This window comes from Phaenicophaeus curvirostris, chromosome 3 (genome assembly GCF_032191515.1).
Source record: "Phaenicophaeus curvirostris isolate KB17595 chromosome 3, BPBGC_Pcur_1.0, whole genome shotgun sequence".
Classification (NCBI taxonomy): Eukaryota; Metazoa; Chordata; class Aves; order Cuculiformes; family Cuculidae; genus Phaenicophaeus; species Phaenicophaeus curvirostris.
In genome coordinates, this window is record NC_091394.1 from 75,732,562 (window position 1) to 75,863,349 (window position 130,788).

At 40.4% G+C, this 130,788-nt stretch overlaps 2 protein-coding genes across 2 annotated transcripts; both read left to right on the forward strand.

Annotated features, from left to right (window-relative positions):
- The first annotated feature begins 5,350 nt into the window (after nucleotides 1–5,350).
- MTDH (metadherin) lies at nucleotides 5,351–38,475 on the forward strand. Its single transcript, XM_069854408.1, has 13 exons — nucleotides 5,351–5,807; nucleotides 11,416–11,520; nucleotides 15,694–15,775; nucleotides 16,215–16,394; nucleotides 17,872–17,937; nucleotides 20,453–20,704; nucleotides 23,843–23,929; nucleotides 25,713–25,811; nucleotides 27,241–27,365; nucleotides 27,925–28,044; nucleotides 30,204–30,323; nucleotides 34,162–34,318; nucleotides 35,827–38,475. The coding sequence occupies exons 1-13, from the start codon at nucleotides 5,415–5,417 to the stop codon at nucleotides 35,895–35,897; spliced, it is 1,857 nt and encodes a 618-aa protein (XP_069710509.1). The 5' UTR covers nucleotides 5,351–5,414; the 3' UTR covers nucleotides 35,898–38,475.
- A 19,843-nt stretch (nucleotides 38,476–58,318) lies between these two features.
- LAPTM4B (lysosomal protein transmembrane 4 beta) lies at nucleotides 58,319–117,214 on the forward strand. Its single transcript, XM_069854410.1, has 7 exons — nucleotides 58,319–58,453; nucleotides 74,376–74,487; nucleotides 81,017–81,090; nucleotides 81,717–81,839; nucleotides 89,647–89,745; nucleotides 96,771–96,866; nucleotides 115,070–117,214. The coding sequence occupies exons 1-7, from the start codon at nucleotides 58,358–58,360 to the stop codon at nucleotides 115,142–115,144; spliced, it is 675 nt and encodes a 224-aa protein (XP_069710511.1). The 5' UTR covers nucleotides 58,319–58,357; the 3' UTR covers nucleotides 115,145–117,214.
- Nucleotides 117,215–130,788: the final 13,574 nt, after the last annotated feature.

Consider the following 130,788-nt stretch of genomic DNA (forward strand, 5'->3'; position numbering starts at 1 on the left):
AATATCCCAGTTACTGTGTTGGATGAGACTTAAGACCATGACTCAGACAAATATGTCCTCATGTCGGCTGAAGCTCAGCACAAGATTACAGCCACGGCCCAGATAGGAAAGATCTCAGGAGAGAATCCTTTTGACATTTCACTCTTCCTTTTGGTACTTCACTCTTCCTTTTGGCAGCCCCTTTCCAGACCACTAAACTGGACCTCCCTCTCTTTGTGTTTCTTCTAACCCTTATCCCAAATCAAGGTGTCAGCTAAGCCCTAGCCCAACAGCAGGTGATTGTGCCCTCAGAGGACAACTCTTCTTGTCCCCTGCTCCCTCCTTTGGCAGTGCCCTTCTAGCCTCGGTACAACGGGAGCTCTAGACTTTCTCTCTTCTCCCAGCCATAAAAAAACCCCAAACCCTAACCATAGGCTGAGCTGAGGTTTAGGCCAAGGTCCCTAACCATCAATCAGTTGACACATTTCTCAGGGGGCAATTCATTTTGCAACCCCTTTTCTACCCCACTCCAAATGGAGATCCAAACTTTGTCTGTTCCCTGTCCTAACTGTAGCCCCAACTCTAAGATCTAACATCAGCTGAGACTAATCCGAATCCCCAAGCCATAGCCAAGATGATCAAGTTCTCAGAAAAGAATGCCTTCAGCAACTCTTTGTAGCTCTACTCCAAGTGCATCTCTAGGTGTGATAATTCTAGTACTCCAAATCTAATTCTTACCTCTAACCCAAATCCTCAGCCTGGGCTGAACGTTAGCCATGAGCCTTAGCACACAGCCATGACCCAGATGAGTAATTTCTCAAGGAGAATTCTGTCTGCAGACTACTTATCCCTTTTGTGGGTATTTGTTAACCTTGTCAAAGATGGTGATTGTTGTATTGGGGACTTTTTATTGTTGTTCCTTCCTTCAGGATAAATAACAGGTATCTGCTTTATTATTTTCAATTAATTATGTAAAGAGTTCACCTTAAAGCAATTTGGAGTCATGATCTATGTGAGATAGTATAACTGCCTGTTGTTCAAGATTTTTTCAGCTTCCTGACACCAGAAAAGGTTAGAAGTGTTTTGTTGGGATTCTGCTTACTTTCTTTAAATGCTGAGAGGTTTGATTGGCTTTTGCTGTATGCATCTGACTTCTAGTCCAAAGAATATCTAGAGCTGCAAGACACACGGCTTCCATATTGTTTGAGGTAATCATAATACACACATGGAGCAGGTATTTTCAGATCTATGAAGTAATAGCTCCTTTTCTCTCATGCCATGCCAAACGGCAGGTGCTGACTTTTAAATGTGGTTGTGGAAAGGTATTGTATACGTTACATCTAATAGTAGTCATGGTGAAACAAGGGAAGTTTGCAGGGAAATGAGAGATTAAATCAAAAAATTAAATTTAAGCTTTGTGTTCATTGTTTTAGGGTTATTATTATTTCCTCTTTTGTAATGCATCATTCAACCTTCTACTGTGAACCTTGGGGACACGTCATGAGAAAGATGTTCTATATCCAGCACTGCCAGAAAGAGTCCTTGGAGTAACTTTGGTCGAATCCATCAACACATTTTAAGATTAATATTATATAAATATTAGTATTGACATATGCATGAAATAGAATATTTACTTTATTTGATGAGTACTGTCAGAGCAGTATGTATGTTCCTGTATTTTCAATGAGCCACATATTTCTTCAAAATATTTTAATTTGCTAAAGATTTTGTGCCTATATATAGCTGATTCTCTTTAGCTGAAATTATATATATGTTCATTAATTTCAAATTAATTTGTTTCACCAGCCTAAGCAAACTGAAAGCGGCTTTTTTCAACATCTGCTGCCTTTCCTCCTTTTCCCCATAAATCCGTTTCCTCGCGGTGCTGCCACTCGGTGGCGCCACGGTCCTGCATTTCAAAACCTTCAGCAGGTCTTACACTCTGTCACTTGTCTCGTGGAATCGAGCCCTACCAAGTTCTCGCAGTCTTTTCTTTAAAACTAGCAATATCCAGCGTTCTGTGGGCTGAGGTTTAAAATTGCATCCGCTGTGGCTGAATGATGCTTTCAAATCTGTTAGGCACATTTTTTTCAGACAATGTATTTGAACTAAAGCTACATGATTTACAGTTCCGTCACCTCTGTTTATGCAGGAAAACATCTCAAAGAAATTACTTATAGAATAATTTATTCGACATGCTAAGGTGGCTGAGTTGTACAACAACCAGTACAATGATACTTGATATTTTCCAATAAACTTAGGAAGTCTATGCTAAAGCATAAAAGTCTTATAAAAAAAAAAAATACTATGTCTTTGAATAAAAAAAGTTAATCTTCTGAAAAGTATAAAAATGCCTACCAGTAAAAAGCTCTGCCTGAGACTGTTACTCCCATTGCTTCCAGCAAACTCTTTCATCCCAACTGAAGTCAATTAGAAAAGCAGAAATTCAGTGCCTGGTGGTATCATAAAAAACCAAGAAACATAGAAGCAAATGCTCCACTAAAAAACTTTGAAAATAGTAAAAATATATAAATACTTGTATATGAAAGGTATGACTTAATAAAGCAAATATATAAGTATACAAAAAAGTGTAAGCTAACACTGTGCTGCTTAAACAAACAAATTATATTTTATCACATTTAAAATTTCAAGTATCCATGCAGTTTTCAAGGCACTAAACAGATATTTTTCTAGCAGGCTATAAGAGAGGAACATTTTTTTTAAAACTAGAATTGCAAATGGAAAGGATGGGACACAGCATTAATTTCCAGCAATGCATCATTGGAGAAGACTATAGTCACAGTAAGCCACTCCACAGCACCAGCTCTGAGGTTCTGCAGGAACTTTGGATGTTGGGAGACTGGATTTCTGAAAATCAAGACACACATTTGGGGCCAAATTTTTTTAGGGCTCAGTTTTAAAGTACATGGAGAAATGCAGATATGGAGTTCCTAACAACAAAAAAAACTTCCCATTCTGATACACGCAGCTGTATTTCTCTTAAAGCTATTTAATTTGATGTATCAGGCCAGCTTGTGGGAGTTGAGAACTTAGAAAATATGATCTTAGAAAATATCTGTGTTATATATTACCTTGTCCAGTTTGTTTAGGAATAACTAAAAACACGGTGATTTTATTATTATTATTATTATTATTACTTTGCAACATTCCAAAATGCCTTTTCTGCAGAAGATACGGCCTCTGAGGGGCCCTGATGCTGCCTTCTGAAGCCTAACAGCAAGGAGCACGCACCTAGCTTGGATATTAGGAAGAAATTCTTTACTAAAAGAGCAGTCAAGCATTGGAACAGGCTGTCATAGAATAATAGAATGGTTTGGGTTGGAAGGGACCTTAAAGATCTTCTAATTCCAACCCCCTGTCATGGGCAGGGACACCTCCCACCAGACCAGGCTGCTCAAGGCCCCATCCAACCCGGCCCTGAACACCTCCAGGGATGGGGCAGCCACAGCTTCCCTGGGCAACCTATGCCTGTGCCTCACCACTCTCATGGTGAAGAAATTCCTCCTTGTGTCTAGTCTGAAACTGCCCCTCTCCAGTTTATACCCATTGCCCCCCGTCCTATCGCTACAAGCCTTTGTATAAAGTCCCTCCCCAGCTTTCTTGTAGCCCCTTAAGCTACGGGAAGGTTGTTATAAGGTCTCCTCGAAGCCTTCTCTTCTCCAGGCTGAACAAGCCCAACTCTCTCAGCTTGTGCTCCTATGGGAGATGCTCCTGCCCTCTGATCACCCTTGTAGCCCTCCTCTGGACCCATTTTTTTGGACTTAGGATTCTGTGTCAGCTCAAGAAGCTAATCATGTCAACAGGAAAATTAAGGTGAACTTCCAAGGCCAAAGTGGGACACGGATTACTCATCTTCTAACTGAACTGTCCTCTTCCTCTCCTCTTAGGTGCTAAAGAAATCCTTCCTGAAATACTGCATGAGAAAAACTGAAATTGCTCAAAGTCTTGCTGAAATGATTCACCACTCTGAGAACAGGAAGTCATAGAGTCATAGAATCACCGGGTTGGAAAAGACCCACCAGATCATCGAGTCCAACCACTCTTATCAAATACTAAACCATGCCCCTGAGACCGAATCACTGAGAGTTAGGCCAGGTCTCCCAGCCACAGCCCAAATGAACAATTTCTCAAGGAGCAAATGTTTTTTGCAACCTACACCTTCCTCCAGCAGCCCCTTTCAAGCCTCTTTCCGTATGGAGGTCTGTGCTTTGTCTCTCTTATGACCCTAAATCTATGTGTTGGATGAGACTTAGACCCAAATATCCCAGATATTGTGTTGGATGAGACTTAATATACTGTGTTCAGTTCTGGGCCCCTCACCACAAGAAGGATGTTGAGGCTCTGGAGCGAGTCCAGAGAAGAGCAACAAAGCTGGTGAGGGGGCTGGAGAACAGGCCTTATGAGGAGCGGCTGAGAGAGCTGGGGTTGTTTAGCCTGGAGAAGAGGAGGCTGAGGGGAGACCTCATTGCTCTCTACAACTACCTGAAAGGAGGTTGTAGAGAGGAGGGTGCTGGCCTCTTCTCCCAAGTGACAGGGGACAGGACAAGAGGGAATGGCCTCAAGCTCCACCAGGGGAGGTTTAGGCTGGACATTAGGAAAAAATTCTTCACAGAAAGGGTCATTGGGCACTGGAACAGGCTGCCCAGGGAGGTGGTTGAGTCCCTTTCCCTGGAGGTGTTTAAGGCACAGGTGGACGAGGTGCTAAGGGGCATGGTTTAGTGTTTGATAGGAATGGTTGGACTCGATGAGCCGGTGGGTCTCTTCCAACCTGGTGATTCTATGATTAAGACCAAAACACCTCCAGGCTGAACAACCCCAACTCTCTCAACCCGTCCTCGTACGGGAGGTGCTCCAGCCCTCTGATCACCCTTGCAGCCCTCCTCTGGACCCGTTCCAACCGCTCCGTATCCTCCTCGAGGATTCCAGAGCAGGACGCGACGCTCCAGCTGAGGTCTCACAAGAGGCGAAAAACAAGAGGCGGCACCATCCCCTCCCTCACCCTGAGGGGCGTCCTTAAAGCCACACGTGTAGACGTGGCGCTCCCGTGAACGGACACCGAGGCAGCGCGACCCAGCAGCCCCCGCCCCTTCTCGCTGCCTGCCACGTCGCGCGCGCGCCGGCGACCCCTCCGCGCCGCCCCGCGGCCGGCGCCGCCCTGGACAGGGCGGCGCCGGCCGCGGGGCGGCGCGGAGGGGTCGCCGGCGCGCGGCGGCGGTGCTGCGGCTGGCGCGCGCGCGCGCGTGTGGGGCTGCCGGGGGCGGTGACGTCGCCTCGGAGGCGGGGGGGGGAGGAGGAGGAGGAGGAAGAGGAGGAGAGAGCCCGGGGGCGCCCCAAGGCCGCGATGCGCTCTGCTTGAGCGCTCCCCCCCCCCCCCACCTCGCCCGCCCTCCCGTCCGTGCGGCGGCGGCTCCGCGATGGCCGCGTGGAGCTGGCGGGAGGCGGCGTCCCGGCGGGCCGAGGAGGCGGCGGAGCGGGTGCGGGACGCGCTGGCGGGCGGGCTCGGCCTGCTGCGCGCCGAGCTGGGCCTCGAGCTGGGCCTCGACCCGCGCGGCCTGCCCGCCTGGCTGGCGCTGGCGGCTCCGGCCGCGCTGGGGCTGGCGCTGCTGGCGCTGCTGCTGCTGGCCGCCGCCCGCGGGAGCGGCCTCCGAAAGAAGGCGGAGAGGAAGGCCGAGGAGGCGGCCGGCGCGGGACCGGTGGCCGGTGGGGGACAGGTCAGGGCGGCGGGCGCGGGCCCCGGGCAGCCGCAGCTGAAAGGCGACGAGCAGAAGAAGCGAAACAAGAAGAAGCTGCCGGAGAAAGCGGCGCGGGTGAGAAGCGGGTGGGGTGGCGGGGGGAGGGCTCGTCGGCGTTGACGCGGCAGCCGGGCCCTCGGCTCGGAGGCCACCGAGCTCCCCGTGGTGCCGGGTGAGGGTCCGTCCGCGCCGCCTCCTTCTTCTGTCGTGCGGGTTTCTCGGTTGCTTTGAAAACCCGGAGGAGCCGCGCGCACGCACGGAAACTTGGTCCCGAATCACGAGGAATAACCTCGTTTCTTCGAGAAGCGTTTGAATGGAAACGAGAATGATACGAAAATGTAGGGGGTTTACTACTTTTCGTCGAGCGCTTGCAGTGGTGACCTTAGCACAGCTTAAAATTTCAAGGCCAGGCAAATATAAACCGTAGGAAGCGACGTTGTAAGCCCCATAAATGCTGCGATGATTCAAACTTGAGTAAAGCTTTGCGTAGTGTCTTTTCGACAGAATATGTTAATGTCAATCTTGTGGTGAGCTTGCATCAGTAAGAATATGTCTGATTTAGTTGTTGCAGTAAGGATCGTCTCCTTTAATAAGGAAATCTGTGTCTTAGCAGCCCCTTAAAAACAGATCATTGCTGTCTTCTTTTTTTTTTAAGTCCTCAGTATGTGATGTGGGAACCTTCCATCTTTGACAATATGCGTGCACTTAAGAGGAGATGACTAGAATGTAGAAATTGGCACCTGTCCTTCTAAAGCTTCCAGTTATAGTTTTGGGGCTTGAAGGGGTCACTTCTGTAGCTTTTAGATTGCTAGTGTGTTTGTAATCCTATTTATGTACAGATGGATTATAGGTATGAAAGTGCAGCAGATGTCCCCTTCCTGTTGCAACTGTATCTTTTAATTATATCTCGCTCTATAAAATCTGAGTTGTTTACCGAATGACCAGAAGAAAGAGAGAAAATGTGTTTGTACCTTCCTTTTGAGGCTGTAGCAGTATCAAGACTTGAAGTTGGGGTGGTTGGTTTTTTTTAATAAGGAATTGAAGCTAGGCTGTCTTAAAAGGAAACAAAAAAAAAGTCTGTCTATGCTACCAACCTGTCCTTGAGCAGTAAACTGCTGAAGTTAATTCTGTGAGTTGCAAAAAGCTGAACTCTAGCCACCAAGAAGAGGAAGCATAGTGATTCAGAATCTTTCCAGTCTAGCTAGGTCTCCATTTTGGAGAAAGCACGTGAAAGACGCAATTTTTTTTTTTTTTTTTTGCCATCTTGAACAGCAAATCCTTCAAGATTTAGCAGATCTGTTACGTCTGCTTGAAGAAAAACACTGATCCTAGAAATTATGTATATTTTTCTTGATTTATTTTCTTTAAACTCCTGTATGAAAACGAAGCATAAACTCTTGCAAGTCATCATTGAAGACATTAAAAAATACCTCAACAGAAGATAGAGGAAAGAGGTAGATACACTGTTAACTTGTCAATGCTGTGTAGTGCAGGGCTTCATAAAAGCCCACTTTGTATTAATTTTTGTATAAACTTAACTGGCACTTCTAGTGAGTATAAATATTTTTGCTGTTTCAAGCTTGGTTTGCTTGGGCACAAAATAATGTTAAGGATATCTAAACGCAAGTATTTTCATAATCAGAAGAGTACGATGGTTTTTCAGCTGTCAAGATGTCATTCGATATTGTTAAGAATTTAGTGGTTATTTTCATAGTAGTTTGTTATTTCCATGCAGAGATGAAAAAAAATACCTCAACCTTTTCCAAGAAGAAAATGCACCAATTGAATCATTAACTGTAGTGTAAATAAGTATATACCAGTGACAAAGTTTAATAAGCCTGCTCATGCTCATTTTCTGAGCTAAGTTCATAGGGACCTGTATTAGCATGTCCCAAATTTTCCAAATTTTACATGAAAAATTCTCGAAATAACAATGGAAACCTACACATGGAACAAAAATTCGTACTGATTACTGCCTAGTCATTTTTGTCTTGTGTTTTTGTGTGCTGTGATGTTGGTACTGAAATCTGTGAAGGGAAAAGAGTAAGCCTATTATCAGTAGATTTACTACAGTGTTTGCTGTGCCAGGGTCTAGATTTCCATTGCGGGCGTTTCAGAAAGCTTAGAGCAACTGGTCTCTGTCATTAAAGAGCACACTACAGATGTCTAATTAAAAGCTGTAGGGTTACTTTAATACAGAATTACTGAGCTCATCATACGGCAGGTGATGCGTAACTCATCAGTCAGGATCAGGAATGCTCTGCCACTGTACCCTTTCTGAGGAAGAGCGTTGTTGCTTTGTTTCTTGCATGTGACTATTCAGTTTCTGTATAGGTACTATAGTTTGCAGAGCCCGTTCTGACTTTCTCCAGCTTCTTGGAGCAAGGTAGTGTCATGATATCCTTACTTCAGATTCTGTGCAGTAAACCTGAAGCCTCTTTCTGTATTTTTTTAATTTTTTTCCCTTTTCTTTTAGCTCCTGGCAGGGGCAGAGCTGTTTGTCTCCTGTCACAGAGTTCTTTGGCCCCTGTTAAGAATTATTTTTTTCTTCCCAAAAATCTCTTCAGCTTTAATTCTAATTCCTTTCCCTTCTGAGTATTTACTGTGTGCCTCTCTTCTACATTTTAAACGTTCAGCAGAAAAAGGTGGAACTGTTCTTACGTTGTTTCTGTCCAATCTGCAAAATATCGTAGGAACTTGAGAGTGACAGTCTTCTGTGCTCTGCTGCAGCTTTAGAAAGCCATTCACACCATCTATTTGTAGATTTAGAAAATACCAAATTGACGGTGTACCTCTTGTTGTTTGAAGTACACCTGAATAGTAAATGCTACATACTTTCCTAAAAGCATTTGCATTCATTTGATGGAAGTTTCCTACTTTGTTGGCTTAAAAGAACTTTTCAGGTTTTGACTGTTTTATGCTTACTGTGCTTAGAAATAGACTGTATAAAGACCTTTCAGCTGATATACACATCTTGGTATTGTGTGTATGTTAATTGTCAGATTGCATGAGGAATAGGGCTGTAGGATACTCCAGTGCTCAAACAGAAAATTGCTTAGCTTGCTCTTCTTAAGAGAAGCTCACAGAATATAATATTGTTTACAGACTCCTTCGTTGGCCAAAGATATTCTAAGTAGACAAATCTTTTTAATGTGTAACTAAGAACTTTGGCTAATATGGCCTTGTAAGACTCAAATGATAACGATTTCATTACTGCCATCTGAAGTATGAAACAGAGTTATCCATTGCCCTGCACCATTTTTAAAAGACGATGGTTTTCATTTTAACAGTCTCAGCAAAATATTTATTCTACTTTTGAATTAAGTTTTAATGTCCTCAAATAAATGTGTGAAAATATTTTTTTAAATATTGTGGTTTTAAGGTCAGCAAGCAAGAAATGTGTTCAAAAATCAGTAATGTTATTGATGGCACTATTTCTGCCTTCTTCCATCTTCCTTTTAGCTTTTAAGGTGAAGCGGAAAAAAAGATGGAAAATAGTAAAATCCACAATTTGAATGAATTTATGTTGTCAGTGGAAGTTTCATATGTTACCATACAGTTTTAAACTTAGTCTTTTTGCCTGTAGTTGTCTTTTAAAAGAAACATTTCTGAATACTATAGTAAAGCTTTTTTGTTTTCCCGCTTCTGTTACTATCTTTGGTATACCCCAAAATGGCCACATGAATTTTGGTTAAAATTGTATGATTCATCTGTGGGCAGAAAATGTGGAAAGCTTCCACTGAAAAGGAGTCTTGTGATAATTCAGGGCTATGTTCAGGGAGAAATGCGTCAAAGTACAAGTTTTTTAAACATATTTCTAATGGTGGTTGTTTACGTGATCAGATGATCAGACAGCATTTTAAACTGTCGTGGATGAATATTTACAGAGGATTCTTAATGGATATGAATTAGCTTATTACTTTCAATGGCTGCATAGTTTTTACAATTAAACAGCTGATTTTTTTTTAATTAAATATTAAAGCTTTTGTCTGTGGAATTTTTGAGAGGGATTAAGAAAATAGCTTTCAATTTCAATTATATATGTAATAGCAAAGAAGCAAAGTAAGCGTGATTCTTTAGCTTAAGATCTTAAATGTCATTGGACTAACATAGGTTGGAAGACATCACACCACTAATAACACGACTGTGAGGAACCTGGGGAAAACAGGGGTTCAAGAACTGATTTTTGGCAACAGGTAATTCTGAAGATGGAATATCAGGTCTTTGGTGTCCCTGTGGAATAGAGTATTGGGACCTTTGTTGAGAGAGTTTTGAGGCACCGATCTGTAAAATAGTCTTCAATTTCAAAGTGCTGAGGGAAATGTGCTGCATTTTAGGTAGAAAGAGTCCAGTATAAAGCTGATGGCTGCAGGAGAAGTGGGGTTAGGTGACCTGATCTTTCAATTTCTATTAATAGTTACAAAATAAGAAGTTGGCATGCTGGCTAACTACACTAAGCAATGCACTGGTGACATCATGCCAAGGGTGATTTGTAAGCATAATATAAAATGGCAAGACTTAAATACACATAACGGATAACTGAGGATCAGATCTGATATTTGAAGGAATAGGTTACACTAATTTGTAATATGACCGTTGTTTTACTTCAAAGTAATCAAGTTTGTGTGATGCTGAGTTGAAGTAGCTTTGGGGTCTTTAAATACAGTTCAAACTATATTATGTTTTGTTATTTTAAAACGAATTGCAGACATTAAAGTGGCTGAAGCAGTTATTTATGCTTAATCTCTTATTTAATTTTCACTCTTTAATTAGTCTGAATCACTAATGTGAATCAATATGAAACTTGTGTGGACTCGGTATCAGTTGCTACTCCTAGCTCTTGTTTTTTCACTCCGTTTTGTTAATGGCTAAGAGTAGTATAATGTTTTGCTTATTTTCGTCTTTTCTGCAGTTAAGCACAATACCTTCAGTCATAGTTTGTTTTTTAACAATAAATGTGTCTTAAATTATTACCCTTTTGCATAGGGACTATATAGGCTGAGGTGTATGCCTGTGCTGTCAAAGGTGATGATAAAGACTAATTAGATGGCTGTCCAGAGTTTTAACTTTTTATGTTAAATAATATATGCTAATTTTCTTTCCTTTATGTGAGGGGGAAATGGTAGACTTAACATAATGACTATAATCAAGTCTGTCTGAAAAGAACAATGGGATGTCATGCTTAGTCATGCTTTGTCTTTGACTTCTAGTTTCTGTTCTACTATGAAATGTAACTTGTGAAGGAAATGAGCTGTGAGGGATATACATAGGCAAAATCTGTAGAAATTTGTTCAAGGTAAAAATTACTTTAAAAATGGAGCCTGTGGCTGAAATGCTACTAAGTGGTAAATATATTCATTTAATTAGATAATCTATGGCACGTACAACTGTATGTTCAGAATTCCTTCTCAGAATGGCCACAGAGAAGTGATAAATTTCAGAAGTTTACCTTTTGATAAGCAAATTTCTGTATTGAGTAGGATTGAGATGAAATGAGGAGACCTGTTTTCTTTCATTTTCATTCCTCTATTTGGCCAGTCCACAATTCTGTCTGCTTTAGTTAATGATCTTGCAAACATTTTTCAGTCAACAAATAGTTGAATTTCAGTAAAATTGTAATTTGAGTTGTGTTTTGTCAGCTTTCTCCAGTTTTTTTTACCATTCACATTTACTGTTCACACAGCCTAATGGACGATCTTTTCTTGATATATCTGAGGATGAAGTAATACAAACTGTCCGTAAAGAAAATGTAAAACAGCCTGTGGACACAGAAAAGAAGAATGAAAAGGTAAGTTATGCATGTGGAGCGACAATGTCAAAGTTTAATGCACGGTATTATATCTAATAACTCTACTTGTGATTTGAAATCGCATTACTTGCATGAGTGAAGAGGCGTATTTCTTACTATGAAGAGGACTAATCTACCTTGGTGTTGAGAAGAGCTAAAGTCATGTTTTCTTAACTTCTAAGATTATGTCTTATCACAGAATGTTTGCATCAAGCAAAACCCCCTCCCTCCCTGCCCCATGCTAAACACTAATATCTCTGTTCCCCATGTGAAAATGTTAAGCCTACAAAAGTTAAGTTCGTGCTTGGTCTTTGCTGGCTTCTATGGAGATAGAATATAATGATAGTATTGTTGAGTGGGTTGTAAATGGTCTAACAATTGGGGGACTGCTATTCAAAGGATTAGGACCAGGAGCCTGCTTATTTCTTTTGTCAGATGTATCCATTGGTGATTAGAGTTCTTAATTTCTGATGACAAATATGGGCTTTGAAGTCTGGGTTGAACTTTGTTATGCAAATTGAACAGCTACATTAAAAACATCTTTCTGAAGCTTCATCTGTAGCCTTATCTAAAAGGTAACCATTCTAATGGTGATATTTGTTTTGGTTGGTTGGATTTTGTTTTGCACCATGAAGACTAATGTCTTCTAGCCTTATCATAAATGCTGTCATTTGTAGGCAACCTGCATGTATTTATTATAGGCCTTTGATAATTTTTGCTTGGTTCTTTTGCTAACATTGTGCACATAATTTTGCTACTGTCATGGATTTCTGGTGCATTTCCTTCAACAAAGTGTATTTGTTCTGATCATACTGAGAAGTATGCATACACAGTCAAACTATTACTGTAATTTGTTCAGCTCATTCAAACTTGACTATCCTATACTTGCATTTAGTATGTTGAATAGAAGATTGTCCAGTTGGATATAGGGCTCTAAACTCTTTGGGCATTGGCAAATAGAAAGACTTTTCTGTGTACGTCTTTATATTTGCCATGTGTCACTTATCAGATTGATTTTGTGAGGTTTTTTTTCCAAGAACATAATAAAACTTGATCCTGAAGGAATAACTAGTATTTTTCTTCTCAATTTTCACTGTATCTCAAGCAGGTTTCCAATTTTGTAAAGTGTTTAAATGGTAAACTCAAGCTTTACCATAACATTGCAAATATAGTGTTCTGAATTTTAAAGTCTTAAGATGAAGCTGCAGCCCAAGGAAATCAGTACCACAACATGGATTCTTATTCCACTAATTATGCTTTCATATTACTTTGGGGAACCTTGGGCAAAGCATAATTAATTGTTACCTTTCAATTAAAAACATGTCCAGGAAATGTCATAAAACTACAGGTAACTTTACAGGCATCTTAGTATTTGGTTAAGCCTTTCATGGCATCTGTTACATTTATAACATTATAAAATCTGCTAAGTAGATGTTAAGGGGTTTTCTCTGTATGTCTTTGTGTAGCTTGGGGTGGGTGGGATTTCAGTAGTATGTACATGCGTGTAGATATATGACATGACAGGGTCTATGACATGAAGGATAGGATTATTTTTATTTGAATATATGCTTTCAATGAAAATCGCACTGACTTTGTGTTTCTGTATTTCTTAGCCACTTCAGGGTTATAAATTTCACCCATGCTTTTTCAGGATAGTAATTTAAATTTTATCCTCTTGTTCTGCTTTGGTGGATTTTGGCTGCTTATAGGATTTATGATTCTCTTGGCACTTTGAATTGTTTCTTCTCTTTTTTTTACATTATAGTGGCTTGCACAGTCTGGCGTGGGGGTTAGATTTAGTGTAAGGGGGGCTGTATCTATGAAGTGACTCTTTCGATGAGATTGCAGGATGTTAACTTCGTTCCCCATTCTGTTTGCAAATACACAACAACCTTGACTTGAATATGAGAAATGAACAGACCATTAGGGATGTGGAAGAAAGGTTAGTTTTTCTATTGTTCTTTCAAGGCTTAGACTTAAATTTTGGCAGACCTGTTGAGTTCCTTGTGTTCTTTGGCTGGTGGCAGAGCCAACACTGACAGCTTTCTATGTTGGAGAAGGTGACACTTTGAGTAGGTTTCTGCAAAATTATCACCTGACTTACTCAGTAACCTTTAACATCTTTAACATTATCTTGGTGTTTCAGTCAGTTTGTTGCTGAGATAGCAACTTACAGCACTAATTTTGACAGGTGGTGAGTAAATTGGATAACTAGTTATGACTCTGGTTTCTCAGATCAGGTTCTAGTAACTTAGGAAAGTAAATATATTTCCAATATTTAAATTCTTTTTAAAAACAGAGTTTGTTAGTTACAAACTTATTTTTAAATTTAACTGTTTTCCTGAGAAGTGTAACATTTGATGTTGATATCCCTATAGGATCTAGTTATTTAAGAAACTGGAGTTAGAACATGGAGAAGCAGTCATCTCAAACTGCTGTCTGCAGGACTTCTGAAGTCATTTCAGGTGCCTCTTGGGGCCAGAGGACAGTTGAGTATTACAGCTTTGTGGGTGGGAGATCCCAAGACCTCAACTTCTACTCCCAATGTAGCTGAAAATGGTAGATGCAGGTGCAAACTTAGTAATCTTTCCTATGCTTGAGCTCCAAGAAGCAATTCAAAATTGTTTGATGTTTTTCCACTTTTTAATTCTTTCCTTAGAAGGTTCTCTGGCAAATAATTTGATTTCTTGATATTTGTACAACTAGTTCTTGGATTACTTTTGAGACTGGCCCTTGTCTCTTGGAGATTTTTCAGGAGTTAGGTAGCTGGTGTACAGGCAAAGGTGATCTGAGCAAATAAATGTAGTAATTCAGTTTCGACACATCTGTATTGTGAGTCTCCTAGTGCAGTGAACCATGAGTTAACTGTCCAGGTCAGCTCACTAAATGTTACAGGTCTGTTGACACAGCATTGCGTGTAAGCAGTGAAATTTTTATTCTCTGTGGCAGTGCACTAACAAGCTATGCTGCTTTCAGTACCTGTAATGAAACTACGTGATAGCTCTTGTGCATGCTAACTCAAAGATGTGACCTGCATGCTGTTGTGGGTCCATAGGACACCTGCCAGCTGTGGTGATAATTTAGCCATTACCTATTCTGAATTCTAGAGAGACTGTGATGCTCTTATTGGACATACAAGGCTAGAAAATCATATAGTTGGAGCTCAGGTATAGAGCTGGCAATTCTTAGTCCTACTCTGGCAGAAGCAAATATTCCAGAAAGACATCCAGCACTCTTAGAATATCTTTATTTGAATATTCCAGAGACAGTGAATCGGTGAGTAGTTCCCCTTATAGTATTTGAATGGATAACCACCCTTCTTTTAAAAGTCTGGGGTTTTTTGGGTTTGTTTTTGTTTGTTTGTTTTTAAATTCAGGTTCATCTGGTAGTTCTTACACTTTTCTTCACTAGATTGAAAAGCCTTTGAGTGCAGTATTTTCTTTCTAGGAAGGTGGACAATTTGCCATTGCTAGCTTATCAAAAGATTAAACTCCAAGGCTTTCTGCAGTATATGCTCTCCCAATATCTTGGGTCGTTGTTTATCTTTTTTCTTCATATTATCTTTTTAATGCTTTATATTGCCACATGTTGCACCAAAACTGCTTGTGGAAGGACATTCATCCCTGTTCTTTTCATTTGTTTCTGCTTGTATAGCCAAGAAGCTGTAACTGGTGAAACACTCAGATAAAACCCTTACATATGTATTGTACAGAGTCTAATCAAAGTTCTTGTTTTGAAGTTGTCTTCCAAGCTGGAATTGTCTTACCCTCCTTTTTCAAAGGAGTCACTGGCATTCTTTATTACTTTCTTCTGCACAAAACAGATTTTACCAGAAGTGGGATCTGCTTGCCAGACAGTTCATATTCCTCTGACTGATGCATCAGCATAGCTTTTTCCGCCAGGCTTTGTACTCTGTAGCATGAGTAATCATTCCCCCAACCTGCTATATATGTACTACTTAAGTCTTTCATGTTATTTCGATAGTTTTAACTTACACTGTGGAATTACTATTGTTAGTATTCCTTTCCATGGACAGTCCATGCAAAGCATTGTTGAGGAAAATCTGTTTTAAATTTACTCCTGTGTTTTGAGGGTGGGGGTGGACTAATTCTAAGTCACAATGACAAGCAATCACTCAGCAATTATTAAGATAATACTTTCTTTTTATTGTAGTCAAAGAAAAAAAAGAAATCAAAGGGAGATGCTAAAACAGTTCAGGATCAGTCACGTCTGGATGGAAAGGAAGTTGATGAAGGTACTGAACACAAACACAAAAAATGCAATTGGATATATTTTGACTTAAATGCTGTTTAAGATTTATTTGCACTTCACAAAGAAACACATTTTGTCAGAACTCCACAGTCTTAATCTGGAAATATGACCTTTGAAGTATCACCATTCAACAGATTTGAAATTAAGCTTACAAAAAAAATGAGAAAAATGTTGAAGAGTAGAGCCCTCACGTTGTTCATGTTTTGTTCTGTGAAGCAAAGGATTAACTTGTTGCATCTAGAAAAACTTCCCTTTGACCAGTTGTTCATCCTTTCAAACTAATTTTGAAGTTGACTGCCATGTCTTTTGATTTTTAAACTGAACCTGTACTCAGACTTCAGCTTGATATGAAACAAGCTAGAACTCTGTCTTTTTTGCTTTCTGACTTATTTCATGATGTTTTAATTTTGGGGCTGTTTTAGGAGCCTGGGAAACAAAGATCAGTAACAGAGAGAAGCGACAGCAGCGTAAGCGAGACAAGGTTCTGACTGATAGTGGCTCAGGAGAATCAAATCTCCAAGGAGTGGAAAATACAGTTACTGTGTCGATTGAACAGGTGATGCCTACACCATCACTTCCAGTTGGTCTCAGAAAAAATAAAGGTATGATGATAAATATGTCTGTGAACGTGTTCTGGGAAGATAACTTTACTTGAATGCTTAAATAGTGTCTCTGTTTTGGATGTATGGTAGATATGTTTGGAGACATAATTGTTGAGGAAATTATTTCAAGCCATGTACTTCTTATTGTCCAAAACTCCCCATTTTGTTGAGCCACGCTTTCTGGGAAGCTCAGGACAGAATATTCTGGAATAAGTGGCTGAGACACTGGCCTCCACACCAGTGCTATATGTGTTAGCTTCACATCTGCATAGGCGTATGTCCCTGTTCCTTCACTTGCACTCTGCTGACTCTGCACTTTGTTGCTGAAAACTTTAGAGGCACCCTGAGCACTGCTGTAAGCAGCACCAGCTCCTTGAGTTTTTGAATACTTCCTTGTGGGAAGGTTGTGCCAATGAGTTTTCTTAACAGATTGTTCACTGCTTAACATGCAGACATCTTTCCTACCATTGGTTTAGTAGTACCTGTGCTAAAGCTGTTCATAATGGTAGGGCACATCTGGCCAAGACTTAATAATCTATTATAGTGAAGGATTCGATAAGGAAATGTAGACTTTAGCTTCTGTGGCTGCTAGCATTTAAGAAATGATTGCGTGGGCTGTTTTAAACTTACATAGGCACAGGATTTCAAATTTGGCTGCAGCTGAGAAGTGGTTTAAGAAGCTAAGGGAATCTGAAAACACTAGCACTTCAGCTTTCTGACATACCTGTAACCTGCTGATAAGCTTGGTGCTTCAATTAGATGAAACATGATGTTCTTGCAAAGTAACAAAAAGGCCAAGCCTAGCTACCATCTAGTATTGTGTAACAAAATATTGAAATTTTCATGCCTTACGTTGCATTTTATTAACACTTGTTTGCACGTTGAGTAAATGCATGGCTCTTGTCCTTGATGACTAGATCAGTTGTTTCCAGTTGCCTTTTTTTTCCTGTCCATTTACACACAGCTTCAAGAAATGGTAATTCCTGCTGTTTACATACTCTGTTGCCAGCCATAACTACTGTAACCTCTCTAGCCAGAGTCTTTTGTGTCCTATATTCTTACGTATCACATTGTACTAGAATAATCTGATAAGAATTGAGCTATATCTATTGGTTTTGTGGTAAGGTAGAAATTAGAAATAGCAATGTGCTTCCAAACTACTTAAAGCTGCCTTTTTGCTTGAAAACGACAGCCTCTTTTAGATTTCTGCTCACCATGCTTGAGGAAGCTAGTTAGAGTTTTTTTGAAATCTGTTGTTTTGGTTTATGGGCCCTTAATCAGCTTTTGAGTTATTCTGTCTGCAAAATAAACACAAATAATAAAAATAGAAAATTTTAATTTTATTCTTAGGTTTTCTGAAAATGTCTTAATTTACTTTGAGGTATTGATGGTGTTTTTTCTTTCAATATTGGTGATGGATACTCTTTTAGAAGATTTTGACATACTTGAGTTCCATTTTCTTTTACTTCTTAATCAGGTGATGCGCTCCTGAATGCGCAGGTTAGCTCTAAGCCTGCAAAGGGAGAGTCGTCAATTCCACAAGGTAAAAAACTTTCATTATTAGACACCCTAATAAACTAGAAAAGTGTTTTACAGAAGTGAAAACAGAAATTGTCTGTGCAGGATTTTGTGTAGTTACTGATCTGGAACTTTATTATGCAGCTGGCTTTATGCTGTGCAAGTGTTATACTTCTAAGTTGCAATTACTTTTTCCCAGGTTCAAAACAGGCTCTGTTATATATGTAGGAAAAGGATTTGATACCTAGAATTTTCAGCCAGATGACCTGTTATACAAATTGTTACTTACAGAACAATAAAGTTTATTTTCAAGCTCCACTTGAATTCTGTATGCTAGGTTTTCAAACTTACTCACTTCTTTTTCTGTTTTTCAATTGATGATTTGCTCTAAGAAAAGCTTTCTAGAGATAACTGCAAACTGCTTAAAGATACTACCTGATGATTGTAAAGTTTGCACTTATTTCAGATTGTGTATGTGTGAGTTACTTGGTTCTTTACTCCTTTGAGAGGCATACTTTAAATACATTCATTTTGGAAGTAAATAAATAGAAATGTTTGTGAATAAATACACATTACCTTATATGTGTCATACATGGAATTGCTGAAATATTTGGCTATTTTTAGACAGTGATTGACTTAGTGGTTTTCTGGTAAGAGATATTGCTATAGTAATACTCAAAGTGAATTTGGCATAGTGAAATCAAGATGGTTGTTCCTTATAGCCAACATTGGTGGCATTGCATCAACAGAAAATATTCAGTGAAATTAAACAAGTCAGCAAATGAGTTATTAAAAGCACCCAGGTCCATAAAGTGACCCACTTTCTACTACTCTTTGAGAGCTTTACTTCACGTGCAAACTTGCTGGACCACAGAACAGAAGGAAGGAGCTTTATTCTTTAGAAATGCATCATGGGAGGACAGGAGGCAATATCAAGCTTCAGTAAGGGAAATTCTGACTGGCCATGAGGAAGAAAGCTCTTAGGTTTCCCAGAGATGCTTTGAACTATCGACCTTTATGATTTCCAGAAGTTGAATACAGTGTTACAATTTTGAAGTGAGCTGCGCTTTGAGTAGAAGGTGGAGCTCGGTGACCTCTAGAGATCCCTTGCAATCTTAAGTTTTCTGTGATTCTGTGGAAATATATTGTTAGTGATAGAAGAGTAGTATGATAAGCACAGAATAATCAAGCTCCTCCTTCAGGACTTCATTTGTCCTTTTGCAAGGTTGCAGAAGAGTTTTCATATCGGCTACGTTTTGGGTTCTCTCTCTTTGCTGGTTTTATTGCATTCCCCTAAGATTTTATTACCCTTAAAGGATATTAAGTGACATGAACAATGTTAATTCTGTGGAGTTGTACAGAGAACAACTGGGCAGTGGTTCTAGGTACAGCAGTGGTGACCTTAACAGGTGTCTGGTGGAAAAGATCTGTCTAAGACAATCTAGGCATGCCTCACCTAATCAATTCAGTACTGGTGAGGCTGCCTTGAACGTGGCACGTACATGCTGCCTCAGCTGTGAGTTCATTTGAGGAGTGAAATATTTGGTCTGTGGTTTTTGTTGGCATATGATACGGACTTACTCATGCATCAGGTTTTGGCTGACTGTTGAAGTGTTACGCTTGCAGTATGCAGATATTTGTAAATGATAGGGTTTAGTTGTTTACATTACTTTTATAAAAAGTGACAGAGACTGTTTTATATGCTGACTGCTTTCAGGAAGATTTGTGATATATAGGAGGTCAGGTTGGGTGCACCGGATGACCATTAGCCTTTGTTTCGTAGAAGCATAAATCAAAAATAACTTTTAATAAGTTTCATGATGATAGATCACAATGTACTGTTGACCCATCTCAAAGTATACGTTAAACTTGTTATGACTAGTAATTCCTCAGAAAGGTAGACTGTTGCAAATAGACTTGTGGTCTTTTACCTTAATGTGACATAAAGCAGTTCATAAGCTGTATATTTTGAGTATGTTACTGTGATTTTTTTTGTTTCCATTAATTGTTAACTCTAAAGTCACTGTAATAGCTGTGCTCTTTGTAAGTTCTGTTTTGTATTTGGGAAACGTTTTCTAATCCTTGGTCATTTGTTTTACTTATTGCCTATAGAACTGCTGCATGCAGTTAAGAAACAGATTATTCTTCATTTAATTCATTGGGCTTTCCACAAATCATCACGATACTCTTAAGAGTAATTACCTGGCAGTGTTGAAAGCGCCTCCCCCCAACTCTTTTTTAATTCAGAGGCACTAGTTTACCAAGATATTAGCTCTATAAAGAAAGGGACACAGGAAGGAGAGTGCAATTTGGTGCTTTTTTCCCCCCTCACTCTTCAAGTTAGCAGGCAGATGGTACGTATCATCTGAACTGGAAAATCAGCTAAGACAGAGCAGCAGCTCTTTGGTATCACACGGGTGTAGCAAAGCTGCTGTTTGTTTGTATTTTTTTAAATATTAAGTATATGTGCATGTATGTAATATTTTAATCCTTCACCCAGTTCTTATTTTATATAATGCTTTCATTATGCTTGTATTAAGTTTCTCCAGGATTGAGTGAAAGCCATACAGTAAATGGAGGAAGCTGGAATGAGAAGTCTGTAAAAATCTCCTCACAGATTGGTGTAGGGGAGGAGAAATGGACATCTGTTCCCTCAGCTGCAGCTGGGAAGAGAAAGACTGAGACATCAGCTTGGGGCCAGGACACTGGAGATGCTAATGGAAATGGAAAGGACTGGGGTGTAACCCTGGTGGGCAGGCCCTGGAAAGAGCGTTCTTTGTTCACTCCTATTGGTAAGCTATTCCAAAGAAAACTTGCTTTGCTTAAGCATTTTATACATAAATGTATACTTTTAGTAGTGAATCTCTCAAATAATTTTGTGTTTATGTATTAAAAAAAAAAATCTTGAAGTGGCCTAGTGAAAAACGTGAACTAATTTCTGTTTACTGTAAAATGGGATAACATCTGTGTCTGCATTTACAGTTCAAATGGGGTTTTGGAGCTTACCTGAAATAAAATTATTTCTGTGAAGGAATCAGATTTTTATATGACTTTCCTAAAATTATGAAAGTGATTACTGAGTCATTTTGAAACGTTACTTATTCTTTTTGATTAATATCTTAAAACTCAGGTCAAATCTATTCTGTTGATCCAACATGATCAAATCAGCTGTGTCTGTTTCAGTCACACGTCTGCTTAGGCTCCAGGCATGAATATTGCTCAGCTCCTATGTTTAGCGTTATGCTGTTTTTCTCCTTGGCAATTGTTTTTAGTCTTCTCCAGTACAATTTTTTGCCTTTATGGGCTTGTACCGTCCATAATAATATCGAAGAAGATAATTCTTTGTTTTTTCTCTGGGCAACAATCTTCAACTTATTAGTAGATGCTGTAGTATGGTCCTTCCCACGGTACAGTCATAGTGGTCCTAGTCTCTTCTGAAAAGCAATGTTCTTTTGTAGTCACCAATGTTGCTTTAGTCTAGACCTCTTTTGACTCACGTATCTTGAAATGTGGTGTCTGAGGCTGGACCTGTGATACCATTGTAAGCTTTACTTTTGCCAAGTGGAGGCAAAGGGCTTTTTTCGCATTCCAGGTAGCTATATTCTGCTGTATATTCTAATAAGTTAGTTCTTGGTGACTGTGACTAGCTTGATTTTGTTACTGAGAATACATCATGTCTGACCAGGCTGACTTGCGTCTGGTAAAATGACTAGTTTTGCAGGTGAGAAGAGAGCAGCGAATGTCTTTCATGACTGCTTTGGCAATGCTTTCAACACTGTCTCTCACAGTATTATTGTATCCAAGTTAGGAAGGTTTTAAAACTGGCCAGACTCAAAGGTAGCAGTTGGTGAGTCACACTCTACATGGAGGCTGGTAATGTCACGGGGTTCTGTACTTAGACCTGTTGTGTTACAAGCCAGAGGAGACAACAGGATCTCAAGACAACAGGGTGTCGTTCACATCAGGTTCCCAGATTACACCAATCTTCCATCTACGTGGGAAGGGGGGAGCCTGTTGATCTAGTCTGGGTCATGGGTGCCATCCGGAGGGAACTAAACCAGCTGGAGAAGTAGGCCAGCAGGAACCTGAGGAAGTTTTTGTGAGGACAAATGTTGAGTGCTGCACCTGGATAGGAAGAAGCACTGGCTGACAGACTTGCTGGAGAGCAGCTGTGTGGATAAGGGGTCCTTGTGGACACTAAGCCGGACCTGAGCCCTAGCAGCAGAGGGCAGCAATGGTATTCTGGGCTGGATTAACAGGAATCAGTAGGTTGGGATAATGATAACCCACGTCTTGGACAGCATCTGGAGTAATCTATCTGATTTGTGTGCCCCCTCCCAAATAAATAAATAAAATTCTAAGTAAAAGCTACTGTAACTCTTAAAAGTTCTTACTTAGAATCCCATTATAACTGGCTGCTTCTTTTCACACATTAGTGAAAAGTGATTATTAGTGATAATTTCTGCTTACTTTCTCCCTTACATTTAACAGTCAAGTATATCTTTGTCACAGTTTAGCTGTCAAACCAGAACAATCTTATTTTCTAACCAGTATCTCCTATTTGTAAAAATTGTTTTAAACTCAGTTCTGTTCTTTAATGGACATACAATTTATTCCAAGCTAAGTTTCATCTATAGACTTAATAAATATGCTTTCCCAGTACCTTAGATGGTTGCAATAATCATAGAATTATGGAATGTTTTGGGTTGGAAGGGACCTTAAAGCCCATCTAGTTCCAACCCCCCTGCCATGGGCAGGGACACCTCCCACTAGATCAGGCTGCTCAAGGCCCCATCCAGCCTGGCTTTGAACACCTCTAGGGAGAGGACAACCACAACTTCCCTGGGCAACCTGTGCCAGTGCCTCACCACTCTCATGATGAAGAAATTCCTCCTTATGTCTATTCTAAATCTTCCCCTCTCCAGTTTAAAGCCATTCACCCCTCATCCAATCACTACATGCCTTTTTACAAAGTCCCTCTAGGTCTTTCATGTAGGCCAATTTCCAGGTACTGGAAGGCCATTATAAGGTCCCCCCAGAGCCTTCTCCAAGACTGAACAACCTCAACTCTGTCTGTCATTATATCAGAGATACTCCAGCCCTCTGATCATCTTTGTGCTCCCCCATCTGGACCCATTCCAACAGTTCCATATTCTTATGTTGAGGATGCCAGAACTGGATGCAGTACTCAGGTGGGGTCTCACAAGACTGGAGTAGAAGGACAGAATCGTGTCCCTTGACCTGCTGGCTATGCTTTTGATGCAGCCCAGGATATGGTTGGCCTTCTGGGCTGCAAGTGCACATTGCCTGCTCATGTCAAACTTCTCATCAATGAGGACCCCGAAGTCCTCCTCTGCAGGGCTGCGCTCAATTGCGCCATCCCTCATCCAGTATTGAAACTGCAGATTGCCCTGACCCAGGTGTAGGACCTTGCACTTCGCCTTGTTGAACCTCACGCGGTTCATACAGGTGCACTTTTCCAACTTGTCCAGATCCCTCTGGATGACATCCCGTCCTTCTGGTGTGACAACTGAACCACTCATCTTGGCATCATCTGCAAACTTGCTGACAGTGCATTTAATCTCGCTGTCTGTATCATCGACAAAGATATTAAACAGCACTGGTCCCAATACGGATCCCTGAGGGACACCAGTTGTCACAGAATAATAGGAAGAATAATAGTATGGGGCTCAAAACATTGTTTACTTTTCCTTTGAGAAGTTTATATGTAGAGAATGCTGTGTCTTGAAACACCTGAGAATTGTTTCAAGCTGAATGTTCATGCAGTCACATCTCTATCAGCACTGATTGTAATAAGCAAAATACTGCCCTCAATTGTGTGAAATGTTTAATGTAGCTGGAAATTCTGCTCGTTTTCTGACCCTATTCGAAATTAAATAATTGGATGTTTGTTTTTTCTTCCCCCACAGCTGCTTGGAATGTGGATGCAAGGATTAATGCCTCTGAACAGAATTCTACTTCTTTCTCTTCATTTGGATTAACTCCTGGAGTTTCTGGTATGTATGCTTTTCCAAAGATTTTTCTGCTGTTTTAAATTGATAACCAAAAGCTGGAATGAGAAGGTGACATTTCTTATTTAGCCTTCCTGTTTGTGTGTTGAGTCTAAATAATGGGCGTGAGATTGCATAGTATTGCCTTGTCTCAAGTTTGAGATCTGAAGGTTGCCTTCTGAAAAAGTCTGTTTACCCTGATCTTCTAGGAGCTTTGTTATTTGATGGTTGAGTTCTTTGCCTTCAAGGAAGTGAAGCACCTCTTTCACAATACATTCCATAGGTGGGATTTGAGTATTTTTCTCTATATGATGCGTGGGGAGGCTGAGTTTTAGGGTTTTCTGATTTTGAAGGGTAAAATTGCTACAGAGTGTAATCCTGGCTTCATAACAAATCTTGTGTGTTAACCTACTGATAATAGTGCTACAGGGATTTATTATATGTATCGTAAAGGGATCATATGTCAGATTTTCTGCTTTTTCTTGCTTACTCCCGTTAGATGAAGAGCTTGGCATGGCTATTTTCTTTTTAGGAAGTAACTGACCAAGTACTTCTGCACTTAAGCTGTGTTTACTTGTATTGCAGTTTGCAGTCTTTTAACTGTGGAACTTGAGCTCCATGTCCTGCTGCTCACAAGTGCTTCATTCTCTGTGCACATCTGAGCCAGCATAACAAAGAAGTTATAAATTCCACTGTCTAATTTATAGGTCTTTCCAAAGATTGTTTACTTAATGAAGACTTAGAGAAACTTTGTGTTAAAGAAGAAACAATGTCTTTGTACAAAGAGATTTAATAAAATAGTATTTCCCACGGAGCCACTTGAATTCAAGTTCAGCCTCAGGGCTAAAACTTAAATTTTCGTTGTTAATGTGGGGTGACAAACTAATCTGAGATTCATCTGCAATACCCCCATTCCAACTTTGAGAGGTAAATGCGAATACAGTAAAGTAGATTGATCATCATTGATGCCTGTTAGCCAACAGTGTTGTAATGCAAAGCAACCACATGAATAAATATTCGCCTTTTACTTGTAATTGGCTAACAAAAAATGAGAACACGCCAAGGATCCTGTCATCTGAGGGATCTTTTGCAGAGGTGTTTAAAAGCCAAGGTAGCTATGTTCCGATTTAAACTTCATTTCAAAAGAAGGTCTCATCATAAAGTAAAATATTAATTTAAGTCTCACAGTTTAGGTTTTTTTGCTTTTATTTTTCTCTAAAGTGGCTTGTTTGCTGATGCCTTATTTATCTTAAAATAACATTGGATATCTAGCACTTCCTGTTATGACTGGTACTGGCCTTACTATTGTTTGTCATGCTGCTTTGATGTTCCTGAAACATTTTACTTGAAATGAGAATTGAAATTTTAGTAATGAACAATTTAATTGCTATATTGATCAGGTTTTTTTCTAGAACTCTTTTCATTAAAGCTTCTCCTTGTTAGAGTTCTTACACATTTAGGGTAGTAATTTTACTACCCGTAAAATTTCAGTGTATTTTTCAGTTTGAGGAGACTGCTATAAGCTATAAAGACTGCTGTTCTTAACCCTTATCTCTTCTTTCCATGTTCTTCTCCTGACTTAATTTTGTCTTCCTTCTTCAGTTCCCTTGTTTTTCTGATATCTCATTTTCAAGAGCCTTGGATTTTTCCTGTCTTGTGCAGTCCTTGGAATCAGATTTGTTTCTTTCAGCTACCTGTTTTCCTTTCCTACTTTGATAGAATTCCTTTACCCAAGAAAACTCAGGAAGCTCATTAACTTAGAAGTACAATTTTATTTATTCTGTTTCAGGATCCAACAATGAGTCAGTTTCTCAGGCTGGGACTTCTGATTTTCAGTGGGATTTAAGTCATGCTCAACCCCCCGTTGATGACGAATGGTCTGGGTTAAGTATGTTCCTCTAAAATGTTCATTAACAAAACTCTGTTAATTACTGTTGCTTTAAAGTGTAGTTATTTATATTAGCTACTTGTATTAGGCAGTTGTGAGTGTCTGAAAAAAAAATGGGACTGTTTTACTTCCTCCTTCAAACTGTCCATTAGCTTTGCAGAAAAAGTACTTCGAGTATAATAGAAAATGGCTAATTTAGGGGGAAATATTTGTATCGTGAAGCTCAGAAATGAAAGAGCTTATGCATTTTAGGGTAGTTCTGGCTTTTTGCTAGAAAATCTTGGTAATCTTTTAAAATGGCCTTACTGCTGTTGGTGAGAAAAATCTGCAAGTCTGCAAAAGACTGTAAGTATTTAGCAGATTGTATTTGAGTTTGCTTTACATGTGTTTGTACCTAACTGAAAACTTTGACACTTGACTTTCGTATTTCGTCTTAACTCATTTTATCATTTAGCAAAGTTCTTATGTGTTAGAAAGCACATGCAGGGTAGGAATTGCTGAAATGGGTTGGTAATTGTAGTGAAATTGTTGTTTACTCTCCACTTTCTCCTCCCTGGCAAATTTAAAATAGTCTCGTAGTTCTTAGCACGGCCTCTCCCAAAGCAGGACTGCAGTATAATAGTTCCAGCCATTCTTTTACTGGTGAAGCTGTACCTCTGAAAAAAGCTTTCAGCCTTAATGTACTTCAACTGCTTTGTAATTGATATCATTGATTCAGCCAGATCTAAGAATGTTTAAGAAAAACATAGTGCCTCTCATTAGGTCATTGACTTGAAAAGTTGTTCAAGAAGTTTACCGGAAAAGCTGCTTTGCATGTTACCTTTCCTCTAAGAACAATTTCTTGTTTAATGACTGCAAAAGTGGGATGGATTGTTGTAATCCTTTATTCCAGCAGTTTTTCCGTGACTGCTCTGATACTGGATCATTTTGAAACTTGTCTTTTATTTGGCTTAACAATAAGGAAAGAGCATTTCAATTGATCATTTTCAAGTATTCAGTTTTACATATATTTTAATTTTTATATAACTAATCCTTTACATCTGTCATTCCTCTGACAACATACATACATGCTATTGTAAATGAACAATAGCAAAAAAGAGTAGGGACTTAGCCTTATAAAAAAAAAGGTTATTAAAAAGTGTTAGTGTCACAAGATGACTTGTGGCTCTAAGATTTGCACTTTACAGATATATCACTTGTAAAGGATTCTTACTTAAGTAAGATTGATCAGTATTACAGTTCATCTGAATTTTTTCACAAACTAGGAAGAAAGTTTAAGATAGAAAATTGAGGAACACAGGAAATGAGTATTTACATCTTGATATCAAAAAGTGTTTTTTTGTTTGGGGTTTTTTTCCATTTTTAAACTGTCAAGAGAGCACCTGTAAAGTAAAGAGGCGTTCCTGAAAATCTTATTAATCTTTTGTAGATGGACTTTCTTCGGCTGATCCCAGCTCTGATTGGAATGCCCCAGCAGAAGAGTGGGGAAACTGGGTAGATGAAGAAAAAGTTGCTTCTGTTCCTCAACCTGAGAAGATATCTGATGTTCAGAAGGTAAAAGGCGATATTTTCTTCTTAGCTTCAAGACTTTGACCTTACTACTGCCATTTCTTAAGTAGCTGAAGGGTCATGAGAAAGGTAATGGCTTGTCTCTGACACTGATAAGAGTAGCACAATTGTGTTTAATGTGTACACGGAGAAGGAAAATGCTGAATGTTGGTTTTGAGAAAAGAGAAGCCACTTAGCTCCATGTCAAATCTTGCTGTCCCACAGTAATATGAGGATTACCATATCATTGTAGGCTGAGAGAGGATTTAGATCTGTTTTCATAAATACTTCTTAACAATATTTAATTCTGTGTGTGAAAAGCAGCATTTCCATGCCACCAGTACATGGTGTTCTGTTGCCTTTTTCATTCCCAAGTCCTATACCTATACTACTAGGTAGCATGTAAAGAATGTGATCTTCCTGAAATGAACTAAACAGATAAGATTGCATCCATTTGTACTTTCATATGCAATTAAATTCTTTATATCTATAGATTCATGTTTAATCTATAGAAGGCATGTTTCATTGTCATTTTAAATGCTAAATACTTTATATTCCTATGAAGGCTTCAGATAATGAAAGAGAAAAAGCAGAGACAGTTCTTCAGAGTTCTACAAGTGGCAAATCCAAGAAAAAGAAGAAGAAAAAGAAGAAGCAGGGTGAAGAAACTAACTCTCCTACACAGGTAAATGGAACAAGTTTATGGAAAGCATGAAATATGCAGAAAGAATTTATCCTGAATTACTTATTATCTGTCAAATCGAGAGTCTGTACTCTGGAGTTGCTTCTAGGAGGAACTTCCCTCTGCATGGGAAGCCTTCGTTTCCTGTCCTTTTGAAAGGCGACTGCCTTGGTGAACATAAGTGGTTAGGAGAATAAGAGAAATGTAATTTCTGTCTAGTAGTACAATTCTAGAAGAATATAGTGGTTTTATGAAGTACTATCATAGCTTGATTTATGTGAAATAGTTAGTATCAACACCTCTAGCTCAGTAGGTGGAGCTACTCTGAGTCAGGTTTGAATGAATATTTGCAAAATGAGGATTGTTGGAGCTTTCTATGCTACTTAAATAGCTTTTGAAGAATTACATTAGAACACATTTGTTATAAAAATAGCAAAAGCAGATTGCTCTTCACTTGGAAATTGAATCATGTTTTCATCTATTCAAACAAGTACTTTCCAAATAGGGAAAAGCTTTTAATAGTTAATGCTTCGACTACATCCTACTTCTGCTTCTGTTGACAGGCATTCATAATTGACAGTCTTTGCAAAATGTTAAATGCTCACTTGAGTCTGACTAGGTGAATTGGAGAGAGGAGGAAAGCATTACTTCAGTCGTTCTTGCTGTCGATTTGCTTTTTATGATTGTCATGTTTTCAGTCTGAGATTTTTATTAAACCAGTTTTAAAAGATTAAATTTCTATTACATAGGATTCTTTTAAAGTTGTCCGTGTGGAGGTGGATACTTCTGTTAATTTGCAGTGTTTCTTTGGAGGCAAATTCAAACTGAGGGTACTAGGGCTGTAGCAGTTTTTATAATTTCAACCCATCATTTTTCTGGTATCTGCAATGACTCCGAGTGTTAAGTCAAGATTAATTGTTACTGTTAACCAGATGTTTGTGGATGTCTTGATCTTAAGGTCAGTGAGTACATTCTGATTTTTTTTTTCTTTTGCCTGTGAGCTGCTTTTTAGGTTGTCTATGTGAAATGGAATCCTGTTAGATTCATTTTTGTACACGCTAATGTCCAATCATTGTTACTTTTTCCTTAGATACTTCAGTCTAAGATCATGAGTTTGAATTTCTCTGCATTAAAGTTTTGTGGAAAATTGGGGGTTGTTGCTTGATAGGAGTAGACAGAACTGCTAATACATCAGATAAATTGCTAAAACAAAGATAACTTAGTAATTTAGCATTCCAGTCCTACTTCAGACTCACTTAAAATTTGTATGTTTATTCTCTGAAAATGGAACATGTTCATTTAAACAGCATCTTATTTAAACTGAAGTGTTCACACATATTCATTGACTTCAGTGTTTGTTGAGGCAGTGAAGGCTACCCTTCAGACCTAGGTGTAAAGCAGTATATATTCTTTCCTGTCAGGAATCAACAAGCTTAGATTACATTTTCACAAGGTTCCAGGGGAAATAAGTGAAGGAACAGTGTTTCTAGAAGGTACTTGTAGCTTAAAACTAGAGACTTGTGTTCTATTTACTGGTCACCACTACAGGATTCTTCTGATGCTATAAGCAGATGTACCTGCTCTATTTCCTCATGCAACATAAAACTTTCAACCACTAGAGTGTTTAAGGAATTAAAGTTGATACTCTCAGGTGCTTTGAATACATTTTCAGTTTCTGTACCAAGAGGTTTGTTTTATAGGCATAATGGCAGATTAAATTGGATTGCAAAAATATTATTAAAGAATTAATATATGATAGAAAACTCTACAGGTTAATAGGCAGAGCTTGTATTTAAAAACATTTTACTTGTAACAAAACAGAATTGAGAACAGTTAAGTCTCATCATGATACTTTTGCAAAGTTTTTAGAGGAACATCAGTTTGAAATTATCTGGATTTGAAATTAGAGGAGTGTGAAGTGCAGTTTGTTCAGAGACAGGGATTTTTTTAGTAAATTGCATAAAGTGTACTACTTTCTGGGCTTCGTTGAGTTCTGTGGGTGTTTTTGTATGATGTTCTATAGATTTTTAGATACTGGTTTTTTTTAGTTGTAGAGGCTAATAATATCTATCAAAGTTACATGCAGGGAAGAGTCAGAACCTTACTGTAAACACAGGCTCTTTCTTTTACCCACGCCTTCCACCCTTTTCCCCCTTTTGTAGGACACTGAAGAACTGGATAGAGAAGGTGGAGAGGAATTTCAGAAGGATACCTCAAAAGTTCAGCCTCAGCAGGAAACAGCTTTTTCTCTGAAGACCATGAATACTAGTGAACCAGCTAAGGTATGGATACAAAATCGGATTTGTTGATGGCTTCTGATTTGGAGGCACTCAAAGTCCTTTGGAATGTTTACTTGTGTAGATAAAGTTACAGTACAAATACTGCCTCAGGTTATATATTTATTAATATAAGGATAATGGAGAGCTAAAGTATAAGACCTAGGTCAGTTATGAGTTTTAAGTATGTCTGCTGTGAAAAGCCATATCTTTTAGATCAGTAGTCACTTCTGTGACTGTCAGGTATTTTGATGTTGTGAGTATTCAAGCAATAGTTTTAAACTTTGAAATCTGGGAAGCTAAGGAGGAGCATATTTTACTATCTCATTGCAACAGAATGAAGTGTTACAGTTTTAGTATATTCTGACTTAAATATAGTCTAAATTTGAATTTTAATGGCTGTGCTGCACTTAATATTAATGACTGAATAAGTTTTTATCTGAACCGATTCATAAAGTGACTGCTTAAGCTCAAACTTGAAACAAATATTCTCAAGAATAAAGGTTCTCTTTAATCTTTCTCTTACCTGCTTTTTTAGATACTGTTATCCCACAGGCATCACATTGTAGGAAGAAGTATTAAAAATTTCTAGTGCTATTGATAGTGTTCCATAAAGAGTAAAAAATACCAGTGACACAGCAGGTTGGTACCACAGAATATCTGTCAGAATATTGAGTTTTACTTCTGAATAGTGAAGCATTTGTTTTATAAAGATAACAAGGTATTAAGATTCAAATGAAACTATTAGAACAGAGTATTTTGAGAGGCTACGAGTCACCAAAGAAAAAAGCACGAAGTGTTTATTGATAACGTGCAGTGAAAAGCACATTCAGACATACTTTTAGCTTATTCTAAATATCCTGCATCTTTTACTATAATTATGTAGTTTAAGTTCAGTTCAGCCTTTATTCAAGGTCAGCAACAGCTGCCTATTCTGACTAGTGCAAAGTTGGGTTTGTCAGTTCTTTTGAAGCTGTATCTGAAAAAAGATGTCTGCTTGTCTGTGTAAGTGGCTTTATTCCTGGCAGTGTGCTCCCATTACTCCTGAGTTTTAAATTCAAGCTGTTTATTTATGTGCCCACGTATAGCTGTGTTAGTGGCAGACGTAGTCCACATTAAACTTGTGGGGGCAAAGGCCAAACGAAACTATAGTTAACAACATTCTCTGGAAGTTAGTTGGCTCAGATAGAGGGCATTTTGTGAATTGTGTCTGACAATGCAGATGATCTCGCAGTCTTTATCAAGTCTCTTTGCCATCAGGTTGGCTTTATAGTTATTTTACACATGCAGAGATGCCTTCTGATATTGTTTGAATTGGCTGTTGTGATTGATGTGTAAAATGAATGACTTAGGCTTCCAGGGTAGGTAATCTAGTCTCGAGCAAGTGCTCCAAAATATGAGAACGAAGTTTCAGGAAAAATAACTTATTTTTTCACTAATATCAGTTTATCCAGAATATCGTCATGAAGACCAGAAACATCTGAATGTTGTGCGCTTCTGGTTTTTTTGCTGGGGATGATATTTTTCCTATATTACACATTGGGCTTTTGGCATTTTATCAGCAGGCACAGGTTTTAAATGAAAATGTATCTTTGGAAATCCTTCATTTGTGACAGTTTCACAAGTCATTACTTCATTAATGAATTGTAGAGTTGTGCATACCACTTTCTGTCATTGAGTAGCCTTTACTCATTGTTTCAGGTTTCCTTTCTGAACTGATGTAAGACAGAAAATCCTAGCAAAGACTAGTTCCCAGTTCTTAATATTTGGTATCAGTATCTACTTTCCCTTATCCAAAATCCAGATGGAAGTATGGTATTTGGAACAATGTCCAGATAACGCTGCGTATACCTGTATAGTTACGTTTGTAGTAATAACTACCTGCTTTAACATTCAATCCACATGTTTGTTAGTCAACCTGAGACAACTGTGTGCCGTTTAAGTCTTAATTGAGTTAAGCGCTTTCCCTAAAGGTGGAGAGTGACTCTATCTGAACAAAACTAGATGGACTTACCTTGAAAATCGTGTAGGATGTGACTTCATTTTATCGGCAGGGTTGATATTTTTAAAAAACGCCAAGTTTACCCTATTTTTAGTATTTTAAGAGAAGTATTGCAATTAATAGTTATTTAAAATAACTGTGTGTGAGTTGATGTATAAGGGCACAGCAAACTCCTCTATGCATGAAAAGTTAGAGAACTGCTGCCATCTAAATTCATGTGCTGGATTTTTTAATTAAACCTGTTTAACTTCTTGCTCAGTACAATATGGTTAAAACTAAAAGTTAAATGGATCTTTTTTCCTCTTTTATGTTCTGACTAAATTTTTTGAGATGCTTATATTGCAGTGATCGAAGCAGTGCAAACTGGTAATTATAATCTAGGATATGTGTACATCTACATCAGGGTCTGGATGCAGACTTCACTGTTCTATTGGGATAGTTCCAGGTCCTGGCTGTTGTGGCACAACTACAGCCATGGCTTCTTAATAACATCCTAGAGTTTGGGGTTTACTGCTTGACAGAAGCACCATTTTCTAATACACTGTTATTTGAAGCTTCTTGTCAGTAGGTCACCTGTTGTGGGATCATGCGTGTGTTTTCTGATTTTTCCTTTTGGAATATCAAAATGGGTTTGGGTTTTTTTTTGGGGTTTTTTTTTTTCTGTTTTACTGCACTTCAATTCCAGTAAGTGCTACGTAGTAAACTACAGTTACATCTTGTTTCTCTAGTGGGAACTTTCAAAATAGATTTTAAAAAAAAAATCACGGTTATAAAAAAATCATAGAATTGCTTGGTTGGAAAAGACCTTAGAGATCGAGTCCAACCATACCTGTCCACTACTAAACCAGATCCCCAAGCACCTCATTTACCCCTTTTTTAAACACCTCTAGGAATGGAAACTCCACCACCCCTCTGGGCAGCCTCTGCCAGTGCCTGAGAAGCCTTTCAGGGAAGAAATTTTTCCTGATGTCCAATCTGAACCTCCCCTGGCACAGCTTGAGGTCATTTCCTATTGTTGTATCACCTCTCACTTGGGAGAAGAGACCAATGCCCACCTCTCCACAACCACCTTTCAGACAGTTGTAAACAGTAATGAGGTCTCCCCTCAGCCTCCCTTTCTCCCAGCTAAACAACCCCAGGTCCCTCAGCTGCTCCTTGTAAGGCTTGTACTCCAGCCCCTTCACCAGCCTTAATTAAGTCTTAATTAAAAAAAATCACCCTTATCATTTGTTATTCATCCCCTATGTGCCCAGATAGATCAGATAATTGGAAGATACTAGGAGTGTCTTTTACTTGGCAGTTGTTCCTACAGTAGCTTCCACTGATATACTTTCTGACTGCTTTCGAAAACATCTATTATTGTAATGTAAGCATACAGAGTGTTTTGAGCAGTTGATGGGAATGACTACAAATGCTTTCTAAATGCTTTTAAGTTTGATTTTAATTTGATTTTAGTTGCATATTTGGACCTATAGAGCTTTACTGTTTGCCCTGCAACCAAATGCATACATGTCACCATCTTGCATCTGTTCTGCATATGTATCCTAGAATCTTTGTAGGATCTTAGTGAGTTGTAGATTGTTCTGGTTTTTGCATGTCATATATTGTAGGAAGAATTTTTTTGTGTTTATCTTTGATTGTATGCAACTAAAAATTTTGGCACTAGATGGCAGTCATAGTCTTACAGCCTTGATTTTAAATTTTAAGGGATTTTAATATTGGCTTAATTTTTCAATGCCATCTTTCCAGTAGCGGCTAAGTATAGTGCCATAATAGCCCTCTATAAAAGTTTTACTGTTGCATGACTTAAACTTTTGGAATTTTTTCCTGTTTTTCAAATAGCCTGAGGAGGCTCCTTCACTTGCTGTTCCTACTGAGCCGTCTGTAATTGTATCAGAGAGCGATTCTGACAAGATCGCTTCCCAAGTGCCACAGAAGCTGCAAGAGACAGATGTTTCTAGTCCCAATATTAAGCAAAACAGTGTGCCTCCTCCACAGAGTAAGTATCTCTGTACAATTCATTTTTCTGAATTCAGGTTGGTTTTTTTTTTCCTATAGAGCATATCTAGTCAGAATGCTTTGTACAGAGGTTTGGACGTAGAGTTCTGCCTCTGGTATTTATGTATTTTGTTTATATGCCTCGAGATATTTTAGCTTGTGTTGAAGTACTTGGAGAAACATGCTTTCTTTGCAAGGAAAAACTGGCTTCATGTGTTTGAATGACTGAGAATTTCTGTTGGCCTTGTCCAGTCCTTAGCAGACATTTAGACACACTCTTCCCTTCCAACGCTGTTTCAGTGGCCTGCTTGCAGGCCTTCATTGGAACAGATGGGTACTAACATAGCAGTTGACAGGATGTTTAGCTACCAGAAATTTGGGAAAATATACAAGCAATTCAATTTTCAACCTACTAGGGCTTTTTTGACTTTTCAACTTAGCTCATTAATATCTTTTTCATGAAATGTAGTAATCATGGAGGAAAACAGTTGCTCATATGGGAGTAGAAAGGTATTGTGTGATGCACTTTTTTTTGTTGGAGCCTAACAGCACATGCATCAGGCTGAACTACTACTCTGTTGTGCCTAGAGGTGTCAAACACATCCTCTGTTGTACTCTGTGAGAGTTCTGGTACTTAAGTACTCACCTGGTAAGACAGAAGAATTAGAAGGGAAGTCAGACAGTGTAAGGCATTGCTTTAAAACAAAAAATTGTTGGAATTACTTTTTAATGAGTTTAGCAAAACCAACATTTTGTAAGAACTTCCTGGCTAAGTGTTAGAGTATTAAACGGATTTTTAATGACTATAGAAGAAACTGGATGATTTCATAATATTAGTCTCATTCAACTGCACTAATTGGCTTCTTTATTTTGAATAAATTAAACAAAAGTCTTTCAAGTCAGTGTGTCAACTTACAGCTTTCTGTTCTAGTTCTAAAAGATTAAGGCTTTCGACTTATTCATGCCTCAGCAGTTGAAAGAACATCTTTTATGTTCAGCATATAAAATACTTTACCTGATCTACCACTTTTGGCAGCCAGTGTGTTTTAAGGCAGTTTGCTCTAATAAAATAGCAGTGTTTGTTTGATTATAGACTCCATGCAACCACATCATCACATATTTTAGTCTTCTGGCTTGTCACTTATACTCAATGGTTAAAAATAGTGTAATGTGATAAAAGTGAACAATTACTGTCAGTTTAGTACATGAAAGTTGCTTCCAGTTGGCCAAAATATAATAATGACCTTCCTGTAAACATTACATTAATAAAATGAATAACTTTTTTTGCATCTCAGTTTTTGCATTTGTGGGGAAAAAATAGTTTTGAAGAACTTCAAAATAGCCTGTTGGGACAAGCAGGTAAGTAAGACTCTCCTTAAAAATCATGCTAGTTGATTGTCCTGAGCAACTTCATAAGAATATAGAATATAGGATGTGCTATCCAGGATTTTAAGTCAATTCTGTGTAAGCTTTCTCAGTGCTAACACCAGAGTTCTGTTTTGTTTTTAGCAAAGTCTGAAGAAAGCTGGGAATCCCCCAAACAAGTTAAAAAGAAGAAAAAAGCAAGAAGGGAAACGTGAGCTTCCTGAGATGGACATGTCTTGCTGAATACTGTCATGAAGATTATGCTGTTTATGCAATAATTTGTGAACATGTACAGAATTTTATATAAATTTCAAACAGTTTTTAAAAACAGAACTGCTGTGAATGCAAACATCTTTAAAAAGGAATCAAAGGAAAGTATGATATAGCAAACAGAACATGCTACATTTGAAAGACATTCTGAAGAGTCTGTTTTTCCAACTTTTGGAGAGATCTTAATTAAAAAAACTGGTTTTACAACACGGTGCCCTGTTTACAACAGATTATACTCTCATCTACAGCTGCGGATAAACGATTAATTTCAAGGAAAGGTTTTCTGTAAAAATAATTGTCTGTACAATAGTGAGTGTTTCTTGCCTCTCTTTTGAGTGATGCATTAGAAGCACAGAATGTCAACCATTTGAATTTGTTTCATGCCTAAATCAAAGTGCTTTGATTAAATACATAATCTGCCATATCTTTACAGTAAGTTGGTTAGCAAGTCTGCTGGCTTTTACAGGAATCACAAGTGCAAATCATTAACCATTTGTACAGTCAGACCTTCATGGTTTATTATATGAAGTTAACACAATAAAACTGCTTTGGGTTAAAAGTTTGAGAATGTGATTTGAAACTTGAGTATGGTTCATGAAGTTATTTTTGATAATGTCTGTTACCTTACTTGAATTGTTGAAGATAACAGTATATTTTTAAGAATGCAGTAATGTGCATAAAATCGGTTTTCTTCTTCATTCCCTACAGTTCTTAGTTGATTTAGATTCCCATCTAAAACTGTATCCTTTCAACTTTTAAACTCATGTAATAATTTGAAATCAAACATTCCCTTCCCTTAACGCTTTTTTGACTCACCATACCCAATTCTATTCTGCCATACCCAATTCCGTTCTGTTCTCTGAAAATCTGAAGAAAGCCAAGTGAACTTTTTTCACTCAGATTTTTTTTCGGGATTTTTAAGATCTGCTGGAGAAATGGAGTGGCTTCAGACAGCTTTAATTGACATTGTCAAGACCAGTTATCAGGAACACATTTTTTTACTGCCTTAACCTGTAGTATGTAGAATGTGTCTAGGCTTCTGGACAGGAGTTAGTGGTTTTTATATAAAAAGTAAAAATCCATGGAAGTATAGCAGTTATAAAATAAAGACCATTTCCTGCTTGAAACTGTTGATTAAAATGGTGTTTAAGATCTGTTGTCATTTTCAGGCACTGTGTAATTACATGGTATCAAACTGGCAAATGTGTTTGTGTCTCTAAGGTGCATGCTCAGCCATGTACACTGTAAATAGCCTTTACAAAAATTTGTTTGTTAAGGATGTTAATTAACATCACCTGGTAAATTCAGTTAAAGAAGAGCCAAGATTTCCTTAAATTACTTCTGGTTTTGTGGCACAAACAGAATTGTTAACAGCTGTAACACATGGTACTGATCAACAATCTTGTACTGTCTTACTGTACTTGACTGCAGTTCAACAGTATTGCAAGGCGAGAGTAGCTAACACGGAGAGTTGGTTTTAATTGTACTGAAAATGCACCTTGCTCATGGAGAGCTTTCCTAATAAATGGATAATGGATACTAACTTGCACAGGTGTTAACCCCTGTATATCAGGAACATGTGATGCTCTAAATTGATCGGTTAAAATAAATAGAGCATATTGACAGTATTGATTTATTTACTGTGAGGTAATAACGCCTGAGTCTGGTACCTGCCGATGTTCATGTAGAATAAATCTAGAACTGAAGTACAGCCTTTCAAGGAGTATCTTAAGGCAAACACAAAAATAGGATATTACAGAATCATGCAGAGTCTTTTGCATGTAAATAATATTTTAATTTTATTTGTCTTCATAGTAAAGATTAAAAAGAAATACCCTTTGAATTCAGGTTTGTAATGTATGTCCAAAATGTATGTTTCCAATCTGTGTGTTGTGCTACAAGCCTCTTCTGTAGAAAATGAAGCATTTACATAATCAGAGAGTTTGCCCCTGAGGGCGTCCACTGCATAAATTCTTTTTTTTTTTTTTTTTATTTCCTTTTGAAGATAAAATTGGTGATATTTCTAGGTTAAGTAAGCTCTAGCTCTTGAATAGCTTTTCATTCTGAAAAAAAAAAAAAAGAAACGAACTAGCTAACAACATAGGAACCCTGCTAATTAACTGCTACTACTAAGCAGAATCATATAAATACATAGCCTTCCTTTTAAAACGTTGTTACCTATTTAGCAGCGTCTCTTACAGTCGTCTTAATGTGCAGTTTCAACATCTTTGAAAGCAAAACCTGCTTTATTTCGCATTATTAAGAGTAACTGTATAGCATATTGTCTATAAATAGAAACTTTGTTATCTATGTACTGTCATGTTTCTATGAATCAAGCAGTGGTTAGTCTTAATGATACACTGAATCCAGACTTTGGTACTTTGATAGAAAGAGGAAACACCATTTAAAGAAACTTAATTTTTTATTTTTTCTTTTTTCTTTCTTCTTTTTTTTTTTTTGTTGTTGAATGCATGGAATTGTTTCATAAATCCAATATGTTGGGTTTTTCTAAATACTCTGGAATTATTTGTACGCGTAATTTAAACTTGTTGTGATGATGTGTAATTGGATAGTCATGGCATATTTTTCTTTTGCGGGGAGGGAGAGGTGTACAGAATTCATATGTACTTGTGACAAAGGTTGCAACTGTGCATTGGTTTGAAGGGGGGTGAAAACTGTATTTCTGATGCCCTTTTAGAAGTCTAAAGAAAAGAGTGCAAGGAAAAGCACTACTCTTAATATTTACTAAGAAAGAATGTACATATTAAAAACATTTCAAACTTTATAGAAATACTTTCAGTACTGTTGTGTTGTAACTGAATTGAATCTTACTGGAAACTGCCTTATTAACAGTTCTAAGCCATGGGATTGTCCTGTGTGAATAAGGCTTTTGAAAAGTGCAGACATGAGAATATATGGCTTAAGCAGTTATTGCTCATAGCCGTTGTGCCTTTAAATGACTCGGGTTGGTTGCTAGGCAAGATTTCAGTTGTTAACAAAATGTGAGTCTCTTGCAGCCACCTGTAAGTGTGTGTCTCCTGTTGGTAACTGCTGAGTACCAACGAAGGACAAAGTTTCAGTTTTCCAGGCCTGAAGGGAAAGATATCTTTGTTCTGCTGTTAGTGGAAGAGAAAAAGAAATGGAGTTACTTCCTAAAAAAACATTACTAAAACTATTCTACTGTGAAAAATCCAAGCGAATTGCTTCATTTAAGAACTAAGAGCATCGTTTGGGTGAATTGTGGGGAGGGCATGGAGGACTGGACCAGGAAGGGCTGCATGGCCAATAGTCCTTAACCTGAAAGTAGTGCAGTGTCTTCCCGCAGGACTCACAGAACTGCTGTTAGTTCAAATGAGTGTTGGGAATAAAGTGGGAGAACTTGCATTTTGTCAGATGCAGGGCGGGGCGGTTGGGGGGGATGTGTGTGGAATTTGTTTCCTGTACTGTTGCACGTTGCTTCTAATGATTCACAGGCTGTTCTTCCTGAAAGTTGCTTGAATTGCTAAAATTGTTTAGTCTCCATATTGAATCCCTTTAGTCAGTGAAACTTGAACTTGTGTTCTTTTAAATATCTGGTTAGTTGGACCAAGCTGAAGGTTTCTGGTTCACTGAAAAATCTGTTTCTTTACTGAAACTATGATGTGTTTAATTTCTGGAAATTGCATTTAAAGCTCTTAACGTGAAAATCCTGATTTCAGGGTTTCATACAATGCTTTTAAAAAAAGAAACCAAACAAACATCCCTGAGAACATCTGCAGCTCAAATCAAATACTTTTTCTGTCCTGATTGTCGCATCAAGTGATTTCTTAAGTTGGTTTAGTATTTCTAATTCAGTCCATGGCAAAGGGTAAGTCATGGGCCACTCAGAACTGGATCACCACAATGAACTCGTAAAACTGACTAGTTTACCATGATTCCCTGTTTCTCAGGGACAGCAAGTCTATTACACGCAGAGTGTTTCTACTTAGCTGTTCAATAGGCTCTGACTTGGGGTTAAGTGATTCCTTATTTCAAATATCTGATGAAGTGTAAACCAAATACTTTGTTTCAGAGACCCATTCTGTCTAAGGCTGCCACAGCTCGTGTTTCACCATTATACTATTTTCTCAACCATTCTCCTCTATGTAACCAACAAGCAAAAAGCTGTGCCTCCAGCTACATCTGCAAATGAAGGTCTGGGTTGGAGAAAATGCCCCTCTGCTGTGATGCTGTAACTTGCATTCACTCTTTTTTACAGCCAGGCTTTAATGTGTCATTCGAAGAGGCATGTGTTAAAGAGGAGGTGGCCCTATCATCCTGCTCTAAAGTTATTATATTTATAGCTCAAACTAGCTAAAAGTGGAAAATAAATCAGTTTGCTAATAAACAGTAATGTTGACTTCCCTATTTTTATAGACTGATTTAGGTATTTCCTTATTTTTCACTGCCTTGAAAATTGAAAGTTTTGCCTTAGAAAAGTCTGAGAGGAGCTCAGATTGTTTGTTCACAATCCCTTTGAGCCCCCTCACTGTTCTTGCCATCTGCACACAATACAACTCCTGAATGCCCCCCCAGATGTGGTTGTACTGATGTCAACTGCTATTGCTTTGTGCTTGCCTAGGAAAAGAAGGGGTACTTGAAACAGGTGATAGTCCCTATCTGAACAACAAATCTTGGCTTGAGGGCTGAGGAATTTGGGGGATCTAGTAAATACTGGAACTGTTTCCTTCATTTGTGGTTCACCTTTTAGTTCCTCCTCTTGCTTATTCAAAACAAACAGGCAAACTAGGACTTGCAAGGTCATCGCTTCCTGACTGTAAGCCTGGAATATCCCAACATCAATCATAGAATCATTTGGTTAGAAGAGACCTTTGAGATCATTGATTTCAACCATACCTGTCCACTACTAAACTATAGGGCTGAGCACTTTGTCTACCTGTCTTTTAAATATCTGCAGGGATGGTGACTCAACCACCTCTCGGGGCAGCTGGTCCAGTGCCCAAGAGCTCTTTCTATAAAGAAATTTTTCCTCATGTCTGATCTGAATCTCCCCTGATGCAATTTGAGGTTATTTCCTCTCATCCTATCTTTTCTTACTTGGGAGAAGAGACCAACACCCACCTCACTACAACCTCATTTCAGGTAGTTGTAGACAGGCACCCCCTCAGCCTCCTTTTCTCTAGGCTAAACAACCCCAGTTCCCTCAGCTGCTCATAAGCCTTGGTCTCCAGCCCCTTCACCAGCTTTGTTGCTTTTCTCTGGATGCATCCAGCACCTCAACATCTTTCTTGTAGTGAGGGGGACAAAACTGAACACAGTATTCAGGATGCAGCCTCACCAATACCGAGCACAGTGGCACAGTCACTTCTCTGGACCTGCTGGTCACGCAGTTTCTGATACAAGCCAAGATCCCATTGGCCTTCTTGGCCACCTGGGCACACTGCTGGCTCACGTTCAATCAGCTGTCAACCAACACCCCCAGGTCCTTCTCTGCCAGGCAACTTTCCAGCTATTCTCTAAGCCTGTAGCACTGCACAGGAATTTTCCATACCAGGTGCAGGACCCAACACTTGGCCTTGTTGAACCTCAGCCCATCCATCCAGACTCTTCAGATCCCTCTATAGAGCCTCCCTCCCCTCAGGCAGATCAACACTTCCAGCTTCATGTCATCCGTGAACTTACTAAGGGTGCACTCAATTCCCAATTCCCCCCAGCCCGATCCTCAATAAAGATATTGAACAGAACTGTACACAGCACTGAGCCTTGGGAGCACCACTTGTCACTGGCCTCCAACTGGATTCAACTCCATTCTCCACCGCTCTTTGGGCCTGGACATCCAGATTTTTACCCAGCAGAGGATATGCCTGTCCAGGCCAATGGCAGCCAGTTTCTAAAGCAGGATACTGTGAGAAATGGTGTCAAAGACTTCAGTAAAGTCCAGGTACACTGTATCCACAGCCTTTCCATCATCTACTGGGCAGGTCACCTTGTCATAGAAGGAGATCCGGTTAGTTTGGCAGAACCTGCGTTGACTGGGCCTGATCACCTGGTTGTCTTTTGTGTGTTGTGTGATAGCACTCACAATGACCTCCTCCATGAACTTCCTCAGCCCCGAGGTCAGACTGACAGGCCTGTAGTTCCCCAGATCCTCCCTCTGACCTTCCTTGTACGTAGATGTAATATTTGCCAATCTCCAGTCAAGTGGAACTTACCTAGTCAGCCAGGACTTCTGATAGTTGATAGCTGACGGAAAGGGGGGTTTGTGAGCACCTTCACCAGCTCCCTCAATACCCTTGTGTGGATCCCAAATCCACTTATATCCCAATCAAAGCATAATTTTTTAAACTATTTTTGCAGCCAGAATGCTTCCCATCCAGACCTTTATTGAATCTTAAGAGGGGGCAGGAGGGGCTAGGGAGGAAAAAAAAGACAACCAAAACCTTTGAAGATAACTTGTGGAAGTGTCATCTAGAAGAGTTGGAAGACCGTAAGTATTCCTCATACAGACACCTGTTTTGCCAGGTAACCCAATGATGAATCCTCCTCTGTGCCCAGTGAGTTTGGAGCTGTATGTTGGGCCTTAAATGGGGAACTGTGAACTCTATAGATGTTGCAAACTAAACATAAAAAAAATATTTACATTTGAGTAAAGAGGGATTTCCTTTAAAAGAAAGAAAAGAAAAGGTCATAGTTGAGCTGGCTAGTTATGCTTCTTTATTGTTTCAACACTGAAAAATTATGAACAGAAAACAGAGTACTATAAAATAACTATACATGACTGCTACCTGGCTTTCCATATGTGTAAAGGTTTTTCCTGTGGTATGCATAAAATACATCTCCATAATTGTATTTTCTATTGGTCAAATCCTGCATAGACTTCTCAAGGTGTTTTTTTTCCAGAGGCTTGGTTAGAGTTTGTGAGATCTATGCATTCTTCTTTAAAAATTGTACTGCTTTAGACTGATGCAGTGTTAAACAGCTTCCTTCTTGTCACCACCAGAAGAGTTAGATGGTTCTGAATTACAGACGAATTTAATCCCTATCAGTACTTACTTTTCTGATAGCGTGGGGGTAAAAAAAACCTAATAAACTCAGTGAAATTAATTACAGAATGGTCAGGTTTGGAAGGGACCTCTGGAGATCATCTACTCCAACCCCCCCAGATAAAGCAAGTTCACCTGCAGCAGGTTGCACATCCAGGTGGGCTTTGAGTTTCCAGAAAAGGAGACTCCGCACCCTCCCTGGGCAGTCTGTTCCAGTGCTCCATCACCCTCACAGTAAAGAAGTTTTTCCTCATGTTCAGGTGGAACTTCCTACGCTACAGTTTATAACTGTTGCCCCTTGTCCTGTCCCTGGGCACTGTTGAGGAGAGACTCAAGGTTGTAGTCTTGGCCCTTCCGAGTTTTGCCAGTAACAATTTAGGATAGGGTGGCTACCTCAGGTTCCTGTTGCAAGTAGCCTGTTAAAAGTAGCACTGCCGTGCTAGCTGTGGTGGTGCAGCCCCCTCCTCCTTCATCCACTCTGCAATCTCAGGGTAAGCCATGCATGTTATGGGAGAAAATTCCCTTTGTGTCCTTGCCTTTGTACTAGTGCAGTGAGTTGGAGCAATGAGGCACTCCCTGACCTCCTGGCAAAGAGGAGACTGAAGGGAGACCTCATTGCAGTCTACAAGTCCCTCACAAGGGGAGGAAGAAGAGCAGGCACCGATCTCTTCTCTATGGCAACCAATGACAGGACCTAAATGAATGGCAGGAAGATGTGGCGGGGGAGTTTTATGTTGGATACCAGGAAAAAGTAGTTAAGAATTTGTGAGGATTCAAAGTTTGTCTGCTAACGCTGACAAGGATAAAGGAAAAGTAAGACTTCTCAGGGCTCAATGATTGCCTGTTGAGGAATTCCGACACATTAAAAGTGAGTAATTCACTAAGGTAAAGAATTGAGGAATTTTGTTCATAGTTTAGTCTCTATGTCTGGATATCCATGTGGGGGGGGATGTGATTTGGCTTAGGAAACCTTGCAGCAAGTCTTGTGTGAACCTTACCACTCCCAAATCTTTACCCAAGTCATCATTAAGACTGCGATAAATTCCATTAAATAACTGTTGTAAACAAGCACTTTTACAACATCATGTTAAACCTACTTTTGCTGATGCCTTTGACAGTGGTTCTTTAAGTGACCTGAATCTTCCCAGCTTTCATTTGACTCTGTAACCATTTTGTTCCAGTTTTATGTCTTAGTTTCACTGGCCTTTTGCTTGGAACTTTTTCAGACAAATTTCTTTCTCCATGCTTGCCAGCAAGGTCTGAGAAGCTGCTTCAAGTAGAACCACGTCTGAGATTATACGGTGAATTGTGCGCTCTTGTAGACCAAGTGGCCAACACTCTACAGCAGCAGTACCACTTTGCCCACACCCATACTTATGCTGCCTGTTTGTTTCACCTCCAGAAGGTGTGAGTGTGGCTGGTAAATAAGGCTAAGACTGCAGTGGTACTCGAGTGGTATTCTTACTGCTGCTGGCTCTCCAGTATTTCTGCTATAAGTCATGTCCGTGGTCTATTTAGAGTTGAGTCGTATTGATGTTGCTTTAAGTATGAGACTTGCACCGTTATCTTTAACATGGGGGAGTGGTTCCCCCTTCACAGATGCCTTTCTCTTTTTTTTCTGTCACTGTGCTACCTGGCTGATTATTTTTAAACTTTAAAAAATCTTAATCATCATAGAGATTTGAAATATCTTCTTTCTTTTTGCTGGATTTTTTTTCTGCAGTTTCGAGGGACAGAGGCTCAAAGAACTGTCTGCTCTGAACTAATGTGATGATTTAAGTAAAAAAAAAAAAAGAAAACTTGTCTTAATGAACAAAAGTGTTACTCAGATTTGACCTAGGAATTGACAATTTTTGAACTGTGGTAATAGTAAAATACATTTAAGTGCTTTTCTGGAGTGGGTTCAGGATGCTCAGTGCTTGGTAGAACTGAGCTGGAAAATCAATAGTGTGCTATTTTATATTCATGCACTACAGAGGTGTAGTTCAAAGTCATCCAAATCATGCAGCCTGCTCACTGTGGAACTCCTCTACAATGTTTTAGGATTTTGTCTTTTACTGCGAGTCCTTAGTAGACATGCAGAACAGCAGATTTAGTGATTGTTTTTGGAATGATTTGAACACTTCAGCCTGTGCTGCCTTGAATATAAAATAAATACCTAGTAGACTGCAGCAGAGATGCATAATCGAAGGATTCCAGAGCCTGACATTTCAGTGACTGGGAGAGACAGGTTTTATGTACCCAAGGATTGCCATGTGTTTTGGATATCTCCAGTAACATCTTGTGAATACCAGGCTATAGGAAACTTGGTCAGAAGTCATGTGTCAGAAAACAGCCTTTTACTTGCTCACTTCCATGCAGAATGTCTGTTGTGCAGCACAAGGTCGACATGTGAAAGCAGGATCGCAAGTGCTTCACTTTGCATTAATAATTCCATCACTAAAAATCTTGACTTTGCACTACTATGCCGCTGGGATTCATTGCTCTGTGCTGCCAGAGAACATCAGCCAGAGCACATTTTCTTGTGTAAAGACTTAAAGTAATGCTAATATCTCTTGAGAGCACCACATGTCGTCTTCCATGCAGTATTTTACTTCTGCTTTGTGTTGCTGCTCTGTGGAGGACAGAATACAGTCTGAGGCTTTAAACTCTGTAGACTTAATTGTTCCAAATATTTCTTCAGCAGTTCACCTCAAAGAAGGTATTTTTACAATTTAACCAGGGGAAAGAATTCTAAATGCAAATTGTTTTCTTTATTTGTGGCCAACGAGTGGCTCAGCCATGCTCTAAATTAAATAAGCTATCAGCAGGCTGTTCTGCCAGAGCTTTAAGGATGCCTCTCTCAGCATGGTAAAAATTCTCAGCAAGGGGTGCTTGACTATCTTGCAAATATGAAGGGGTCCTGTGAAGCAGTTAGGTGATTCAAGGGCTTATGTACACTAAACATCAAAGGGGAAGGGGAAAAATTTGCAGATTTACATTTTCAAAGTAAACTTGGTTTTGGAGAATGTCATGTTATTTTTATATGTTTATGATCATTTTATATGTTTATGTCATTTTATATGTTTATGATCAGTTATTATTATGTTAGAACTGAAAAGAAAGTCAGATACTGAGAAGCTGAGCAAACAGTATTAGGAAGCTGCAGGATGCATAGTAATGGCATTACATTGTTACATACCTGCCAACTTGGCCCACCAAGACTGACTTAGTTTCAGAACACTATCAGAATTAGTTTAAGCACTGACTGAAAGAGATGCTAGGTTAGTACAAAATAGGAGGTTCTGCTCTCCAGAGTGATAAACGTGTATCATTCTGGTCTGCTGAGATAGGATTTCTGTATGCCACACTTAAGCCACTCGTATTCCAAAGGTTTATATGTAGATGTTTGACACTAAATGAGTTACAAGAGAAATGATGAGTTTGAGTTGTATGCTATTACAATTAAACTTACTCAGTGCTTTTACTAGTCCATTAGTGAATACTAACATGAGTTGGGAGGTCATAGAATCATAGAATCACCAGGTTGGAAAGACCCACTGGATCATCAAGTCCAACCATTCCTATCAAACACTAAACTCTGCAATGTTGGCTCGATCAGGTTTTCCAAAGTTGCTTCAGACTATAATCAAACGTGCTCAGATGGGCATGCCTATAAAATGCTTTACAGTCACAGTATAATAGTATACTTCTGCCTGTACTGGAGCACACAGCAGAAAGCAGTGTGAGCGAGAAACATGCTTTGGATGTGATGTTTATACTGTACTCAGGGATTCGTTGTCAAATAATGCTTTATCTCTAGAATTATGTTGGTATTTGTTATGTTATTTGCTATACAAAGTGAAGGATGAAAAATTAGGCATATGATTTCAACTATCAATGTTACTTCTGGCATGAGGGATCCTCGGAGGACTGCAATGAAAAGAAGCCAAGAATATCTTTGGTTTCTATAACTAGAACAACATTAGCAGCCTTGATCCGTCTTTGCTCAAGAGACATTATAAAATATACAGTAGTAGAGAGCTTCATTTCACCCTCCACACATACACCGGGTACTGGTGGCTCCATCTTATCTAGCTTTTAATCTCAATTTCCTAGCTGCATTTCCCAATGCATAGAAAAGATCTATACGTTGGAACAAACTTCATCCAATTAAACTTGTTGTGTTGTGTTTGCTCTTGAAGTAACAAATCCATCTATGCTGTATCTCTGTACTTATAAAGGACATGTCATGGACCTATAATTATATATAGCATATACATAATAAAAGATGTTACATTTTATCTACAGTACTTGCAGTTTGCCTCTGTGTGGGCTGCAGAAAAAGGCAAGTACTGGCTAACTGCTTGAATTGCAGGGGATTCAGTACAGGTTGAAGGTGGCAAACCCAGTTGACATTTTCACAATATAAAGCCACCAGCTCATATTGCGTGTTTTCCAAGTATGGCTGGCAAGCAAGTGATCTCCATTGGTGGCTCCATATTAAGCAATAGATGGTTGTGACACTATGGAAAAGTCCAGTGCTCTTCTTAGCACAGAAAAAAATAGTACGGGTGAGACTGTAAGTTTCTGTAAAGCACCACGATAAACCTCTGCCTGCAATGAACATCAGCATGCACTGGAGCTTGCTCAGGTGTCTAGCAGACCTGGAAGGGAGCAGGAAAAGAAGAGTAACTCCACAAACAGTCCAAGTAATGATGATGTTCAATTGCTTTAAAGCTGGTGATAGCTAAAAGCTCAGGTTATTGGTGCTTAATGTGCTAAACAACAAAACACACTTCAGAGAAAGTCTAAGCATGTTCCTGAGTAAAGTAGTGAGGTACTGCTCAAAGCCTCATTAGCATCTAAAAAGACAAAACTGTGAAGTGTTTGCTGTGTAACTTACAGACAGTAATAAATTACATGCATTTTAATTCCTATTGACTGTACTTAAAAATCAGTGCTGTTTCTCAATAGGATGGAAGAAAATGATTTATCATTAGACTGAGATTGTTAATAAGAGACAAATGATCATGACTTCTACTTAGATATAGGTTAAAAAAACATCCAAACAAATACGTGAACAGAACATGCTTGATGAAGAAAACTAGGTGGAATATCTAACTTCTACATTTTAAAAATAGTAAGCTTTTAAAAGAAGATAAAAAAAAACCATAATCACATGATTTAAAAGGGAATAAAATCTGGCAACACTCCCAGTGTTAAGCCATACTCAAATGAATCCATAAATTAAACATTAACTAATCTAACTAATGGAACAAAAAGGAAGTAAATACTATTTGATGTATATTAGCTTTTCTTAGAGGGTCTGCCTCTCCTATCAATCAAAGACCTGTGACCTCTCTGACCACAATCTCAGCACAATATTATAAACTGTCACTGAGATTTCATCTGCTCAAGCAGTCTGACAAGCAGCGAGACGCTGTTGGCAACACGGCCACCTATTTATCAAACAGCTCCATCTCATCCACATATGCTGTATTTCATGTTCTATAATTGGCTACAGACTGCAGATAAAATGTACCACTTGGTTTAGTACCTTGTCCATCGTTAGCATTCAGGCCAAAACCCCAGAAAGTCTCCAAACATGACCTTCCACTGAGTTGCTGTAGTAAAATGTCAAGCATAAATTCCAGGTTGTTCGAATCCAAGTACTGAAGAGGAATGGCGTTTATAATCCCAATACTGTGTCCTTTGATTAAATAAATACTGTAATATCTGATGCCTGTGGTTTAAAAGGCTTTTACAAAACTGTCTAGACCCCTACACAGGTGAGAGAAGCAATAAACATACTTAAAGAACTGGAAGCAGTGTCTGATAAGTAGAGGATTAATTTCTCAAAAAGACTTGGAGAAGACTTCGTTGCAGAGTGGAAGCTAATAGGATGCGATGTGCTAGAGGGCTCGTTAGCCTGATGGAGGAAGAGATGATGAGTTTGAGTTGGATACAAGACACCTGCACTTACTAGCTTGGTTGATAATGGTGGTAACTAGGCTGTCAAAAAATTCGTGGTGGTGTCTCCATTTCTCAGAGTCTTCAGGTATGCTGTGCCAGTGGAGGGGAAAAGCCAAAGCTCTTCCACTCCCCTGGGTGTAAGTTGAGGCCTGAGGTTCTTAGCTGGGAGAACTAAGGTTACTATAGACATTCACAGACTTATGACAGAAAAAGGAGAGTGAATTTATTTTCTTTATTTATTGCTAAGGTACTGGTTAGTGGTATAGAAATGCTGTAGTGTCCTGGATACAGCTGGGAAAGAGTTAATCTTCACAAAAAGCTAGGAGGGGAACAACTGGCTCAGCTGACCCAAACTGGCCAAAGGGATGTTCTATACTGTACAGATGTCATGCTCAGTATATATGATGAGGAGGTTTGTGGCTTGGGAGTGTGGCTCAGGAGTGTGCAGGGCATTGATTTTCTGAGTGGTGAACAGTTTGTGCTGCATATCATTCACTGTGTATATTCTTCTATTATTATTGTTATTGGTTTTCCCCTCCTTTGCTGTCCTATTAATCTGGTTTTATCCCAACCCATGAGTTTTATCTTTGTTTCAGATGCTCCTCCCTATCCCCAGCGAGGGGGCACTGTGGTCCTTTGTTGCTGACGGGGGCTAAACCATGACAGGTAGGAAGTTTGAAAGAATAAACATACTTTTAACACATCGTACTCTATCTTCAGGTATACTTTTCAGACTTTGACTTCATACACTTTTCTTCTATGCATTCATCTCTTAAGGATTTTTACTAGCATCAGTTATCTTCAGTCAAGCTTGCATTAGCACTTCACTGATTTTGCAAATTATTACTAACAAAAACTTATTCTAGTCAGTTATCTAAATACTCAAAATTAATAAACTTGTTATGCCTTTATTCTTCTTTTAATCAATTTCTAGATCAATCCAACTTGCTTCTGTAATAAAATAGTTCTTTTGAGCCACCACATAAGGTTCACTAATGTTGCATGAATTTCTGTGGTCTATACCTACTGTCTTTGGATGTTTAATAAGGAACAGACGTGTATGCCCCTCGCCATTATGAATGCCAGAGCCTGAGAGAGCTACAAGACACTTGAAATTTTCAGACCTGCCAGGTCTTCTGGCCATGTCACTTGGTAGTACTGAGACATGAATGTTCCTCTCCTACCTTGAAGGAGAAAATACCCATTATGAGCCATAACCAGGTTTCTGGTGGATAGTGACTGCAGGAACTGCTGTCTCCAGGCACTGTTGTGGGTGGCTGGCTATTTGGTACCCCTCAGTTTTGTTCTAAATAGTTGCTTCATGGGAAGCCCTTGTATTTGCTTTCCCTGGTACCCCTGCATGCTTTTATTAGAAAACATTCAGTGAATTGAGCAGGTGACCCGCTTGGGGCTGAGGAACATGCACAATAAGGAAGGAGCAGCCGAAGGAGGCAGTTACAGCACCAACCGCAAGCCTCCAGTGCCACTGTGAAAACCAGGAGATCAATGTGCTGTGCAGACATGGTCAGTGGCAAGACTTGCCATGTGCTCCTGGTATGGCTCTGGATGAGGAACACCATTAGCAGCATGGCTAAGAATAATATAGAAAATGCCACAGTGTTATTGACCTTGGAAAAAGTGTCAAGAAAGGCTGAAAACACTCTGCGCTCACACCCTGCAGGCTGGGACTTACAGATCTTCCAGAAAGACAAGGGTAAGTCCATAGCAGAGAGTGGTAGAAGGTCCTTTAGAAAGCTGTCACTGGATTGGACTCCGTGGCAAGCATGTGTTCAGTTTGTAACAACACTGACCCCATCATCTCATTCTAAAGGTGGAACATATTGGAAATAAATTGCAGGGGTTTAGTGTAGCTTGGGACTGCAGGGTTGCCCTGTGTGGGAGGACACCATACCCTGTGCTTGCCATAGCCACTGCCAGATGTCTTTAACTCCAGTGTATCTTCTACATGCCCCATCTTCAGCAAGGGGAGCCTGTGGCAATCCTGTGCAAATGTGCTTGAGAAAGAACAGCAGGAGCAATGCCGGGGAGAAAGGGACGAGGCAAAAAAGAGCCACCTGAGGAGAAATAGAAGAAACACATGGGAAGAGATATTGTTGGGGATAGGATGGGGCACATTGTTTTGGAAGGAGGCACTACATGCTGGAACAAGTTACGCTTTTGAGGACGTTGCAGCCCATGGATAGCCTAATGTATCCGATACTGAAGAAAGTCTTCCAGTACATGTTGCTAAATTTCAAAGCTTCTGCCAGACAAAGAATTAGATAACCTGTTTTTAAGGTTTCTAGTGGATGTAGCACAGATGGGTTTTTCTCATCCAAAATGTTAAAATTAATCTGTGAGGCTAGCATGAACGGGAAGGACAGAAGAAAAAAGCAAGAGCTGATCTCAGTGTGCACCAGAGCTCACCAGCCTTAGTTTGAGATATCAGCACAGAAAAACTGCGAAGTTTTCAGGACTGAAAAGGGGAAAAGGAAAGAGGCAGTAAAGAGTTTTTTCTTGGAGAGCATTTGAGCCCTTGGCTTTTCTGATTTAAGAAGGCAACATATCAAAATATTTTTACTATATGTTTTTTAAAATCAGTGACCTTAAAACAGAATTATGAAGCTGTGGCCCAGGAGAGCTAGAGCTACAAATGCAATTTACCATCATGAAAGAAAATGTGTAAGTAAATCAGTTGTCTAAGATCTCCTATAAGGCAAATCATCAAAAATTATCTCAGAAGAGAGATAAAAAGGTCCAGGCATTTCTCTTAACAATTTTCAAATGTCAAAAGAGAACTTAAAAGAAAAAAAATATATTTTTTTGTCCATTGTGTTGAAATATGAGCATTTGACTGGCTCTGTGCAAGCTGCTAGCTGCACACCAAGCTGTGTCATTGCAGTGGCTCTCTCGCAAGCTTCTGAGATGTATTCTGAGTTGTAACATACTGGAGAAAAATATTCTTCTCATTCTGATCTTTTTTGCATAGACCAGGAGAATGAGTGACCTCTTGAAACCATTCTGAATTGCTTCAGCAGTCCTATTTTATTGCAGGTTGGCCAGTCTTTTTAGCAAAGACAGAGTTATTGAAGGCATTTATTGAAGGGTTACTTTTTTTAGAAGGCATGAGGGTTTTTTTTAAACTTCGTTGCATTAAATATTTCTAGCCCTGGATACCTGAATCATTTGCCACCATCCTGAAACACAGGCTCTGAAGCAAGCTGAAAAACAATTTGGACTCTTAAAATTACTCTTTACTACAATCACAGTCAATTTTCCAATGCCTGTGCCTAAGGACAATAACCAACCTTGGGGTTTGGACAATGTTTAAGCCTTTCCTTATCTTGTTTCAACCTGGCCAGATACAAAACAATTAACAGCTACTTTGCTCACTCTGAAGCACGTGGCTAATCCTACAAGCAGAAGATGCAGTTCCCTTGAACTGCCCTTCTGTGTATGTGCTGTAGGCAATGCTGGGCAACAGTGTAATTGAATTATTCAGGGCCAATTGAACTATGCTCCACCATCTCTGTGGACTGTGAGTACAGACACAAGCTGGAAATGATAGGCAGCTTCCAAGCCACCCATCCTCTCCAAACAATCTTGTTCAGATAGTTATTAAAAAGGCTGGGAAGAGGAGTACAAGTAACCAATTTCAGTGAGTCTTAGCGTGCACAAGAAAACACCAAATGGATCAGAGCATCCTATGGCAGGAGGGAGAAGTTGCCCCCTGGAGTGTGAAGATCACAGGAGATGCATGCGGGAGTACAGAACAGGAACAGGACAGAGAATACACTGGATTTTTTTTAACAGCTTGCAGCACAGAGAAGAATTGCCAATGAAGTAAAGTTGGGCTGGTTCCTTCCCCAGCCAGCTAGCAGTGTCTGCTGTGGGAACAAGTGGCTGTAGGCAATGAGTTTAGCGATTACAGCTCAGCTGTAGTAAGGAGGGGCAAGCATGAGCTGTGAGTCCGCGTTTCTCTTCTGAATACATCCCATACGCTGCACTCCAACCTCTGGCTAAGCAAGAATGTGTCAGGTTTTGACCCTGTGCTGCATTAAATTTCAGAATCAAATGTTCACTTGGAAAAATTTCTTACCATATCATGGATCACACTGGAAAGAATATCTGCTTTTTCAGAACAACCGAAACAAGTGTTTCTGAGTAGGCTATTTATTCATTTGAGTTTATATCACTTTGTGAGCAAGGCAGTAACACTGGGCCTCTTCAAGTCTGATGTATGAAGATGATAATCCAGAGTTTCTCTTATACTTCTTGGAGCCTTGACAAAACCCAGGTGTCTTCCAGTTCAGAAGTTGTCACTGGTGCATCTTAAATTATCTTCCACTGTTCTGCTTGCTTTTGTGTGTAAGATCAGATATGATGGATTCACAGACATCTCCGTAAGTAGTGTTTGGTTTACATAGCAAAGTGCTGGAGGCTTGAACTATAGAGACTGTGTTCATGGGTCTGTAGCTGTGGTAATACTCAGGCTCTGAAACAAATTAGCAAACACCTGGTTTTTGTATAATTGCGACCGCCTCATTTCTGTTGAATTTCTCACTTGATACACACTTGGCAGCATACTTCTAAGGCCTTTAAAGATTTGCATAACTGTCTCAGTAAGTGGATTTCCTTCTGCTAAGCCATGGCTGCTGAAAGCAGTGCTGTGTTACTGCTAGCAGATGGGGCACATGGCAGAGGGGACTGTGCATGTTGGTGGCCAGGCCGAGAAGGAGGAAACCAATACAGGTGCCGATGTCCCACCAGTCAATCTCCCTTCCAAAGAGCTCACTCAGAAGCTGAAGCAGGAAAGCAACTTCTCCTCTGGATGAAGTTTTGCAGAGACAGCTGAACACTTGATTTACAGCAGCACAAGTGTCTTGTCAAAACCCATTTGCCAGCAAGAAAAATGGATTGCTGTGCATTGGAGCCCAGTGAACCTCATGATGTACCACCCTCACTTTTCAAGACCCTTGCATCCTTCTATTTTCATTCAATTTGTGGCTTCATCTTTCCCTCCACAGCCAGCAGCAAGGGGAGTAACTCAAATCAGTGAGGATTATCTTCAGAGTGTGTGAGGCTTCATGCAAGTCTACGGCAGTGGTTGTGCTTGTGCACTGTCAGTTGCTGCTGAGAGCTGAAGACTATAAATGTTGGAAGGCAGGGACTAGGTCTTCTATCTGCAAAGTACACAGTATGGCACAGATATAAAAATAGAAAGGAGCAGATTGGACTCCATGGTTTCTCTAAATTCTGCCTGTGATTTACACTTCTCTGGACTTCTAGAGTTGGTTATAAATCAGGAGTGTGACACGAAGCCTGGTGCTTCCTGATTTTTGCCATCAGGCCTTTTGAATGGAAATTATTAATTATACAGGAAACTGCTCTGAAGTAATTAGCATTCACCTCTTTCTTCCTTCCTTTTTCTTCTGAGGATATCCAGGTTAAAACCATAGATGGGAAACCATAAGAAAAGAAGACATGCAGTTAATTTTTTCTTACAGAGATGTAAGCTGTGCTGGGGGATGTTGGACGTGGCTGTCACCTCTTGCAGCACCCGGGTCTGGGGTTCCTCCTGCCTGGCTACTGGAGCCCGGCTTGTGCCCATGTCAGGCTGATGGATGTGGCTGCTGCTTTCCCATTTACAGGCACAGGGCACCAAGCAGTGCGGCTATGCAGATGGTCACAGACAAGGTGCTGCCTTTAGCAGTGCCTCCTAAATGTAGGACACATAGAAGACCTAAGTATAGACCAGCAGGTCCAGCTTGGCATTTGCAAGCAAATAACACACACACAATTTGGGGCAAAATAGGCTCTTAGCCACCAGCAGCCAGGCTCACAGGAACACAGGCTGTGACCCATGGTCCCACTTCCAGCTGCTGACGCTGAGCCCATAACTGGCTTCAGTCATGCTGGTCCCCCCAGTAACTGGCATTTACTTCTTGCAGCCCGAGTACACACTGTGTGGAGAATAAGAGTACACAGAGAGAGAGTTAAGAAGTTATTTAAGAAGAAACGACAATCAGGAACAGGGCTGAGTCAGGCAAGTGTAATTCACACACAATTGACCACTTGTAAATCCCTTCCTGCCTGATCCCCCCTTTGCTCCTTCCTGATCCTCTTCCCATAATCATTCCTTCCTAAACTTTGCAGAACCCCACAGGCTGCCCTTGAATACCTCAACTTCTCATGTTCTTCTTGTCTGTCCCTTCTTATCAGTTACAAAGTCCAAGTGACCCTCTCCAAAGCTCCCCCTGAAGCTCTTCAATGACCCATCAATCAGTAACTGGAGACTTCTGGTCTCTGGCATTGTATCTGTTGTCCCTTATCCACCAGGTTTTTGTCCTTGTTTATCACTTCTTATCATCTTCCTTCCTTTGAAAAGATCAGGTCCTTGTCAGACAAACTTACTGAAAGTACTTCCCATGTACCCTTACAAGATGGCCTCAAGCTCCTCCGGGGGAGGTTTAGGCTGAACATTAGGAAAAATATTTTCACAGAAAGGATCATCGGGCACTGGAACAGGCTGCCCAGGGAGGTGGTTGAGTCACCTTCCCTGGAGGTGTTTAAGGCACGGGTGGACAAGGCACTGAGGGGCATGGTTTAGTGTTTGATAGGAATGGGTGGACTCAGTGATCCGGTGGGTCTCTTCCAACCTGGTGATTCTATGATTCTAAGATGTACGTATAGAGTTTAGAGTTCTAACCTACTTATTTCCTAGTATTACAGATTGAGGTATCTCAAGGTTACCAGTGAGATAGTCCACACAGCATTGTTTGGGATTTTCCTTTAATCTCTGAAATATTTGTTTTGTCAGTATAGATGTTTCATTTTACTAGAATCTTAGATTAATTTTTTTATAGTCTTGAAATGTGCGTAAAATCTGGTCAAAATTATATATTCATTATCCAGTGGCTTTTCCCTTTATGCATACCACCACCCCCAAAACCCTGAAAGTTTTATAATGACAAGGTCAGAACAAGGCTTATGTAAAGTTCCTACTTAAAGTATTTTTAATTTTAATTTCCTATAGTGGCTTTACACGTAAGTATAAGGCATAGTTAGAAGTGTTCCTCCATGCCAAGTTAGCTTTTATCCTAGAGTTCCTGTTCTGTGCAGATGTATGTATGAAATAAAGAAGACCCCCAAGCCAACCATATAGGAAAACATTTGAGTAATTTTCAATTATATATTTTGATGATAAATTGTGGGATTTGGTAGGAAGCCAAGATAGAGGGCTGTAAATAAATCATTCTTAGCATCAGGCTAGGTATTTAGACATCCTGGTGGAATTTTCTTTGTTATTTCCTCTAGAGAATGATACAAGTCACAAATAATAACATATGAAAAAGTCATCTTCTTGGTAGGAAGTTTAGCTTCTACCTGCATCAGTACCTGAATATGCAGCACTGGGTCCTTCCTCCTCCTGCTGCTTCCTTCACCACCACAAGGGCATTAACTATAGGTAGTGACAATGAGGTTAATGTTAACTTACGTATCAGCTTAATAACAGTGACTTTGGGAGTGAATTAGGAGGAAACTGCAGAAGAAAACAAAGGTTCGTGGTTTCAGAATTTGGGGCGATCTGAAGCATTCCTTGATCTTCTCTTATGTTAAATTTCTTTAGCAGCAAAACAGATTTTTATTTCTACTGATTTGTCAGTCAAGGAGTGCTACAAGCTCTGCTAAGGAAGCGCTGCCACGGAGCCTCTCTCATCACACTAATTCCAGGTGGAGCCATGCCTGAGAACAGGTGGGTAGAGCCTCCAGGAGTATGGCACTTTTCCACCATCCCTGACATTCTGGAGACAGGCAGGCCAGGTGGTCAACTCACTGAGTTCCCTCAGCCTTGTATTTTAAAGTCTTCCCATGCTTCGGCATACATGCCCCAGAGCTCTGGGTTTTTTGCTTGGTTGGTTGTTTTGTGTCAGCATGTGTGTGAGGATGGAAGGGTTTGGAGGCAGCCAGAATCATAGCATCACCAGGCTGGAAAAGAACTCTTGGATCATCAAGTCCAACCATTCTTATCTGCCACTAAACTGTGTCCCTGAGCACCTCATCTACATGTCTTTTAAATAACTCCAGGGATGGTGACTCAACCACCTCCTCGGGCAACTTGTTCCAGTGCCTAATGACCCTTTCTGTGAAAAAATGCTTTCTGATACCTAGTCTGAACCTCCCCTGGTGCAGCTTGAGGCCATTCCCCCTTGTCCTGTGCACTGTCGCTTGGGAGAAGAGGCCAGCACCCTCCTCTTTACAACCTCTTTCCAGGTAGTTGTAGAGAGCAATAAGGTCTCCCCTCAGGCTCCTCTTGTCAAGGGTAAACAATCCCAGTTCCCTCAGGCCCTCCTCATAAGACTTGTTCTCCAGGCCCTTCATCAGCTTCATTGCTCTTCTCTGGACTCACTCCAGAGCCTCAACATCCTTCTTGTGGTGAGGGGCCCAGAACTGAACACAGGATTCGAGGAGCGGTCTCACCAGTGCCGAGTACAGAGGGAGAATAATCTCCCTGGACCTGCTGGTCACGCCGTTTCTGATCCAAGCCAAGATGCCATTGACCGTCTTGGCCACCTGGGTACACTGCTGGCTCATGTTCAGCTGGCTGCCAGTCAACACCCCCAGGTCCCTCTCCTCCAGGCAGCTTTCTAGACAGACTTCTCCTAGTCTGTAGCACTACACAGGGTTGTTGTGCCCCAACTGCAGGGACTCGTCACTTGGCCTTGTTAAACCTCATTGCCATTGGTCTCAGCCCAGTGGTCCAGCCTGTTCAGATCCCTTTGCAGAGCCTCCCTACCCCCCAGCAGATCCACTCTTCCACCCAGCTGAGTGTCGTCCACAAACTTGCTAAGGGTGCACTCGATGCCTTCATCCAAGTCATTGATAAAGATGTTGAACTGGAACCAGCACTGAGCCCCAGGGGACACCACTTGTGACAGGAAAGAGGGAACAGCTACACGGGAACAGGTTGCCCAGGGAGATAGTGAAGTGTCCATCCTTGGAAACATTCAAGGTCAGGTTGAACAGGCTCTGACAACCCGATGTAGTTGAAGATGGGTAGGCATAAGGGGGAATTTCTTCATTACGAGAGTGGTGAGGCGCTGGCACAGGTTGGCTAGGGAAGCTGTGGTGCCTGGAGGTGTTCAGGGCCAGGCTGGATGGGGCTCTGGGCAGCCTGGGCTGGTGGGATGAGCCTGATCTAGTGGGAGGTGTCCCTGCCCACGGCAGGCAACTGGATGCTCTTTAAGGTCCCTTCCAACACAAACTGCTCCGCGGTTCCAGGATCGTGTGCTCTTGCCGGGGTTTGACCCCCTGCCCCGAGAAGCCCCTCCCGCCCCCTCCCCGCTCCGCCCGCGGGAGGTGCATCCCCAGCCCCGCCCCGCGCAGCGGCCAGAGGCGCGGAGCGCGGAGCCCGCGGAGCCGCCGAGATGCTGAGCTCGCCCTGGGCGCGTTTCTACTCCAACAGCTGCTGCCTCTGCTGCCATGTCCGCACCGGCACCATCATCCTCGGCGTCTGGTACCTGGTAAGCGCCCCGCGGCTCCGCCGATGCTCCTCGCCCCCGCGGGAGCTGCCCCGCGCTGTCCGGGCGGCGGGAGCGGGAGGCGCGGAGCGCACCCTCGTTTGCCTGCCTCTCCGGCCAAGAGCTGCTTGGGGGATGGAAACGCGGTGAGCCGTGACCCCTGGTGCGGAGGGTCTGGCTCCCCCAAACTTGGGCGCGGGGTGTCTCCGGCCGGGGCTGACTGCGGCGCTGATGCTGCAGCTCCGGTGAGGCTGCCCAGACCCTGGGCACACTGCGCAGAAAATACTGTTTTATCATCTCTGGGCGCTGCTTCTAGAAGAAGTCGAGTGTTCTCAACGCTGCCGCTCCGTGTTTGTCAGATTTCTGTTTGTCAGGAGTATCTCGGGCTGCCTGACAGCGAACCGAACCCTTGCAGGCAGCTGCTGTGCCAGGTACTAGAGAGACTCCTTCCCTCTGTCGGCGTTGCAGGATGTGAGCGAGGAACTGTCCCTCGAGGCACGGTTTTAATCGGTTATCGTGCATCGCAGAGGTTGTTCAAACCCGGTTGTTCCAAAGACTCGGTGAGGATGAAGCGCGTTAAGCCCCGGGTTCCTCTCCCGTCTTTCACAATCTTTTCTCAATCCCTTGGGCAGCGGTGCAGGAAAAGCAGCTTTACCAGAGCTGGCCCTGCTACACTCACAGCGCTTGCAAATGTGTCAGAAGAATTAAACGAGCTGGTTCGTCGCTTCTGATTATGTAGATGTGCTTCTCGGCGTGCTCGGTCTTCTCTGTCTCTTGGTGTAAGAAATCAGTGTCTGTCTGATGCCAAGGCCATGCAGAGCTCTTTGCCAAGCATCATTTTTCGAGTGATTGCAAACGGAAGCAGATTAGACCCAGGCTTATTTGCTAACTACTGAAATTCCCTTCAGAAGCAAGTGAAAAATGCGGGGCTGGCCTCCATTGTAGGACGACTAATTAAATAAATTCAATCAGTGTAATAAAAAGGCTAGGTTGACATTTACGTCCAAGAAAGAATATAAAATGCTCTATGTTCTATAAAATACGTATTTCACCCCTGAGAAAGTGGTGCATTAGTTGAACTATTTCTTGCCCCAGGTTTAATAGAATGTAGTTAAACACAATATCCACAGCCTGTGGTATCTGGAATACTGACAGTATTGAAAAAGGTGCCCGTCTTTGCCTGACTGCAGTGAAGATTCAGTAAGTCTTAATGTGACCTGAAAGCTTTTGAACACTTCTTCCAGAATGCTTGTTATTTCTTTCTGCCCTCAGCTGAATGAAGCCTCTTCACATTTGCTTCACAAAGATAGGGATATAGATATTTTAGCTGCTCAGCAGACCTAAAGATAATTAAGGAAGAGGGTTTTAAGTGCATCGGCTGGCCTTAGACACAGAGAAAAGCTTGACAACTTTATAGACTTTGTTACCTATTGAATTACTAACATTTAAACACCACTGCCCCAATTTTGCATAGTATTTTTCTGCAAAATCTGTTTTAAAATTTTCTTTTCTAACTAGCAGCTATTTTCTGATTTACACCTCTTCTTACTTTGCTCCTTTTTCTTTCATAGATTTTTCAATAACTCATAACATGTCAGGGTGCATATTTCTTTCTGTGCTTTCTCTTCTGTTGCAAATATTTAGGTTTTTAAGGTTAACTATTAAGAACAGAAGTTTAGACGCATGTTGAAAATAAGCGCTAAACCTTTTTGCCAGTTTACCAAGTTAGGAAACAATAAGTAAGGAATGGGTAGCTCCTTGAGTAAATAGTTACCCTTGTTGAAAGGTCTGGTTTACAAAGCCGTATAAAAAAATATTATTTCGTCTCAGAAGAACAATTATGATTTGATACCATGTGGTATTGAGATTTTACATAAAAATAGATGCTGTCCTGCTGGCAGATTTTTTTCTGCACATGCATTTTGAGTGGTTGCATCACTCCAAACCACGCATGAGCTATGAGGGCTACCTCAAATAAAGTTCAAACAAAAACCCCTTTGATTTTTCATCATGCCAACATGTATTCTGTATGCTATTTCTCATTATGCTTTACAGGAAATTACTTGAGGAAAAAAACATCCTCCTAGAGAATTAATAGTTTTGTTGTTGCTTTTTTTATATCTTGCTACCATGAAGTCTAAGCTTTATTAATTCTATTACTATGAATACAGTGATTCATTAGTAAAGGCTTCTGATAAGCAAGAAAACAGTAGCTTAAAAGTTTGGTAGACTTCTAAAATAACATTTTCACATGTTGAACCAGTTTTGCATTAGTATGATTTCATGAGGCAGAATTTCACATCTGAGTAAATGTGGAATAAATAGTGCATTTCTCTGGGGTGTTTTAGGTCTTTAGTTTTAATGTTTTAATTGAATCTTTAGAATCCTACAAATAGTGGAGTAGGTGGGGAAATGAGTGCAGGTGGACTTACAGGGCTGTGTGATGAGAAGGCTTTCCCATGGAGGTAAAGGGAAGGAATGCTGCGTGCATTTCCAACACACGCTCAGCAGCCACGGACACTCACAATAGTCTCTGAAATATCAATAGCTGGGAAATAAATATTTAACTTTGCTCTATTTTAGAACATAATGGATCTCAGAATGCTAATGTTTTTATAGCTATTGTGCTTCAGTAGTTTCCTAGTAGAGCCACAGGTACTGCATCTAGAGAAACATAATATAGAGCACCATTGCATGATACTGCAATATAGTATACGTAATACAATATACATACTATCACAGGCAACTGGGTACAGTATAAAAAGTAACTTGTGGAGCAGACTAGTATCATCCAGAGGAAATTTCCTGAAAAGAATATCTAATTGAGTTGCTGAATAGCCTGCACTTCAGGAATGGTGTGATGCCTTGGGGAGAGAGACTTAAGAGTGGGTGCTGCAATGTTGCATACAAACATTATGCTGAAGGTTAAAATGGCAGTAACATGTCTGGCTGAGGGGTAATATTTGTTTTTAAAACCTGAGGACCAGTTCAGTTCACCTTGTTAATCTTTGGGTTTTATCCCACTGGCATGGACATTACACTTCTCTGCGTCGTCTCAAACATGAAATTATAGGTAATAATGCAGAAATGTTTGGGGCTTAGAAGTCTTACAAGTGTCATATTTTGAAAAAAAAAAAATCAAGGAAAATTAGGAAGTCACTTCTAGCAGCTGTTTCATTCCAGACAGTTGTATCAGTGTGCTGTTCAAGGCAGTGACACCACTGAAATGAGCCAGCTTCAGTTATGATCTCCCCCGGGTGCCAGAGTCTAGGGCAAAGCTGGCATTTTTAGCAGTTCCAAGTGACCCAGTTGATACTGGTGAGTCAGAATAACATTCCCATTGGTGACAGCATTTATAAACACAGCATGAGGAAGTGGACTCCACTTTGTTTATCTAAAACACAAAGAAGGAAGAACTTACTGACGGTGTCACAAAAGAACTTCCCACTCTCCCAACACATGGCAATGGGAGTTATGCACACCCGAAGGCTCCACTAGCACCATCTAGGACAACAGGAATTATTTCCCATTGACAAGGGAGAGGGGAAGATAAAACTTCAAGGCATCAATTCAGAGAAAAAGATCATTAAAAGAAGGAAATTTCATTTTTGAGCTCTGTGTGCCCAGTGCCACCTGCTACTCACCTCACTGCAGCAGTGCCCTGGGCATGGGCTGCTGCTCCCCACAGCCCCCTGGGGCCTCTGGTCCCTGCAGGAGATGTCCATCTCCACCAGAGCTGCTCATGGCTCAGTCACTTCTTTCTACCCTCCCTGGGGCCTTTGCAGAAAAGGACTAAAAATAAAAACTAATGGAAGGCTGAGAACCTTGTATAACCACGAGTTATCGAGTTGTGCGTCTCCCTCTGAAGGATGTTTGGTAAGAATCTAAATAGAGCAAGCTGAAGTTTTTAGTCAGGGTGGCTTCAACATTTGATCTGCTATTTGTGGAAAGCTTTGCATGAATTGCTAGTCGTGACATTTCAGTTCTTGATTTTTCTGAATATACTGTTGCAAACATTTATAATTTCTGTCTGCAGCACAGACATTTTTTAATAACGGGACTAGATCCTGATGGATGAAAAAATGTACTGGTAGTGTCCTTTTTATGCTGTAAAGCAAAAGAAAACCATTGGTTTCTATGGCCTAATTGATTTATGGGTTGAACACCCTGCTGAGATCAGTAGAGTGTGCTTGACCTGATGTCAAAAAGACAAGCAAGGTACATACTTTGTGACTGAGCCACACTTATTTTCTTGTCTTGCAAAGCCCTGTGCAAAGCAGCATGTATGGCAATGTGCTTAAATACCATTTAGAAGATTAATGAAATCTTGGCTTTCTCAGCAGGGAGTAGAGATCAGCCTGACTGCTCATGTAAATGAAATATACCTATACTGCTGTCCTTCCAAGCTGCTCTGTCCCTACTCCTGCAACCTTTACACTGTTTGAGACTGCTCACAACTTCAAGGATTTGTAAGGGGGTCCCTTGAACAAGGTGGAAATGTCCTTTCAGGGAAAGTAAAAGAAATTCTAAGAAAAGGTTAGATTACTTATTATTTTCAAACCTGTGAGAACTGGAAGATTTTTGAAAACTGAAAAAATCCCTATGAAACTGTGAAAAGAGGGAAATCACACCATTAGAAAGCCTGATGTTACATGGAACTGGAAACTTTGTAATCTCACTGCCAAGTGGTGGGAATTTGCGTGAATACAAGTATAGCAACTTGTGCTTTACTTAGAAAATTAGCTTTCTTTGTTTTTATATGAAACGAAATTGGCTAAGAAAAAAGATCTTCAACTTTATCTACACAGAAGTTGTTATAGTACATCAACCAGCTCACTGAAGGCTCTGCTCCTTCATATCAGCCAGGGATGTTGCTTCCCATGTCATGGTAGTGTGAGATAGCTAGGCTGCCTGTATTGCTTGTACTAACAGTCTGGTACTGGTGGTAGTGGGGAAAGAAGTCTTGCAGAATGGGGCTCGCTCTGGCTTCACCAGCTGATTGCCCCTCCATGGCCCAAACCTGGGCAGCACATTCAGGGGGAGGAGTGGGGTGATGCCAATGATGTGGCTAATTCCTGGCCTTTGTCAGGAGATGTAGCATCAGCAGCAGGTGAGATTTCTTCACTGGCAGATGAAGGGGTCAGGATAAAATCTGAAATTACTTGAGATTCCCGATTCTTGTAGTGGAAATGGCTGCAGTGATTGAATATTTATGCTTTAAGTGCCAAGGCTATGGAACTATCTCGAGCTTTTCTTTTGACTGTACAATCTTTCATAAAGTAAAAGCTGAGATCTTGAAAAAAAACCCAAACAGTAACGTACCCAACTCATGGGAGACTTCCTGGGTATATAGAATCATAGAATGGTTTGGGTTGGAAGGGACCTTAAAGAACATCTAATTCCATCGCCCCTGCCATGGGCAGGGACACCTACCACTAGGTCAGGCTGCCCAAGGCCCCATCCAACCTGGCCCTGAACACCTCCAGGGATGGGGCAGCCACAGCTTCCCTGGGCAACCTGTGCCAGTGCCTCACCACCTTCATATGCACATGCTTGCTTTTGAGGGAGAGTGTAGAGAAAACTTGGACTTCATTATGACTAAATAAAAGTATGAATGCATCTTAGATGTGATAGAGCAAAGAATAAAGACCAAGACTGATCATTACCATGAACAACATGTACCTTTGCTGCATCCCACTTAAAGTGAGCTCTTTAGAATCACCAGCATGGCATCAGAGTAACACAAATCACTCAGGAGGGTGAAAGCAGTATTTTACTGAACAAGGTGCATGCCCTGAAAACACTGGATTCAAACAATCGAGGAGACAGAGCACCAACAAGAAACCACAACATAGAAACACTGGTAGCACTGTAAAAACTCAAAACATAAAGAGCCTGATGTTGCCGGAGTCAAAACTGAAACTGAAAGATGCCAGGTACAGCCTGCTGCAGCCACTTGTATTACAAGAGAAAAGGGAAAAGAGAACAAGAAGAAGAAAAGAAAGAGAGAAAAGAGAAAAAGATAAATAGTTTGCAAGAGATATAGAAAAGATGAAAGATAGTCACCACCTTCAAGGCTCTGCATGTTGCAGCATGTATTTCTTTGTCCAGTGGGTCTAAGAAGATGGAGGGTGTCCAGCAGGTTGCAAGCTTTCGCGGGGTCATTTAAGCTCTGCCTCCACCTCTCACCTGTGTCAGGTGGTAAATCAGGTAACAAGTTTGGACCCCTAAACAAGTTGAGAAGTGCCCTTCAGCACTTCCATTCCTGCCACTGGGAGGTCCATCTTACAACCACCTGCTTTTGACACATTTTTAACCCATGCCATGCTGGGTCCATACAACCTTGTCTGAAGGGCCTTCTCAAAAAGCCATTCTTGATGCAATTAATTGCTATGTTATTTAATACTGTCTCTCTAGATGAGTTACAATCAGAATGTAGATATTGAAAACTAAAGAATTCCTCCCCATCGCACACAAAGCCAGGATAGTTTCTGCAGTGTGGGACCTTATCCCACCCCCTTTCTCCAATTCATGTTCTAGATCTTCTTTAGTTAAATTGCAGAATAAAGTACCATATGGGAGGAATTTAAATTGTGCAATCAATAAGATAGCTTGCAAAACCCTTGTCATTCACCTGTGGATGACAGAATCAATCCTGGATCAGGCCAGAAAGATTATCTGAGAAAAAGATGGATTCATGGGTACACCATACCCCAAGTTACCTGTGCTTTTTGTTTTTAGTGAAAATAGCGAGGTTTGTGTGTTTAATGTGTTGCAGAGGGGAGCAGACACAGCATTTTGTCAGTCCTCCCCAGACTTTGTCACACATCACCATGTTTATTAATGCTTCAAAAAACAAACAAACAAACAAGGCATTGAAGGGCTAAAATTCTTTTAAGCATCTCTTAGACAGGCCATGCATTTACTGAACATTTATTAGTCTGTAACACAACACAATAGTTTCTGAAAACTTTTCTTTAAACTCTAATCCCCTTACATATGCAAGTTTTCTTATATTGCCAAATACTGTGGTAGGATTTTTCACTGATTATATGAATCATTGCAACTCTAACTGATAATCTACATCAGTTGTCCAGGATAATGACACAACTGTCTCTTCTACTCAATGTAATTATCAAATTAAAAGATGAAAAATTTTGAAAAATGCCGTTTTTTTCGTTAGTAATGCCTTCAATTGGATAATAAATTCACTGGGATTACAAGGAGCAGTTATCTCCCTCCAGTGGGAAACCAGATGTTAGGTTGTAAGGTTTATATAAATGCTTGTTAAAGGGAAGAAACTCATTAAGAGTCTGGTATTCTACATTTGCACTTGTTTTTTTATACAAAGATCTTGAACATGTTCGTAGAAGGGAGAGAAGGTTTTACATTAATCAAGTGAAATGCCTTTAGAAGTTCTGTTGAAGGTTAATATGTATCTCTTAGTGAGCCAGAGGAGAACACATTAAGCTTCGTAAACTGATCGTTGATTAGACTGACGTCAGCAAAAATGCAATTAGGCTTATATATTCCTGGACATATGGAACGGATGTTGCAAAATGGCCAGGAATTAATTTCCTTTATTGCTTTCTTTTTTTTTTCTGGTTCTGTTGTGAGGTTCGTGCTTTTACTGTAAAACTCAGGAAGTTTAAATTGGCCAAGACAAGAAAATGTGCACGGGAGTTTCTGTGGTGTTCTGCAGCTAGGCTGGAGGTTTAAAGCTGCAAATCTCCAAACAGCAGAATTGGAAAATTAAAAACACACTCGTTGCTGAAGGTGCACAAGAGTGCTCCAGTTCGATCTGAGGTAGTGAATCTACCAGGAAGTCATCAGTGAAGAAATAATCTGGATTTAAGCCTAGTACGCTGTTCCTGGACCTCCTGTGGGTCATCTCTCTTCTAGATTTCTGCAGTCAGCCCTGACTACCCTTATCCCCGTCCTCTGCCTTGGAATTGCTTTTTAAAGTACTGCAGCTGTTTTTCATTTCATTCCTGGTTTGTGCTGAGCAAGATCTTGTTCTGTCAGGAGACATATTAGCTGCTTAAAACAGACAGGACAAATGGTTTTGGCAGAAACACAGGTTTGTGGGGGATTTTCACCTTGTGGAGGTGCATTTCCCAACTGTGAAACAGCTGTGTCCAGACAGATCGGATACATGTGATCATGTTGTTCACTATTTCAGTAATTATCTGTACTGTACCATCCTTTCTGATGTACTCGCTTCTTCCTTGCATAACTAAATCCCTGCCTTGGGTCACAGAGTGGTGCAACGATGCAGTTTACTACTGACAGCCTCGATCCCTTGTGTGGCTTCTGTGGATATTGCCTGTGGTGGCTACGTAAGAACAGTTGATCAGAGGTTTGGCAAGTTATGGTGTTGATTTTTTATATTTAAGTGGGCATATGTGGCTTGATTTCAAAAGTTGCGGCTTCTCTCACTGGTACAGTAGCACGTGTCCACAGAGGCCAGAAGTCAGTCTGAGCACAAGCATTGTCATGGGCTGGTGTGGGTAAGTCACTGTAGCTGCTGGCTAAGGCCAACTGCCTTGGTCAATCCAACCTAGGTACTCAACTGCTAGGTTACAGCTGCATTGACTGGCCCATCTTCTCTCATGAACCTATACTAAGGTTCAGAACTGTGGGAGCAGCCAAGGCTCACGTTAACAATGACACTTTCACAGGTTTGCCCTCAACCTTTCAGAATCACCTGCAAGATTCAAAAATCAATTTCTGGAAGTCAAGGACAAGTGTCAACTGACCAGTTGAACAACTTTTTTTTTTCTAATAAGGTTTTAATGTGTACCATTTCTTTGCTAGCTTTCTACAGCATCCTGAACCAAGATGTGCTTTAGTAAAACTGAGTCAGTCTGACAATGATATAACTTGAACATGGGTGTAGGATTTTATTTCCACAAGGCTGGGCAGAAGACCGTGGCAATCATTTTCAGGACCTTGCTCAGAAACAAGTTCAACTTCCTTTAAATACAATATAAAAGTAACAAAGAATCCATTGACAAATTTGCATACAAATATTCTGTTTCCTTAAACCATGACAGGACTAAGTATATAGCAAATTATCTCTAGGGAAGCAGAAACCTCCAGTGTGCTTCCTGCACAGTTTATCCATCTAATTTGTCTTTTATAAATTTAGTCATTACCATATTTCATTAATAACAGACCTCTTGTGGTTTGGGTTTTAGGACTGTTAAAAGTCTGGCAGTAGGCAGTAGTTAAGTCATTTATATAGAAGAGTTCTGATCAATTATGCTGGACTTCCTATATCAACTTAATCAGCATAGACTTAAAAGTCCAATGCTTAGTGTCATTATAATAATCAAAGTTGTGTTTACAAGTACATATAAAGTCGGATTAAAATATTTCATGCAGCTTTCTGATATATGCTGCCTATAATATACACTCTGCAATATGCTGGTCTGAGCCTGCCTGGATTATTCTTTGCCTTCTCATGAGTAATTTGGAAAAATAGGCAGCATGAGTTGCAGACTCTACCCTGTCTTCTCCAGATTAAAGAACATAAAATCTTAATTGCTACTTCTCATCTGACTAATGCTATCCATATTCCAGTGCAGTGTTTCAGGTACCAACCAGAAACATGCGCTTGGAGAAACCACACAGGGAAGTAAGGAAGAATGGCTTGTGGAAGGAAGACATTTTCTTTTATTCTACAGTTATTTTAAGTTTGGGCGAAACCTGAAGCACAAAGGCTTATATTTTGCTTATAAGATGTTTTGTAATATGACTAAATGCTTGTATTTCCTGAATAAACAGCTCATCCTTTTCTGTATTCCTCCAGTCTTTTGGCTTTGGTAATAATGTCTGATAATGACTTTCACCGGTGAAAGGGGTAAAGGATTTCCTTTAACTCAACTCGACATGGCCATTTTTCTGGTTTTTCTTCAGACTGTTATGTTTCATTGGGTGAAAAGCAAACTAAGGCTGGCTGGATTCCCTTCCTTGGACAGTTCATTATTATGTGTATCACTACCACATCTGCAGCTTGGCCCCCTCCATGAGATAGCTGAAACATTTTCAGCAGCATGAGGCAGAAGGCCTGGACAGTGGAAAAAAAAGGTGACAGGTAGTTACTCTGACAGCTGTGATTCTTCTGCTCCTCCTTTCCTAGGAGTCCAAGCCACTCAATGACCTGTGCTCAGACATAGCTCCTGGCTACTGCATGGCTTGAGGGGGGAGGTGACTGAATTGTTGCCATGAAATCTGTAAAGAAACGTGGGCACACAGAGGGGACACCGTTCCTTCTCATGTTCTTTGCCTGTTCTCTGCAGCAGTCAGACACCTATAAAAACTACTTCTAAATTTGTCTACTTGTTTCCTCTTTGATCAGAATTCCGGAAAAAAAATGCACTTTGCCTAAAAAGGAGAGAGAAAACAGATAGAAAAATCTGTCTGTACAGGTCAGTACTTCATAAACCTTAACTCTTCATCAATGCTGTCAAAGAAGTTCGGGAAAGATGTCCCAGAGAGTACATATCTACCTTGAACTATTATGTTAAAGCTTGAATTTTATGGGTTCCCCCCCCCCACTTTTGTAGAGTTCTTTTGTTCTCTTGATGAACAAATGTGTTCTTGCTTTTATTAATGTCTTCTACATGAAAAGAAGAAAAAAAACCAAGAAAAAGTGCAAAGTACATGTCAAGTGGAAAGGCAACAGAAAATGAAGAGAATTAAGGATGTTGAGTTATATTTTCCATACCTTCTTTATTTTATTTCCAGTAATACTGACCTCAGATATCCAAGTATTGTATTTACAGGCTTCTGTTGCTACCTTAGTTTCAAGAAGCAAAAAAAGTTAAAGACTGGGGGTTTGTTTCTGTTGAGAACAGAGTGATAAACTTACCTTGAGTTTTCTGAACAGAGATGGAGAGTATGGGGGTCTTGCTTCAGTTTTATTAAAAACATTTAGGAGTTTTAGCTAGTAAAATTAATGTCAGTGAATTGCTCCAATAGTATCTCTGTAGAGGGCAACAAACTGAACCCTGCCAGTTCTGTTGTTTATTCGTTTGGTTTTGTTTTTTCTTTTTAAATATACTAGAATCATGTGCACCAGTTCAAAACCTGGCCAAGGTTTAGGAGCCTTAGTCCACAACACCCTGAGATGTGTCACTGCTCAAAATCCTCAGAGAAATCTGCTGTTATTTGCTGCTCAGTCACAACCATTTTTGTTCAGAAACATAATCTCCTCTTTCATCTGGTAGCTCATACTGTGTTAGGTACAGGGCTAGTGAGTAAACTGCAGTGAATTTTTTGATAACTAGCAGCCTATATAAATCCCAGCATTATAATTCACTAATATGGATACCAGAAAATTGGGAGGTTAACTCAGAGTGACTGTTTTCATTTACTCTTTTTTTTTCATTATTTGCTATACCATAAAAACAAGGCTTATCTTTGCAGTATTCTGTTACTATCCCTGTATATATGAAAGTATGGAGAGTTTATACCCAAATATTACTGGGGTATTCACTGTCATTAAACTGGCTCTCTGAAACTGTTGAGGGTCCCAAACAGGGAGCACAGCAGTGTGTTAGTTTTCCACCAACACAGAGATTTAAAGAGCATGGTTCAGTGGATCTCTCTTGAGTTCAGTGAGGCTGAAAACAGATGAGAATTAACAGTATACATACATCTTTCACCTCATAAACAGCATCCAGACCAATTACATGCATGGAGACAGCTATAAATTGAGCCCTCAATATAAATAAAGCCAAGGTGGGGGTGTCCTTACTTTTTCAAATGAATATGAGGAACTCTCTTTGCTGTGTTAGGAAATCCTGGGAGAACTCCAGTAGAATATTTGTAGAGGGGAACCTGTGGAGTTCAACAGAAACATTGGAGTATTTATAAGGCAGTGTATCAGTGTATCGAGGTAGTGTAAGCTTAATATTTCCTCTTCTAAACTCCTTTCTTAGAGCAATTTTATTTCAACTCTTGACTGTTAGCTGGAGGAAGGCAGGTAAAAATGAAGTCATTATAACTCCAGCTAATTATTTTAGTATTTACAGACTTCTGTGTAAATTACTGGCTTGAGCATTTCTCTGCCTGCTTGAATTAGGTATCAGCATAAAATCTGTATTAATGGCATGTTCTTAGATGCTCCTGGTACTAATTTCATTTTAGAAGGCTGGCATAGATAACAAGCAGCTGCACTTCTGTGAAGGATCTGAAATGATGGTAGTCATTTTCTCATCACCTGTTGAGGCATTGGTTCCTGACCTTTCTCTCCCTTACATTTTATCTCCATGGGTCACCACAGTTCACTGCTGATCTCTGGCACAATGATGAGGAAAAGAAGAGGTCTGGTGGCAGAGGTCTGAAATTTTAGTGTGTTATAGGATGGGGCTGGGCAGGGCCAGTAATGCCAGTTAGTGCTCCCAGGGCTCCTCTCCTATAACTCTAGCTAGCACTATGGCTGTAATTAGCAGCAGGTCACAGTTCTGAAATGATACTGCAAAATCTTGCATTTTTTACTTTTACCACTGAACACCACTCTGCTGCATGTTCATGAAGATGTTTCTGTGTCTCCATTGATAAAAGGGAAAAGTATAGGGCTTTTCATTGGGAAAGTATAGGGCTTAGTTGCTCACTGAATCTTTGCATAATGAAAATGCTTTCTAAGCCTTGTTTATTAGATGTTACATTATTTGTTGATGAGGGAATGTAAAACATCTTGAAGGAAATACTTGAGAGAGTAGAAAAATCTCCTTTGCTTTTCCTAGAACAGAGATTTCAACTCTCATACCAACTGCTTATATCAACAGGGAACCACTTCATGTTCTTGTCCTTGATTGTGTGTCCTTGGGAAAGCTTACATCAGTAAGCTTTTAGGCACATTAAATTTATGCATTAAAGAATTTTTCAAAATTCAACGGTCATATGACTTTTAAAACAAAAGAAAGAACCTAACAAATATGATGCATCCAACTGTGCACACATTTTTTTCCCAGAAAGAGGGTGAGCAAATAAACACATTAAATATTTCATTTGCACTGCTGGCAGCACTGTTGGAAGGTGCTCAGGATCTCAAGAGAACAACCTAATAAAACAGAAATATGATGCATTGGAGAGCATTAGAGAGATTCCTACTGACTGCAGCAGACTTCAGATCAGGCAAACACAGTCAGTGTCTTATACAGAGACATAAAGGTAATGCTGACAAACACATAATCTGAATCTGGACATATTCGTATGAAGAAAGTAGATTGCCTAGGTCAGTATTTTATGGATATTCCTGACTGTATCTATTCAAAAGATTAAATTTCTACGCCTTTAAAACAGCAACACTATGTATGTTTCTAGTTTCTGATTGCTTGGTTATTTTAAGTACTCTTCTTAAGTAACATATATTTATTACTGGCATATGCCCTCTAGCTTTCCACAGAAGACTATAAAGCAAGAAATGAATTGCAATATGAAGTTATACATAATGTTAAAAGTTAAAAGGATTTATAGAATATAACTTTGAATCTTGACAATAATGTGATCTGTCTTCAAAGTCAAGACAGACCATCTATGGCTACATCAGTCCCAACACAAAGCTATTCAACCGTACTATGAAAAAATGCAATAATGGAGATCTCTAACCCCCTCCAGACAATCTCTTCTTCTGTCTGATTGTTCTCATTGTTCAGCAAGCCGCCTAACTAAGTTTCCTTTTGCTGTAATTTAAATCTGTTACTTTACTCCTCTCCCAGTGGATCTAGAGAAAAGTCTGTTGCATCCTCCTTTCCTCATTTTTCTGCTTATAAAAGACTGAGAGCATCTCCCTCCACCTTCTCCTCACTAAACCCCATTTTTTTTCCCTGTCAACCACACTCTTCAGATGTCTGATCACCTTCTGTTCTTTTGCTGGAGAAAGAACCTTCCTCAGGGTTTTTCTTGGTAGTTTTAGAAGGACTTTGAACAGAATTCTTTCTGCAGAGATCCTGTGGAGGGCCAGTGGGAGGATAACTTGTGTGTCTATACCAAGGCTCCTATGGCATTGCCCACTGCCATACAGCCACAAAGATGAGCTCATGGAATGGCACTGAGTCACGTTCAGCATACTGACTGTCATACCAGGCTGATGATATGTTAGTTCTAAGGAACTGTTAGCTACTCAGTTATTTCACCTCTTGTTCTTCTCCAGTTCGTCACAAATGTGATGCTCTGTGCTTATTTGTCCTGCATTGTGCTCTGTGGTCTGAATTCTGCCACAAAATTTTTTTAATCTTATCTCCTAATATGTTTACAGCTTGGCATTAAAGAAAGGTAGAGTTCACAAGTGACTTGAAATATGAAATCTTTCAACGATACCGGAAAACCCTAATCAACATATCTTCCATGCCAAATGATATGGGCATTCCATGCCAATCCTTGACGACTGTTCTTTCATTACAGCTATCCAGCCATTTGTGCATTCACCTTCCTGCACTTTTGACCAAATCAGGTTTTCCTAGCTTATAATGTCAAAAGTCTTGCTAAGATGCAAAGACACAATATCTGCTGCTTTTTCCCTGTCCACAAGGCCTCAGCCTGTCAGAGAAGGAAAGTAAAATTAATTAATTATGGTTTGTCCTTGACAAGCCCATGGTGATTTTTGGTTACAACCATATAAATTTGAAGCGCTAGTGGGAAGAATGCTTCATTATCTATCCTTGGGCTTGTTTTATTCTTAAATCTCAAGATCTATCTGGAATTTCTTTACATGGCCTTCCGGCTTTGTAAAGGAATAAACTGTGCTTGTTCTTTCTCCATCTGGTGAATTCAATCTATTCTCAACAGTTTTTCTAAGATCATTGCTAACAGACCTGGTATCAGCTAAACTTAATGCAATTTTCCTATCGAAACCCATTTATCTTAACCAGGAATATCTCCAGATTGTTCATACCTTATTGTAGCGTGTGTTCCTATGACTTTTTGTTGCAGCTAGTAACCTGTGATCAGATTAGGATGACTTCGATATGAGAACCAAAGCAATAAAAATCTGTCTTTCCCAGAATGTTCTATTATCAGCTTTTTTTTTATCCTTTTCTCCGTTTATCAGTTATCTTCCTAGTTCTGTAGAATAATCTTTTAGCCAGGCATGTTATTTCATGCTGAGTAATCTTCTTTTCTGCAATTAGCCCTGTTCACTTCAAAGTGATATGAGCATTTTGTTCAGATTTATTTTAAAATATCGATCTTGGCTTTCTCTGCATTCCTCACACAGCTGATACTGGACAACCGATTTCTACTGAATCACTCAGTACTATATTTGGGTGTTTAAGTCTCTTACTGCATTTCATAGCCAAAGCCTTAGTGTATGTGAATGCATCTCTGTGCTGTATGACACAGGAACACATGCTTCAGACACTGGGCTCACACTGCCACCTACTCCTGTCCCCTCAAGGGCCCCTGATTTAGCAGCTCATGAGAATCAGTTCATCACTCACAGCATCTTTTAAAATTCAGCATCTTCCAGCAAATTAGCTCCTATTTAACCATTCAGGAATTTCACAGGATCTGTCCGCAGTTCCAGTTCTGCCACAGTAATAGTTCTTGACTACAACACTCATTCGTAATAATCTCAGAATTATTTGGTTTAATTTATTTTAGGTTTTGCAACAAGTGGATATGCTAATATATTTTATGATCTGAAAGAACAGCAGTAACTTATCTGAGGGGTTGGGAAAGAATTGGAACAAAAAGGTGTAATCCGTGTTTCGTTTTCCTGCCTCTACTTGGAGATGAAATAGGTCGTGTTTACACAAACCCAGAGAAACTAACTGTAGTGTTTGTTAAATGCTACAATTATACAGTTGTAAAACAGCCTGTGCCATGGCTGGCACAAACCACTGTGGGTATGTCCTGCCTGTTTTGCATGGTTTACTTTTGCAGCGTGACCCTTTTCCCTTTTTTCTCTCTGTAGATTATCAATTCAGTGGTATTGATGATTCTGTTGAGTGCCCTGACTGATCCTGACCAGTACCACCTAACCAGTGCTGAGTTAGGGGGAGAATTTGAATTTATGGATGATGCCAGTAAGTATAAACTACCTAAATTAACTAATACTCTTGTGCCGGTGTTTACGTAACTGTCCCATTGTTTAAGTAATTATTGTTCTTTAATTATTGCTTCACCTTAGTATCTTACAGGTGCATTTATATTGTGAAAGGTTTATTCATGGCACAGTTCAAACTGTTTACTTATTAGTAACCTTATTGGTTAACTATTAGTAATCCATCTGCTCTCCTGTGTCCTGCTTTGGTAGGGGCAGAACCAACCCTTCACATGGAGATATTATCCCTGAGTGTGATGCCAAAAGCCCCAGAGCCATTTTGCAAGACACAGGGAGATACAGAGTATCTGCACCTCCCAACACCATGTCCTGTAGTGCCTGCACATGCATAAGATCCTGTACTGCTATTTATGTAACTGTCTGAATGTGTTCATTCATGTTGTGCATATTTACATATCCCTGTGTGCATACAGCATGACTCATACAAACCTGTTGTATGCAAGTATAAATATTAATTATAAATTATTGTAAATTATAATAAATACTAATAAATATTAATCATAGGCATATTAGTTATAATACAAGGCTGCTTCCTTCATAAAAATAATAAAAAATTTTCAATACAATTTCAGGGAACAGCAAGCCATGATATCTGTGTTTCCTGCAAAAGCCTTCTGTCCATTGCAATTGTTGCTTTCTTCCACGACTTTTTCAAATTTTTTTGGTGATGCTTGATTTGTTCATTTGCTTTAATGATTTAATTTATGCCTAGAAAAGTTTTCCCTCAATGTGATTTTGATAAAAAATGTTGTTTCTTTGTCATTTCTGCTCACAAGTTTGATATGTTCAACATTTTTCTCAGCAGTCTGAAAAAAGGTCTCCTGCTAGTTACACTGGTGTCTTGCTGCTCGGAATCACATCCATTCAGAGCAAAAGGTTCAAAGTCCTTTCATCATTCTGACTGAAGTCACTAAAAGTATCAGTAGGAAAAGGAATAGCCCCATGCATTAGAAGAATAATTGCACCCATGCTTATTTCCACACCTTCTTTGGTGCAAATATGCCTTGACGGTCAATATTTAATTAATAATAAGGGAAAATTGCTACTTTATTTTGTGTTCATTGAAAAACCACCTACAACCTCTGACTAAAAATCTTTTTACATAACTGGATTTAAGAAAGTAAGAACCATAGTAGATACAGATGGGCTCCTAGCTGATTCTGACATATTAAAATTGACTGCCTTGTCCTAATTCTCAGAGATTAACCTTGGTAATGACTGTCTGTCAGTGTGGTTTTATATAGCTGACATCAGAGGCCTGCCAGTGCCCAAGGCTTTAAAATAGTAATTCTGTTTTGTAATGCAATAGCTGTCAGATCAAATACATTGGGGATTTCCATCTACACTTGAAAACTGTATTTTCTGTATTTTTTTTTGAAGCTTCTGAAGTGAACTCTGCAAGACTATAAAAGGATGGCTTGTGGGCCAAGAAACCTTGTTTCTATTCAATAAAGGGAATAATTCACAGGCAGTTAAGTTACGAATGAACATTTGAATTAACATCTCCCTCTGGTTACTGGAAATAGCCTGCAGGAGATAATTTTTTTTCTTTAAGTAGGACTATATTTGTTCAAATCTGAGGAAGTATTTTCTTATAAGATAAAATATCTGACAAACTTGTACATGCTCTTCTCTTGTCCTACTTTTACTTGTGTTTTTTTAAGAAATGTTTCCCAGGTTAGCTACATGTGATGAAATTCTTAGATAAGAAACCGTAAGTACAAAATACAGGAGCATACATCAATTTTTACGCTAATGAAAGTCCCAAAGTTGTTATCTATATGTACTTGTGTTGATAAATAATAACAATGGACATACTCAAAGCTGTTATTCTCATTACTACTTTTGATACCTTATTAGTAGCAAACCAAAAAAGAATGCAGACACAGATATGACATGTAAAATTATCACTCTCTTTCCCTCCTTCCCTCCCTCTTCAAATAGGCTCTTTCATAAAAGATGTGAAAATATCAGCTGGAAATAAAATTATCAGCTGGAAATAAATTATCAGCTAGAAATAAACTTATTAGCTGAGTCACAGCAGTTGCTTTATGGCTAACCTGAAGTTAATGACCAATTTCCCTTGACTTCAAAGAAACTAGGTTTCCACCCGTATTTGTATCCATATTTATTTCTAGCTGTGCTCAGGCCTGCTTTATGGACAGTTTTCAACTTTCTGTTCCGGCAGTGGGAAAAATTCCTGCCTCATGCAGAGCCCAAGCCAGTCTAGTGCAAACTGCTTGAAAATACCAGTGCAGCATCAGGTTTTCTGGGAATGGCTGCTCATCCTTAATTTCAGCATTTAGAGTGCTTCCCAGGGCATTGTCAGAGGCTCCAAAAGGCCTGTTTGATTAGGCAGAGGAAGGATTTAGCTGAGCAGTAAGAAAAAGCTGTACGTTTTAGCCTTTCCTTTTTATTCTAGAAAAGGAAACAAGGGGGAAAATAATCTGCCAAGATTTGCCACATGGCAGATGTATGTACTGGAAGATACCTCTGTGTGTGGTTTGGCTGGCTCTCTGAGATGCACATCTGGGAGCCAGGGAAAATGCTGGGCTTCCTCCTGTGCTACATATTCAGCTAAGCCCATCTAGTCTCATCTTTCTTTTTATTATTTCTTTAGGACCTGAGGGAGTGTTTGAACTAGAAAAAGTTAAAAACGTGTGAGCTGCCCAATGTAACTCCTGTTAGAAGACTAATAATCTCTGGGCAAGTGTGGAGAAGTCCTATAAATCATTGTGGCTTCCTAGAGGATTTCACCTGAGCCTTCTGCTCAGGTCCTGCAGATACACAGAGCATGATCCCAACGTCAACAGCCCAAACAAGCAGCAAGTGTTGCTTGGTTTTCTTTAGAGACTTCCGAGTGTCACAGATTCGTGCAATACTTCTTAAGCTGTGTGAGACCTAGGACTGAAATCCTATGCATCTCCGATAGAAACTGATGGGAACTTTGACACCAGTGTCAACAATTCAGGCTAAAATCCACCTGTGTTCCTCTGCTGGGATGGGTAGACAAGACAATAAGAGGTCTCAGAGCAGGGCAAGGTAATACAGTGATCTTTCTGCCAAATGTGACATGCATCCAGGGCTTACAAAGATTAATTCAAATAGAAAAATGTTAATAAAGAGACCTGTAGACAGCAAGCTTGGACTACTGTTAGAGAGTAAAGGGAAGTAGAAGAGTACATACCCTTCCTGCCCCAATCTATCAACACCACCCTTCTAGCATGAGACTCATGTCACAGGGGGAAAAAACTAGATCCCTACCACAGCGTAGCACATTCAGGGTTACATCTTCCCCTCCAGCCTTATTCTCTGGAGTAAATGAGCTGGGCTCTAAGGTGCAGAAAACTCTTTCTTTCTCATTGGTCTTCCTCCTTTGCGAGAGAGAAAATACTGCTGCTGCATGAATTGCACCCCAGGAGGCTGCACTGCAGCTTGCAGCAGAGGCAGCAAGCTTGTACAAGCAGCTTGGAGGAAAGCACAAAACAGTAATCCTTAGCTGTCAGTAAGGAGGCCAGGCTGCTGGATAAATAAGGCTAGGAGGATGGGCAAAACTGCCTGAGGATTGTAGGCTGCTGATCAGCCCCTGCTGTCAGAGTTGTGAGCCGGCGATTAACTCCAGGGCTGTGGCAGGTGATGAGCTGGAGGATTTGAGGTTTCCATCACTCCACATAGGTCCTGTCTTAGGGACTGGCCTCTCTGGCTGCTCCTGTCCTTAGAGCACCTTCTACCAGCCTCCTCCTCCCGTGAGAGGAGAGGGGAAGGCAAGGAAACACTTCAAGATGGACCACAGGAGCTCCAGCTGCAGAACTTGCTGTGCAAGAAAGCACCCCATGGCAAGAATTCTGCCCAGCCCCAGCAGCGTCTTCTCCCTGATGTGGCAGGAAGGTAGGATCTTGCTGCAAGGCATAAGAGAAAAAAACCAACTGTTTTTTTAAAAACTAAGCAGAGAACAAAATGCTGTCTAGTACAATAGGCTGTGTAACTACTGCAGTGGTTCAAGGACATCCCTTCTAGCCATGAGTGCTACGGAAAGTAGAGAATGACTGGGAATAAAATTCCAGTCACACACCCCTGTTAGCTTCTCATTTAATGCGCTACATATCTAGTTTCATTCCCATTAACTGAAGCCGACGCAGCTCAAAAAACTCAATGAAGCCTTGAATGAGAATGAACCAGCTTGAGCCAACTAGGACTTGGCATGGCAGAGCATAGCTAGAGAGATGCCGAAGATGGGGAGCATGTGTGTGTCAGACCAGAGCTTCAATATCAGTTTATCGCAGTTTGCTAGGCTCTGGCTCTGAACTAGTACTGTTGCAGCCACGAGCAAAGTGACGCCAGTGACTGCTTCATCTGCTGCAAATGACGACAGCAACTTCCCCTTGGATGCAGTGAACAGGTGACTGGGATTAAGAACGGACAGAATAAATGAGCATGAGCAGTGCCTTCATACTGATGGTTAAAATAAAAATATTGATCCGAAAGCCTCTTTTATAAGAGGTTCAATTGAGGTTAGAGGCTACAGGCCGCCAGTTCCACTCCTCTCCTTTTCTTTCATTACCTCTATTGCACCTGGTCTGCTCCAAATAATTTTGGTTTCACAGGATGTATGTGGGCAGCCAGAGTGGATGACCACACAATTAAGAGTGTCTGAAGAGGCTGGAGTACCTTTCATTAGTACAGGTTTGTTTTGTGGGTGCTTCTTCCTCTTGAGGGCAGAATTCAGATCATCTCTAACAGGCACAGCACAGCCTTACAGCTCTTAAAAATCTGGAGACTGGTCATGGAGCTCAGACACTTGCACTGGATGTCCAGATCCTATACACTGCCAAAGAGGAGGAGACCTGCTTTTTTGGACAATAAGACAAAGATTCAAGCATCTGGACTCCAGGCCCTTCACAGGCTACAGTGAGACACCCTCACCAGCCGGTGACAGTGTCTTCCATCTCATTTTTCCTCCAGTCTCAGGTTCCTCTCTGTATTAAGAGTCGGCAGAAATCTGGATTAGTGCCAGCAGGAGCTGTGTGCTAGTGCAAGGTTTGTATTCCCTCAGGCAGAGGAGGGTCAAGGACTGGATCATTTGTCTTCTACATGGATGACTGTACTTACTGGTAGGCTGGAAAAAATGACAGAGAAGGCTTAGTGTCTGACCTTCCTCTTCAGCCATGACCCAGGTGAACCTGCACTGCTGCCTGCTGGTGGTAGGTGAGACCTGTCCACAACTGCCAGATGAGGACCTTTCAGAAACTTTGATGCAGGCTCTAGGGCACCAGCCCAGAACCTCGTTTTGATTCATCCAGGGAGGTCTGTCCCATGCTGTGGCATGCTCCTCACCACGTGCTGGAGTTAGATGTTGTGACAACTCTGTGATTAAATGGAGACATCTTCACATTTTGAATGCCTCCAGAGTTGGGCAATGAGGGGTAGTGAACAGCCTGAACCCTGCCATTTATTTGTTTTTCTCAAGTCCGCTGAACGTCTCATCAAGGCAGGTAGTTTAAATGCACCTGGTGTCAGCCATGTGAACGGCAGATACCTCGCAGATATCTTCAGAGCTGTCTTCTCTAAAGTCAGGTCCGCTTTACTTCACATGCTGTCTCTTCTTTGTGCACTGGCTTAGCCTTGGAAAAGTAGATGCAACATTTAGTGGCACTCCTAAACTCACTATAAGTTCAGGTTCAGAAATATGCTTCTGGTATCCTGAATATGGCTTCTCGTGGTTTCAAGGAATTTGGATAGGAAAAGACCAAACATATATGGTTTTTTCCCCTCCTGGGATCTCCTTTCAGCTGTCTATGGCTTAGGAAGTTCTTAAATCTAGTGAGAAGTTAAGTGAAAGCTAAGTGGCTGTAGAAGAAAATCATAGGAATCCCACAATTACTCCAATCAAAACTTTCAAGAATATTTTACTTCCTTTACTACTTCACCTTTCCTGACAGTTCTACATCTTCATTAGTAAACTGTGTGTCTCTTGGCTGAAATGAAAATTTCCAATATGTTAGTTTTGTTCTAAGTTGTCTCTATCTGCCAGTTTTGCTTTTAGAAGTTCATCTCTCTTTTTTCCCAAGGTTTTTAGAGATAAGTAAGCAATGGTATATAGCAGCTATTAGAGCAAAACCAACCTGTAGTGCAGAAAGCTAGACAGTTCCTGACTACAGATATTATCATCACCAGCAAAATAGTCTCCTAGTCAAATCTACTCCTGATTTTTTCAAATCCTCAGAAAAACTAAACCATTCATGGCATCTCCACAGCCTCAGAAAGGGTGCAGAGGCTTATGCCATGCAATCACTGTCTGTGCTTCTCATATTTAGGAGGCTTCCCACAAGAACCAGAGATTTCCTCCAGCAATAGCTGGACAAAGCATCTGCCCTGATTTCCACATCACTTTCCAATCTGCTCTTCAAGATACTCTCCATAAGGCAGATGGCAAAATAACCAAACCAGGCTCTGAATTTATCTGCAATCAATTTGATGTGTTTCTCTTCCAGATATGTGCATTGCCACGGCAATTTCTCTTCTTATGATTCTGATCTGTGCAATGGCTACATATGGCGCGTACAAGGTAATTCATTATATTCCATAAAGATATGAATGAACCATGCAACTCTAGAAACAAAATTAAGAAAATTCCTGTCTAAGAATCACTGTTTAGTTGTTAGTTGAAAACTGAGGTGGGGGCGGGCAGGGAAATGTTGAAGAGCCAGCAGGCTGATTGCTTAGGTCAGTGGTATCCCAGGGCCCCATGCTGCAGGCAACAAGAGTGTCAACTTGTGTTCACTGTCTGCAGTTTCAAATATGAGTAAGCCCTGGGCAAACTGTGAATTCAGAGAGCTGAGTCTTGTTTCTACCGAAGTTAAGAGTTTCTTTTTTCCCGTTTACCTCCCAAGCCTGTGGTTTGTCCCAGAATAAATCCTATTAATTAGGGGGAAATTGTCATGTGGTTTCTAAATGTCCCAGTATAATGACTTGTGGGACTTATACCAGATATATTAATGCAGTTCAGCAGCCATACCGGCTTGGCCAGCTCTTTTGGCTGAAAGTCATATTTCTTGTAGCTAATTTAACAAGTTATTTTCTTTCTTGGGTTCATGAAATGTAACACTGCATTCTGTCAAATATCCCTTATGCAAAAAGACATATATCCTTCTATTTTAGCTTGTGACTGATGATTTTTCATTTCCTTTCCAGCAACATGCAGCTTGGATCATCCCTTTCTTTTGTTACCAGATCTTCGACTTTGCTCTCAACACGTTGGTTGCCATCAGTGTACTTGTCTATCCTAGCACAATTCAGGACTACCTCCGACAGTTGGTAAATCACTCAATGTTCACAAGCCTTTGGGAGCTTTGGGGGAAAAAATGTGCAGACTACCCTGTTTGCCCTGTATTTCTAACCAACCGTTTACTGTTGACTTCCTCTCCATCCTTGCTAGTCTGTGTTCAACATCCTTGCAAGGTTACATTAGTAACTTATTACAATATTTGTGCAGAGCTCTGGACTTTCGCGATGGTTTGGAAGCCCTCAGCACTACTTCATTTAGAATGAGACACATATTGCAAGACTTAGATAATAAGGAATTGCTTTTGGATTCAGAGTTATTATGTTCATAGGGGCTTATTCTTGGTGCTATTTCAAGGATGTTTTGTCACTCTTTTTAATTTTTTTAATTTTTTAAATTTTATTTAGGCAGGACACTGATTCAGTGTAGATTTGTTTCTGCTAGAAAATATTTTTGGATTCTGCCTTAAGGACACTTAGAGGTTCCCTTCTTGCCATGGGGAAGGTCTTTGGTGAAACATCCGTAGTCAATGTTGCATAAGCTTACAAGATATGATTGCAACAACCTAAAGTAAGGAGAAAAGCCCACCAGCCTCTGTCTCATCACAGGACCGCATGCCTCGTCTGGCAGGGTTCAGGTGAAGTACAGAGCTCTGGAAAAGCCAGCACTGCAGCTGTCTCTGAAAATCTGCCCTGGGAACCTGAATACAGATTAGCTTTGCTGTAAACTTTTTTTATATCGATGGAAAACTAGCTAGGGCAGTACAAATAACAGATAGTGAGAAACAACGGGCAGGTAAGTAGCCACACAAATCTGCAAGAAGCAAAATGTAAAGCCAGTGGGAGCACTAAGGTCCTGTTATCCTTTGCCTTATTTAACACTCACCTGAATTCACAGCTGATGGTACACTGGAAGAGAGGCAGAGGAATAATTCAAAAGGTTCTCAGAGATAAAAGTGGAAAAGAGCAAATTAGGGCCATAGCTTGGTAAGTGCTTGAAGCTGCCACTGGCTGGAGCTCTCTTGCCCATCCTTCACCTGCAGCCCTTCACTTCTGCATTGGTGCCAGCTCCACTCTTGTGGCAGCACGAACTCCCTCTACTTCCTAGAGCATGAGTTGTAACCAGGTTTTACTCCATCTTTGTCACTGTGCGAGAACCTGAGGGGGACGGGGCAGAGTGGGAGCTCTACACCAAAGAGCCCCTGCTTTTCTACTGAAACCCTAGTGGAGCTGGCTCACTAGAAGGGCAAAGAGCAGCTAATCCTCTTAAAATATCTGCTAAAATTTCGCTGTCATTCCTGCAGATAAAAAAACTAATAGGCCCACCCATAGCAGAAATACAAGGAGCAAGCCTTGGAAGGTATTTGGAACAGTGCAGCAGAGCACTTCTGAAGCATCAAAATCTCTGGTTGTACACATCTGTGTTTTGCTGTTGTACATCATTTTCCAGACCGGTAATGAAATGCTGCAAGACTTCAGGAGTGCTAAACTGTCAGTGCTCAAAAGGGCAAGGGGGATTTCCAGGATAATTATAGGCTGATTAGCCTGACATTGCTACCAAACAGAATAATAACAGAAGGGCTGAGAGGAAAGTCAATTGATAAAGGATTAGACTAGAGAAATATGATTAATGACTGCTAGCACTGTTTCATGGAAAATAAGTCCTGCAGGCAAACTCATTTTCTTTCACTGACAAGATTACTGGCTTTGTCAATAAAGATGAGCAGGAGCATAATAGACTTCTGGGAGATGTTTGACTTCACAGCATGATGCTCAGAGCAACAATAAAGCTCCAGATCAATAAAGGATGGATTAGTAGAGGTTAGCTGTTAGGCTGCAAAGGATCAAGCCAACCATCTGCCAATGAGTTTCTTTTTTGTGTAGAGGAAGGTCTCCAGGAATCAGCAGTAGATTATATGCTCTTCCTGACTTCCATTAATAACCTTGGTGCCCAAGAGGCCATTCACAAAGGCTAATATCGGCCTTGGAAGTGCTTTCCTGGGTTCATTGTCTAGAGAGATTGAATCCTCTAGAAGAAGGTTGTGAGAAGGAGCCTGATCTAGCTTTGTCATCTTTTGAAAGACTCTGTCCCTGCATTTCCCCAGGTGAGCGCATCTCTGCATTTACCAGAGGCAGTGCTTGTGACTTTTCCCACCAAAAGCACTTGTAATAAAACCCATGGCTGACACAGAGATTAATTAAGAAGTAAATAACACTAAAGACAGAGCCATTAATCAGAGTGAGCTAGACTGGGAACCTGAGTCCAGTTGTTAATGAGTGCTACATTGTTAAATGCAAAGAAATACAAACCCATAAAGAATGCAGATGAGTGTACAGTACGGCAGATTTACCTGGGATGCAGTGACACTGTAAGCAGTCTAGGAAACTAAGTGCTAAAACAAGAGTTCCTAGGGTTTTTTTTTTCTGTTTGCAAAAACTGCTCGTGGGATTTGTGGACATAAAAAAAAAAAAAAAGCCAGCAAAGAATAGTAATGAGAGGAGGAGACTTCCCTTCTCAGTTGATGACATAGGAAACAAATGAATTTATGGTGTCTGATTATAAAGAACAATGTTTAAAAGCCAGAGAACATGCAGAACATGAGAGACAATAAGCTTTTCCTGTTTCATTTACCAAGAAAGGAAACAAAGAAGTGATACCATTGGTTTTCTTATGCAGAAAAATGAAATTCTATTTAAATTAAATGAGAGGCATAGTGATAAGAAGTACCTAAAAGCTATTCCCAGTTAAATTCATTTAGAAACAAGAAGTCATTTCTGTTTCACCATTCACAGTGGAGATTTGTGATTGGCAAAAACCACTAAGAGCTGTGATGAATTTTGTACACTTTGTCACTAGTTTGACAAAGTTTTGAAGCTGTTTTGAAGCTGTTCTGCAGCCACTTTGAAGCTGTTTATGCCTCTTGTGTCTTACCTGTGGTCCAAAGCACAAGTGGCTCAGCAGGAACACCTCATACTCCTACCTGGAAAGTCCATATCAGTTGGCAAAGGGTTGTTGCATTTGGTTTAGAGCAAATACACTGTCTGAGAGTGCAGAAGTGGAAGGGAGAGGTGAAGATCACATCCACTAGCATCAGATACTCAGACACAAGACGTGATGAAACTAAAAACAGGCTTTTCAAACTATTAGCAATAATGCCATCAATGCAGTGCTAGTGCTCAAATATTGTTGACCAGACTTGTACTCTTAGACTTGTTTCCCCACCTTTTAATAATGCTCGTGGTAGATTGCTTTGTCTTCTAAAAGACTGCGTTTAGAACAAGAATGCAGTTAATACCTTTGTCCCCGTAGGTGAGACCTGAGTCAAGCCAGTTGGGTGTGATCCCTCCCGATGATTTATAAATAAGCCCCAGAGTCATCTTGCCCTCACCTGCTTTGCAGAGGTTTGCCAAGGTATGCAGAAAGTGAGGGTTGTATTTCTTCCTGGCATTCTTACAGTTTTTGTTCCTCTAAAACTGCTTTGAATTTGGAGAATGATAGTTTAGGGAGCACAGCTCCATGAGGGAAAGGAAAAATCCTGATCATTCTTCAAATCCATTATTGAATATTTGGAAGAATGTATGCATTAGGTAATGGAATTTATTTGGCAGTCTCAGAAGAACACTTTTTTTCCTTGCTCTAAGGTGAAAACTCTGTGTTTTAACAATTTCTATTTCCCTGCACTAGTATATAGAACATGTTATCTATTCACTTTGATGCACATCTGCCAGATATCAGTCTATCAGTGATGAGATGCAAGCTCCTGTGAAACCCTGTAATGTACTTTTAGCAAGATGATAAACAAGTACCTATCGATAGGCTAGGCAGAGCCCTTCCTGAAAATGCTGCAGTTGTAAAATACAGAACATTGTGTTCACAGGGTACTTGGTACTGTCAGGCTATACTGGCTGGTTCTTTCAGAGGCACAAGTGTCTCTGGAAACATTTTGTTGTGTTAATTCCCAGTTGCACACAGGCGTGTCACTTAATTCCCATAAATTTCAAGAGCATCCCAGCGTGAAGGGTCATGTAAAATAAATAGATGTTAGAAATATGGCATCTGAAATGTTGTGTGGTGATCACATGTGATAGAACTTTCTAAGGGTTATGCTGGACATTGTGGTCATTATCACTGTCACTAGCAAAACAAATAATTCACATACAGTAAATCCAGCGCATGTAAAATAAACATCATTTTGGTTCTTGCATCAATAGTGGTTTAAATCAGTTTGACCTAAAGCTCATTTCTTACTCCAACTAAATCTTTGAAATATGGGCTTTCTAAGGCCTTCTAATTAAACACTTAATCTTTTGTCATCTGATAACAGTATACCAAATCAATTGGAGCAGAGGTGCAGAACGGACTAGTCTGCACCTGAGTTATGCAAACTTGTTTTTTTTTATTGAAGTACAGGACTATTATATTTTATCTAAAGAAAATTTCAAAGTATATTAAGTAGCTTTACTATATGTCTACCTGCAATGCTGCTGTCTAACAATTCAGGTGGTATCAGTCATGCTTTTAAATCCTAGGGGAAATGTCTGGAGAATGTAAAAGAGAGAAACTTAAAGAAATTATTCCTATAAACTAAAGATTAAAAAAAGGAATATTCTTTCTGACATTTTTACTGCCATTTTATAATTCTAAAAAAGAACTACTAACTTCATAGCAGAGCTTTAAAAATTCTACAGACGTATTACTGTTTTCTTTACATTTTGCAAGATTCTGATACCTGTAGAATTGTAACTGTTGAATGAGAATCGACATTATCTTTTAAAGTGGATTTTTTTGTGGTCCAAGCAGAAGGCAAACGTGAAAAGTTATGTAAGTAGGGTGAGGTAATGAGAAAGGGCTTCAGCCTGGTTTGTTTGCACAATGTCAATGCAGTAGAAATATACTTTCCATGCAAGTTTTAGATTCTTTTTAAGTGTCCAATAGAGCTTTGATAAGTATAAGCAGTGATTCTTTTAAAAAATTGAAAGTTTACTGGATATATTATAACATATGCAGCCTGCTCCATGTCCCTGACAAGGTTAGAAATGACACTTAAGTAATGACTTCAGCATGCTGGTGCCACACCGCTACAATTATGTCTTGTTTGTATATAAAATTTCATCATATCCTACAGCAAAATCACTCCTGTATTTCCAGTGAGGGGCTTGATTTTTCCCATCTAGCCATATTTCAGTCTTAGCCTCATCAAAACTTGCACAACATTTGACGCTAAGCTTTTCCCAGAAGTTGTGGCAGTGAGCCTGGTGCCCACGGCCTTCCCAGCAGCAGGATTTCAGCTACTGGTCTCCCCACAGGAGAGCAAACCCTCAGCACAGGAGCAGAATTTCTTCCCCTACCTCCTACACCCACGTCAGCACTTAAGCTTATCATTGCAGTCAGTGGAGGTCATTAGGTGCTTGATTAATCTGAGCCACTGTTGGTGCTCCTTTTCCATGAGAGTAAATGAGAGTTCGGGAGCAGGTGCTGCCCTAGGCAAACCCAAAGGGCCCCCTGATGGCACCAGAACCATGATGCTGCCTGAGCTAGATGAGCCTGGAGACAGCCAAGATGCTTCTCATCATCTTTCCTGCTTCTTTGACCAAAGCTGCAGGGTTTATAAATTGCTTTTCCTACTGCACTGGAGGAGTCTGCGGTTGTGGGTCAAGATCAGACTGCTCATAGGCCAGCCCAGGCAAGTCAGCGATAAACATCTTCTGGGCAGCAGGTGTCACCAGCCTGGTTAGCAAACAAAGAGACTTTCTTCCCTGCTGACCTGATGCCCCTGAGCTATTCATCACAGCACTGAAAGCTTTCTCTCCCACACAGCAAGCTGGGAAGCTCCATGAGGGTCTGGCTTCAGTTTTTACGCCCGGCACTAAGATCTCCCAGGCACTTGTGGGTGCGAGTGACCACTGCTTGGGTGCAGCACCCGCTGCCTCCCTGAGGCTTGCTTACATCTCTCATCTCTTCAGGACAGAGACGCAGGAAGGGTCATTTTCCACTTCTCTGTGCAAATCCCAGTTGAGTTGATGTCTGGAAACAGGCCATTAGGTTATGGCCAAGACACTAGCACATAGTTGTCCAGTCCTTGACCAATAACTGGTTCCCAAAAAACAGAGTGTAGGGGCACCAAAGCCTCACTAGGAGTTTTTAATTACTTTCACAAATTAGTTTGAGTAGTTTTTTAATGGTAGGCCAGTACTAAGAAAAATTGTTCTGGGGCAGTTTTACTATAACTTAGTAAACTTACTCCTCCTTAACTGACTGGACTTTCTGACCATGTGCATGCCCACCCTCTTGCAAGCAGGATTGAGTGCTGTGGCATTAATAATTAAATTTTCTGCATATAAAGTTTGTGTTTATTTTTCAGTGCATATTTCTTGGCATATAATCCTGGTTTCTTGGTCTCTGGGTGATCACAGCCACTATCTTGAGCAATAACTTTCTGTGGAATAAAAAAGAAGCAACTTCTTGAATTATAGCAAGCTAATTTCCTACAAAAGCTGTCTCTTGACAAACAAGATAATGTGATAAAAACTTTGGACATGAAATTCAGTACAGGAACAGAAACATTGCTGTCAAGAAGCAGAAAATCTGCTTATGTAACATTTATCTGCAAACGGTTACAGCTGCTGTTGACGTTAACCACTCTGAACAGTTCATGGAAGCGCTAAATAAAGATCTATTCTCACTAGCAGCTGTCCAAAAAAAAAAAAAAGAGAATTTCCTGATGCACTGGGACAAGTGCTAGTATAAGGGGTATTAAGGGGTTACTCTGGATTTACATCATCATTGCCAAGAATACAGTTATAGCTCAGTCTAATTATTTGTCCTGACAAGGATGCAGAGCTGGCCTGGTTAAATAATTAGACCTGTAAGGGAAAAGGGGGTTGTGTGTGGAAGCAGCTAATGCATTCAGTTATAATGAGCTACTGTTGGAGCAAAGCTATCTTTTGTGGAGAATGGCTCTGTCTCTGAACAATGGTTTATTCTAACTGAAACAGGAACTTTTGCCTTGCAATATTTCAAAATTACTCGGAACATTAATTTAAAAGGGTATGTTTTCTTTAAGTAGTAACAAATATAGTAAAATGTTTTTAGATGTTGTTTTTCAGCCAGTGATCCTAAAGAATTTCACAATTGTAAATTACTAGAGCCTACACTAAGTAGGAAGATTTTTGTCACCTCCTTTTTGTGTATGAGATAAGAGAAGAGCCTTGAGCACATTTCTGTTTGAAATCATGGCATTGTTCTCCTGTAGGATGCCTGCCTCCATGGGGCATGCACTCAGGCAGCAGCACTAACAAGTGCTTCTGGAGAAGCAGTCCAAATCTAGCCTAAATAAGATACAGCTGAATAGTCCCTATGTCTCTTGATCAAATGTTTAGGTGAAAGGTTCATGCTGTCCAGCTTCTTCCACTTCGACTTTCTGGAAGGAGCTGCCAGTGGTCTTTGGCAACCAGTGCCCGTATAATGATTAGTTAATAAGTAGAGGACTTGCCTGCTGTTACCCAAGATGGCAAGCTTCTTGCTGCAAGGCTCGCAGAGTTGTCTTTTGCTAGTTTATGTCAGATACAAACCAAATGTGCTCAGAGGAAAAGACAGACCATACCTCATACAAACTAAAAAGCAAATCCCTCACTCCTCCTGGGAATGTTTGACAGCTGAGTCTTCACAATGCCTGTTCCAGCCAAACTTACTGAAACTGGTTATTGATGCAGAGAGCTCCCAATTTAGTAGATCACAGAAAGTTTTGTAAGCTGTTAATTATAGAGGACGCTAATTGAATAGCTCTTAAGTGACTCGTGAGATTAACTTACAGTGTTTTGCTTATTTTTGCTTACGCAGCCCACCAATTTTCCCTACAAGGAAGAGATTATGTCTGTGAACCCTACATGTCTGGTTGTTATTATCCTCCTTTTCATAAGTATAATTTTGGCCTTTAAGGTAAGTGCATTACTGTGTATAAAGTCTACTTCTGGTCATGGGTGGCATGTTTGAAGGAAATCTAACAACATCCTTTTTTTGCAGTGTTATTCAAAATAGGGAAAACAATCCCCCAGAAAAGTTTGCAGAAGGATCTCATGGCACTGAGTGACTGAGCAATGCAATGGCAGAGAAACTCAGTGGTGACAAATTCTAATGGTGAACAAAGAGAAAGCACAATCTTATTAACAGACACTGTGGTGGACTCTAAACTAAGCATGACCACCTGAAAAAAGGATCTTGTAGCTGTAATGGGTAGACCTGTGAAAAGTATTAGCTTACTGCTCAATTCTGGTCAAAAAAGTAAATCAAATGCTAGGGATATTAAAAGAATAGCAAAAACAAATCTGAAGATATCTTTGACAGTTTTGATGCCTACTGTCTCTGGAAGCATGCATTCATTTCTGGTGCCGTATCTCAAAAAGGATGGTGTAGAGCAGGTAAATAGATCCAAACAGTTCCTCCTGGGAGGGACAACATAAATGACTGTCACATCAGGCAGCAAAAGGTCACTGGGAGTGATTTTTTTTTTGCTGTTGTGCAGAATATCTTACCCGTTTGGTGTGTGAGAGGGCTGGAGGTGACAGGTACCAGGCAAAGGGGAGATGTGCAGCCAGAAAGGGCTTATGTAAAACCACTGCAACCACGTTCAAGGTTGGTCCCTACTTGCTGTATGGGGCAGAAGTCGAAAAGAAGCTCAGAGTAAGATCAGACAAATCAAGGTATGAAACACAACCACCTGTGGCTCAGCTAGTCCTCTGAACCTTGGACCAGTGTGTTTGCTTTCTTCTTATACCCTTCTGCAAGCTTCTCAGAGTGCAGTGCTGCTATTCTTGCATTTCTCATGTCAGGTTTTATTTCAGAACAGTTCTTGCTCTTTCTCTACAGAGGAATTACACATTAGATTAGGAAAGTCCCAAAGAGCCACAGTGACACCAGGCACATTTCTTCCAGAAGATGTATTTGACAACACAAACAGGGAAAGTTATTGTGTCAAAAGAGGTAGATTAGGTTATTGAAGCTATTTCAAAATTGAAGAAGTCCTGTAGGGTATTTTAAGGTGTTATTGGGAGTGGTATTCGCTTTCCTTTTCTGATTTAGGAATACAATTATCCTTCTGGCTTTGCCCATATAAATGTTCACAGTCTTATTTTGTTTGCACCTTTAAAAATGTGTATGAATGTAATAAACACATAGATCTGTCAGGTGATACAAGGGACGTGCTCTTTATAATTCCCAGATGCAAGCATTAACTTGTTTTTACCACATGTGGGTCTGGTATTTCATTGACTAAGTATGGCAAGGAAGTCTCCAGCTTATAAAAGAAAAGCAACTAGAATTGGAATGGCAGAAATACTTACTACAGAAAAAATAAACCTAAGAAATTAATAATTCAAAAGAGACATTCTATTTTAAAGAGCCTAACGCATGTTTTTTCCAAGAGTATATGTGGCTCATATAATGCTCATTCTAGCAACACATTATCGTGCAAATGAGTCACCAAAAATATGACTCACAAAAAAACACTTGCTAAATTCCAGTGAGCATTTTCATTTGAATTTATTGTGTTTGCAGAAGAGCTGCTATACAGATTTATGGAATCTGCTCCATGAAAAGAAAGCTGGACACTATCATATGCATCACACTTTATCACTGATAGACCTAACAGATGGTTCCACGTTTATATACTGAAACTGAAAACGTACTGTGAATAAAAATATTGCTGAGATCCCTCTACCTCTGCAGTTCAACTAGAAACAGGGAGGGAAATCAAAACATTTGTAACCTGGGAAAAGTTGCAGTAGGAAATGCTGCATTCAGCTGGTGGGAAATGTGAAGCGATCACATAATTCCTCAGAAACATTTGGCATCGTGATACTTTTGTTTTGGGTGGAGATACATGCAAAAGAAAACACTGTTGAGCAGAAATCAAGGTTCAGCACCATTAGATGGTGGTTTTGTGCTTTGCAGTCATGGGATTATGGAAAGGGAAGGGGCGGTGGGGAAATGCAAGGGTAGTAAGAAAGTGAGCCAGCTAACCACACACAAGCACTTGTCTTTTTAGTCTTTAGGATTTACTTGGATCCAAATCAGCTAATGGATATTTCAGGGGCTTTGACTGTGTCTCAGAGCAGATCAAAATGTCTTACTCTGTTCACTGTGTTTGTCTAGAAACTGAACCAGAGTTACATACCATGAAACATAGGTACTTCCCATCTGGCTGAGGAAGGACATCCGGCAGTACAAATGTATTTATATACATGTACACAGGATTTCAAATGGCATATAGCCAATATAGTGGTTTTTGAATCTCACCCTCTGCAGCGGGTTTGCAGAATAGGGCCTCAGTTTCCTCTGATCAGCCCCAGCTGCTGAGACAGAATGGTTGAGACTTCAGTCTTCCCACCTTGGACAAAGCCCCTAGGTCCCACTGAGCTAGGCTCAGATGAGCACAAACACGACCAGAATAAAACTTTCCCCCAAGCTGCCCTCAGCACTCTGCAGCTGCAGATTGTGGCCTCTTCTCTTCTTTTTTGGCCTTTCTTTTTCTGGCAGTTGCCAGTGAGGCAGCTGAAAGGTATTCCAGCTCAGTGAGACAGGCTGATCTTCAGCAAACTGAATATTGACCCTGATCTCTGTAATATGTCCATAATCTCTATGTATGAGGTGTTGAGCCTGGTACTGAGGCCACTCTGCCTATCCTGGTGCCCTCAGCAAATGGTAAAGGATGATGCAGTATGAAGTTTTATGACCCTGAGAGAAGTTTTATCACCTTGAGGGATTCTGCATCTCAGCCCAGGGGCAGGGTGAACCCCAACCCGCAGCACATCACCACAGCATCTGCCACCTTCCTGCAGGGGCAATGGAGTAGCAGTGGGGTCCGTGGGCACACCCCCAACAGCCAAGCTCTGACTCCAACTCCCAGGAATGACCAACACAGAGTGATGATGTTACCACCTGCCCCATGGCAGCCTGGCCAGGTCCCAGCACTGGATTTGCTGGCGGTAGGGCACTTAGAGGACTCACTTGACCCTCTCTAAAGCAGGGGTCATTTGCTTTAAATGACACACCCTTGCCTGTGTGACTGTTAGCCAACAACTGATGTCCTAGCATATATAAGGTGCCTTTTAAAGTGTTGCAGACCAGTAGTTTGGTTTGACATCATTAATTCTTTTCAATCACTGCATTTCTTCACAGTTATAAAGAGTAGTTCTTGTACGGCCTTTCTGTATGTAGAAGGTACACATTCTAATGTGCTGAGAAGATGGATTCAATTGCACATTTTCTCAGCACAGCAACCCATTATTTCTCCTCCTCCATCACCAACATGTGAAATATACCTGGCTAATTGGTCTGCCATTAGCATCACTCTAAAATTTTCACGTACATTTCAGTTTGTGTAGAACTCTATCTCACTTTTACCAGTTACTGAAGATGAGCTTGGCTCTGTAAATAGAAAATTCAAAGCAGCTGGAGAATAAAACAGGAGTCAGTGCAGACGGCTCCTAACCTGCAGGCACTCTGTTGGGTCTGCAGTGTTCACCCTGCACTTGCTGCCAGTGAGGGAACTGCCCAGAGGGCTGCTGTGACCCAGATCGGCACAGACTTTTCCTTGCTGCTTTACAAGAAAAGGCAGGATACATCAACCTCTAATTTCCACAAAAATGCCAGTCAGTCAGCTGGTCGGGCATGTGTCTGATGAGCTGAAGTCGTGCAGCACTTTACTGTTGTTACGCAGTTTAACGAGTACCTATGCAATAGCAATGGTGAGAAACAGCTATAAAGTTTTGTGGGTTTCAGTTCCCTAGGGGCTCAAGTAATTTCCCACCATTCAGACAAGAAGACTGAAAGCTGGTAGAAGCAGGCATGGTGCCTGTTTCCACACTCAACCCTTCTTGCACAACTGTCCTTTTCATACAGTGGCTATTGGGTCTACCCCCCTTAATCAGTGCTGTGGTATGAGGGAATACCACTAAGGGTGGATTAGGCTGAAGTGACTAAATGCCTTTTACATAGGGCCATTCCAAATACGATCATTGGTCTACTGAGAGAAAAACTGATGTGTGTATTGTGTGTCCAGCCACACATTTTAAAGCAGTATTTGAAACATCAGCCAAGTTTTTCAGGGAAAAATTGGTAAGTGAATCAGTAATCCCTGTTTAAGACAGTGATTAAGAACAAATTTAAATAAGTTGTTATGGGTTGAGGAAAATGGGTTTCTATGACTCATGATTCACAGGCCAGCAGCCCATGCCCAAAGCACTTGGAAAAGGACACACTCCAAGTTGCCACCACTCTCAGCTGTATCTGGGTCAGTGTCTCAGGGCTGATTACTTGGTGTGTGCAGGATGTTGACCTCTTTAATTCAAGAGCTGGAGTAGACCTCACCCACTGAGAAACAGCCCGTGCATGCAGGAGCAGAACTGATTAGAGCTGGGGTTCAAAGCTGGAAAAGCTGCAGGAGTTCATCGTGTGGTTAAATGGGGTTTATTCACCACATGTAATGGACTGGGAGCATTCAAAAGTAAATCTCACACTAGCTTCTCCCAGGTAAGATTGTATTATCTGAAACAAGGCTCCCCTCAGTTTTAATAGAAGGAGTGTAGAAACTGATTTGCAAATAGGTAGGCTTAATGTAAAGAGTTTCTTTACTGGGCTGTAAATCCCTGCAGAATTTTGTTGCATTCAGTCTCTGTTCTGTACTAGCTCTTATGCCTTTCTCAGCACAGAGTGTCTGAACATTGAAAGCTACTGATTTACTGAGTACTATTTATAATTTGCAGCAGTGGCATTGTTATTTACTTCTGGATGCAATGCAGTTCTTCATGTATATGCCTTTACACCACTTGCTTTGGTACCCTGGGGAAGACTGGCATAGCCTGCAGCTGAGTCTGTAGAGCCAGACTAATCTTCCCTTGGCACTCAGCTCACTCTAGAAGCCTTTAGCTCTCCCCATTTCATGGTTAAAGTCTATGACACCTCCAGGTTATCCAGGGTCTGTTAGACGCTGTAAAGAAGAGGAAGCAAACCTACTGGATTTCAGCCAGTTCAGCCCTGGTGGAAAAAACCTTTTCCTGATCTGCAAGTGAGTGATCAGTGAGTCATGTGGTGTCCTGAAACACACAGCTTATGTGTGACAGCTCTGGAGAAGGAGGAAACACAGTACAGCTCAGAAGGATAAGAGGCTTTTGGAAGGTCATCAGTGCAAGTGAGTCACAAAAATATGACTCACTCAAAGTGAGAGACACATACAATTCCAATCAGCATTGGCAGTGTAATTTGCACGCATTAGGCTTGTGAAAGAATTGCTATGCAGAACCTACTAAGCAAAAATAAAAGTTGGGCACTACCAAAATGCATTGTTCTCCTCATCACTGTTGTGTGTGACTGTGTGGGAAGCAGAAAGCTCCAGAAGAAACCTAGTCCCACCAGCCTTATCCTTGGCATGCTGAGGATCTGTCTCTTGCTCCTATGCATGTGGTTTTGCTTTCTGTCTTCCTGCCAGTCACTTTGCTCATGTCTGCTAGCCAGACTGCAATGTTTTCTGCTTGTAAAGGAGGTGATGGATGTGAGCACTTTGCTTGACCAATTAAAAAAAAAAAAAAGTAGAGACAACTAGTTGGTTGCCAGGCAGCATCCCTACTCAGTCAAATGAGCTCCAAGATCAAAGCATGTGAAGTTTACAATCCTGTGGTAGGATTATTGCTGCAAGAACTGTTTTTTTAATTTATACTGAAAAAAAGTGATGTATTTATAACAACAGTTGAAAGGTCAGAAATAATTCCAGATTTCAATAAAAACTTTTACTCTGACAGTTTTCTCTATTCAAGAAGATACCAGACCACTTCAGTCATATGGAATACATTGCTTTAATGTCAGATTGAGTGAAACAGAGTACTGAAGCAATGCACATGATATATAGGATCACCACAGAATCATTGGCCAGGATTCTACTCACAAGACAACGAGAGTTTCCTGCAGTTTGTTTGATGATTCTGCAGTCCCCAGTGTGCTTGTGCTCCACTTTTTAATGCTACTACCACCCAGCTGACAATATTTAAACATCCTTACTATGGAAGAAATCCAAAACTGGTTGCTATTTGCTTTTTACTCCTGTCCTTGAGACCTGCACAGTAACAAGGTGTCTGACTGAACTCGCATCTCTCTATGTTTCTAGAGAGGTATAAGAAAGACCCTGCATATGTTACCTGCTCATTTAGGTAAAATGGAGGTTATATACTTTAATTATATTCAGGCCCAAAGAAAGTGTTTCTTTTCACAACTAGTCTACATTAACTATGCTGTAATATTAAATATCTGGAACAGTAAACTTAATTCATGTCTAGATTGTAGTATCTTTGTCTAGATGAAGCAGTTCTTGGTGCGATGTAAGTCTATAGTCACAGAATTACAGAATCATAGAATGGATTTGGTTGGAAGGGATCCTAAAGATCATCCAATTCCAACCCCCTTGCCATGGGCAGGTACATTTTCTACTAAGTCAGGTTGCTCAAAGCCTCATACAACCTGAAGCTGAACACTGTCCATGATGGAGCATCCACAGCTGCTCTGGGCAACCTGTTCAGTCCCTCACCACCCTCACAGTAAAGAATTTTTTCCTAAATTTAATCTAAATCCACCCTCTTTCAGTTTCAAACTGTTCCTCCTTGTTCTGTCACTACAGGCCTTGGTAAAAAAATCTCTCTGCATCTTTCTTATAAACCCCCTTTATATACAGAATGGCCACAATAAGGTATCCCCCAGAGTCTTCTCTTCTTCAGGTTGAACCCCAGCTCTCTTGGTATGAGGAACAGTTCCAGATTACTCACAGCGCCCCTACACATACCTACAGCCACTGAAGCCACTAAAGTTTGTCCCCTGCGTCTATCAGCTCTGTTATATGAGTATATAATTGCTTTAACAGGAAAATTTATATGGTTTATTTTCTGCATAGAATAACAAATACCTTTTTTTTTTTTTTGCAGGGTTACTTGATAAGCTGCGTGTGGAACTGTTACCGATACATCAACAGCAGAAACAACTCAGATGTGTTGGTGTACATTACCACCAATGACACTGCGGTAAGGATGTTAGATCACAGAGCAAACATTTGTTTAATATTATGCATTTAGTAGCTTTATTTTTTATTCATTTCTGACTCCTCATTTAACCAACTTAATTCCTTTGAGAGTTCTTATCTGCTGGTTATGTTTAGGCTTCAGATTCAACACAGTGTGCTATTGTTACAAATCACACCTATTGCTAAATTACTGATTTTATTTTATGCATATAGTCTGTTAGAGAATCTGTGTTAAGCCCAAACTGCAGCTTACCTCATGGCCCCAGGAATGACTCCCAATGCTGAGTTATCCAGTGTTGATCAGGGCAGTGGGGGAACTGATTAGAACCCAGGGATACCATGGCCTACACCTGTTGTGAAATGTGGACTTAGCTATAGAAACTGTGGTTTAGGACACACACCATTTGGTGTAGTGCTTTATATGCTCACAGAGAGGAGCTAAAAGGCAACATAAGTTCAGTGTTCCATCTTCCAACCCGTGATGGGTTTTGCATAGTAAGGAGACAGAATGAAACAAAGGTGAACATGAAAGAAATTAATAAACAGATTTTAACCTCAAAGAATGGAAGATGTCAGTTCACTTTACAGCAGTTTAATGCTGACATGCATATGTGCAGGGCATAACTGCTAAACACTGCCTTGCTTGTTGGAAGAAAGAGTCCCTGGAAAGAGCCAGTACTGTTTCCATCAATATCTCCATGGAGCTGCTTGGTTCCGCCCAAATTACACACTTAAGGCACTGTGTGAAATTTGTCCCTGGGGTGACTCCACTGGTTTATGTAATGAGGATCTTTACATCATTTACATAACAGAATGAGAGCAGCATGAACTTAGCTCTTTGGATCGTTTGGGTGAAGTTTCAGAATTGCCTTCCTTAGACTTTCCAAAAGTGAGGGAGATCTCCACATGCTGAGGTATTAGACCATCAGCTTTAAACCATTGGAATAAGTGACTCCTGTGCAGCCACAAGGGCTTAGAAAACTATTACTACTTTTACATGAAAGTTGTAACTCTTACATAGTTATTTGTCTTCAGTACCTGAACCTTTAAGAAAAGCCTAAGAAGTTTTATGGACTATCACCACCACTGGCAACAAGGACATTTAAGTATAAAGATGTGGGTTTATTGAAAGCTAAGAAATATTCCTACTTCCTTTACTGGAATCAACTTTGAGTAAAAATGGGAGCTTTATATGAAATAATTTTGATAGCTCTCTTATTTAGCCTGTGGGTAGTTGTAACTCAGACTCAAACATTGCTAACTCTACAACCCACAGAACTGGCAAGCTCTGTGGTGGGAGACTGTTAGAGGGATTATCTGGAAACCTAAATTTACCAAGGCTTTTTGAAAGCTGCATTAAAACCACCTGCTCAAGTGCTGCCTTTACAAAGCAAAAGACTTTGTTTTTCAGAGATGCCTGGTTACCAAAACTCCTCTTGCTGCTTTTGTATTTAGCAGTTAGAAAGTGCTCTGACCTGTCTCCTCATCTTTAAAGCACTTGCAAGTGTTTCTATGAGGGAAGGAAGCCCTTTTATCCCATTTTCAGATGACATGTTCTTGCACTGAGAGTTTCATTTGCTTATCTTGATCTTACAAGACAACTACAGTAGAGGCAGTTTTTGAGAAAAGCTGTGCATTCCTAGCTAGTGCCCTGACCACTAGGCTCTTCATCTTTCCTCAATATTTACATGTCCTTAATTTTTATGACATTAGATCAAGTGCTACAGAAAGAGCTGTTTGGGAATTTATTAGCTAAAATCAATCACTAAGAGCCTGGATTTTAAATTATTTATCTGGAGTAGAGGAAGCTTCATTCAAATCCATGTCTAGCTGCTTCTCTCCAGTCAGAAAAAGTTTCTTCTTCCCTAGGTGACACAGTTGGTCTCCATCTCTTACACATCCTTCCCTGAGAAGCTCCATGGACACTTGACAGTGCTGTGCACTCAGTGATGTAGTGAAGGAGCTGATGTGTTCCTGAGCAGCCCTTCTCTTTCTTCTGCTCATTGCTGGGTTCAGCAAGGAACAACAGAGTTTGTAGGGTTAAATCCTCATCATTCTTCACTGTGAATCAGAAGATGATACTTCCTTCCCTCTGCCTCCTCAAGTTACAGGCTCAAAAAGACTTTTTTTCTATGTGTACATTGAGAGACATCAGCAAAAACCCCTCAACACAATTCAATAAAAATTGTTTAAAAATGAAGTGTGGAAGACGAGGGCTTTGAAAATTGAGTTCTGGGGACCTTTGAGAGTTTAAGACTCTTGAGGAAACCCAATGTAATGTTGAAATGCTGTGATAGGTCACAGATGTCTGTTGAATTGTATAATATTCCCCCAGCGCTCAAGCGTACCTCTGTATTAAAACAATGGTTTTTTTCATTCTTTTTGATGCTGGGAAACTTCTTTTAGCAAGGCTTCTTCACCCCAACATGCCTTTAAATTATAAACTACTATTTTCTTTAAAAATGTCATTCAATCTCTGCCCTTTGCTTTGAATGAGATGTATATTTTTTCAGAATCAAACAAGCTGCCTGAATTCCAGCAGAGCTGCAGGTCATATCTGCAGGGCATATTCTCCTCTTCAGGGATGTTTTTTTTGCTATATAGTTACCAAAAGCATTAGCGAAAAGAATACCATTCTGTACAAATGGAAGTTAAAATCTAAGCTTAAATATGGGATTGGGCTCTAATAGCTGCAATTTAGAGATAGTTTTAAAGATACCCCAATATGTAGAGATTGAATACCAGCTGCTACCTGCTAATATCCATTGTACTGCATAGTAATTGATGCATCTCATCTACGCTCTACACACAAGATTTTTTTTAAAAATGTTATTAGGTTTGCATGTGCTAGGCACTGGTTTATGAAAAGCGTTTAGTATGGAGTTTAGATATGGGCTAGAGTATGGGGTAGTTTACTGCCAGACTTAAAAAATCTGGTTTATGTATTAGGATGACTGGAAATTCAAAATCTTTCCACAGTTACATAAGTATTTTCAAAGAAGATAAGAAATCTATTACTACAAACGTTTTATTGCTGTCTTACAATTTTTTGGGGGTGCGGGCAGCTGTCTTTGAAAAATATGTTAAAAATTAAATGTATACTTTATTTCTATTATAATTTACACTCGGGGAAAAAAGAAATCTCTGCCTCCAATAACAAATCATCAACAAATTCATCCTTGAATTGAAAATGCTACATATCTGCAGGATTTGTACAGGAAATGGAAAATGAATGGTTAAACCCCTGTTCTCTAATAACTTTAATTACAGACAATTAGATAGGCATAAACAATTGCATTTGTGTTGTGATTACTTGAAGAATTTTGTGTGCCATTTTTTGAAGGTCATTCTATGCCTGTTGTAAAACAAGCAAGGCATGTCAGCTACAATAATTATTCTTATCTCTGGTCTATTAGCATCTGATAAAATCAAATTATCGGATGGATCTTCCATTACCAGATAAATACACATTTACCTATACCTTCGTAAAGATCATTATTTTCCTTCTTCTGTCTTCTGAATTAAGAGTTGCCTGTTTTACCTGCTTAGAATCCTTGAAAAATATATGTAAGAGGTTCAGTTTAAAAGGAAATATGACACTCATGACTAAGCTTCTCTCGAGAACAATCAATTCCTTACAATCTGGAATGCTGTGGCACACAGAGATAGGAAGAATCCACTGTTACTTGCTGGCTACAGCAATTGTGGACCCTTCTGAAATGTTCGGATTACAGGTCTCTTTCTTAGGAAAGAAGGAGACTTCTTTAATATAGAGCACAAGGATTTGGTTCAATAGAGTAAGAAGCTGTGATTTCATATAATTGATTCTCCAGTCCAGAAAGTTGTTCTGAAAATATTAACCAGATTATCTTTTGGTTTACTGCATTTCTTAGTTTACCACTGACAAGGTGCATCAACACACATAGCACAACCAGATTTGACTAGGAGAATGGACAACTCCTTAAGCACAGCCGTGTGGGACTGCTTCTTATTCTTGTTCCTCAGATCTCTGCATTCAGGCAGTCCTTAGTGGGTCTCACAATTAGTTTCCTCTATTTCTATCTAAAGTAAGTCCAATGTGACTCTGTAGACTCATATTCAGAGTGTACAGGTCTCAACAGCAGCATCCATCCATTGTCTTGGCTCATCATGTGGTAGAAATCTATTGTTACATCCTTCCAAGAGATGAGCTTTGTGTTTTCTGCCCTCATACAGGACTCTTCTGCCAAAGCCAGTGTCTGTGTACCTTCTCTCACTCTCCTTGTGAGAGATGTCTCTGGTATCAGCCCCAAATCAGTAACACTTCAATTTAAAATATATTCATGTGTCTCTCTGCCTTCCTACTGTCTATTTTTCATACCACTAGAAGCTGTGAGAGCACCTTAAATGCAGACTGATCAGGAGGAGGAGATTCCCAGCACAGAAATTTTCAGTTAGTTCCCCCCAGTCAAACTCTGGATAAATAATGTTCATATATCTGAACTGCAACTAACCCAATAGCTACAGTTACCAGCTAACAGATAATCTGACTTTTGTCACTTGGTGTAAGTAGTTTAAGCTATTCTTTCTTGCAACTGTGCCATCTGGAGCAAACAAACGTCCTTCTCACTGCAGGCTGTGAACGGGATATTCCTGCTGACCCTGTCGAGCAAGAGGTCTTATTTCTGTGACCCTTGATCTGAGTTTGACACCATATTAATGGACCCAGCTTGGCTTTACGACCAGGCTGTGTTATGGAGTGGGAGGACCAGCTGATTCTGAGCTGGGGAATTACCAGAAGACCAGGCAGTGGGAAAACATGACACTTATACTCCAGGGACTGGTAAAGCTGTGACCTGGAGATACAGCTGTGCACCTTAGCCACAGCAGAGTAACCTGGTGTATGGTATCATCACCCTTCTCTAAGTGTTTTTCAAATACTTGCTTCCCCTCAGTTTCTGGAGATAGCTGTAGCAGATTTTGGTATGACAGTAAGGTGGCTCCCCCACAGTGAAGAGAGATTTGCAGCTTTACATTCTATCCCTGCTGGCAGCATGACCAGAGATGAAGCTTCCATTGATTGGCTTCAATGAGAGTTAAAAATAAACAAAATTAAATCCCCTGGCTATCCAAGAGCACAAAGGAGCTCTTCCTGCTCTGTAGAAGAAAATGTCTAACTTTGGGTTATATTTTGCACTCACACGCTGGCAGTTTTTTCAAATTCAACTAGCATTTCCATGGTACTGCTGCCATAGTTTAAATTAGTGTAGAAAATTATTCTTCATCCGTGGTCTGTTTGAAGCAGTTGACAGGAAAAAGCAATCCCAGATTGGGAAAGTGGAAAAAATAATGTTCATGTTACTCTTTTCAAAGTGGGACTTATATCCTTATGCACTTTACCAAATCACTCTAATAGATCCTATCCTACATAAGTTTATCCACAATGGTTAATAAGTTATTTGTTTTTTTCAGCACAGATATGTTCCTTCTTTGGACATGACATCAACTAAGTAGACTGTAGTTAATCTGGTAACATTTTTCTTTAGTTTGCTGTTTGTTGGAGACCTGTTTGAGAAGTGCGGAATTAGCTCTTTCATTCCTGCTGGCTGATTCCTCTGAGCAGAGGAGAAATATTCTTTGGTTGGAAGAACCATTCATTGTGTTATCGTGTTTTTCTACATGTGTGGGAAGTTATTAGTTTGGCTATAGATGGAGAGAAGAACCCTTACACTCAAGCCAAATAAATGGACTGAAGCGTGAGACGGGGCCCAAAGGCAGGCAAACCATGTGCAAGAGCTCTTGTCTCTAATAGGTGCTTTTGGACGTGTGATTTCCAGCTACTCAGCCACTTTTGGATGGTACATGTCACAGAAGACAACTTAGAGGAAAATCCTGCTTTAAATATGTTTTCCATAATGTGGCATAAAAATCCTACAAACATGGCCTTGTTCACCAGGCAGGTGGTCTTGTGTGGCAGTTTGTATGCATAACATTATTACTGGACCATGAGATCAAAGGCATCTTTTTTCCAGTGAGTAGTAATCATGAACATACTTTCAAGTGAGTGAACAACACAAATAAATACCCTCGGCATGATTCACTCTCTGAGTCCTTCTCAGGGCCTCCAACTGAGTCCAGGCAGAGAAGCTCTGGCTTTCCCTAGAGGAAATTGTATGATAAATGTGCAAGAGGTGAAGCAGGTAAAACAGGTGGCAGTGAAGATGAAGAAGAATCAGGGGCAAGAAAAGAAAAGCAAAGGATATGAACAGAACTACGCAGCGCTTGAATTAAAGGAGGTGATTAGTTAGTATCCACATGTAATAGTCTACATGAGACTTGAGAATGTGGCTTAAATCTGGTTTTTTGTGCTTATAAACATTCTCAGAGCAATGTCTTTAATCAGAGAATCTTCAAAAGGCTCAGTTTCCAAATGGATGCTAGTGTGTCTGAATTGCTTCATGTTGCCTGTTTGTTCTGTTGCTTAGTGCTATTTGCTAATCCCACTCATTGTTACAGGTCTCACCTATTACTAGGTGGCTGCTGTTAGAAGCCAGCTGTGCTGTTTGTAACAGGCTATTAGCAGTGTCAATTTGAGGCAAATACCCTCCTAAGCAGACATTAAATTTACTAACAAGTTATAAATTACAGGATCAAAATATACGCATTTATCAATTTTCCCTAGTAGAATTATATTTTAAACACAAAAACTGTGTTTATATTTGCAGCTCAAATACTGGAATTATTTTAATACATGACAATTCATAAGGGATTTGCAGTAAAAATAGATAAATCTGTTCTCAGTGTTCATAAAAAAATGAAAAAGGAGACATGAAATGAGGATGTGTAATTTAAATCTTCCAAATTTTTTTTGGATTCACTAATTGGCTGTGTTGCAATGTAAGAAAAAACAGTGTTTATAAATCTGCAGTGTTTCTTTACAGACCCTTTTTTTCTAACAGGGTTGATTTATTACCATCTGACAGCTGCTGTTTTGTGGGCTTCAAATAATGAGTTGAAGTCTTCAGTATGATTCCAAGGATATGTATCAGTGCAGCAAAAGCTGATGACAACTTAAATCCCTGTTGCTAAGGATATATGGGTGTATAAGCTGAGTTGTGTGTGAGTTTTCCAGGTCAGGCTCACACTGTGCAAGGAAGGATGGAGGAGGCCTGAATTTACTCAGGCAGGTATTGTTCAAACAGGGAAATGGAGCAGAATGCAAGAGATCAAGTCTTGGCAACAGTTAGCCATACCGTGGCTCTATATCCATACAGTGGGCCTACGCTAGAAGCCCTTCCCAGAGGCAGTCCTGCCTTCAGCTCCAGCACTAGCTCATCTGGTATCTTTCCATGACATCCCCTTGCACAGTGCAAGCTTGGCTTTTGCCAAGAGGAGGAGGAACTCCTTGCATGTCCCAGTTTCTCCAGCCCTGGGCCTCTCTGCCCAAGCTTAGCCACCGCCACAACGATGCAGGTGCAGAAGGAACATCAACCACCAGTTGTGTGGGAGGGAGCTGCTGCAGCTGGCGGTTCAGTAGGTGGCATTGTTCTCTCAGAGATACCATGAAAGCAAAGTTCAGCTCCCTTCCAGGGGGAGCACCCAGCTGCAGGGTGTGACAATAATCGAGAGGTCTGGCTTCCTGTGGTTATTAATGGCATCTGGTGATTTCTGGACCATTCTTTCAGTCTGATTTCAACTCACTTTCATGGCTTCTATCGAGCAACTGCATTCTTCCCAAGCCTCCCCAAGGACACTTTGTGGACACAGGACTGTCAGCTGTGGTCTGTCCTGAACTGCACAGCACTTGTGGGTTTGGTCCTTGTCTTATGAGCAGTGATGAAAGTGAGGTCTGCTTGAAGTGAGCTCTGTAACAAACACTCAGCTTCAGAAAGAGCAAGGCTGAGTGGGCGTGCATGTGCCAAATTTAGATCTGAAAATGTTTGTGGGAGTTTCTGGTTGACAGGTGCTTTACAGATGTGATTTACTAACATTAATGGACTTCTATGTAAACAAAAGACTTTTGCCTCAGGCTCTCAGTTCATCATTGTTCATGACACTTGTCCATTGTGGTTTTAACATAGTGTTATAATAATTTGTTTATAAACAAAGGCTTCCCTTCTGCATTCACTAGGAGATGCCTAAATACACTGTACAAGAAAAACTATATTTTCTTATGGCAAGATTCTGCCTTAATTTTTAATAGTAATACCAAAAAAATGTGTTTGCGTAATAATAAAAAAGAGTGAAAAATACATACGGAAGACAGATCTAGAGATTGCTCATCTCAAAATCCCAGATCTTACTGCTCCCAAATGTTATAGTGAGACTTCAAAATTTGCCTGCAAACTTTACAGCTGGCCCATCTCTCTTTTGTGGTGCCCAGAGATTGACATTGGGTCACTCCATGTCCCTAGTCATATAAATAGGGGAATATGCACCATCTGGTGAGATGAAGATAAGACAGAAGCCTTTCCAGCAATATCTGTAATGCAAGCATGGCTGTGATAACCACAGTCTTGGGAAATGACTAGTCCTGTTAAACATTCTGGCTGCCCCATGTGAACTGTTCCTAGGTTCCTGCCTTTTTAACTCTTGAGTAGAATACACAATGTGATCATAAGAGGAGAAAGAGATGAGAAAGAGGTTAGAAAGAGATGCAGGTTAGTAATTTAAAAGTCCATCGAAAGATTAGTGCTCTGTCACTGTCTCTGCACTCAGGACAACATATCTGCCATTTGTTACACAGAGTCAAAGTATACTTCAGATTTTCAGCACTGAGGACATGCAGGCAAGTACCCCCTGAGAAAGCATATGCTTGTCCAGCAAACGTGCATTTTAAAAAAAATAAATTAAATAAAATGCAAAAAATATATATATGTTCTTTCCATACAATATCATGATGTGCAGCTAGAGTTGCAGCAGTAGAAGGATGGTCAAGATGTAGGAAAGACCTCTGTGGCCTCAGGCAGACTATCCTTCCATGCCTTTGACTGTTATTCTGGATGACTTTCATGAGGTTGCATATGATGAAAAAAGACAATAGCTTCTTGAATCCAATTTTCTTTCCACACAAGGGTAATCACAATCTGTCCCTAAATATTGCTGTGCCCTAGTAATATATACATTTATGCCTCTATCTGGAGTGCTGAAAACATTGTCCCGCTTCATTACAAAAAATCCATAAACTCATGTAAAGTTTCTTAAACAGTGTCGTGGAGAGCTGGTGGATAGAATAAACAAGCAGTTTTTTCAAAGGAAGACAAAACGTACCAACTCTAACTTTGCACAGATGATTTTGCAGCATTGAGGCCTACTTCTTCACTGAATGGGGTTATAAATTATCTCTGAGCTAGTCTGCTTCCAATTATTCCATTTGTAATCATTCTAGTATGGTTTCCAAAGGAAAGGCATATGTATAAACATTAAAATACTTCCTGTCCGTGTTGAGAGGAGGGTTTCTTGGGATTTATTTGACAGGCAACATATCATGAAACCCTTAAATAGTAATTAACTAACATGTTTTGGACAAATTTTTCAAGCAAAAGCATCTGGGCATAAAGCAAAGTAAAACTTTTTTATTTCTTATTAAGTGTGATTTAGCCCAGATGAGAAGCTTTGGCCCTATACCCAGGGCTTTTTTATCTGGGGACAGGGGAAGGAGAGAGAGAGAGAGAAGAAAGATTTTTTGTAAACATTGCTTTCTGACTTCCTCAGATACAATTGCTTCAACTGGACTCATTTTGCAAGAGCAGCCATTTATATTGCTAACAGCCACCTCTGAAGCAGATATTTATAAGCATTTATTTATAGGAGTTGCTTCTAAAGGGCAGTTGATCTTATCTGGAGGAACATCTAACACAGGTTGGGTGGCTGAAAATGCTTGTTGCTCTCCATGGTACAAAGGAAGCTTTATCCCAATGGAGGTCAGCTCTATCCTCTTCACACCCTTGATTGTAACGCTTCTCCACATGCCTGGTCTTGAAGCTCTGTCTTCAGCCTGGACTCAAAACTGTCAAGTGAGTTTCTTAGTATGAAGAAATTAGCACAGCAGGGAAGCGAGGATCCTTAGTGAGATGACATCTTGTTCTGTCCCAGAACAAGAGAGAACATGATAGAGGTCTTTAAGATCATGAGTGACAAAGAACGTAAAGGAGGAATATCTGCTCACTATCTTAGCAAAAGAACTAGGGGACATTCAATGAAACAGCTAGTGGCAGGTTTCACAGCAAACCAAAGAAGGTATTTCTTCACCGAAGAACTATATTAGCTGCAGGGCTGCTTGCCACAGGACGTTGTGGGTCCTAAAAGTCAACATGGGTTCAAAGGCAGGCTAGACAAATCAAGGGAAAAAAAAATTCCTGTAAGACATGGCCAGTAATGCAGCAAGCCCTTGACATTCAAATTTCTGACAGTTTGGAGAATATTCTGGGGAGGTCATGACTATATATGCTTGCACAGTTCTTTCTTCTTTTGTTTTATCTTTCTGTCTTGCACTTCTCTTTCTTCATCATCCATCACTAATTGCTGTGATCTGCATGGACCTTTCACCTGATCCAGTAGAGTTGTCCCTTCATGAACATGCTTAGCTGCAGCATGATGAAAGTTAATCCTTACTTCTTAGTCCAGTGCATATCTTATATGCAACATTTGACAGCTTCTCACCACAGAATTATTATTTTTTCTATTTCCTCACTACTAGGAGAAAGCTCCTTCTTATCCTGAAGGTTGTCAGTCTTTTCATAGTCGGTGTGAAGTGTGTCTTCATTCTAAAAGGTCAAAAAGATAACTCCAAATTCTCAATGGATTTAATTTTAATACTTCCTAAATGTTTTAGTCAGTCTCTCTCCCTTGATAGTCTGAGGGTCCACGTTCTACTGTTCTTCGGGGCAAAGTATTACCTACTTTTCTGGTTACCTCGGAGATGGCCAGATCAGATGACCCAAAGGTACAGTTTGCACCTGCAGTTTATGAACTGATTTTTTCAAAATAGTGGAAGACCTTGGGTAACTCATTTCTGAGACACCTTAAAAGTTTGAAAACTCTTGGACACCTTGTAGAAAAAACACATTTCTTCAGAAACTCTTGATAAATGCTACTTCTTCCTACCCCATACAAAAATGTTAGAAACTTTTGAAGAGTCTGTCTCAATAAAAGCAGTATATATTTACTTCCAGTAAATTTTGTACAGGAAACAAAACGTGCTACATTTCAAATAAAATACAAAAATACTTATATAATCAGTGATGTTTACATATAGTGCTGTGCTCGTTGTCATACATAGTACTAAGGAAAATAGCTGCTATCTAGTGTACTCCAAAACAGATGTCTGCTGAGAAGATCTAGATTTCTGAAAATTTTAAGCAAAGAATACATCTGAATTTTATGTTTTCCTCATTAATCTCGCACTTCTCTGCAGAAATCCATTTTGGCAAACTTGACAGAAAAATGTTGCAAAGAGAGAATTATTCTCAGCCTTTCCTGCGTACAGAGTGAAGCAATCAGCCACCTATGGCTGGTTTTGCACACAGAAGCTTTCAGTTTTCCCCAAGTGATCTTCATAATATTTGCATAGTCAAGAACCCAACAGTACACGAGGGCTGTTCAGACTATCTTGAATGGAACAGGTGGTCATGTCAGCAGCCTTCCCTCTAGAGCTATTTGTAGGCTTGCTGCTTGCTTCAGTGCAGCTGAGCATGGTTTGGGTTGCAGTTAATGTCTTGTCAAAACACTGCAGCTGTGGGAGAGAATTCCAATCTTGTTGGCTGGGTGAATGACAGGAGAGCAGGGAAGTAAACATAAAATTAGTAAATGTGATTGAATAAACTGTCTCCAAATTACACAACTATACCAGATTGGTACAAGTGCTGATCCTGAGCTGGAATCATTGAGATGAAATGATGCCGGAGTAGAGGACTGCTGCAACTACATGTGTTGGTTAAAACCTCTTCTTCCAGTTCAGTTGTCTCTGAACCTGATGCAACAGCCATGTGCTACATCAAGGAGAAAATTTATCCTGAATTAGGAAAGAAAAGGCATGTGGTGACTGTATTTCAGCCTGAAGCTGTGTCAGTGTTCTTCCCATCACCAGGCCAGAGGCTGCATGTGGGACACAGGCTCCTGAACAAGGAAATTGCTGTGTTTTGGCACTTTTACCTGTGAAACAGTTCAGCATTGGCTATGGCATACTCTTACCATCTGGCTACCACTATTCACTTCGTGATTACACTCTCTACCTTTTTAAGTAAACAGAGCATAGGGGCTGAACCCACTGACACTTTATATGTGAGCTGTGTGAAAGAAAAGGCTCCTTTTGCCCTATCTCCCTTTCCTCCCGTGTATTCACACAGGCCTCCCATAAAGATTTCCTAGTAGTGGTTTGGCTGTGTGAAATGCAAAGGTCATTTCTGCAGGAGAATGACATGTAATGCATGCATAGCTGTGGTGAAGAGGTTGGGGCAAACATTTCCAGACATAGGTGGAAATTTCTGCAAATATATATTCAGTTTGTATTTCCACAATGTAGTCCTTGTCTCATACACTCATATGCAAGTTTCATCCAAGAGACTTTTAAATCTGTCTTAAGGTTTCCAACATCTTTTAAGATGTTTCAAATAACATGCAAATGGGAGATCATCTTAAGACAAAGTCAAACGATTTATCAAAGCTAAAAAGGTCACCAACAGGACCAGGATTAAACTGCAGTAATGATGATCCTAGTTCCACTCAACTACTCATTGTCATCTGTTCCTGTCTATATACTGTGTATTGACGCAATATGAAGTTCTTCAGCATAAAGGACTGGAGTTTTTATTGGAAAGCTAAAGTCTGAGGAAACATCCTGCATGCTCACTACAACCATCAGCACGTACCATAGGCATTTTTAATTTATAGCTTTTTTGGCATTAAGTGCATTTCTGTTCTATAAGGTGTTAGAGAAAAGTATGTTAGAGCTGTCTCTAACAATGTTTATTTTTAACAAGACATCAGCAAGGTATTTTGCTGTGGGAACTTGCAGAAATGTCATATAGCTGCCAGCCAAAATGTTGTTCAAACTCAAAGCAGGTATGTGACAATTGTACCATTCCACCCAGTGGAGAATACAAATGGCTGTGGGAAAAAGCAGCCTAAAGCTCTCTGGAGACACAGAAAGATTTCTGTTGTGTTCCGTGAGTTTTGGGTGAGATGCTCAAGAATGAAGAACTAATCAATTAGTCAAATATTAAGGTTTACTCATATGGAACCAAGCACATTTTCTACTCTAGAAACATACTAGACACCAAACTGATCTAGGGGCTTCCAATTAGACAGGAATAACTGCAGCAACACAGGAAATATTGTACATATACTGAAGAAAGAAATTTTTCTACTGGAAGTTCAAGTAAATGTCAAATCAGCTGCAAAATTATGGAGTGATCATTGAAATTATGCAGTCATCCCCTCCCCCCCCCCAGAAAATACCTTTGGGGCAAGATTAATTCCAAACTTGTTTCAATATTGTATATTGTTTTAATGTTGCCTGTGTTTCTTCTTAGGTGTATGTCTAAGCAATGTCTTTAAAAACTTATTCTCCAAAACCATATTAACCAGTATGCGAAAAATAAGAGATGACATGTCTTATATTAACTGAATAGGTTATGACCATTGAGAAACTTGCATGGTAATTATTTCTTTTAGAGAAGGTAATCCTGTATCGTGTGCTTTATAATAGAGAGATGCTTATGTAATACAATTATCCAAACCACTTGGATGACACCAGCTAAGCCAGGACCAGGATTTCTTATGGATCAGTTCTGGATTATTTCTGTGTATTACACAACAAGACTGCTTGTTGCAAAATGCTTAAATGGTATTGGAAGCAAAGCCCAGAACCCAGGACTTCCTGTCACACTTAAGCACCCTGACCATGGGGCTACATAGACACACTTTCTCTGATTTTCATTCTTTCCCCATGGATTCTTGCATACTTGTGACAACAGGAGGGTAGAAAATGGTCTTTCCAACCAAACCGAAAGCTTTATGTCTGGAGCATTCATATAGTATATAGGACCTGTGGGTTTCAACCCTCTTGCTTTGGGAGCCCCTAGAGCTCTGATCTCAGCATCTCTAGGCAATGTTCTTTTCACCAGACAACTATACAAACAGTGAGTAATGTCACCTCCTTATCTAGCTGTATATTAAGTAATGATGTTAAAATGCTGCATGGTTCTTAAATACAGTTATATGAGTTGTGAAAGATGTTAGGAGTTTCTCTCCTGTAGGTTTTAGGCATCTTATAGGACTGATTCTTGCAACCATCTAATCCTCCAAGCTTGCTTGCTGGTCTACCGATAAGAAGACAGAAGTTCTCTTTACAGGGATCAGAAAATGGGGTCCTTCATACTTGCTTTTTATAGTAACTTGTGAGTAACAATCTCAAACACTCTGTAAACATTAGTCTCAGAGCACCCAGGAGAACTAGCATATAATTCTCTCAATTCACAACAAACAGGCAAAGAAATGCTCAAATATAATGCCGAGAGAGCGAAGTCCATCAGTTGTCCTAGTGGATATTCTGCCTTGGGGATACCATGGATCTAAAATATGCATATTTTTGACTGCATCCATTCTAATTATGTACTTAGATAAGATTGAACAATGAGTTTCTGCCTATTTTTCCTGTTTCTGAATTCACCCTTTGGCTCAGTGACTGGCTCCCATTTTGTATCTCTGGAGAGCATAACTTACTGCCTGAATAACTATGCTCTTTTATGTCCAAGGTACTTATTGTTTCATTACACTATATTGAGACTTAAAATTAACATAAGAGAAGGAAAACTACTGATACAGATACTTTCATCTCAGGTACTTTGGTATTAACTTAATGATTAAAATTCCGATGTAATTCTCTTTTCCTTGAGATTTTTCTGAACTGTTAGCCTTTTCAACAGTAAACAGTTAAAAGCTGAGATAATTCATTTTTTATCATATTTCTCCCTTTTACCAAAATAGACCTAATTGAGAAAAAATGGAAAACTTATTAAGGGATAGTAATCATCTGAAATTCTGTCCTTGTCAAAAATAATTGAAAGGTAGTCTTACAGAGGCAGAGTTGCAAGATTTGTAATTATAGAGTGGTTGAAAAGATATTCAAAATGTTCTGGAAGCTGAAGGATGATTATATGGATTTACATTTGACAAATGAGTAAGTAACAGTAACAAGATCACATTCACTGAAAATAAAACTGTTAAATTAGTTTAAAAGACTTTTACTGTATGTACTTGGGCACTGGAACAGGCTGCCCAGGGAGGTGGTTGAGTCACCTTCCCTGGAGGTGTTTAAGAGACGGGCGGATGAGGTGCTGAGGGGCATGGTTTAGTGATTGATAGGAATGGTTGGACTTGATGATCCTGTGGGTCTTTTCCAACCTAGTGATTCTGTGGTTACTGATATGAGATACTTGGAGTTCCAGCCAGCGCCATGTATTCCACAAACTCCAGGTGCTTTCTTCCACATGTTGTCCATCACATTCATTCATCTTAACCTTTGCTTAATATACTCTCCATATTTTCTTTGTCTGACTCAAGCAGTGGGGGCAAAGGTAGTAATTTTGAATTCCACTCATTCTACACTCATTATTTTTATCACTTTTCTGTTCATGTCAGGAAATGCAAGATCAGGATATTTAAGTATTTAAACACAAAAGCGTGTGAGGAGTAAGCCTGGAAAGTTGTCACTGATAGAACTTTTGGCAAATAAAATTTGCCAGTTATAAAGGACTTCTGAACCTTTTTATCGGTTTCCCTAGTTTGTACTCTGCATAACTTGAATATTCCTATAGAAATCCATATACTTTAGGATTTAGCCAGTGGCTTCTCCACCATGGCTCCTGTCAGCCTTCCTAACTCCCCTCACTCCCTGTTGAACTGTCGATAAGTAAGAAGGCGCCTTCTGAGGGTCTTTGGGGCCATCAACCCACGTATGAGCTTTGGGTCCATGTAGCAAAGCAGAGTGCTCACCTTCCAAGAGGAAAAACCTCACCAGGGGGCTGTTCTCCTACCAAACAGATTGTGTATCGTATAGGAGCGGAAGAAACGAAGAGGTTCACTGATGTTAGTAAATCCTCCAGGAGAGCTACTGCAATGACAGCAACCTTAGTGCTGAAGTAATAATATTGATGTAGCTAGAGTAGTCTTAGGACATGTTGATCCAAAAAAGGATCAAAGCACAGGAACAGGTATTGTCCTTTATTAATCAGCTCGTAGACCTGTAAGTTTTTTTTCAATTGCGTCTGTCACTGCTTATAACACCTGATGAACTGGACTCTGAACCTGAAAGGAATTGACCACATTCTGGGCCTTAGCATTACAAAAGAGCAACAAGCTAGCTAAAACTTCACAAAGTGAACCTGATTCATTTTCAGAGTCATCTGTAGATCAGATTTAATTGCTAATTATATTGCTTCATAATAACTAATGAACATGTTTCAGTACATTTGGGAAACGAGCGCCTTTTTTTAGTAACACAAAGGGTTTTACTAGAAACTTTGTTTTTAAACTAATGATCAGGGAAGTTCACAATGGTAGTACATTTCACAGTTTACATGCTTTAGTGGTGTGATTTACTGAGGCTACATTGCAAAATATATTTATGGTTTTTATTGTAATATTTATTTGAAGTTCTACATGTTGTCCTAATTTCACTAGATAAGTAGTCTGCCATAAGCTGTTTGCACCCTTTAAAGTTGACATAATTTATTATATACTTTTCCATTCAAGCCTTTAAGGCCTTTTAGATTATACAGTGGATATGTGCATAGTATATTGCATTTACAAGCTCAAACATCAGGGTGATGGCCAGGACAATTTCCTTTTCTAAACAATGAAACTTTTTTTATTAATGGATGAGGGTGCCAAGGTAGCCATTCTGTAATCTAACAAACGTGCACAGATGTACTTGAACACATGGTTATCAATGCATGTCGGTAAAATTACATAAGTATGATGTGACTCATTCTTGGAATTGCCCCACAAAATCCTGATCCAAAGTCGATTTAAATCCATAGGAAGATTCCCACTGATTTTATGGTTGTGGATGAGGTCCAAAAGGGTGATTATGGATGCTTCTTTGCAGAAGGCAAGTTATTAACTTCTTTACAAACCGGAGAAATCTTCTCATGGCAAAACTTTCATTGACTTTGTTGAGATCAGGGGTTTTCCTATATATGTTTTAGCAATCAGCTTTATGTGCTCTTTAATGACCAAGAAGCGATACTGATAAATCTGGAAATTCCTTCACGAGTAATTGAACCTCAGCTTCATAAACTATCTCTGCTAGTACACGAAAACTTATATTCTTAAACAATATTGAGATATTTTAGGACATGTACACTCATTCTTCATTCAGATATCTATTTTATCCTCAGTCCTTGCTGCGATTCACAGATCAAGTGCTCCATTGCCTTTTCATGCTAATTAACATCATTGCTGGTGCGATTAAAATGCGTGATAGCTAGCATACTTACCTAAAGAAAATCTTGTTTCAAATCCCTCCTCTGCTCCGCGTGGCCTGAACTTGCATATCCCTCATTCTAGGAAGCTGCCTAGACTCCTATGAATGGGGATGATATATGTTTAAAGAGGTCCTAATTTCTATCAGATGTTTAAGTATTCACTGAAGGGTTTTTGGGAAGAGAGTTCTTCCTGCTCATGGCTAAGTGCCCCAGAAGCACAAATCTGGACATTTATTTAGACATTGGGTAATTTGTTCTCATTTTCTTTCTTTCTCCCTACCTCAAAATAGTTACTAGCTATACCAGGGAAATCTCAGAAAAGAGACTTTTCAGGACTTTTCTCACTCTGGTTTAGCAGTTTGAGCACTCTTCTAGAAGACGTGGTTCAGGTGTTCTTGACAGAATAAGAAGCTACTCTCACTGCCAGGCTGAACAAATTCAGGCACCAGCTAATGATATTTACTGAAATCATGCTGTCACTGGAGTCAATGAGAAATAAAAAGAAATCACATTTTCTTTCATAATGAAAACAGGCATACAAATTGAAAAGGAGAAACTTCAAGCTAATACTGTTTTATTTTCTATTCTGCTTCTGCTTACTAATTTACCAGGTTTTGTTATTTTTTAGGACAAGGCCGTAAGGGTTTTCTTTTCTGTAAATTTTATCACCTGGCTTTAAAAAAAAAAATAAAAAATATATATATATAAAAATAACCTTTTTTTTCCTCTCCTGCAGGTCCTGCTGCCGCCATATGATGATCCTGTGAATGGAGCTGCTAAAGATCCACCACCACCTTATGTGTCAGCATAAGTGAGAGTGCTGCGTACCTAGGGAGGATAGCTTTACTTTTCAGACATGGGAGCAATAGTTTGACAATTTCACTTCCAGGATATAACCTCTATGGGTTATACATTGCTGTTTTGCTGACATATTGAAACCTAAATTGTATTATTAAAATTCTGTAGATAGTTTTAATAATTTGCTGCAATTTACAGTAGTGTTTCAGAAACTAGTGAGCTAATTTCAGAACAGTTCTGGGTAGTGCTACAGTTACAGTCATCACTGAATAGCTTTTTCCACCACATCTGACATGCAGTGCTAGAGAACACAGAACTTTGCATCTCAATCAGGTTCGGAGTGTAAATTTCTTTTTTTTTTTATTTGTAAAACTTCCAAAGCATTACAAGTGTGTTTCTCAGATGCCCACTTTCACCTTCAGAATACAGAACAAGTCAAAAAAGTGACATTCCATTTCACTCCTGTTCTGCAAGAATCTATTAAGATATCATGATATGAATGATGATGATTTCAAGAAGAATGGGTCTTATACACTATTGTTATCAACTTGGCTAATGGGAAACAAATTGAATTGAGAAGAATAAGTATGGGAAATGAGAGTAGACAAAGCACTCTGCGAAGTGTAACAAGCCAGAATCTGCGGTCTACACCGACTCACTTTGTCCCAGCCTACAACCAGGCTAAATGTTCAAAACACAGGAGTCTTACCAACTTCTGGTAATATTCTTTTCCTGCCTACATACCTTTTCTCTCCCTTCCAGCTCCACAAATAGTATTTTGAGGTCACAAAATCCCTGCCTTTAAAGTCCCATGGTTAGGTGACAAAGCTGCATCTTTCGCACTCAATATGCAAATGTTTTCCCATTGGAATATGCCTGTAAATATTGCAGTGTTCTGCTGAGTGTGAACTAAATTATGCAGATTCTAAGATATATGTTCCCAACCTGTGGGAAACTTATGCATGTAACTTCCTCGAGCATTAGCAAATATGTTTTGCGTGTTTCTCATACACATCAACATGAGGACTTTAGATTCCTTTTATGACTGAACTGGTTGGGCTGAGAATCTTTCTCGTGGGACTCATCCATCCATGAATGCTTGTGTGAGGTATTTATTTCTTCCGCAGAGAAGTGCCTCCTGCACATGTAACTTTTCGTTGTTGGTAAACGTTCTGCTTTTAACTGAAAAGGAAAAGGGAATATAATGTGTGTCTCTACCTCTCATTGTTTCCCCCTCTGTTGTCTCCTCTGCATTTGGGGTGATTGAACAGGCTGAAGCTAGTCTGATGCCATTGCACACAGCCCCAGGTAAAGGGCAATGCAGAGCTGAGCCACAGTCTGGAGAGGCACCAGAAGAATCCAGGGTGTTTCTCCTGTGAATGGGCTGGCGTGTGAGTCCACACTCTTCCTAAGGAGGACCCAAGGGGAGGTTCTCACCCTTAGTGCATTGACTCCCTTCTGCCAAATGAAGGAGAGTGTAACTTTTCCTGCCTTTTTCTGGAAAACAGTTTTCCAGGGGAACACAGGACTAACGACTTTTTACCATGGAGGTTTCCACTGTGACATGTCCTTGCAGAGACCAGGGAAGGAAGGGCCAGACTCTTTCTGCATGTCTCTTCCACACCCTTGGGAAAAGACAGGCCCCCCATCTTCTTGTTGGAATTTTACTTCAGGGTTCATCTACTCTAAGATCAAACTAAGCAATGCTTTTGACTGAATCAATCCTAAAGTCCATCCATTGATCTCTGTCATAGTCCTATTGCTTCCTTCAGAGTAACCCCATATATTATTACCTCATTACAGTTATCTTTTGGAATTAATCTGAATTTGGGAGTTGGGCTGGCTGGCTGATCTTCTGAGTTTCATTTTCTTTCATTCTTGACAGATTTGTGAAGGATTTTAAACAGTCATCTGTTTGAGAAAAGCTGGTTGTAAATACATCACATCTGTGTATACAAACTTCTCTACAATAAAATGGTGTTTCCTCAGTACTATGGAAATAATTTTTGCTGATTTTCCAAGCACAAACATACACAAACTCCTGTGCAATCAATCTGATGTGGCACAATTTTCTCAGTAAATGAACTCAACAACAGTTTTTCAGTCCACTCATTAGTCCATTTTCCAGCTTTCTCTCCGTACTATATAAATGGATAGTAAGTTCTATAATTTATTGTACAATAAAAACAAGAGATAATTCAAGCTTTTAGTTCATTGTCCAGAGCTGCAGGCAGTTTTCCAGATCTGTCTACGTGTGTGTTACAAAACAGGGCTACACTGAGCTACACTGAAAGCTGGGGCTTCTTTTTCTCCACATCATTATAGGGATAATGTGCAAATTCACATGAATTTCTGTAGACTTCAGCTTGTCTTACTAAAGAGTCAAGACTTCTTCACACACACCATACAGTGCCTGCTGGTACTCCTAATATCTTTTGGATTTTGTCCAATTTGAGTTAAAGAGGGCAGTGAGGTTATGGTATTAGAACCATTATATTTCTGTACATAATGTAGATAGACAGCTGGGTAGGAGAGGGAGTAGATAATGCAATATAAGCTCAGCTCTGCTGACATATCAGAGAATCCAGTGGGAGAGGAGTTCATCCACACACAAAGGAAAACAACATATTCCAGCTGAAGGGTTTTTTATCCTCAGTAGCTGAATTCATTCTCCATTTCCATGTCTAATTCTTGGAAATCCACACCACAGCCTTTCTACAATTAATTTTTAATAGTCAGCCATCTGTGACACAGAAACCCATTAAAAACCTGGCTCCTTAAATTTCTGTGCCCTGAGAACTGCTTGCTCCTAACAGTGCTTTTTTCACTATTCATGTGCTTACTCAAATTCTCTCCTGTTTCTTATCTTAAACTCCAATACTGAAGATTATTGTTAATAATTTAGAGTAACTTAAGAGTGGAAAGAAAATATTTTCAAGGTATGTCAACATGGAACATCATAGATATGCAGCCAAAATCAGCAAGTAAGAATCTAAACCTCGATAATATCAGAAATGTAAATAGATTTTTGCTGAATTCTAATTTTTTTGAAATATCCATTATAGAGCATTGCAAGATTCACAAAGCCTGTACATGCTAAGGCATAAATCCCATTTCTTTTGTCTGTGCCTGATGTTCTTATTCCTGATGAAACAATATAGTTTCCCTGCATTATATACTCATCCATACATCACATTGGAGAAAGCAAAGAGGAATTTGTAATGGTGGCCTAACAGTGTGGGACTTGTGCTTGCAAGTACATTGATTTCTTTTTTAAACTATTATTAACAATCATTACTTTAGATATTAGCCTGTCTGGACATTTTTTTTGGAATTCCTGTGTCGGTAAAACCAATCTAGACTTAATATGCTACCAAAGGCCATATTAGATCGATTTAAGGCCAGAGAAAAGCTTGGAAAGGAAGCAGAGGGAATGGTAACTAGTTCAAAACAAATTCCAGATTCTGTGCTTTCATAGAATCACTAGGTTAGAAAGGACCTCATCCACCTCATCCACCCGCGCCTTAAGCACCTCCAGGGAAGGTGACTCAACCACCTTCCTGAGCAGCCTGTTCCAGTGCCAAATGACCCTTTCCATGAAAAATCTTTTCCTGATGTCAAGCCTGAACCACCGCTGGCGGAGCTTGAGGCCATTCCCTCTTGTCCTGTCCCCCGTCACTTGGGAGAAGAGGCCAGCACCCTTCTCTCCACAACCTCCTTTCAGGTAGTTGTAGAGAGCAATGAGGTCTCCCCTCAGCCTCTTCTCAAGGCTCAACAGCCCCAGTTCCCTCAGCCGCTCTTCATAAGACTTGTTCACCAGCCCCTTCATCAGCTTCATCGCTCTTCTCTGGACTCGTTCCAGAGCCTCAACATCCTTCTTGTGGTGAGGGGCCCAGAACTGAACACAGGATTCGAGGAGCGGTCTCACCAGTGCCGAGTACAGAGGGTGAATAACCTCCCTGGACCTGCTGGTCACGCCGTTTCTGATACAAGCCAAGATGCCATTGGCCTTCTTGGCCACCTGGGCACACTGCTTTCAAAACAGGGCTTTCCTCCCCACTACCCTGTGGCACACCTGGAACAGTTTCAACAAATTTTTGCTAATGTCAGCAACTCTGTACACAGATGCTTGAAATATACAGAATGGAAGACTTGGCTACTGGTAAGGGCATGCTGTAGAGCGCAAAAATGGGGATAGAGCATGGGAGGTCAGCATTCATGTGTATCCTTTAAACAGCAGAGAGAGACAGAAGTCACTGCATTGACAGGATTCACTGATACAAACCTGGTTGGCTTATGTGCTCTTTCTCTCCTGTGTTATGGTCAGCAGGAGATATAATTGCTTCTGTATTGTTATGTTATGTAGACTGTTAAGTTAGCTGTTACTTCATCACTGGAGTGGACAATATCTTGATCTCACTTGTAAGGCAAAGACATCAAGAAATTTATCTTTCTGCTGCAGTATTGGTTAAATTCCTGCCAAACTGTCTAATTTGACAGAAGTTTCCGAGCTGTTTATGTGGAGCCAAGTTATATCCTTAGAGGCTGCTGTTCTTCAAGGTTCTCTCCTTAGAGGCTATTCTCCTTAGAGTCTGCTTCTCTGGAGCTAAGTTATATCCTTTCCATCTACAAGTCTCTCTTAGCTGCAGAAATTGCAGTCAGGTACCATGAAAGAGCAGTCTGGCAAAATTTCAGTGCCTATGGATATGGAGATGTTCCAGCACTATCTTAGTTCACGGCCTTGAGAAATTCAAAACAGCAGCCATAGCTGTCTAAATGAAGGCTTGGCTCTGATAAACCAGGATTAGTGTTCTTTCACAGAAGGACTCTGGCATTTGTAAATGATGTCTCCACACCCATGGATCTGACCCAGAATGGTTCTGTGACGTGGCCAATTTTTCAGCTGAACAGCTCAGCAGGGTGTGGAAGCCAGATCTGTGACCTCCTGCCTGTGTGACCTCCAGCAGAACAGGACACCAAAGCAATAGGAGTGAAAACCTCACTGACACCCAGCCAGCAGATATAAAGTTATCTCAAAGCAGAAAGGCAGCTCTACAACTATGTCCTAGACAATGAGCTACAGCAGTAGTTTATTTTAATGAATAACTTATGTGAAATCTAATGCACTGAATTATTTTTTTCTTTCAGATTATTCAACCCTTTCAAACAGGAGGGTTTTCAGGAAGTCACGTAGCCAGAGCTTCAATTATCTAGTTGGTCTGAGCAGAGAACACAGGGTCGCTTGGAACACTGAATAAACAGCAAGGAGATGAATCAGGCATGCAGAGCAGGGCTGGCTACTTGGCGTACAGAAGAAGCTTGCTAGCCAGCAGAGACAGGACTTCTGTAAAGCTACTTTGAGAGAGGGAGTTGCAGCATGGCAGAGTCTCTGCAACAAGTTCAGAGGACTTCTGTTTGCTCTTTGAGGTCAATATGCCCAGAAATAGCAGGGATGAGAGACATATATCTTTTTAGTCCAGAACCTGGCCTCGAGAACAGTACCAAAATGCATCTTGCTAATAACTCTGTCAAGTTTCTGTTTTCATATAAGCTTTGCCCAAGTATTCAAATGCTTCTGATTTTTTGAGAGACTGAGAGATTTTTTTAATTTCTTCTACTTCATCATCAGGAACTCTGGGGAGTTGATCGCCTGTAACTTTGAAACTATTTTCCCCTACGAAATGCCCCATTTCAAGTTCCTTCATGACAGTAGAAACAACAATGCAGTTAGAGACAGAGGGCCAACACTGGCAGGCTTTTAGCATCAAATCCTCTGAGAGCATTCAGTGTCAGGATGGTTGAGGTGTTCTTACAAATACAGATACCATCCAAACAAGACAGATATATTCTATGGGATGGCAGCTCTTTTGTGTTTCTCTCTGTGACAGAGGTGAGCACAAACAGGCATCCTGCCTCCTGTGGAGAAAAGGTGGCTAAACAGGCAATTACTTCTATAGTTATATTTTGTGTATCACCAGTACACTAGTTTTAAGACTGCTAAATAAACAGTAAATTGATGGAACACTCTGGGAGATTGGTGCTATTTGTATGAGTGTGGTCATTGGCAGTACCAGATGCACTGACCTGAGGGCAGCGAGGGCAGTGAAAGTAAAGGAATAAAGGGAAGAGTTTGCAATTAGTTTCAAATATTTATATTTTGTGAGTTCATAAAGTCTTCTCCCCATCAAATTGTTAGAAAGTTGGAATGGGTTTCATTTCCTTCATTGCATTAGAGCTGAGGATGAAATTCACTTTATCAGCTGCACAGGCCAACTTAAATTTCCTACTATTTTTGTGACCCTGTTTCTTTGATTCTCATAAAGAAAAAGCAAATAAAGAAGTTTAAAATGCTTTTAATGAACTAGGCAAGTTGATGCAGTAGGTTTGGGGGAATTTTTCTCAAAAAATATTGTTTTCTTCCTTTTTAATGCAAATGTTTTTCTTTTAAATATAGATACTTAGTAAAGGTATCTGTGGCCACATTTTCATCTTAGGAACTGGCTGGTTTCTGTTTCAAAGATACATTTTTTTGTGGTTTGTTTTTTTTAATCTTGTGAATTAGCAACAAAAGAAAAAGCCCAAAGCACAACATAACACATTGTTATCTTTTGGCTGCTTTTTATTCTTTTTGCAGTTCAATTTTTAAGCCTGAATAAAAAGTTCTGACACGGTAGTTTGAAAAAATAAAGTACAATAAAGGCAAAGTATCATTATGCTGAACAGATGCTGTAAACACTCCATGAGTCTAGGAAACCAGACCCTGTGAAAAAGTGAAGTTTAGGAAAAAATCGTCTGTCACTGTTGTGCTTCTGTTGGCACCAAGCAATGTAACATATTTCCGTAGATGCTGCTGCACAGCTGTGTGGTAGCAATGTTTAGGTGTGGACTACATTTAACTGCTAGAACTGCCTTATCTGTTGCTGTTTCACTAAAGTCTGCGTGGACAACACAGTCCTGGTTGAGCTGGGACTGGTTCATTCCAGATGAGCAGCCTGAGGATAAGCTACAAAAAGTCGTCTGAGAAAAGAAGGAAGGTGAATGTTTAAGGAAGTCTGACTTTGCCTCAAGAGTTAAGAGACCAGAGAGAGTCCCAGTCTGAGAAATTTTCAAGATGTGATCCCTGATCATGTCTGTGAAGTCTACATAAACCCAACATATGATGTCTTTTCTGGACACTCTTTATTTTCTAACTAGCATTGCTGTATTATACTTATCACAGATAACAAAGCAGGTAATTTATTCTTCTTTTCTTTTGAAGCAAGAAGAGTTTATTAATCTTATAGCGAGTGCAATTTTTCCCTTTGGGTTGGATTCAGTGGCAGTATTAATGGTATCCTTCTACTACCTAACCAGGCTTAACTCAGCTACAAACTGTACGAAGGTTATTAATGTCATTCTTTGACATCTCATACTTTTTCCTTTACCAAAGTTTTGCTCTGATGCCTTTTTATGCGAAATATCATCTTACATTTGGGTGGATTTTCCAGATATTTGGGGTCAGGGAGGGTTGAAGTCTTTTTTTTAAACATTACTAGGAATGCATTAAATTATTTAAGATATTCTATATCTGCAACATCTAGCGCTACATCTAGTAGTATTTTCAGGAAGCCTTTCACCCTTTGTCTTTTCACTACCACTTTTTTTTCAAAGTTTTCTTCCTTTTTAGGCTTCAAAAATGCAGTGATCTGGTGCAGAGCCAAAACATTGGCAAACTCCACCACCAGTGGCTGTTCTCAAAAAGCATGATTTCGAGAGTTCCTGAATGAAAAGGTTTAGACTTCAAATATAACAGAAGATTCATCACACAAGGATATAACTTAGAGATGCTGAACACCACCCTTGGGGACCTTTTTTAGGTCACTTCCTACCTGATTCTTTCCATAATTCTGCCATTTAGTGCATTACTTAGAGAACTGGTATTAGAACATAGGACTACTTGGGGAACAGATTTCACTAAACTATCCTTTTTTCTTTTTTTTTAAAGGGCTATGAAATAGATCAATATTGAGTCAAGTGTAAACTTTATACACTTGGACGTTTCTTAAGCACTTATCCAGATACCACACGGTATGTTGACTAGAGAACCAGAATGATACGGCAACAGCATTGCACGTATGTAATAGATTGCAAAACAGTCAGTGTATCTCAGCTACGTATGAGCAAAGAATACTCAGTGAGTGTGTTTCAAAAGAAATTCTGCAAAGATCATTCTTTGCCTCCACAATGCTTAAAATTCTTCATCTATGACTTTTAAGAAAGCATAAATCATCAATAAGAAGGCAAAAAAAAAAGGAAAAACAAGTTTCTATTTTGCTTACACCATAAAGCTGTGAACAATTCAAGCAGAATATTTAAAAGGACTTGGAGTGGGTTAGCAAAGAGCTGAAAGAACCATTAGAGAGCTGGAAAATATGCCATAAAGTGAAAAACTCAGGAAATGCAATGCCTTTAATAACTCAGATTTAGGAGGTGACTTAAGGACACCATATAAGTACATACATAGGGAATGAAACTTCAATAAAAGGTGTCTTTGCTGCAGCCAATAGAAGTATCAAAGTACCTAATGATAGAAACCTGCAGATAGAAAAATCAGACTAGAAACAAGCTGGTTTTCTGTTATTCTGCATCTCTGTCCTTCATATTTGATAATGTTTTGAAGGGATTTTTTTCTCATTGGCAGTTTTTTGAGTTAAAAAGGGCTGGTTTTGCAAGGCAGTGCATAAGTCTGGACAGTGTTTACACAGTGTCTTGGAGCATCTGCCTTAGAACTGCTCAAGAGCGAGGTCTGACCAGCACCAGGACTCACACAGAGCTAGGCAGACCTGCTGCTCTTTTTTGGCTCCCAAGGTCTTCTGCACAGCCCTGTTTTATGGGTTTTGGAACACAATTGGCAGCAAAGGTAATTAACATCCACATTCCCTTATGAACTTCATGAAGCACCAAGTTTTCTCAGGGTCATTGCCACAAACCTAGGTGTTGCAGGGCCAAAATTTCAGGAGTCCAGTATTTTTTTAGATGATAATTTTTTTTAAGAAACCACCAAAACCTCTGAACACACACTTAACTTGAAGATCATGAGCAATCTCCTTTACATCTAAGTCCTATGCGGGCTTTGGTGCATCCTGTTATCTCCACAAGATGGTTCACAAGTCAGACTTGACTGGCAGTCAGCATCATAGCTGTATCACAGCCAAAGGAAAAGATGTTTCCCATATGCAATATTTAATCAACACCAAACTGGTTCATAAAAGCCACCATTTTCTGTATTAATTAATATGCATATACCATAATAGCCTTTTAACAGCGTATATTTCAGCTGGGTTATTCAGGGGCAGACAAGTTTAACTGATCATATTTTTTGTATTAACATTTTTTTTAAATACAGATCAATCTATGTGTTGATACCTGCTATGAGACAGTCTGCTTCCTTTTAAAGTAGCATTATCATCAAATAATTTCATTAAAGATGAAATCAAGGTAAATCTCAAGTCAGAAGCCACAGCAATGACAGATCAGTCAGGCAGGTTTTTTCTGCTGCAAGTGGTACCACAAAAGCACCCAAGGATCTGCCTGGATTGGCTGTCATTGGCTTCCTTGGCATCTGAATAACCAAAATTTAAATGTGGATGTCATTTTCTTTTTTCAGTCTTCAATCTACATGGCTAAGTACAAATTAGGTCAAGAGCCAGACTGCCTAAATTCTGCCAAAGTTGTGTTTCAGATGAAATTTGTGTGTCTGCTTTGAGCATAACAGACATATCTAACATTCATGAAGAACCTTGTTTTTTTCACTTAAGAATCAGACATGGGTGAAAATTTGAACACATCGCTACATTTAAAATATTTTTCGTTGTGCAAGGACTGATTTAGAGATAGACACTTGCATACTTTCTGGATCATAGTGTAAGATCTAAATTCAGCTCCCTGTGTATGTGATATCAATTTTGCCCCAAGAACTGAGTAAAAAAAACCCTATTTTCTTGGATTCTGAAGGAAAGAAGAATTGAATTTAAGTGTGGTGTGGCTTAAATTACCAAGGGAAATGCTGAAAATGCCGTGTTACTGTCCACATGTTGAAAGCTACTGCGAAAGTAAGGCCTGTGAACAAACTTGGCAGGCTGGCAAGACAATTTTTCAGCTAGTGAGTAGTGTTCACAGATGAATTCAGTATGCATTTTATCAACAGCATACAACATCTTTAAGTCCAGCTTCTGATGGCACTATATATTTTTTTTTTCCAGTAACCATTGTCCCACCTGGGCAGTAATCATAAGCTGCCATGCAACTCTCCCAAACACAATGAAGAAAGGACGTCACTTACATATCAGGCAAGTACTTGTTTTTCAGGTACCAGCTGCAGCAGTTGTCATTTTCTTCTTCCAAAACATTTTAAGGAGTCAAATAGTGTTTCCAGGAGAATTTTAGTAGGAAAAATCCTTGGTAATTGCAGCATCTGAGTTTAAACAAGTAAAACTTTTGCCTTTTGCCCAGTTCTCTGAGCCACTGCAGGAGGCTTCAGCTGCTACCCATGGCAACTAGGAAGATGGAAACCTGCAGTGACAGTGTGAGACAGCGAAGTGAAAAGGGCTGAACTGAGGCTGTGTACTGCCTGTTCATGCACACTAGTGAGTTATTTGCCTTTTTCAGACGCCTTAGCACATGAAGCGATTCTCAGAACTAAGTAGAGAGCCAGCCAAGATCCTAATCCTCAGACATCTGGAACTTAAACAGAGCAAAATCAACACAGAAGTATGGGAAGAAAAGTGCATGCATGCATGCTCTTTACTGTTTCATAGTGCTTCAAACACTCTGGTCCATTTCAGTTCATTTGGTTTTATGTATATAAGGAAGTTCTCAGACCATGAACTGTAAAGAGAACTGTACAATTCATGTATCATCAGCCTATCAGCAACACTCAGGTGAGTCTCATTTTACCACAAGCAAGAAATGAATGCCTCATCGTTACATCTGTGTTTGAATCTTTGCTGAATTTCCTTTCAGCCAGCAACGCATTCCTGGAATTACGGAAAGCGTCAGCTGAATGGAAAGGGTCCATGTAAGAAAATAGTGTGGCTTTTCAAATAATTATCTCTCCTTATTTCTTTTTAGACTCTGTACTGTACAATTACTATATACAGTATAATATACCATATAGAAATTAGAATCATTTAAGTGTCAAGGAAGTAGCAAGCTATGGAATAGATGATCAAATAAGCAAAGAAAATAAGTTAAGCACATGCTTGAAGTATAAAGGGCTTCTGTGCAGAGCAAAAGGATAATGTTTGGGGGAGGAGTTGATGAGATATAGCACATAATCTATCTGCTTCTTGTAGAAAACAGATTAGATATAGCCTTGAACTCCATATACTTATCTTTTATTTAAAAGATTTTAAGTGATAACCATGGAGATTCATAAAGTAATTGGGAATTACTGACTGACTGTAACATACTGCTTTACAGGAGAGTAATTTTAATCACAACAGACATCTAAGACAAAAAAATCCAAAAAACAAACCTGCCTTGTCTTTATTTAGGAAGAGTAGAGAAAGAAAAGATTGATACAGTTTTATTTTCTAGCTATTGTAAAAAAAAAAAAGAAAGAAAATTCCCTTGTAACTAGAAGGGACTTGCACTCTATGTGTTTAGAGATATCAAGTACCTTCTGGTCTGGAATGTCAGGAGTCAATGAAGACAGTGAGCACTGGGCCCAAGAAAGGACATCTCCTCTAATTATATACTTAAGGATGGTGCTTCCATTGATAGACTCCAATTTGCATATACATTGGAAACTGTGCTTGATTAATTGCAGTGCAATGTGGCTTATAAATCCTATGACTTAATATTACACACATATTATAACATTTCCAATCATAAAGCTGTCAGAAATAAATTTCTGAAGTGATTTAAAAAATATGGTTTGACTTCTCTATAGACTAACAAAGACAGTTAATAGTACAACAGCTTTATGACCTTTTTTATAAGCGTTTCAAACCTTGTACATCAATAGAGAAAAAGCCACAGACTTTTTATTGCTTTAACAACAATTTCTATGTATTTATCTCAACCTTTATAACTAAGATTTTTTATTTTTTTATCTGAGCTGATGGTTCCCAACACTCGCAAGGCAAACAATGCCAGAGAATACAAGGCTGCATCTCCACTGACAACACCAAAGGCTGCTAATGTTACCACCATTCTAAGCTAAGAGCCTGGGTGTGAGGAGCTGGGCAGCTCTGCTCAGGTCCAGGAGTCTCCCAAGCGCCTGAGGGACAGCCCTGGGACTCCAACCGGCTCCTGGCTGAGCCAGTGCTCTGTGAGCAGAAACTTGTTTGGTACAACGTCCATGATTCACCAAACCTCCTTGGCAGGAAAGTACTCGCTCGCCAGCAAAAGGGAGACTGGGATGCAGAAATCCATCATCAGGATAATGGCCAAGAGGAAGGCGGCGCAGAAGTCATCCATGTATGCCAGGCACGCAGATGCCCCCAGGTCTGGAGAGGTGCTGGAGGATGAGGAAACAGTTGCTGAAACCGAGCCTCCAACGTGAGTCCCCAAAGTCTGTGAATGTCACTTCACCCTCGAACTCTCACCCAAAACAACCAGCTAGTGAATAGCAAAAAAAGCAACGCAAATAAAAATAAGAAGACCCTGGAGCCACCCCAGAGCACCAGGAGGAAGCTGAGCTACAAGAGAGCCATGGACAAATGCTCTGACAAGCAGCAGGCAGTGGATGGAGAGCTCTCTATGAGAAGAAAGACTCCATCCATTGTCCTCAGAGCCAGGAAGGTCATGAGTCCTTTTAGAATGTGCCTGCACAGCATGAAGAAGAAGCAGCAGGCAGACATGGACATGCTGGAGAAGCGGGCCTGTGCGAACTTCATGAGATTCAACAAGGCCAAATGCAAGGTTCTACGCCTGGGTCGAGGCAAGCCCCTATTTCAATACAAGGTGGGGGATGATGTAATTGAGAGCAGCCCTGCAGAGGAGGGCTTGGGGGTTCATGAGAAGCGCAACATGAGCCGGCAATGAGAGCTCACAGCCCATAAGGCCAACTATATCCCAGGCTACATCAAATGGAGCGTGGCCAGCAGGTCAAGGAAGGTGATTCTGCCCCTCTATTCCTCTCTTGTGAGACCTCATCTGGAGTATTGTGTCCAGTTCTGGAATCCTCAGTGTAAGAAGGATATGGAGCTGTTAGAATGGGTCCAGAGGAGGGCTACAGGGATGGTCAGAGGGCTAGAGCATCTCCCATATGAGGACAGGCTGAGAGAGTTGGGGTTCTTCAGCCTGGAGAAGAGAAGGCTCCAAAGAGACCTTACAGCGACCTTCTAGTACATGAAGAGGCTACAAGAAAGCTGGAGAGGGACTGTTCACAAAGGCTTGTAGTGGCAGGAGCAGATTTAGACTAGGCATAAGGAAGAATTTCTTCACCGTGAGAGTGGTGAGGCACTGGCACAGGTTGCCCAGGGAAATTATGGCTGCCCCATCCCTGGAGGTATTGAAGGCCAGGTTGGATGGGGCCTTGAGCAGCCTGATCTAGTGGGAGGTGCCCCTGCCCATGGCAGGGGGATTGAATTAGATAATCTTTAAGTAATACCATACCAGAAGTTCTGTGTTCCACACATCACAGAGTCTCACTGTCTCCTTGCCACTTGTCCTTCATCAAATGTTGAGCATCTGTCCTCCACTCCTACTATGTGACTTCTTTTCTATCCCAAACAGAAATAAATACATAAACAGAAAAGTGGAAAAAACAATGTCAAACAAACACTCCTCCACCCCACCCTGCCCCAAACTCCTAAGCCGTCTCTTGTGAAACAAATAGATGCCTTATCCTGCTGATGCATTGCCATCATACCTCTTTCTCTGGCCTCCAGCTGGGAAACCCTCGCCAGCAGCATAGCTTCTGGGAAGTGCTGGGATTTCTTCTGCATAAACTGGAGTTGAAGCAGCCAAGCGGAGCCTCTGGGCACTCACATCATCTCACCACAACAATTTCTCTCCTGCCTTTTGCCTTCCTCTGGCAGTTGATGCCTCAAGCCACAGCACAGTGAAATCTTCAGGGGTGCAGATGCCGTATTTTCAGATGACGGGGCATTAATGGGGACCATGGCTGGAGCCTCATCCTATGTTATGTTACAAAGAATGAAACACAACGAGGTGAATTGTTCTGCACTTGGCTCTGCTGGGTTTGCTGTGTATTTTTTCCCTTCCCTCTAGCTACAGGAGAGGTTCAGGAGTCAGTGCTCAGAACGAAAGATGGGGTGAAACTGGCCCCTCTCAGTCAGAGATTTTCTCATCACTTACACATCCTCTTTAAGGATTAGATTCTACATACCCACCTCACAGAAAATTTATTGTGCTTTACAGAACTTAGCCAAATTAGGTCTCCTGATTTCCAAAGTTTGCTCAGCATCCCAGTAACTCTGTGAGGTACAGACCTCCCCTCTTGGACCCTGCTGGCACCTGATGCATTGGAACTGGCATGGATTTGCAATTTTATCCCTTTCCTGTTGGATGTGCCAGTGACCCCAGCTCACCTCTGCTGATCAGAATGGCTTTCACTGTTGTTTTTTCCGGGAAACAGAAATAGCCAATGTTTTTGAACAAAGCAGATTTTTTATCTTTTCTTCTTCACACTTAATAAAACTGTAAGTGTTGATATAAACCTAACATGGCTTTTTCCACCTGGACTATTGACTGTGCCAGTGCCACGACAGTCAAAAAAACCCAGGCCCTTCTACCTGGTCCATTCATTGCACTTCTCCCTCAGTGTTTTCATGGAATCACAGAACAGTTTGGATTGGAAGGAACCATAAAGATCATCCAGTTCCAGCTTCCGCTAGATCAGGTTGCTCCAGGCTCCATCCAACCTTTCTTTTCCCCAGGGGAGCTCGATTTCAATCACGGGCGAGCAACCCCCGTGATTCACCGAGGCCTGTTTACCCCGGCCCAGAGGTGCTCTGCGTGGGGAACGCGATGTCCATTCCCCGGCGCTCCCGTGCTCGGCTCCCCTGGAAGGGAGAGCGAGCGGGGCGCTGCCCGGGGAGGCTGCTGCCGGCCCAGAACCGCACCCGAACCGCGCCGCGTTCCTCCCGCGGGGTGAGACCCGCCGGGGCTGCGGAGGAGCCGGGACCGCGGCGCTTCCCGGGGCAGGAGGGACGGAGGAAGGGAGGGAGGGAGCGGGACCACCACCGCATCTCTTCCCCGGGGTGGGAGGAAGGAGCGGGACCCGTTATCCTCCATGGGGAGGGAAGAAGGAGCGAGACCATGACTGCATGTCTTCCCCGAGGAGGGAGGAAGGAGCAGGACCGCATCTCTTCCCCAGGGAGGGAGTGGGACCGCATCTCTTCACCGAGGAGGGAAGAAGGAGCGGGACCATGGCTACATCTCTTCCCCGGGGAGGGAGGAAGGAGCAGGACCGCATCTTTTTCCCGGGGAGGGAGTGGGACCGCATCTCTTCCCCGGGATGGGAGGAAGGAGCGGGACCCGTTATCTTCCATGGGGAGGGAAGAAGGAGCGGGACCGTGACTATATCTCTTCCCCGAGGAGGGAGGAAGGAGCGGGACCGCTTCTCTTCCACGGGAAGGGAAGAAAGAGAGGGACCATGACTGCATCTCTTCCCCGGGGAGGGAGTGGGACCGCATCTCTTCCCCG

Excerpts from the sequence above, each read along its gene's own strand:
- MTDH (XM_069854408.1), top strand. The coding sequence starts at position 5,415 with ATGGCCGCGTGGAGCTGGCGGGAGGCGGCGTCCCGGCGGGCCGAGGAG. Across the intron at positions 30,324-34,161 it reads ATACTAGTGAACCAGCTAAG|CCTGAGGAGGCTCCTTCACT; the intron begins GTATGGATACAA and ends TTTTTCAAATAG. Across the intron at positions 34,319-35,826 it reads CAGTGTGCCTCCTCCACAGA|CAAAGTCTGAAGAAAGCTGG; the intron begins GTAAGTATCTCT and ends TTTTGTTTTTAG.
- LAPTM4B (XM_069854410.1), top strand. The coding sequence starts at position 58,358 with ATGCTGAGCTCGCCCTGGGCGCGTTTCTACTCCAACAGCTGCTGCCTC. Across the intron at positions 81,840-89,646 it reads AGGACTACCTCCGACAGTTG|CCCACCAATTTTCCCTACAA; the intron begins GTAAATCACTCA and ends TTGCTTACGCAG. Across the intron at positions 96,867-115,069 it reads TTACCACCAATGACACTGCG|GTCCTGCTGCCGCCATATGA; the intron begins GTAAGGATGTTA and ends CCTCTCCTGCAG.